Genomic DNA, 112,591 nt, shown 5'->3' with positions numbered 1-112,591 from the left:
AACCTCCACCCCCATCCAACTGACCCTTGCTCCCTGTCCCCTGACTGCCCCTAGGGACCTCCTGCCCCTTATCCACCCCGCCCTCAACCTCGTTACCATGCTGCTCAAAGCAGCAGGACTGGCAGTCGTGCTGTCCGGCCAGAGCCAGCCCCGCCACCACGCTGCCCGGCAGGAGCTCGCAGCACCGCCGCCCAGAGCACTGGTGGCATGGTGAGCTATGGCTGCGGGGGGGTGGAGGGGGAGGACAGTAGAGGAGGAGCTGGGGGGAGCTCAAGGGCCAGGCAGGACGGTCCCGCGCCATAGTTTTCCCACCTTTGTGCTAAAGGGATTGTAACCTCTTTAACATCTATCATGTTTCTTATCAATTTTTGTGGTTACTAAAATATGCAGAAGTTTTTTAGAAAGCAAGAGTGCATGTTAACTGTTGTGCATGTTTGAATTAATGTATGTATCGTTAGTACGATAACTGAATTGTAAGCTGATCCATGTTCTTGAATAATGGATTGAACAGGTAAATTTCCTGCAAGATAAGGTAAACATCTAGTTGAAGAATATATTTTGTTTTGCCATTTATTGTGCTATGTATAAGTATCTAAAAATGTTGGTGATTTTTTTTTTGTAGTCTGTTGCGTATAGATTAGCTTTGAATGGCAGATTTATTGTTCTTAGTTGGCACACATCTGTTATCTCCTGGACATAGTCAAGTAGAAGATGCCACTTACAGTCACTGAAACAATATATAAATTACAGCAATTGAAGGGAAAGAGGTGAAGAATGTAACTTTACTATGTAGTTTAGGTCTTCTATAATATAACATTTCAGGTTTCTAGTTTTTTCTGCCCTCTGTACCCAAAACCATATTTCACCCCACCAGTAATCCAAGCAACCAGTGGTCACGTGTTCACAACATATGGCTCAGCAGCAGATCTCATATGGTACAGCTGTCCATTCCTAGGACACAGCTGTTTGAGCTTCTATTTACTACCCAGCCAGCCAGTTGCCAGATATTTCGAAGGGTTAGGATGAACCACAGTTCTTTCCATGAAAGAGAAATAGTGTTCTCTATATCTATAGGTGCTAAATATAAATAATGGTCCTTCTTGTCAGACTGGTTGTTCAAACCATTACCATCTCTCATTCCTTCAACTGCAGTAGTCTCTGTCTGATTCCTCAGACTTTTCCATAACTGGTCAGCAGAGAGATTGAGCTAGAAGTTCAGCATAGGCTGAACTACCTGCTCCAACATATTTCATTCTTGAAGGTCCTATGGTTCATTTTGAGTCACTAAGGAGAGAGGAAGGTATCCAGTGCTTGCCCCATTGAAGAGTTACAACAGTCTGACCATGTCCCCGTCTCTGCCCAGTCAGTCCCAGGCTCCTTGTCCCAGTAGGTCTGGCTCTCTACTTTTGAATCAGGCAGCTTCCTGATTAATGTTTGGGTCTAGAAGGGGTGTCCTTAAGAACACAGAGGAGAGAAATTCTTTGCCCAAATTTTAGGTGCTTGGATTCACCACAGCCTACAGGAGCCCAGAGCTGCAATTGTAGTGAAAGTCCAGTTCAGCCCTGGGCTGGAACTCGCTCAATGCAAACAGAATTTAGAGGGAATTTAGACGTGAAGCTCCAGCAAGTCTCTACTACGCATATGCAAACTGTCATCCCCTCTCTCCCCTCCCCCTGCAAGACTCATAACTTGGCCAAATTTAGACTGGTTTTCACAGAGGCAGCAAAAGGCACATCCCTGATACAAAGGCCACCCCTGGCCAAATTTCATGTCCCTGCTCCAAAGAATGGAACTCTAGAGCTTTTCAAAGAGAAGCTTACTAGATTTTTTTTTTAACAAGGGCAAAACAGCATATCTTTTGCTAGCCTCATTCTTGGAAACGGCTAAACTGTTTTAGCTGAAATTTTCTGGAAAAAAAATTGAAATTGAGGGAGACACCCAGCGTGTAAAATTTCAGCCCATGTGCTTAAAGTTTAGCAAAGTCATAAGCAACTGAAAACAGGGCTTTTTAATGATAAATGTTGGGCAACTTTCATAATAGGTGGTGCTACCTTAATCAACGTGTTCATCAAATTTCAAGTAATGTGCTGTGGGGAAAGCAGTAATTACAGATATCCTCTTTAGATTAATTTGCTGAAACAATCTTTCCAAAATATTGGCTGATATCTTCTTCAGCTTTGCCTGACTAATGTGTAAACATATTGGTAGATAAACTTCATGGAATAAACCAGCTATTCTTTAAGCATGTCCCCACCATGCTCTGGAAGAATGGGCAGCTTGTCAGCAAGGTGACAGGGGATGAAGAAATTTAGTCACTCGATATTTCAAAACATGGAACAAGAAGTTGAAGCGGTTTGTCCTAGTTCTGTCCTATCACGGAGAGCAGAACAAATACAAATTAAGGTGTCAGTCCTGCAGCCTTTGTTTACACGAGTAGTCCCACTGAATGTGAGTGTCAGTAAGGATTATCCATGTGAGTAAGGGTTGCAGATTCAGATTTCAAGGCCAAAATTTTCATTAATGACTGGATTCTGTGTGCCCCAAATTTTGGGTGCTCAGCTTGACTCCTAAAATGAGTCTCATGTTCTGAAAGTATAGAGCACCCACCCTGTGAAAATCAAGCCCCTTTAAGATGTCTCAGATTGCACACCCATAATCACTAGTTACTTTTGAATATTTTTGACTACAATTTTAATTTTTTAGGTATCATCCACAGTGCAAATTTAACAGATTAATCATAAATATAGTAACCCAATTTAACATGTAGTACATAGTAAATAAAATATACTTTTATATTAGTTTAAGTCCTATTTGTGCAATTTCCCCCCATGCTTTAGTAATTTTTAGATATTAGCAGTAAGACATCTAAGAACGTAGAAACAATGTCTATATTCTGTGATAGATCATATCTAATGTATAGATTCCCTCCTGTATTATGATCCCTTTTCCACTGCTCACACATTTGCTCACTTTTGAAAAGACTATTTAAACAAAAAAACATGGGAAGGCCAACAGAAGACTACATTTAAAGTTAATACCTTTTTTAGGATTAAAATTCTTCTGAGAGCTATGGTATTAATTCCCACTGCGAGATTTGCATTCATGAATAATCTATACCTGGCCTTAACCCATGCTTTATTCATGTAAACTTTAAACAAATATACTCAGTGCTACTTCCAAAATGCTTTACAAATTTTAGTCCTTACAACATTTCTTGATGGGAGCAAAAATGACCCCTTTACTTCAGTGAGTAAGGAGACCATGGTATGATCATAATTCCCCATCTCAGTTCAGAAATGAGTTCTGCAGTTTGCTCACATATATGTGAAGAGCCTGAAAGCCCCAGGGATTGGCTTACAATTGTCATGTTAGGTATCAGACCTTGGGTTAAGCCATAGGAACTATTGTCCATCTGGACATTAAAATCACATAAAACAAAGAGTCTGATCAGCAAAAAGCTCAGGCAGCTCAGATATGAAATCTGAGGAGACCTGCATATCACTGCTATTCCAAATGTAATCCTATGTCGTGTCCCACAGATAAGAGACCAGATTCATGATTGGTGTCACCTCACTGAAGTCAGTGCATTTACACTCCGTATGAATTTGATCCAAAGTGAACAAACCACTTCCTACAGCTGACATTATATACAAATAATATATTCTCCTCGATAAAGCCAATAAAGGACCAGGTGACTCATGCAGACAGGGCTTGGTTTTACAAGCAAAGTCAAGAGCCTCCTGCATGAATGGATTATAGTTGGGGATAGTGAACTTATTAGCTACCACACTTGCACTGGACAGCATGAAGGGCAATATGAGGTGTCAGCTGATGCCCACTGCTCCTGAGATGGGAACATGAATAAGACTAGTGGGATTGATAATTACTGGACAGACAACCCCCTCCTGACTCATCTTCCCTTGCTTATCAAAAGAGAGATTGGAGAACTCGAGCCCTGAGAAATTTTATCCACCACGTCCAGCAGGATTGCTTAGTTCTCTTCACTGACTATTAAAAGGATACAGCTGAGTGTCCAAGTAACATTCTCCAAGGCCAAATGTAAGAGCAGCATCTTTGGACAACAGCATCTTGTACTACATACATGTTCCAAAGAGAAAATAAAACCTCATGCCTCCAAATGCTTGATAATGATTCAAATTCAACCCTCTGTAACTCAGTTGACTTTGGTGGCATTTACCCAAGGTGAATTTGACCCATGAACTGATCCTCACAACATCATCCCTGTCGAATATGTTAGAAGTAGTCATATCCATTTTGGATTTACAAGGCAAGTTAGCTTCTCATTTACTTCAGTGGGGTTGCATTGGTGTATCTGAGAGAATTTGGATCAGAGATATCACAGCTTGGCTAAGGTCACTGAGGGATTCAGTATAAGAGCTGGGTTTAGAACTCAGCAGTGTCTAATTTCCAGCGTCTCCCCCCCCACACCCACTTCTAACCTCTAGATCACACTGCAATAATTCCAAGTCCAGCCCTGTGGTACTTATCATCATAGTTAGTTATTATCTGGGAATTCTGTTTTAGTCAGTGTTTGTTGCCAATTTATTCTAGGTACAGCAAAGTTTATGGAATTGTTCATGTCCTCGTTACCTGATATACATGCCTGTTCTCTTTGTTCAGCAATACCCAAACCATTGCTAAACAATATAGCACATCTTTGAAACTATTCTGGTTAAATCAGGTACAGCCCATAATATAGCTCTTAGATGGATTTTTTTAGCTGCTGACATTCTTGAAATCCATGTTCTATGGGCCTATTACAGGTTTTAGCATTGCACTAGAACTATAATTTCTTCCTTACTTAATATCTATGTGAGATGGGACTAAGCCAGCATGATACAGGAACACAGCCAAAGTTCTGAGAACACATGTCTGTTCTTCTGAAAGTTTGTAATAGGCTATTCTATACCCCTACTCCTGCCCCATGCATTCTCATCACTGAATCATTTTTAAAATCCTGGATCTGTCTGACCATTTTTTCCAATCGTATGCCAGCACTATTTGTAGTTTCCCACCTGTCATCATGTGTATTACATTGTAAAGTCTGTCTAGTGCTGCTGCAGTTCTAGTACTTTAACAGACTAGGTATGCTGTGTATAAATTACTATATACATTTCCCCGCTTTTCCTTTGGTATTATAGTTCCAATATGCACAAAGACCCTTTGACTATCACTTCACTAATTCACATCATTATTCTGAGATACCTCTATAGTCACCGAGGTAGGACCCATGGAAACAAGGAGGCAGTCTCCTAGTGGAGCTAGGGATGCAGGTGTCATGGCCTCTCTTGAGTGGAATTTTAGAAGGGAGCAGAGAGAAATTTAAGAGCCGAGAGTTCCTGTGATTCATGAAAGTAGCAATATTTGTTTAATCTAGGTTCTAAATTGGCAACAGGTCCAGTCACTATTAAGGGGTCTGTCCTGCATTATATTAAATCTTTCAACATTCATAGTGCAGTTTGTTTATTATTATTATTATTATTATGTATTAGAGTAGTGCATAGGCAAGTTACAAACATACAGTGAAAGAAAGTCTCTGCCCCACATTTCTCATAATCTAAATGGACATGACAAATAGTGGGAGAATAGAAACATAATTTACCCTATTTTACAGGTTGAGGAATGGAGGCACAGAGAGATCACTTATTTCCGTGGAAGCAGTTAGGCCAGTACCGAGCTCTTTTGAAAATCTCACTGTACCTGCTCAATGTCACACAGTCTCAAGCAGAGCCAGATTTTCCTGAGTCCCAGTCCAGAGCCTTAACCACACAACCTTCCTTCCTCTCTGTCAAAACAGTTGGCAAAACTTGATGATGGCAGTCTCATCAGCATCTTCTCTGTACTCATAAAGCTGCCATGCTTGGTAGTATTTGTATATTCTATAAATGTTTCCTGCTGCATTCATCCATGGTTGTGTTTCAGTGGCAGAAGAAGTTATTCCTATATATAGATTGTGAAACACTTTGGGATCCTTTGACAAGGTCAGTTGTTATGAAACCAGACATGTCTTTCAATACTCTATATTTCTTTTTTTTTTTTTTTTACTTTGAAACATGTTTTAAGTATTATAACTCTTTTTAATAAGAATAGTATCATTCATATATATCCCTGTTGTGTTGATAAATTACCTACTCTTCCTTCAAATATCATTTTCTTGACTTAAAAAGTTTTTCTATTAGACTCTTTATAATCATGCTCTGTTTATTTTTCACTTTTTAAAGACACACCGTCCCTGGTTATAATAATACTTGGCTTTTACATAGCTAATAACACCTTAGCTCATTAAAACTGATTTCAGAAATCAAACAGGGCCAGACTCTGCAGTGAGCTCTGTAAAAGAGAGCCCCTGGGCCTGTGTACGCATACAGAAGTATCCACCTAAATGGAGGTCAGTGCAGGATCTGGGCCTTATTTTTCAGAATATATGCTCTTTTTAATTACTATTTTGCTCAACTAAGACAATGAAACCAATTTAACACGTATTTACTGTTGTGTATTCTACTTCACCTGTTGGTTCTTCTGCACTAGCAAAATGGGGTGGTGTTTGGGGTCACAAAAATGAGGGTATGTCTACACTAGAAATGCTACAGCTGCTGCTGTGCTGCTGTAGTGTAGACACTTATTACAGTGACAGAAGGGGTTCTTCTGTCACTGTAGTAAATCCTCCTCTCCAAGAGGTGGTAGCAAGATCAATGGAAGAATTCTTCCGTCGAGACAGCAGTGTCTATACTGGGGCTCAGGTCAGCTTAATTACATCAGTACATGACATTTTTCACAATATTGCACAATATAGTTAAGCTGACCTAACTTTGTAGTATAGATCAGCCCTGAAGAAGAGAGCCTAAATATTCCATAAAACTTTGTTCTCTTATTTATTTTTAAATTAAAATTACATATATAATATGCAACTTCTTTCCACTTATATTTGCCTTTGTCAGCCCCTCACCATTTTTAACCAAATCCAGAATTTTAGCCTAAGCTACATTGACAATGTCTGCTTTAAATTCATTTAAAATAATCTTAAATTTTGTAATTTAAACTTTAAAAAAAAAAAAACAAATTTAGAGCTAATATTTGTCACAAGTGAAAGGCTTCTGGAAACCACACCTATAATCAATGTTGAAAATAAAATGGCTTTTTGTTTTTGGTCACTGGTTCAGGCTTATATTGGCAGTTGACCCAAGACTTGGGGTCCCTTTAACTTTGAGGATTTCTTCTCTTAGGCCTTGGCTACACTGGCGCTTTAGAGCGCTGCAAGTTTCTCGCTCAGGGGTGTGAAAAAACACCCCCCTGAGCGCAGCAAGTTACAGCGCTGTAAAGCGCCAGTGTAAACACTGCCCCAGCGCTGGGAGCACACTGTAAGCTAATCCCCTCAGGAAGGTGGAGTACCTGCAGCACTGGGAGAGTTCTCTCCCACCGCGACCACACTCGCACTTCAAAGCGCTGCCACGGGAGCGCTCCCACAGCAGCGCTTTGGAGTTTCGAGTGTAGCCAAGCCCTTACTCTTTTGTGAGTGAAATGTGAGCCAGTGGAATTAGCACTTAAGATTTTAACACATGTCATGAATTCTCCCTCTCTCTAGGATTTTTGGTATTTCCAAAGTTTTCTGTGGAATTGAGATTTTCAATTATTTTTTTAAAAAGCAGTTTCCAGCCCTTCTGGTTGGAAAGCTGTCTCTCCTTATGTGACTCATTGCAGGCCTATCTTACCAAGTCTGCAAATTCATCTCCATTTCACTGCAAAAGGAATGAAAATAGGGGAAAACTCACAAAAATGCCACTATATTTGTCAGAGAGAGTCATCATCGCCTTTCCTTCTGCCTCCATAGAAGCCCCTACACATAAACGGGTACGTCTACACTTAGGGCAGCCTGTAGAGTAGAGACACTGGCCACCCAGCTAGCATAGGTGTAAATAGCAATGTGGACGGTAAGGCACAGCTTAGGTGAGTAGAACAGAGTGCCTTACATACCTAAACCTTAGGGTATACACCCTGCTCATCTCTCCACATGCTCAAGCAGTGCCTCCCTCCTATTTTTAGCCGTGTATGCTGCTGGACCTACCCCTGCCCCCGCCAGTGAAAGGCTCCGTCAGCGGGGAAAGGCTCTGGCTGGGGGAAGAAAGCAGGGAAAGGCTCCAGCAGCTCCCAGAGCCTTTCCCTTTGCCTCCACCTTGCTAGTCTTTCACTGCCATGTGTAGCTACACACTTGTGCCTGTGCTTGTCGTGTAATACTCTACACATCACCATAAGTGTAGACAAGGCATACGTGGCTCCCTAGGCTTAGTGGTAGCATGGCATGGAGAGACTCAATCTCCGTAGCAGCATCTTTTGGAAAACCATAGAGGAAATACATGGGAATGAATGATAACCCTGTCAGCACTTATTCCCAAGGGTTTTCTATTTGGGAGTTAGTACCCAGACATGAAGATGGGGGATTCAGGGCGTAGGGTTGAAGTGCTAGCCCTCTGTGAAATTTCCCTTTCTCCTTGAGATGATAGTTCATGGGATTGGAAAGCCCAGATTTTTGTTAGAGAGAGATAAGCCCTGCCCCTGGCTAGAAGATTCCTTCAAAATTCAAGTGCAAATTTAGAGGATCTTTTGTCTTCCTGTAGGATTTGTCTGAAACAGCTCTGACAGATGTGAAGTGCTCCATTCACAATCTGGGGTGTTGACTCTGAAACATAGTGAGGGTGATTTAAATGTCAACGCTGTTAACTGTTTCATTGCTGATTGATTTAGTAGAAATGTATAATTAATTTCTTTGTCTCTATATTTTGGTTAATTTGAAAGAATGATCAATAGGAATAAGGTTACAAGGTTTACTGTTTTTAAAATTCTAACAAAAGTATAGAATAGGAGAGGATTCTGGGGGTGAGACGATGAGAAAAAGATGAAGTGAATTGAAAGGCCTAGTGAACATTGGAAGTTTTCTGGGGGATGTTATTGATGGGGGAATGAGAAATCTCAGTGAGGTTGAAGAGGATTTTTAAAATTAGCTAAGTGAAATATGATGTCTGTTTCATTTAAAATGATACAATGAGCCAGTTTGTTTAAAGCGGGTGCAGGGAGGTGAAAATTGCATCTATCTCAGCAAGAACAGCCCTTTGACTGTGGTGAGGTGTGACATACTGGGGTTCAATCCAAACCAGGGAGGAGCTATGTCAGCCCTGGCCTGCAACCTTGGGTGCTTTACAATGTCTTGCTGCAGTAGGTCCCTGGGGTGCTCTCAATCAGCCTTCCAGCATGCAAGCCACACCCTGACTGCCTGTGTGTAACTGCAACCTGCCAGCCACACTTGGGTTATCCTCTGGCTTTTATGAGCCTGGCTTACCTCTGCAGAGTGACCCAAACACACTCTCAATTCCAGATTTCCCCCCAAAATGTACGACTTATATGGCCCAGCTCTCTCCTGGACAGTCCACATATATTAAGTCCATTATTTCTTTAAGGAAATAATATTCGCCAGTTTATTACTTTAAATAGCATTACCCAGTGTGACGTTCCCCTGGTGTTATCTGGACCAGTGATCTGCTAGGTCACTCCAATCCTCGACTCTGGGAGCCAGCCTTACCCTGCTCTGCTGTGAGAACCCCCACTCCTGGGCTGTTCACGCACAGCCTCTAGCATGTAAGCTACTTGGATCGTGCAACCAAATAACACTAGCCAATATCTCCGGTCCCAGACACAACCCTAGGAACCTCTGTCTTGCAGTGTCCAGTTATGCCCGCTGGACGCTGCAAGCTTATATGAGTTCATCAGTTTAACAAAGAAATTGATATGTACCAGGCTTGTTATCCCAAGGGGAGTCTCTGACACACTTCAAACCAAACGCACTGCTTCAGGCAGGAGCGGTGCCAGGGTTTTTGCCGCCCTAGGCAGCAGTGCTCCTCCTCTGAGCATTCGGCAGCGGGGGTCCTTCCGCTCTGCGTCTTTGGAGCACTTCGGCGGCAGGTCCCGGAGCAAATGAAGGACCCACCACCGAATTTCTGCCGAAGACCCGGAGCGGAAGGACCCCCCACCGCCGAATTTCCGCCGAGGGCGGCAAAATGCCACCCCCCAAATCCTACCACCCTAGGGTCGCCTAGTGGAAGCACCTGCCCTGGCTTCAGGTAGAATAAACAAACAAATTTATTAATTACAAAAGCTAGATTTTAAGTGATTATAAGTCAAAGCACAAGAAGTCAGTTTTGGTCAAATGAAATAAAAGCAAAATGCATCCAAAGCTGATCTTAACACTTTCAGTGCCCTTACAAACATAGATCCTTCTCATCACAAGCTGGCTGGTTGCCCTTCAGCCAGGCTCTCCCCTTTGAGTGCTTCAGTTGCTTGGGGGTAGTGTCTATAGATGGAGGTGGAAGAGAGAGGCTTTATATTTTACTTACTTATTTGGAATATGTTGTTTTCCTGTACCACACTGGAGCAAGGGAGGTGGCAGTCACATTCTACCATTTCAGCATCTTCCTGGGAGAGGATTAAGGTTGGAGGGGGAGGGCCTGTCTTCTGGCTAGGCCCTGACAATTTACTGCTACATTCTCCATCTCTAGCCTCCCTGACACACATCTCATTTAATCCAATTTGTCCAAAACACCACTCTGAAAATCATCTCATCTCCTCACATTATGGCTAAAGTATGTCACTTTCACTTTAAGTCTGGCTACTGGCTTTAAGTCCCTTTCCACGTCACATTCAAATTCCTCATCCTCCCTCTCAAGGTTTGTTGAAACTGAGCCTGCCTGTAGCTGGGTTCTTGTTTCCTGTTCCACACGTCTTTCTCTCTGGCTCCACTTGCTTCAGTGCTCACTTTTGGTCTGACTCTTCCCTCACTGACACCAGCTTTATGGCTGTGTGACTCCCGCAACTTTAGTGGAGCCACTGCTGATCTACCCAAGCACAGATTAAAAGCACAATCAAGCTTATCATCTCCCACTCATGACTCCACCTTCTTTCATGCCACTTCATTTGCCGGCCACAGCTTCCGTTGTCTCATGATACACTGAGAGGGCTCCCTCGTCTCCATCAATTCTGCCTCAAAACTCACATTTTTGGCTAACATTCTACTACTAACTTCTCAGGTGCTCCCCATTATCATCTGCACAATTTATTTATAAAAATAAATGAAAGTTTTGTAACATAATATGATGATTTTCTCTATTAAAAATCAAGAAATCTGTGTGCAATACAAAATAAACATCAAATGCTGCCCCCAAGAGCTCTTTCTCTTTCTCTTTCACTATTGATACCCCGCCCAACCTCCCATTGATGTTGGCTTTAATCTGTGCTAGCTGAATATTAGACTGTAAATTCCTTGGGATAATAACCTTGTCTTTTTGCTTGCATCTGGCACTATATGTACCATGGGTTCTCAAACTGGGTGTTGGGACCCCTAAGGGGGTCATGAGGTTATTACACGGGGGGGTCACAAGCTATCAACCTCCACCCCAAATCCCGCTTTGCATTTATAATGGTATTAAATATATAAAAAGGTGTTTTTAATTTATAAGGGGGGGTTGCACTCAGAGGCTTGCTATGTGAAAGGGGTCACCAGTAAAAAAGTTTGAGAGCCACTGATATATACATTAAATAATAATAGTTCATTTTACATTACATCATTACATTACATCCTTCCTATGCCAGTGTTAGATCTCAGGGTGGAAACTAGTTGTGACACCCTGGCACTCCAATATTCACCACTGTCATATAATTAGGAAATGTTTTGTACAAAGTATGCCTTGTGAGGTATCCTTCTAAAAGTTTTGATTGGCTAGACATTAATATCTTGTTGGATTGTATGTGCTATCATCGTATGTGAACTTATGAAGTTTGGCTATGTATGTGTCACTGAAACATGTTGTGAGGTTGTAAACACCCACAAGCAGCCTTTCAGGTAGAACAGTAAAAAGGCCAAACAATGTTAATGGCTCATTGAGGAAATGCACACAAGCACAAGGATTACCCCAGGAACTGTGTACAATAGAAACCTCTCAGAGATAGCACTACACAATGGGAATGGTTTGACCCAGGTCACAGCAAAACTGCTTTCCAGCAAGTGGGAAGAAGATATAAAAGGGGGGAAATTATATCATGATGGGACCTCACTCTCCCTACAACAACACACCTGGAAACATCTGAGGAATAAAGACTGAATTGGGGGAAGCCTGGGACTCCAAGCTAAAGGCATTTCTAGCCTGTGTATGAAAACCTGGGAAACCCAAGCTACAAAGCCAAGGCAGCTTGTACCTTAGAATCTGCCAGCCTGTTTATTACTCAGGTAGGATATGAATTAGCAAATTCTCACGCTATCAAGTATTTTAAGCTCAGTTTGCGGTTTTGTTTATTCACTGGGTAATCTGCTTTGATCTGTTTGCTATCACTTATAATTACTTAAAATCTATCCTTTTGTAGTTAATAAACTTATTTTATGTTTTAATCCAAAACAGTGTGCATTTGACTATGGTGTCTAGGGAAAATCTCAGCTTGGTTACCACAAGTGTGCATGGTCCTCTTCACATTGAGGGAGAGGCAGACTGGGTATTAAACCAGGGCAGGATGGTACTGCTTTGGGGTCCTAGACTGGGAGCCTGGTGGTTAGAGAGCCTGCATGTGACTGCAGCTGGGTGTGTTCCTACCTATGTGAATGCTGGTGAAAGTGCAAGCTTGGAGGGCTTTGCAACTTGTCACGGCAACACAATGTGAGAGGGAGCTCAGGCTGGTGGGTCAGAGGGCTCAGCGATACCCCAGTTCCAGGTGGCACCCCAGGGAGAACCCGTCACACTAGTCTCTTCCATTCTTCTCTGACATTTCCTGCTGCTTCCATCTGCTCTATATTGTTGAGATTGACTGACTGTTCTGCCCTCCCCGCTAAGGGTTCTTTGTTAGGATTCTCTTGGGCCACCCTCATTTCCTCACACCAGTTGGTTCCCACTTGACAGCTTCATGTGGGAGTCTGTATGTTGGCATCCAGAGTACATGCCCCAAATACGTTCTTTCACTGATGCCTAGAATTCCAAGAAGTCTATAATTAATTGTCCATCTCCCTCATGATCTGCAAGATGTTTAAAACATTGTTCTTGTGTTCCAGTAACTAACTTTAAAGTGTTTTCTTGCTGCCAGCATCAAACTTTGCAGGGTTCTGGCTTCCAGGCTTTCACAAGGAACCTTCATGCAGCATGAGGGATCAGTGGTGGTCTCTGTTAAACAGACATATTTACCAGAATGGTAGCCTGGTTCCGTTTCTATAACCAGGAAGGGGGTTTTTTTGTGCATGTTTTTTTTTTTTTTTTTTTTTTTTAACGGGGCTAAGTGGTTAGTTGTGTGCCCAACCCTCCCCATTTTATCTGGCCTACACTACATACTACCCATATATTTCTGACCACAAAAATTAATCCTGTACCTAAAACATCCAATTCACTACTATTCTGTTCCTAGGCCTCTCTTTAACAGATGCTCCCATTCATGCCAAATTATTACATGGTTCAATGCAGAAGACAAAGTGGGATGATTTGAACCTAAGTCTCCAAAAGTTAAAGCCTATTGTACTAAACTAATGCATCACCCAGCCCATCTTGCAGTCTTTCATTACACAGACATAATGGCTAAATGTACCTCTGTGGGGTAAAACCCACAGGAAGGGGGAACACAACAAGATGAAACTTGTGGAATCTGTCAGGCATGCTCTCTTCAAGGGGTAAAGTACTTAAAGCCTTGTGTAGGAGTCATAAGTCATTGCCTTGAAACCCCTCATATCCTGGGGGAACTCATCTCAGCTTTCTAAAGCATGGGCTTTCTGTGATTAGAACCAACACCTCCAGGTGCTGTTTCCATAGGTACCTGCACCCTGCCTCACAGCCATGGAGACAGGGTGGGTTTTTTGCCTGTCTGGCCCTCCGACCTGCGGTCCCCGCCATGTGGCGTTTGTTTGGAGGGCTTCTGCAAATTCAGATAAGGCATGGGCACTGGTGTGTTGGTTCCACTCTCTGCCTTCAACGGTACTGTGAGCACATTCCATTCTTTCCATTTCTTCCATATCAAGCAGCCAGGGGAATCATGATCCGATGTAACCCTCTTTTTATTAATGAGAAATTGTTTTTAAGATTGTTGTTCAGCACCCTGAGTGCCTTTGCAGAGGGTGCTTTATAAATGATGATGGATGATTGTTACAAAGATTAAAAAGACAAGGATATGGTAATTCTACTTTTTCAGTTACATCAAACACAAAACAGTTGCCTTCTGTTATTAGATATAAAATTTAATTCCCAGATCCAGCGTATCACATTTTTAGGTCACCTTATTCCAAGTCATGATATCTGTTCATTCTGATTCTATCAATGGCGACTAGAACTGGTCACAAAATAGACTTTTTTTAGCTGAAAATTTAATTTTTGGCAAAAAATCAAAACCAAAAATATTTTGATTCGGATATGAACTCTTATTACCTCACCACCACCCCCGTCCCAATTTTTCACACTTGCTGTCTGGTTACCCTATCTCCTATGAAGCACCGTAGTCTCCTTTCATGTAAGGGGAAGTGGTTGTACTGGGAGTCCCTGGCCATAGTACATCATGGGAGATGTAGTCTGGCTAGGTAGCCTGGCCCATAGAGGTGAATGGGGACATGAAGAAATAGATCTGCAACTCCCATGAAACACCACAGTAGGATATCGGAATACAAATATTTTTTGGGGGGGTATTTGCTTTTTCTATGAAAAATCAAAAATGTCCACAGAAAGCAGGTACTTGTTGTGGGGGGAAAATGGTTTTGTCAGAAACTCCAATTTTCTGTTGTAAAAGTTTAGAAAGAAAAATTTCCATCCGCTCCAATCGAGACTGTAGAACACAGCTGACTATACCACCAACATGCAAGGACCTTCAGAGACCCTAGTTTAGTTCTTGATGGATGACTCCCCATTTCTCTTGTAATACAGTTTGTCTGTTACTTTTGTATATACAGCATTCTAATGATTTCTGTATACAGTTAAGCAATTGCATATAGTTAATGACTGTACCTAATATTCTCAATACAAATATTTGTTGCTATTTATTCACCTACTTTTATTGTATGTCATATAAAATTATTTAAAATATTTTTAAAAAATAGTTTAATTGTAGAATTATTAAGGGGCACTACTAGACTCACCGTAATGAAGAATGAAGCTAGCTTCCTGATGAAGGTCCTAAGACAGCAAATTATTAAAACAAACACTAAGTACTTTGAGTCAGAGCCATTAGCCTGATGTTAAAAACTCACCCCCTAACTTCACCAGAAATTTCACTTGCTACATTTTATCCAAGGGAAGATGTTTTCTGGAAAGATTGATACAAAGTACTGAGAAGTTTTAAAAACACGGGGTGTCAACATTTCCCATAATTTGCTTATTAAAAAGAATTTCCTAATAGAATTTTTGCCTACTTTTCATCTGTAAACATCAACCTTCTCCTGTAGTGTTTAATGACTAGAAAAAAGTGCTTTTCGTTTGGGTTTTGAAATATTTAAAGTTACCATGTAAATACCAAAACCCAGATGACTACACAAATTGTGTGTGTGTGTGTGTGTGTATGTGTATATTTATAAATAAAATGATAAAAAAATATGTCAGCATAGTAATAATGTGCATATTTCTAAACTGTGTTCCTTTGGGATAACTGACTATAGGCTGTGGACTTCCTAATGTTACATACACCCTTGTAGTTCACTCTTAGCATCTCAGTGGCCCCAAATCTGACCTTGTTTATTTGGGGTCAGTTTTGTGGAGCATTCTCTCTTTGATAAAGGGCTTTGACAAAGCCCTGGCTGGGATGATTTAATTGGTGTTGGTCCTGCTTTGAGCAGGGGATTGGACTAGATGACCTCCTGAGGTCTCTTTCAACCCTAATATTCTATAATTCTATGATTCGTAGATGAGGATAGGTTTGTATCCAATACAAGCACTAGCACAGGGATGACCTTAGCTGGCAATACTTAGGTGAATGTTTAATAATAGACTAGATGAAGAACACAGTAAACCTGCTTGCCAGTTCCCAAGAGAAATGTTCTCTCCCAGGAAAATTAAAATGATATGACATGGAAACCATGGGATGTGCCTGTCTGTATTGTGTTTTCATTGTTCACAATGCACCATACAGAGAACAAAAAGTTTCCCCAGGGAATTTTCCAAAAGACTTTTTTTCCAAATTATTGCCTTAGCAGTCATTAATTTATAATTGTCTCATTCTAACCAGGGGGCCAGATCCTGCAAAGTGCTGAACATCCTCTGCCTCCCATCGATTTCTGTGGGAGTTGAGAGTGCTCAGCGCTTTGTTAGATCTGGCTTTTATTCTCTCTAGTTTATATTCCAGTCCTGATCTATTTAGTAATTTTGTTTTCTCTTGATAAATGCTTTTCTTTAGTGACTCATGAGAATCTTTTCAAAAAGGGAGAGGAGGTGAAGTGAGAAATGAATCAAGGGCCTTGAAGCTTTGGACCAACGGTAAGTAATGTGGTGTTTATGTGTGTGTGTAATATATCTTGATTCTGTTTTTTAATTTATAAATTGTAACCAGCTCTCCAAACTACAGATGCATGAACCGAATATAAAAAGATGAAACTTCAACAGTTTCTGAGTGCAATTAAAAGAAAAAAGACAATAATGCAAACCACAGAAAATGTTCAGAGCCACTGAACAGAGACTGTATACAGAGGTGAATTTCCTTGATTAGACTTCGCTCCTGTAGATAAATCATTGCTCTTCTCTGCACAGTAAATACTTACATGTATTTGTGTAACGGTTTAATAACACTTACTAGCAAATGCAAAATTGCATAGTCTTCTGTATACCAACAGATCATTCTGCTTCTGCTGATCAGGCTGAAGGTCTGCCTTGCAACTTACAAAGAGAGACTGAGAAAGGTGGGGGATAGTCCAGGCTGCGGAGCCACGTGACACAGTGGGGATAATAAGCAGCAGCAGTGAGCTGGAGCCGGGGCTTCTCTGGAGACTCAGCCACAGGAACCTGCAGCAGCAGAGAGGGAGGGAGGGGAGTGAAGGTCATCACAGTTCAGCTCATACCTGTATCCTGACAGCTTCAACCTGTCCTGCCAGCAAGACTCATCAATATTAACACCCTCTCACCTTGAAAAAAGAAAAAAAGAAAGAAGGAAGCAGGGAAAAACACCACTGCCTGAACTCAAAGAAAAAAAGTGAAAAATAATAATAAAAATCAAGTAATAAAAGCCACAGCAAGTGTAGAGTTGAATCTGGTCCTTGAGCAATATGAACCAGATAGAAACAAGTATGCAGTACAGCTACGAGTATGAAGATGATGAGTATATGATCCAAGAGGAAGAATGGGATAGGGACATGCTCCTGGACCCAGCATGGGAGAAACAGCAAAGGAAGGTCAGGAAAGAAAATAAACTGTGTGTCTGTCAATGTGTATCTGTGGAATAATAATCACCACCTTATTATAACACTTTATCTTGCAGTTGTAAATGCATGTGCACTAGTGAATTCAACCGCTATAATTTTTGCAAAGGAATCTATGATCAGTTTTACTCTTTATATAAACATTTTTAGCTATGTTGTTATATATAGCTTATGAAATAGTCCTTCACTTTCACTTTTAGAATTCTTTTATGTAAATGGAGGCTGTATATGAAATTAAATGAACATCATGAAAGTTTTTTGATACGCTTTGCTGACAAAATATTGGTTCAATATTTTTCATGCTCACACTGGCTGTTGGCAGAGATTTTAACCATTCTTAAAATCACTTTCTGGGCCATATTTTCAAAAAGTGGCCTCTGAATTTGTGTGTGCACCTGATTGCCTGTAAAAATAAGGTAATTGAAAGTGTAAATGAGAAGCGCTACGCCTGCAGATACCCAAAATGCGAATGCAACCATATATTTCCAGGAACAAACTGAAAGACCACTCTTGAAATTGTGGTCCTCTGAGTTGACTCGTATTTGAACTTACTGTCAAATCCAGTGGAACAGTGTGGTTAAGAAAATATAGTCTTGAGAAATGTTCAGGCTGTGGTTTAAAAAATCTCTTTATTTACTGAGTTAGGGACTGAAAGGTACCCAGCTGTCATCCTACCAACTTACAGAAACAACTCTGTAAACACGCTGAGCATCCCACTGTGGAGGAAATGCTTCTTACCTTCTGAATTTTGAAAAACAGTTGTACCAGCATAGAGGCTGCTGATGCTCTGTTGCTGAGTACAGGTGGCATTTATAATCTTATCAGCAACTTGGTTAACAGTTTTGATACTCCACTCGATAATTACTAATACGGCTTCATTAAAACATGAAAAAGTAGAAATCACCTAAGCTGTTGCATAAGCAGCACATGAGAAAGGGATGATCACGTGAAATATTTCTGTTATTTCCTAAACTAACAGATAATGTTGAAATTCATAGCTGTAAGATCTGGAGTTATGAGGTCATCTGCTAATTGCAGAAATAAAATATGTGGTATCCATCAGGCAATTGGGCCAAATTCTGTCCTTTGCTATGTGTGAAGAGCTCCCGTTGAAAATTTCAGTGGAAGTTGCATATGTGTATCTGAAGGCAGAATTCAGCCTATTGAACACCTACCTTCTATATATAACCTCCCTGTCAGGGTAAGAGCAATTAGTTGCTTTTAGCAGGAAACTAAGGATGAAATCCTAACCATAGGTTGATGGGTCTTTTTTCCCCATTAAATTCAATAGGGCAAGGATTTCACCCTAAATTTCTACTTCTAGCAAAATTGCAAACCTTTCTCCTCCCTTTATTTTGTTGTTTTTGTTTGTTTAGTTTTCAGGACCTGGCATGGTACCATCTGTTCAGACACTACTGTGTGTAGGTAATGTGCACTCTGTGGGCATATCTTGAATACTTGAATCTGTTATTTCAGTTGTATCCTCTGAACCAGTAATAAAACTACACCAGTCATCATTGAGATTTATTTTAGCTGGACATTCGTTTTACCTGGTGAGCAAGTGATTTTGATGTACTGCACCTATGTGGCAATTAAAGCATGGAAGTATTAGAAAATTGAGATTGTTCATTTTGTAAAGTATGTTGTTTATAGTTCCTCTGAGGACCTAACACAGTTTCTTATGCAGCAAAATACCACATTGCATAACAACTTCAGTTTTGCACAACAGTTTTGTATTTCCAAATAGCATCAACCGGTTTTACTTTCCTTGAAAATATTGAATTCATAAGACTGCAGCATCCAGGATAAAACCAATCTTGTGCCACATTTGAGTCTATGTTCTTGGCAGAGTGGGCAGATGCACAGAATGCTGTAGTAAGAAGACAAAGTACTGAGGGTTTTTTAATAGTGTGGCAGTTGAATAACTCTTGGACTCTCCAGAGGAGTTTTCCTAGAGTGAAAACCAGATATGCAGAGAATCTGGGTTTATTTTTGTTAGCAGTTAATCTGTTGCACATTTTTAACATTTGTTTGGAGGGTGGAGGGAGTAGGACAGGGAAAAGCTCATGTGAGTCACCAACAGTGGACTCTACATTTCTATCCCTTGTTCTAAACCAGTTTGATTTTTCACTCCAGTTAGACAATGCTTCAGTGGAAAGTTAGCAGTTCAGAGCACATCAATAGATTAGCTATATTGTGGCTTTGTTACTTTGTCTGCCACGTGCATTTAAAAGAAATGCCAAAGTGATACATATAGTTAAAAATAACTAAGAGAGGGCATTCTTATTCCTTGGCTTGGAAAGGAGTCTGATAGTATATTTTCCCCTGGATTAATAATATCTCAGTAGATGGCCTGATGGATCTGAAGTGATCTAAGGGTGTCAAAATCGTTTTTTCAGGGTGCTAAAATAAGTTACGGAAAGTCCATTTCCATATTTACCAGGAGAAGACTGTAAATGCATGGGCACGAAGCTTTGTTCAAATATAATAATGAATAGTGATCTCAGTGCAACACTGGCAGTTGGCAGCATATATGTTCTATGAGACAATCTTGGAAGAGGACAAAAATAAATGCCATTGTTTCTATTGTGGGCTGCCCTCTCCAGACTTGCCATTTCACTGATATGCATGGTATGAGATCTGTCAACAGATGCTGGTAACACACGATGACGTCCATAGGATTACAATGGATATGACGCTAATTATAACCACAGCTCATAGGGTATTATGATCCGCAGTAATCCGGGCTCTTGCTGTGGAATTCTTTGTTGCAGAAGTCTCAGTTAAATATGATGTACATTGTACAAAAGGAAGCTGGGGAGTAGCTTTGCTGTATCTGTTGTGAACTTGAACTGCAAATTGAAAGTTTCAGTTGGCGCAAAGTTGAACCAGTGTTAAAGAACACCACTAACGTGCAGCAGTTGGCAGTATACAATATTAGATGCTAATGGTGTAAAACATAATTTGGGATTGTAGGGTTTGAATTTCAAACAGAGGTTTGAAAGAAGGATTAAATGATGAGACTATTAATATGTCTTCATTATGGCCTGTGTAGAGATGCTTCCAATACATGTTGATCAGAAAAGTTCAATTTTTGTGTCTTGTTTTCATCTTCAGGAGAAAGTGAACAGGATCAATTAGTACTTCGGAAGTTTACTGCTTAATAAAAACACAGTGCATTGTCATTGTCAATATGCACTTTGCTTGTTTCATTGTTTAAAAAATATTCTACAAGTGATGTGGATGTAGACACTTGTTCATTTGAACCTAAAAGGAAGCCATCAAGCACAGTTCATATTGGGCCACTTACTAGTCATGGGAGATAATACCTTTCAGTCACTGCCAAGCTGGGCTGTATGTGAACTGAAGGCCATACTTGCTGACTATGGAACATTTAAAAGCCTGAGATTTCCCTACTGATTTCTGCTGTTTCAAAACAAAAACCTGACATCTAATACATTTCAATAAAATATTTCAGTAATAATTCAGTCGGGAAAAGACTATATCAATTTACGTTAGGCAAATTGGGGCAATGGTAAACTCAAGAACTGAAGTCCTGTATTCTTTGCAGCCTGCCCCTTTGGTTTTAATGAATGTCATCTTTATAACTGGCATCTGATCCTGTGACACCGACGACTGTGGCATCACCAAATGTCTTGAGATTCTGGAGTCAGTCTCAAAGGCTTTTGGAGAATTCTCAGGCTGAGGCTTGGGTGAAAAGACATTACATGTATGTTGAAGACATTGAGGTGAAAGGCATTACATCCCTTGAGCCCTGGTTTCCCCACAAAGGGCATTATGTTGATATTTCATGTTCATTAATTGGATTAAAATTATAGGTGGCTTTTTAAAATAAATTCTATTGCCTTTTATTATTTATGTCATATATAGAAACAAGTGCTCTAGAATTTTTAGACATAGGTAGGAAGACAAAGGTCAATCTTTTGGTTCTGTGTTTGTACAGTGCCTAGCACAGTGGAGTTCTGGTCCTTGCCTAGGGCTCATAGGCACTACCACAATGTAAATAATAATTATTAATAAGATTCCTGCCTCAAGAAACCTACAGTCCTAACACTGATGGGGTTGTGTCTGAGTGCTGAGGGCTCCAGGGGTAGTAATTTACAGGGGCAGTATTTTGTTACTCTAGTAAATTTGTTTTCATTTGTACAAAGCTATAGCACTATTGCTTCATTTATTCCTTTTTTTAGCTAATTTGCTTGTTTGTTTCCTACTAGCTGTCTCTAACGCCAACTACTTAACACTGTGCTTGCAGCCGTCTATTTTTCGTTTGTTTCATTCCAGTTAAAATATTTCACATAAAGTGAGGTTTTCAAAGCACTCATTTACTCCCCTTGAAATCAATGGTAAAAATGGATGCGTGGCTGTCATTGACGCAGCTGTGCAGTGCAATCCATTTGGGCAGATCCTTACATCTGTGCAGAGTCTCACTGGAGTCAATGTGTTTCTGCATGGATGCAGCAGTTCGCTCCCACAAATGAGAGTGAAGAATTGGTGCTCTTATGAATAACACCTTCAAATGTTATGGAAAATTCAATGCTTATCTTTTATCTTAACAAAGCAAGAGTCTGCTGCTGAGAATAGTATTTGCAATTCTAAATTAGGGTGGGTTGCCACTCAGGGAGGTATATTAAACTGGCTTTTTAAAATTCTGAGGGCACACATTTTTGTCCTGAGGTGCCCCTGTAACTCCTATTTAATATTAATGGGAATTATACATGTGAACTGAGAGCAAACTGTAACTCCAAGTATGCAAACCTCTATTGAATAATTAGGTTCATCCATATTATTTCAACCTTTAACATATATGGAATTTAAATACTTAATTTCATATAGTTAAACACTGCTTGAATTACAATTGCTTTCTGGGCCCCAGAGACATTGTTTATTTAAAGGAATATATTGATATGTATTAAATACTATGAGTTAAGATATTCAACATTAGCAAGTGAGGAGATCCAAAAGGTAATCCTGTAACCCTGGTTGCTGTATCCCTGCTTTTAAAATATGTGGTTGGAATTGTTTTACATTGGGAAAAGTTTCTTTTTCTTCCCCGCATTCTCACTATAAAGACAGTGTGTCAGAAGGATTTTGCTCAAACTTAAAAACAAATTATCTTTGACCAGAGACCAAGAATAGATAATTTCTTCTCAAAGGATGAATGTATTGGAAAAGTTATGAGAGTAGAAAAATGGAATGACCTGTAATGGACACTGCTTTGGTCACACTTATGATCTTTCATATTGTGTATTAATAGGAGAAATGCTGGTCTTTTCTGCATTTATTAACCAGATATAAAGATGTATTTGGTTAAAACCCCAAACCTGGCAGAAAGTATATATTGACTTCAGATATATTTAAGTAAGAAAACAAACTGTTTTATTGAATATTCTTATCTTGTGTTTACAGAATTATAATAGTTCATAGGGTAATAAGCTGTTATTGATACTTCATGTATTGGAATTTTTATTATATTAACCTGTTCAATATGATATTAAAATACAATGTGTTATAACCCCAAGACTGTTTTTACTTTATTTTCTGTGTCCAGGACATCAGAATGGTGCATTCTAGAGACTATCTCAGGGTGATAAGTGTGTGACTCCGGGGGGGCTCGTGTGTAGTCATCTCTCCATCAGTGCCTCCTACTGGGAGTGCAGGGCTGAGAGTGGATGTCTGTTTTGACAGTGACAGATAAACAAGAAGACCTGAAATATAGAGAAGAGGGAGAAGTTGTGTGTTGGGGGCGGGGTCGGGGAGGGGCATCTAGAAATCTTTGTGCTCCTGATCTAGTGGCTACCTAGGAAGATAGATGCATGGAAATTCATGATTCTTTTGAGTAGAAACATTGCCACCTTCTAAGTAGAGGACAGTAAGATTTATCTGATACCTAAGTTTTATTTTTAGATGGCTTTTGTCATATAATGATTTATTGCTATGGTGTTTTAAAACCTTGACATAAAACATTCCTGTTTGTTATTAAAAGAAATCTTAAGCCTTTGGGATAAAGAAAAGAGCTGAAGATTGTGGACAGGTGCAATTCACTCTTCAGGATATCTGTAATGCCAGGGAATATGCAGACTAGGGCAGTGTGTATGCCAGAATTCTGTATGTCTCATACCATCTTTTGCAGTACTTCAGGCATGATTATCTATTGTAGTCCTATAAATTAATAGAAAGTGTACTGGAACGAGATTTCTGGCCTTAGTTATACTATTATAGACAAAGCCAGCACAAAGAGCCTTAATCTTCTTTACACTGGTGGTATAAAGGGTTCTTTTAAGGTGCATGTAAATTTTATCTCTGCTTAATTTAAGACCTTTTTACACTGCTAGAGTAGTGCCAACTGTAAACAAGAATAAATCTCAAAGTATTTATTTAGGCTAAACCCCGTACTCCTCTTGCATGCAAAACTCCTTTTGATTTCACTGGGAAGTATGCATGTGTGAAGACTGCCAGAACAGAACAGTCTCATCAGGAAAAACACATGTTGTTTTGTATCCTACTGAATATCCAATCTTTGGCAATATACAGATTAATTTTTCCTTTATGATGCATTAATTTGGCATGTAAATCCTGTAATTACAGCCTCCATCATACTAGAAAATAAGAAAAGTTTGCATTTTAGATGTATAGGCACAGAAGACTCTTAGGAAAGACTAGTCACCATTATGGACCAAATTATCCATCTAGTTAAACGTGTGCAACTTAATTGAGTTCAGTGGAGTTGCACTGATGAACAGGAATTAAGAGAAATTGACTCTATAAATCTGCAGGCAACATCTGTAAATAGTTACAGTAAATTTCACTCCAGAGTCCATGCTGGCTTCCACCGGTGTAGCCTCAGTAGAAATACCGCTCCTTCTTGGAAAGTCTGACAGGGTGAGGAGAAGTTTAAAGTGATGGCAGCAACCCCATTCCTCATCTCTGGGATGAGAGAGAGAGGTGATCAAGCCTGGGTTGCACACTCTGTGGATAAAATAGGAAAAATAAATTAAATGGGTGCCAGGACTGGCTGGAGATCACTAGGAACATTAGGAAGTGTAGAAACATTACTGTTATACTTAAGGTGCCCCAGGACACCACTGTTGTTATTTAAATGGAGATAGATATCCCATCTCCTAGAACTGGAAGGGACCTTGAAAGGTCATCGAGTCCAGCCCCCTGCCTTCACTAGCAGGACCAAGTACTGATTTTGCCCCAGATCCCTAAGTGGCCCCCTCAAGGATTGAACTCACAACCCTGGGTTTAGCAGGCCAATGCTCAAACCACTGAGCTATCCCTCCCCCCCTTATATTTGGAGTATAATAGCATCCACAGATTGTGATAAGCACTTTCCAATTACAGGTCAACCTTGCATTGAGAGCCAGGTAGGCAGACCTGTGCCTGTGCAGAGCCCCATTGAAATAAATGGCTCTATGCATCTGCATGAAGAGTCAAGGACATATAGTATATGAAGATGATCTCTGCCCCGAAGAATTTCCAGCAACCTGATACATAGTGCAGGGTCTCCTTATGCCCACATGGAATCCCATTGAATTTAATGGGGCTCTATACAGGCACTGTAGGGCCAGGGCCTAAGGAAACAGAATAAGGAAGAGGGATGAAAACATACCATCTTTAAAAATAAATAAATATCAGCATTCCCGCTGCTTCACTACCTAGCCAATGTTAATTGGCAGTTTCTTGTGAGCATCTCAGTAGATGTGGGTCTCTAGGTTAGTGGATTTACAGACTAACTTGGGGAAGGGATTTCATTTGTAAGGAGTGCCATGGAGAGAAGTACAAAGACAGTTGTGGCAGACCATGTCTTATATGACCTGCTGAGTCCTAAAATGCAACTCCCAGCCACCCTCTCGCTGTATCTGCTGCGTGAGGACACAGTTGATAAACTGCAGGGTTTTCATTGCTTGTGAATGAAAGCAGCAAACAATTTATGTTTATCAGGTTTATTTATCAACAGGTTCAAGTGGATATTATGGTTGCGTACATTGAAAAAGAATGATGTGCCTATAATATGAAAATTAGATGCAGCCACTGGGCTCCGGGCAAGCATCCAACATGGATCTTCGCATCGTAAACTTTCAACACCCCGAGGCTAAGTGTTTTTCTCAAATCGGTCAGAGATTTCCTTTTTTTTTTTTTTTAAACAGACATTGAAAGTTTAACATTAAACAGTAGGTAACAAAAGTTCTGACCTCTCCTTTTAAAATACTGTTTCCTATGAAAGCCACACTTTCGATGGCAGATGTCTCCATAGAGAGCCTGAATCAAAGCCCACTGAAGTCAATGGAAAGACTCCAGTTGACTTCAGCTAGGTTTGGATCAGGCACCTGTAGAGTCTTCTCTTTGCTATCATATAATCATGTAGGTTGTTGAGAAGTTATTATATATTAACTATTTTCTAGTATTATGCCTTAAATTGTAGATTCTGACCCACAAACAGAGCGCCCTACTCTTTTGCAGCATCCTGCGGAAAGTAGTAGGGCTCCATGTAGGAGTAAGGGCTGTGTATGTGGATTATTTTGCAGGATTGGGCCCTTAGAGATTGGTTTTAAGTTAAAATAGTAACATGCTGAATTCCTTTTGCTGACGTGACTTGTATGGAATTGTGTCTGAGAGAGGACACTGAAGCAGTGGTAGAATGACCATATTTTGTCAGCGTGTTTTATATTTTATCTAAATATTATCAATAAACTCTGCTCTGAGGGAGAAATACATGAAAATTGTGGCCATATGTACCCAGAATATAAAAGAAAATTAAACAGCACTTTTATGAAACTGTCTCAACCAGAAATATTTCATGGTGGCAGAATTTTAGAGTTCTATTGGGAAATATCCCTTTAAAAAAACCCAAACAAAACAGCATTTTATTTTAAGAAATAAGTGCATTGGTGCAGTACCAATATTTATTCATTTATTTTTTTCCTTTTAATTTATAGTCCTCCTATAATCTGAATGTAGCACTTTTGCTTTCTAATGGTCAAAATCTGTATTACACTATGCAGTTCTACTGAATTCATTACACTGGGACTGAATGACTGGATTTTAAAAATACTCAATGTCCTTTATAACACAGCTGGCTACATTTAAGCATTCTAGACTGAACTTGGTTACAGAGGAATATATTAGATTATTAATTTTTCTGGCATGTATATATGATACACTACAGAGAGAAGAATTTAAATGAAGTAGAATTGCCTAAAATGGTTCCTGATAAGGAACATCACTTTGTGAACATCTCAGTCAAGTTAATATTGATCAAAAATTAATTTTCTGTTTTTTTTTTTAAAGTTAATTGAAATACATTGAAAAATATGGGATGATCAGAAAGATATGTTTTTCATCTTGGTCTGGTTTCTAGGAAATATATGCACCTCAGGGTGGTGTAATAATGCACTGATAATATTTGCATTTGCAAACAGATTTGCACCTATACCACCTTGGGCCAACCAAGGTTGTTATTAATTGCATGGAAGCTCTCTAAAAGAAAACGCATTGATGGATTTTGGTATACATCAAACTGAGACCATTGGGTAGAGCCATTCACAATGTCATCAGGTACTGTGCAATGGTCCCTTTTCAGTTTATAAAATTAGGCATGAATTTAAGAAAATTACCTATACCACATTATTTAACAGGAAAATACAACAGAATGATCACCCTCTGTGACTGTGCTTCTGTTCCTATAGAGTAACTTTTCCCAGTGGTACTGGAAGGAACTCTTTTTGAAACTAACTAAGGTGGCATGATTTTAATAATTCTCAAACTACTGGTGGGAAAGAATGACGGTGCAGGACCAGAGGTTCAGTTACTGTCAGTGATGACTTTCCTCTGCTGCTGGGGATGTTGGAACAGGAGAGAGAGACTGAATAAACCAGGTGGAGGAGAGGGAAGGAGAATGACATGAAAAGAGAGAGAATTGAAACAAAAGGGGATGAGAGGGAGGGAGATTGAGACTAAGGACAGATACCAAACAGCTTGAAGGGAGACTAGAAACCAGAGACCAGCTGTGCCTGCTGATGGGAGGTGGGGGGAGTCACAGAGTGAGGGGCAGCTGGTGTCAGCAGTGTTACTGATCATGCTCAGTCTGTGTGAGCATGCTCAATACAAACCAAGCAGCAAACCTGGAGGGGCATGTGACCCTGCATGCGCCCTCTCCCCATGCGTCACCTTGCTAGAAACACACACAACCTGAGAAGTGTAAGAAAGAAATGTAGGGATATAAGAGACAAGGTGAATAGGGTAATATCTTTTATTGGACCAACTTCTCTGTTGGTGAAAGAGACAAGCTTTTGAGCTACACAGAGCTCTTCTGCAGGTCAGGGAAAGGTACTCAGTGTGTCACAGCCAAATACAAGGTAAAACAGATTGTTTAGTATAAGTACCTAACACATATTGTAAGAGACCGTTCAAGGTGAAATGACCTGTTAACACCTCTCCAGTCATAGGAAAAAAAAGTGAGGTTAGTGAGTTGCAAATTGCTGTAATAAGACATAAAGCTGGCATCTTTATGAAGACCATGATTTTTAGTGTCTAGCAAAGCTATGACTTCAAGCTCCCAGGCTCATCTTTTGAAGGTGTTCTGCAGGTTTCCTTTGAGGATGACGACTGATCGATTAGATACGGATTGATCATTTTGTGAAGTGTTCACCTACAGGTGATATGATGTTTTTGTCTTTTATCATTTTTCTGTGCGAATTTATTCGAGAGCTTGGTGATTGACTTGTTTCACCCACATAGTTGTTATCAGGGCATTTAGTGCACCAGATGAGATACACCATATATCGTGATAAGGCACAAGTATGACCCACAGTTTTTGAAATATGTGTTGCGGGTGATAATGATCATTGTGGCAGTGGAGACATGTTTGCAGATTTTGCATCTGTTGTTATGGCAGAGTCTGGTGTCGCTTTGGGTTGATAGGTCATGGTCTATGGAGAACTTGTTTCTGATGATGAGCTTGGAGGTGTTGAGTAGTTGTTTGAAGGCCAGAAGAAAGGGTTTGGGAAAGATTTCTTTCAGGATGTGGTCCCCATCGAGTATGAGTTGTAATTGTTTAATGATACCCTCTATGGATTCCAATGTGATGGGGTAGGTGCCAACTAGGGGTGTGCAATCAGAGGGGGTCTTTTCTGTATTGAAGCAGGTTCTCTTGGGGTAGTTCAGTGAATGCAATGTACTTCTCTGGTGAAGTGGCGTTATTTGGTGAAGACAGCTTTAAGTGTGCAAAGGTGTGTACCCTGGACATTCTCCTCAGAGCATACTCTGTGGTATCTGAGTGTCTGGCTGTAGATAACAGATATTTTGGAGTGGTTACTGGATCTGTGAAAGTAACTGTGGTGATCTGTGGGTTTCTTGTATATAGTTGTCTGTAGGGTTCCATTGCTGAAGTTGGTGCTGGTGCAGGAGTGTTCTAAAGAGAATTTGATGGATTGATGGTGATTGTTGAAATTGTGATGGAAATTCGAAAAAGTTTAGGTCGTCTGTCCAGAGGATGAAAATATCATCAAGGTATCTCAGGTATATCATTGGTTTTGTGGTGCATTTGTCCAGAAATTCTTTCTCGAGGTGGCCCATGAAGAGGGTGACCTATTGGGAGAACATCCTAGTACCCAGGGCTGTTCCCATGGTATGGACAAAATATTTGTTGTTGAATATAAAATTGTTATGGGTGAGAATGAAATGGATGAGTTTGGTGATGTGTGTTTGGGAAGGATATCTGAGTGTTGTCCATTGTCTTGTAGATATTTGACACCAGTAGTGATGCCATCATTGTGAGCGATGTTGGAGTATAGGGAGGTGGAATGCATAGTGGAAAGGATGGTGTTCTGAGGGATGTTGTTAACAGTAGTGTAGCTAGGGTGGGAGCAGGGCAGCGGCTGCTCCCCCACTGAGCACAAGTGGCGCCTTGTCAATTTCTTGGCGCCTTTTTACTCACCCGGGGGAGCGATCAAAAAAAAAAAAAAAAGGTGCCACCTACTGCGGCGCTTTTATTTTACTCACCCGGCGGCACTCTGGGTCTTTGGCAGCACTTTGGCGGCGGGACCTTCACTCGCTCTGCAGGTCTTTGGTGGCATTTCGGTGGTGGGTCCTTCAGTGCCGCCGAAGACACCCGGAGCGAGTGAAGGTCCCGCCGCCAAAGTGCTGCCAAAGACCCGGAGCGCCGCCGGGTGAGTAAAATAAAAGCGCCGCAGTGGGTGGCACCTTTTTTTTTTGATCGCTCCCCCTGTTCCCTCTACCTGGCTACGCCCCTGGTTGTTAATGTTGCAGACTATCTGGAGGAAGTTGGTTGTGTCTTGGAGGAAGCTGGCTGTTTGTGTGGTGAGTGGTTTGAGAATATAATCAGGGTAGGAGAAGAGACAGACACATGGAAAAGAAGAGTTAGAGAAAAAGAGGCGGATATAGAAGTGGTAGTAGAGAGTAACTAAATAAACCTCTGAAAAAAATGTACACCGCCTTTACAATTAAATCTCCCATTTGAAATGATAGTGGAAGACAGTAATAGAACAGACACAAATGAAAGTAAAGTACTGGGCCCTGCCTTTGCACTTTAGACCTGTAACACCTATGTTATTCCTCTACCAGGCCTATCCTATGGCTGACTACCAGCGGTGGCTTGGATCTAATTCTGTTAAGGACTGCATCTTGACCCAATCCTCATGCACCCAAATGTGTGAGAGAAGAAAATTGAGAGCTAGGATCTCAGCTTGAGATTGGGTGCCTAGAACTCACGTGTTCTTACACAGCTCTGATATTAATTTCCTCTGTGACCTTAGACATAAGAGATAACCTCTTTGCCTGTTTCTCCAGCTGTAAAATGGTGATTGTACTTAACTATCTTACAGGGATCTATTGATGATTAATATTTATAAAATGCTTTGTGTGTTAAAAGTGCTGAATAAATGCTAAGCATTGTTGTTTGTTATACTTTGTCGGTTAAAATGAGTTCCAACTTACTTTAAAATGCTGCTTTTCACTTGGTCCTAACAGTGTCAAATAAATTCCCCTTGAGCTGAAATGTTCTAGGATTGGTCTTAGACAATGCAAAAGTGTTTTTATTTTTTTTATTTTTGTTTTAGAAAGTTGGAGCAAAATCAGTCTAGCCACTTCTAAATTGTTTGAAAAATACCTAGCACTTTCACACATTTTGATCAAATATTTTGCACGCACATAACTGAAAAACAACGGAAGCTAGAAAGACCAAACATTAAATCTAGGTCTTTAAAGATAAAAACCACTGTGCCAACAACTCCACGGCCTTGCCCTATAATGCAAATGCATGCTTCCTTTTCCATCAGATTTTTTTCTTCCAACCTTTTCAGCTACCATGCCACATTACAGAAAGAAAGATCAAAGATGATAAATCTTGAATTAGTGGTGAGAAACATCCTTCAGTGTTTATCATGAAAAGAGAGGGTGGAGTGTGAATAGTTCACCCTCCATTGGCTAACTCAAGCAGTTCTTCCAAAAAACCAAACTTTTTAATACTTCAAATTGTGAAGTTACATAGTAGACAGAACACTGTCACGAAAATTGAACAACAAAATCTACTTGCTTGCCCCACTTTACCATGATAATTGATAATCATGAAAAGAATAATATTTTACGTTAAAAAATTACTTCTCGAGGATGAGTGGGTAAGTAGAATTTTAGAAAATTACAATAGGAGTTAAATACTGACAGTATTTTTCATATCTCTATGATAAATTCCTGTCATTGTTTTTGGAGTCACACTTACCAATACCTCTGATTTGGGGCTGTCTACATAGGCAATTAGAGCTTGTTGGATTATGTTGTTGTTTATTATTTGAATTATTGTAGCAGCTAGAAGCCCTAGACATGGCCCAGGATCCCATTGTGCTTGGTGCTATATAAACACAGAACTAAAAGACAGTACCTGTCCCAACGATTTTACCTGTTTTGGTCCTGTCTGTGTAGATGGAACCGAACCATATTTTAGCCACATTACTGAATTGTGTTACAGTCCTGTCAGTAATGCATTCTAACAAAATAGGGGCAACTGGATGAAATTTGATGGCTTGTGTTGCATAGGAGGTCAGAAGGGATCTAATGGTCCCTTGGGCCTTAAAAATCTATTACTTTGACATGATTAGATGACAACTGTGTTATCCTTGACGCAGTAAATGTCCCTCAGTGGTGTATTGTTTTTTTAAAAGAGTAGTACAATATGCTTAAGTCAAGGTAAGCTCAGAGTACATTAGAGGACAAATGAATGGTTATCCAGAAACCCAGGCCAAATTTCAACCCCATTTTCAGAAATAGGTGCCTAAAAATTAGGCTCTCAGTTCTTATTTAGGGGCCTGGTTCAGGAAAACACTTCTGCGTGTGCTTAAGTCCATCCTTACATAGGACAAGCACATGCCTACAGTTAAGCATGTGTCTAAGTGCTGCCCTGGCTGGGGATGCTTTCCTAAACTGGTACCTAAAATAGGTGCCCTGATTTTTCAAAAGTATTGAACACCCAGACTCAGCAGTTCCCACTGAATTCAATAGGAACTGCAGGCTGTGCAGCACTTCTGAAAATCAGGGCACAGGGTTTCGGAGCCTATCTTTGGGCAAACATTTTTGAAAAGCTTTCTGGTCCTGGAAGGGCTAATCATTTGCACATTTGTATGTGAGACTACAAGGAACTTACCGTTTGTAGAAAACCAGCAATCACCTGCATGGGGTGTGAGCGAAGAAAACATAAATGCTGGTGCAGCTTTGAGGGATTTTTTTAAGATATGGGTCTTTCTTCAGGCTGTTGAAAACCTGTAGAGTCAAATTTCAATCCCAGCTGTAGCTAGATTAACTTCAGTGGAGTTACGTCAGGAATCAGTTTGGCCCTATCTATCTATTCTGTTTAATGTCTTTATCTACACATAGTATATTATGCATCCATGTCACCAGGGTTTCTGAGAGTTACTAGAATTATTAAAAACAAACAAACAAAACATCATACAAATAGTTCCAAGATTGTACTTTCTGCCTTTGCCTTGTGGCCTGTGTTTCCATGACCCAAAGCAGGCCCCATAGTCAAAGTGCATATTTTCTGGGCATAAAACATTTTAACAAAGAACTTCTATGTTTAGTTGACAAAGCATTTGCTCATTACAAATTCAGTGTTCACTCTAAAACAGATGTTCCTGCTCCCTGCATTTGAGCTGTCACTGTTTATTATTTTTTTTCTATTTATTTTGGTTAGGTTCTTAAGCAAAAACAAGTTATTTAATGCCATTTTGTGTGCATATATAATGATATCTATTTATAGTCTGAGTAAGATATTTAAAAGCACCTTAGTGACTTTGGCACATAAGTCCCATTTTCAAAAATGATTAGGCATTTTAGTCCTATTGAAAGTCAGTGGGACTTAGTTGCCTACATACATTGGTGCTTTTGAAAATTTTACCCTCTGTCTAATTTGTCACCGAGCAATTGTGTTACTGAGGTTAAAAATAATCAAGCACGAACAATACATTTTTAAAGCACCTCTTATATTTATGCAGTTGTGTTCTAATAATAATGAAAAAGACAAAACCTTTAATGTATTAAATCTAAAATGAATACTTTTTTATTTCTCAGTCAGCAACTGTGACTCAGCAGAGAAATTAACTTTCAGTAGATTAAGTATATGCTTTGTGTGCTGAGAAATACTGCATTTAATACACACAAGTGGGTTAGGTTACATAGTGAGCTAGTGCACAAGGCTTTCACTTCTGGGAAAGGGACCTCAGTTGAAATCTTGGTTTAGAGAAACTGAATTTGGTGGGCTTCAAATCTGTTATCTAACGGAGTACATATGCATTAATTTACTGTTCAAAAATACTCTGATGTCTGACTGTAAATATTTCTTCTTATGATTACTTGCTGGTAGAAGGATATTGAAACACCAAAAGGTCTTCAGACTGCATTGTCTCTTCTGAGTCTCTTCTCACTTTATCAGTGTGGAAGACATGGTCTTACACTTGTGAACATTTCTAAAGCATATTGATAAACTGAATTATGAAAACTTTTCTATCTACCCTATAACTGGCTGTATCATAATCTGGGGTGGGGGGCAGGGTAGCGGCAGTGTCGCATATAATTAACAGGTAAAGATAGCACTGTGAAGAAAAAGCCTCAGAGAAAGCAGGGGAGACAGTTGGAAATCCAGTCTACTAAATCTTGGATTAGCCTACTTCAATTAATCCTACTATCCAGAGGGCATACCCTCCGTTTCACCCACACTATCATTTGGATGTAATTGTTTCCTTCACATTATCTTAAATAGCTAAGGATCATTTAAAAATATGTCTGTAGGAAAAAAGTCAGCCAGCATCTACATTGGTGGTTCAGGAGGCAATGAGATGCCGGAAGGAGGGTGTTGGGGATCAGATGACGCTGTTGATGGTGGAAGAGCAGTGAGTGGGATCTGAGACTGGAAAAGGGAACCAGGAATAAAATTCAATGATATGAATGTTCATGTGCTGATGATGGAGCATTGGTCATGTTGATTCCTTCTGCTTAACTGACTTGGTGGAGAACTTCATCCAGTGCAATGGGCATGTGCTCCGCCTCAGAGTCCACCTGTGTAACACAGGTGTAGAAGTGCCTCTGTCGAACCACCAGAATAGCTAAGGAGAAGCTTCCTCTGGCACCTTCCTCTTTCATACTGTCTCAGTTCTCTCTTTTCTCAATTCTAGAGGCAGACAGTCATAGCAGAGCTTATGCTGTTCTTCTCTACAAGGGGCTTGCCATAGGAGACTGGCCATGCAACTGGAATAGAACCTACATGTAAGGTGCAGTACACAGAAAACAGAATGACATCTCCTTTGTTAGATCTCTATATTCACACCCTTCGTCATCACTCTGCCAAGCTACCCGTCTTCAGTTGACCCTAGCCCCTTTAATACTGTGTAGTTACTTTTCTTGGAATAGCCTCCAGCTCTTTGATATCCTTCTGTTATGAAGGTGGCCAGTCCTGAATGTAATATTCCAGACATGATTTCACTTGAACTGTATAGAGGACCGATTACTTCCCTCCTTTGTGACTTGATGCCTTGGCATAGCAACTCAAAAATCTCACCAGATTTGTTTGTTCCCATACTACATACTATGTTCTTGTCTATCTTGCTGTTTCAGTTATGCAGGAGTTGAACTCCAAAAGCTTCCCCACATCCTGCTGTTTATTCCAGTGCAGCACAAATCTGTTTGGGGGCATAGAGACATCTCAGATGTCCCCGTGCTCTACAGTGATCCAAAAAGCACCAGTACACTGTGCATGCTAAAATATATCTGATACAAAGCTAGATGACCCTGAGAGAAGGAAATGTTTTCTTCAGCAGCACAAATGCCAAATTCTGTGCTCGAGGGCTTGATCCTGCAAGGTGCTGAGTATTGACTGAGAACTGCTGAGTACCATCAATCCTATTTATATCACTGGGAGTTGAGGGTACAGCACCTTGCAGGTTTGGGCCCCCAGATGCATGCATGGTTTCCATTTACTTAAATGGGATTCACATATAAATGCAGAATTTGGCATTGTACTATATGTAAAACAAAGCACTATAATGTCTTAATTGTTAAATTATTAAATGCTAGAACAATATGGCTTACTGGAAGAGATCAATGTGTTAATGAACTTTTGCTCCAAGGGGAAATACAAAATTAACCTTGTAAAAATAAAAGGCATCAAAGGGCCATATTGTCAAAAACAAAGCATTCAAACGTAGGTATTGTTTTGTTCCATCAGTCCTTTTTTCCTATCTCCCCCCTCCCGCCTGCCCTGCCCAAAACTTTAACCTAATTTAGCAAGTTTAGGTGTGGATTTGGTCTTCTCACAAGTTATGTGTGTCAAGCGGTTGTTTTTCACTCAATAGTACTTTCAGCATGAGAACACTTGTAACTTTAATAAATTATCCAGTTTCATTCACTTTTTGTAACATATTTTATATTTACACAACCAACATGTTTGAGTAACACAAAAGGGTCCTTAATTTATCTATTTTAGATACTTAAGTGGCCTCTATCACTATGGTATCTGAGGATCTCACAATCTTTAATATATTTATCCTCCCAGCACTCCAGTGATGTAAGGAAGTAGTCTATGGATGGGCACTGAAGCATAGAGAGACTAAGGGTCTGTCTACACAGCAAAGAAAAACCCGCATCTGGCCCATGCCAGCTGACTCAGGCTGTGGGGCTGTTTCATTGCTGTGTAGATTTCCAGGCTCGGGCTGGAGTCAGAGTTCTGGGACCCTCCCATCCAGGCTCCAGCCTGACCCCAGAAGTCTACACAGCAATGAAACAGCCCCGCAGCTTGAGTCCCATGAGCCCGCACCAGCTGCAGGTTTTTCTTTGCTGTGTAGATGTATCCTCAGGAACTTGCCTGGCCCTACAGGAAGTCTGTGGTGTAGTAGGGACTCAAAACCATGTCTCCCAAGTCTAAAGTTAACACCTTAGCCACTGGATCATGCTTCTTTTCTGATCAGTATAGCAATTTAATATGGGGGCTAATGTATGTGGGAAATTTGTTAGTATTGTAGATACTGTGTATTGGCATAAGAGATAATATTTATTTAACTGTTATGGTGCTAATGTTATACCCTAAGCAGTTAACACAGATTAAAAGTACAGTCTTCAATACTAAAAAAAAATTAAGATCTTAATATTGTTATGGTGGGAGTCACTGGGGGACGTTGTTACACAAAGTATTACCAGTTTGTTTTCTTAGCATGCAAGCAGTGTTTGGTCTTTGAAGATATACATATTGTTGTAAGTTTTGTGATGCATAGTCTTTTTGGGGGAGCTGTTGCCAACAGCTGGAGAGTTTGCTTTCTGCTTTACCTTGTCTAGCTAGAATCAATTCTTTGTGCAGAGTTGCTTCCTGAGGCAGGGCATTGGTGTTGGACTGGGGTTTCTGAAAGCAGGAATTACCTGTATGCCATTTATGACCAACTCTGTTCAAAGATGGGTGTGTATAGTGTATATAAACAAGCTATACTATGAAAATACCCAGACTCCACATCACTGATGTCTTCTCCAACAGGAAACCAACCTGCAAGACCCTGAAATCTACTACTAATCAGCAGGGTAGTGACCATATTAAGGAATTGAACTCCCTATTTCAATATTAACAAGAGCCTGGAAATTAATTTGTGTACTGGGGATTGGATAGCTCAGGAAACTGTAGATGTGGAGCCTTTCAGTTTTAGGTCACAGTTTTGAATCCAGAGGCCATGTGGATAGTTACAAAGTTGTTAAGACTTGGAAGCTGTTTAGTAGCCGGTGTGAAATGAATTGGCATGCTCAGTTTCACTCTCAGTGGACAGCTGTCCACATTGCATAAATCATCACACTTGGCAGCCTCACTGGAGAGGCCAAAGATTGATCCTAGGTTGTGGGCTTTCTGAACTGTGCCTTGCATAATGGGGCTCAGCTTATAATATCAATACCAACACAGGTGTAATGGACAGAAAAGCTAAATCACTACTTCACTCATAGAAATAATCTGAAGGGGACATTTGGGGGGCAGTTAAGGACCATTTGCACAACCATTCTCCATGCTGTGGATAGAAAGATTACTTCTGTCTCCAGAGCTGTCACTCTGGCACATTTCACAAGGAAAAGCATTCACTAAAAATTTCAAGGGGGTAGTGGGAAGATAACTAGCACGCAGGGCCATCCTTACCCATACGCAAAGTATGCAGCTGTGTAGGGCACCAGAAAATTTAGGGCACCAAATTTCCTGGTGCTCTACACAGCTGCATGCTGCTCCAGCCCCTGCTCCGCCTCTTCCCCATGGCCTCCGGCCCAGCCCCCCCACTCCACTCCACCCCTTCCCCAAAGCCCCTGCCCGTGCTCCACCCCAGCCCTACCTCTTCCCGCCCCTGCTCCAACCCAGCCATGTCCCCCACTCCACCCCTTCCCCTGAGGACTGCAGCAGGGGTCTGGCATGCCCTGCACTCACCAGATGGCGGTAAGTGCAGCGACCCAGCCCGCTCCGCGCCACCAGTGAGTGCTGGGGAGCAGTTCCTCCCTACCCCCCAAGTCCCAAGGCTAGGATCCAGGGGAGCAGAGTGGAGCAGGCTGGGGCTGGATCACTCCACTTCCAGCCGCCGCGTCTGTGCAGGGTTGGGCCCGCCCTGCAATCACCGGCCCCAACCCACTCCGCCAGATTGTGCTGGAGGGCGGTTCCCCCCTACCCCCCAAACCTGCTCCTGCCCCCCTGCGGAGGCCTGGGGCCACCTTCCACCCTCCGTAGGGGGCTGTGTAGGGCACCAAAATGGCTAGGGATGGCCCTGCTAGCATGCAACTAGACTTACAATAGTAGTAAATGGGCTTAGGCTGAACAGCTAGCTTTTGATTTTTCAATTCAAGATTCCATTTAGATAATGGAGACCAGCTTTTTAAATGTTTGTAATTATTATGAGTTGTCTTCCATCCGTTTGTGATAGGTATTGAATTTGATTTAATTTAGAATATGTTTATTACAACATATGTATAGCTTTGTGAACTTTCTAACCTCCTCCACTGCCTTTTATTTATTAGGCTTTTTTACGGTGCTCATTGCTCTTGTGTCTGATCACCTCACAAATACTGATGACTTTATCCTCACAATATTCCTTTGAGATAGGGAAGTTTTATTATCCCCATTTTACAGGTGACCAACTGAGGTACAGAAAGATGAACATTTATATTTTCCAAAGCACTCAGCATTGGCCTCGCCCTGCTCTCATTGGTGTCAAATGGGTTATGGCCTGGACTAGGAGTCATGGGAGGAATTTGCAAAAATGCTCAGCAGAGTGAGGCCAATGTTGAACATTTTTGAAATCTCCACCCTCAGTAATTTGCTAAAGTTAGTGGCAAAACCGGGAACAGAACCTGGATCTCATAATTTTTAATTCAGGGCCATAACCCAGGCCTTGGAAAATTTAATGACTACTAGCCAGGGTGGAAGATATCTACTCCCTGCAGTGTTCATTTCAATTTAAAGGAAGAAATATTAGGACTGTATTTAAATTTCTATTTAATACATTTTAAAATACATAATTTCCTTTATTACTCTTGCTTTTGGTTTATATTGTTCCCTTTCCAGGTTTGCCTCCTTTTTACTCCATGCCTTTCCTATAATAGTTCATGGTGTATCATTTTCCTACATTGTATTCTCTCTTTTCCCCTGTATTTTCTTTCTGTTTAATGTTCTTTCCCCTCCCCCCATTCCACCCTAAGCATCCCCCAATATCTACTTCTCTTTTGTAACTTAAATCAGGGGATAATACAAAAATGGGGAAGAGGGAACTGTCCTGGGGCAGCCCACAGATAAGAAGCCAAGATCCAGTACCAGTTGGTGCATGGAGGGCGTTGACCCTGGATGCTGCTGAGGGGCTCCATTTTTTGTAGTCTCTGGCTAGCAGATGTTTGGTAAATTTGAAGGCCCTCCTGCCCCACAACTCCTCTGGTACCTGGAAAGAAAAAGGAGCATTCTCTCTCTGTTCTCTACTCCCACCCTAGAACCTGCATGGATGGTGATGAAGCTGGGAGTTTCTGCTAATCCACCTCTTTCCCAGCCTCAGTTTTTGTTTTTAGTTCTACCAAGTAAATAGGTCCCGTGCCTCCCTCTGCTGGTGCTCATTGCTTTCCTAGGCAGCAGCAACATGAGACTGCCCTGCTTCTTGAGAGTTTCATTGCCCCCCGTAGAGTTCTGATTTAAAATAAGACTGATACTAATCTTCGTAGTTTAATTAATTGGGCAAAGCTAATAGCAGAGGCAATGGAGCTATGTGTCTGCAATTTCACAAAGTCAGCACTGCATCTGTTTACTCTCGCTTGTGTTTAGACAGTTATCTTCACAACTTCAACCCTTGCATTACCCATATGACCGTCCTTTCTCTTCACTAGTAACTTTACTTCAGCATGCTTTGCCAGATTTGCACAGTCATAATGCACTGGAAATTAATCAGAATAAAAAATACATTAGAAACAGAGCCTACTTTTGCCGACAGTTTACTTAGTTTTTTTCAATTCCTTCAATTGAATGGGCCAAATTTATCTCTGGGATAACAAAATTGACTGTAATGACACTGAAGATGAAAATCCACTTGCACTTTTTTTAATGACTGAGATGCATGCCTTCTTTGAATGAAGGTTTCTATTGGAATCGTCTCAGGGTTTTTTTGGTGAGTATTCTGTTACTGTAAAGGGTCTATTTGCACATCTAGCTTTCATTCTTGAATGCTGTTAAAAATAGAGGTGGTCCTGAACCAAATCCTTGGATCCTGAACTTTTTTCAGCTCTAGATAAGAATCCAAACTTTGCAGCCTTTGTTTCTCTTCTATTTAATAATTAAAGCACTTTAAAATTGGAAATCAGGCAGGTTTTTTTGATATTGCATAAAAGTTGAGAACTCTCCTGGTTGTGATGGATTGCCTAGATGCCTGCTGCAATCAAACTTGTCTTGTAACAAGGCCTGTGTCATCAGTGGTAATGAAACTTTCCGCAGGAGAGAGGGCACTTGGAACATTATACCTGCTGTTAATTGAAGTTGTAGGTCCCTATGGTGTAATCAGAGAGTCAGATTAACTTGTGAAGGACGCAATGCCCTAGGAAGGTGGGCAGCCAATGTACCATCTCTGAGCACCAGGTATGGTTGGTGGAGCCAGGATTTCTAGATGACCATGTCTAAACTGCCGCTGTCCATCCTGAGGTGACAAGCTTATGCGTAAGAATACCATTACCAGTCCTGTGCTGCTGCAGCTTTATTTACTAGCTCTGAGACCATATGAATTTATTATTTTTGTTTGCTAGAACAGGGCTGTTGGTGTGAGAGAGCGAGAGCTAATGAACTATAATGGAGCTGGCACATTGTTTTGGCTCTCACAGCAAAAGCCCCTGTAGAAATTGGTCAAAGGAATGAAATTCTGTATACTGGCCATCTTTTTCAAGCTAGATTGACTGTATATTGAACTGTATTCTGTGGCCTTATCTGCAAATTCACACAGATTTAGGCTGGTGATTTTTACAATAGTAGGACCTATGAAATGCAACTAAGCAGTTCCAGCCAATAGAGGGTAATACCGAACACAAACACTAGACTGCACGTTACAGTAGGAATTTAGGCGGCTGTGTCATTTCTGGGTTTGTTCCCTTGTGTCTCTAGCTGCAGCATCCTTTGTCTCAGGCTGCAGCACCAATCGTCTTGTCTTGCTACAGGTAATCAGGCTGACAATATGGCTTCCTTGTTTTTCATTATTTTATACTTCAATTTATAGTATCTATATTAATTAAAATATTTAATAGTACTCTAGCTGGATGGTATCGTCCTTGGCATCGCCATGGAGTTTATATTAGGAGTTAATGCTGACAGTTGCAGTATTAACTCTTGCTCCATGTCTTCTTCCAAATCTGAGGCCTGATCCAAAACCCAATTAAGTCAATGGAAAAACACCTATTGCTTTCAACTGGCTTTGGATCAGGGCTTGGAGTAGGGATAGTTTGGAGGTCTAGGAGGGGAGCCAATATCAGTGCGGCTTCCAGAGTTCAGAACGAATCATGCAGGCTCTTTGCAGGATGCTCCTAAGTTACTGGATTTCCCTGTGGATCTACTGGAATAGCCACACTTGTATTGATAGTCTTATCCCTTCTACAGTCTCATAGACTTTAAGGTCAGAAGGGACCATCATGATCACCTAGTGACTAGATTGTAGTCTGACCTCCTGCACACTGCAGGCCACAGAACTTCACCCACCCACTTCTGTAATAGTCCTGAAAAACCCTTCCCTCACAAGGAGATGACAATGAGTTGGGAACAGTGTATTCAGTGATCCACATGCAATTTCCCTTGTAACTTCTCTGCCTGATGGGCTTTTACACTGGTGGGGCAATGCAGCCCTTTTCCTGTTGACTCCACTAAAAGAAAGCATTAATGTAACTGTAACAAAATGCTTGATGATCTTCTTGACATTTGCCAGTGTCCAGCCTTGGTGGTGATCTCCTAAAGTTATTCTTAAAGTGATATTTAAATGCTTTAGAATCTTCAGCTTTTTTTGGCAATAATCAGGCCTGTGAAATGGACATGTAGTCATACAGTGATGGGGGCTGCGTATTTTCCAAGAAACCCTATCCTCACATAGGATTAGACCACCTGCTTTGGAAGGGCTAAAGTCTTCCCTGGCTGTTCTGTGTGAGTAGAATTCCCATTAATGCTAGTGGAACTTACATTTTGTCTACTGCGTGGGGAATGTGCCTCTTTAATTATACACCCCAGGAATAATAGAGTTGTGGGAATCAGAGATGAGAAAAGACCTTTCAGTTTATGGAGTTGATCCCCTTGTAGGATGGACTTTTCAGTACTATGATCCAGTGTGGTATCAATTTAATCTCTGATATGACCACTACTGCACTTTCAGACAGAGGGGCTGGAGCTTAGTAGGGCTTTTCCATCTCTGAATTCTGTGACCTTGTGACTCTTTATTTTCTAGTGCCTTTTCTAGTTTTCCCATGTAAGATGGTTCTGCAGTTTAAATGACCTCACTGTCAGGAATTTTTCCATGATATTTAGCCTAGATTTTCCTTTTCTTGATTTCTTCCAATGACTCCTATGTATGGTACATAATCCCTTGGACCACCCTAGATAGTTCACCCGCTTCAAATATTTACATTCTTCACATAATCAAATTCAGTTAGCAACTTGCTGTGCTATGTTCTGTTAGCCTTAACATTTCACTTGGCCAGTAGAGGACTTCCTATCACTCAGTGATTGAATATCATTAAGTTCCTGTAAAAATGACACTTCCAGAAGAGGTAGGATTTAAGGCTCCAGAACTGTAGGTCACCCTAGTTATTTTATTAAATTGTACCAGGTGCATTTTGGCTTTTGTTTTGGGGTGAAAAAAAGTAAAGGGGTAAAATACAAACTTGAGTTCAAACAACTGGAAAAAAAAATCTAATGCTTTATTTATTATTTCTAGTTCATACCAACTCACTAATGGTGCAGCTGTTTCTACACATGTGTAGAAAACCCCCCATACGTCAATTAATATCCATAATGGTACATTTAAAACTTCAAGTTAAATAAAATGGTGATAGGCAGTTTCACTGCACTTGCCACATATTACCACATGGCTCCACAGGGCTGGCCTGTTTTCTGTCATTTATTCCTGGCTTTGCCACTGACCTCCTGTGTGTCTTTGGGCAAATATCTTCACCTCTGTTCTCCCTTTCACCTTTTGTCTGTCTTGTTCATATGGCCTGTAAGCTCTTTTTTGAGGCAAGGACTTTCTCTCACTATGTGTTTGTACTGTGCCTGGCACGCTAGGGCCTCTAGGTGCTACAGTAGTGCAAACAGTAATAGCTACTGTTGTTTTACCGAGCAGCAAACTACAGAGCAGCAGAAGCAAGATATTATGTACAATGATGGTACAAGCTGCACTTCGTATTAAATAGTAAAAATAGTGTAAATAGGTCACTTCAGCAATTGCCAAGAGAAAAATGACAAGGCACAGTAAAGGAAGTTCCAATTTAAAAGGTTTCCTTCCCACAATGGAGAAAATTGTGTACATTTATGGCAATATTATCATTCCATAGTTATTGTAGCTTCCTCTGTACAGGGCTTCCAGATGGGTCTCTTTGCTGTTTGTGGCTTGTGCAGAAGGCAGCAGAGTGCCTGTTCACAGGGAGGAGTAACATGATCATATTATTCCAACTTAGCAATGACTGCCTATAAAGAGGCTGGTCTTTTTGGCTTTTCGGGCTCTTAATGGAGAGGGGCCTGGATATATTGAGACCTGCTCCTTAAGTCTTGTCCTGGTGGGTATTTGCATTCTGAGGGCCTGCAGCTCCCACTGGCTTCAGCTGGAAGAAGTGTAGGTGTTCAGCACCTCTGGAAATCAGTCCCCCTTTTACAGTTCCACTATCACACTTTAAGTCAGTGGGTGACAAAGGCTTTGTTCTAGTGGCCCCTAAACTGTGGAACTCTCTTGCCATTTTAAATATTGTCACTTTGGCTTTTCAGCATTTTTCCTAACATTTTACACTTGCACAGTTAAAATCCCAAAGGCGAAAAATGCAGACGTCAATGTTCCAATAATATCAACTTGTCTGTGTTTCATCTCCTATATGTTTGCATGGTATTCATTTTACAGCATAAATAGTAAACTATTAAATAATATATTAATCTGCATGCTTACCTGGGAGAACAAAATAGAAACAGTAATATATATGCCATGTGGCTGAGGTGACCTTGCTATGCATAAGAGTAAGAATTGTGATAGGAGAGTATATCAATGATCATTTCAATCCAGTATCCTGTCTCTGACAATGGTGAATACCAGATGCTTCAGAGCAAGATGGAAGAAACCCCAGGGTGGAAAATTATGGAATAAACCTGATAAAAAACAGTGAAATCCTGACCTCACTAAAGTCAATGGTACTTTTTCCATTGACTTGAGTGGGAACAGAATTTCATACACCGTGTGTTTCTTTTTAACCCATTTTCCCTTTCTTCTCACCCCACATACACTTGGCCTTAGTTACTGTCTACTTGAGACAATTTTCTGCAAGACAGTTTAACAGGGTAACTGTTCTATTATGAGGGATAGATCTTAGCAGTGAAAAACACTTACTTTGATTTTTTTTTTAAAAGACAGCTTAGAAGTTGCAAAATATTTTACAGTGCTGCAAAAATTGCTGAGAGTTGTTTCTGAGCTCTTAATGATCTCCTCACTCTAAGTACTTTTGCATTAGCCATAAGAACCCCCATTGTGGTTTTCCCATCATCCTGTGCCCTTAGGTCGGGGATCAAGAGTTCATTTATAAATAAAATTATTACAAATTATTGTGGCAAGCAATCACCACTACATTAAAAAAACAGACTCCACAGTACTGTATGTCTGACTGTAAGCTGAAATGAATCAACACTTTAATTTCTTATTCCATCCTAATTGATAAGGATACTAGTAATTCCCATATATACTTGTTAAAGGAAGACCAGATCACGTAGTTTGCTGAGTGTGCATGTGTTTTTTTAATTTATACTTTAGTAATGAGGTTTTGTTTAGAGCCATCCAAGAGGTTTATAACTGGGAGTAACAGGACAAGAGAGAGAAAATGAGAATTTAAGTTAAATATTAGAGGGGAAGGGAGAATTTCCTAAAGGTGAGATTTCTTAGATTGTTGAATTGTCCTCCAGGGAGAGTGACAGGAACACCATCTTTTGTCACAGCTAAAATAGGTTTAGCAGATACTGTGTAGGAAGTCTTTCTGCACTGGCAGGCGGATGAATCAAATGACCTAGTTGTTTTTGTTATCTATCTTGATTTCTATATTCTTACTCAGATATGATAACAGTAATGGGCTAGATTCATCCCTGAGATAAGAGTGCAGCTTCATTGACCTGCCTACGATACCTCTGAATTTGGACCAATGTGCGTGTTGTATGACAGCTATGCAACAAGTATAAGTTGTGGCAATAGGGAAACTGTTCTCTCTCTCTCTCTTTCTCTTTCTCTTTTTAAACTAAAAATAACAGTAAAGTTTCTTTGTTACATGCATACAGCTAGCATGCAGATTGTGTCTCAAGTGAAGAGAAAGGCCCTGATGCTGAAGTCCCATGGGGATAGGAGTCCATGCTGGCAGGTCACATTGCAGGATCAGGGCTTACATTTTGAAATATGGATAATAGGCAGAAACTGGCTGTGCTTCAAAGAGAGACTTCAGTCTCCTCTAGTAGGAATGTTCTGGCTGGCTTTCTCTCTGCAGCACTCTCGTCATATACTCGGAGCACAGAAATACCACTTATAGCTACAGAGTGAGTCATTGAATCCCATTTAGGCTTGAAGTAATGAACAATCCAAATTGCCACCATTTGAGAAAGCGGGGATATATCAGGATCAGTGCTGTGAAGCAAAATAATTGTCAGTTTTAAGCAATTGCCCCTTTGAAGTAAGTAGCAGGAGTCACCCAAGTGTGTGTATTAGCACATAAATGCACACCCTTTTAGGAAGCACTGCCAGCTTATATTTTCCAATTCTCTGACAGGCCTGAAGATCTAGTTATAAAGATCACTTTAACTGAGCTTGCTCCTCTGTCCCGTGTTCAGTAGACTGCAAGGTCCACGAGGCAGTTGTGCTGCTTCTCAATACAGAAATATAAAGTATTAAGTTTCTTACTAGTGTTGCACTGTGTATGTATGTATATTTTGATCTATCATTACTCGATTGCCATTGAGCACTGTCTATTTTTATCTTATGGAATAATCATGCGTAGGGTTAGAAACAAAAAGAAATGATTCAGGAAGGCCAGTAGCTGTTTTGGGAGAGAAAGCAAGAACTCTTTTAAAATCAGTTTGAATATTTAAATAGGTGGTGTAATTAGTATAGGAAACTTAAGAAAGTTATTCTGACCCATCTTTCTTTGGTTCCATTGAATCAGTCAAAGGGAGCGTTAGCCTTTTTGTGAGAAACAACTGGCACTTTCTCAATTAAATATCTCAAATGTTACAACAGGATCAAAGACTCATAATTACAGTAGTGTTCGCCTTTTATAACTCTGAAGCAGCATCAAAAGAAAGTTAAATTTTTATCAGTACTCTAACATATGCAACATATGTGGGCTTTCCTATGACTGTAGGACCTTTTCTGCCTTCATACATGTTGTTTATTCAATCAGAAATACTATGTCCTTCAATTTGCATCCTTACGAAAGTACACACAGTTTTTGGGAGTTACTTGCTCTAGGACTGCAAGTTAGGGTTATCCTGATGATTGCAAATCCACATGTTCATGGCGATTCAGTAGCCTACAGAAATCAATTTTTGTCTTCAGGCCAGTTTTCAGTGAACATATTTTTACATCAGAAATGACAGACAACCCTGTTGGTGGTCTTCACAGAGAGGCCAAGCGCTGCCTGCATAAAACCTGAATTACTCTGTAATCCCTCAAAATAGGCTTTCCAAATCAGGATTGACACGATTGGTGGTGTGTTATGGGGAAGTTTCCTATAGGGGTAAGAGAGTAGTTCAAAGTCCTTGCCCTTTCTTTCACTGCTCTCTCTGCTTAAAGTGACAACACCGGTTTCCTTATACTGGTGGTTTTTGTGATGGGCATTTTTTTTTAAATTTAGAGTCTGCGTTTTGCAAATAAATTCAAATCGGAAAAGGCCAATGTTCCAGGCATTTATTTGCACCTATTTTAGCATATACTATTGCTCTGTGATGTCAGTTCCACCCTGCTCATCATGGCAGTCTGCTACTCTGATATGCTCCCAACAGGTCAGCAGTGAAAATAATTCGCTTTTCCTAGTTCATCCTAATTTCAATCCCAAAGGATTTAAGATCGGAAGGATATAGTGTTATAGGCTGGTTGTGTTTTGATCTCCAGGACTGGAGCTTTCTTTGAATTACTGCTTAACAACTTTTTTTAGAATTATTAGTCAGAGCCAGAGCAATGCCAATTTATGCTCTCAACAAATGGGATCACAATGAGAGAGCGAAAAAATGAGGATTAAACAAAATGTGGACTATGGAAGGCATTGCAAGGTTAATGTGTAGTGAATTTTGTTCAGCAACTTCTTATCTGTGGCATTAGTGAAATCAGTAATAGACTCTCCTTTGAAATTAAATGATGTCCATATAGCCGTGTTTAGTTCTAGGGAAACAAGCCAGTTTTTTGAGGCCATTGAATTATAAAGTCACATGCAGATAGTCTGCAGGAATGTACATTAGCTGTGCTTTCAATGAGGCACAAGACAACTGAAATACAGATAACAGCATTTCATGAAGAAACATAACAAAGGAATCGCACTGGAAAAAAATGTTCCTGTGAGAAGCTGTAGTTGTCTCTAGCTTCACTTGACCAATCAGAACAAACTGAGACCTGGTGTAAGTGGGTTTAATACCATAAAAAAGAATAGTGCTTCAACAGAACTTCATGTCGCCCATTGTATAGGTTTTGTGGGTAGTAATCCAATAATTTTTTTTTAAGTTTACCATTTTTGAGAGACTACAGGTGAGAGTCCATGTCTTATGTTGGTAATTTTCAGTTTGTGGATCAATTTTGATTTAATGTTCAGACACACAAAAATGTAATAAAAAGGATAGCAAAAATCAGCCCAGAAAAGGCTTTGTGGGACAATCTATAAAAGTGAAGATGAACGGATCCCTTGTCAGTCTGCTCATTTAAAACAGTTTGATTGGGCCAAAGTAGCATCTTTGATTTCTGTATAGAATAGCAACATCAGCTGCTCAGTATCTTCAAAATCTTTATAAAATGAACAATAACATGAGAAAAAAGAGAAGGTAGGTAGAGCAGAAGAAATGAGCGGAAATAAAAAGATAGTGTGATCTAGTGGTTAGATTACGGGGGCTGAGTTCTAGAACATCCAGCTTCTATGTCTAGCTTTGCCACTGAAGTATCAGGGGGTAGCCGTGTTAGTCTGTATCTACAAAAACAACAAAGAGTCTGGTGGCACCTTAAAGACTAACAGATTTATTTGGGCATAAGCTTTCGTGAGTAAAAACCTCACTTCTTCGGATGCAGCATCTGTAGCTTTCACTCTATGCATCCGAAGAAGTGAGGTTTTTACTCACGAAAGCTTATGCCCAAATAAATCTGTTAGTCTTTAAGGTGCCACCAGACTCTTTGCCACTGAGTTACTGTGAGCAAGTCACATAACAGTTTATCCATCTGTAAACTTAATATAAGAAGTATCCATCTCTAAGGGATGTTGTTTGAATTAGTTAATGTTTTCAAACCTCTTTGGGATCCTCTGATGGAACTTTATTTTAGAATATTCTGTTCAGGTTCTTATACTGTGCTGGTCATTGGGGCATTTAAACACGGTGTAAGTACAAAGTAGAGAGGCCAACAGAGGAATTAGAGGTGGGCGATATTTTAATTTGCTTGGATAATGATCACAAGTATCAGATTAATCTTTGCTCAGCAGCAAAAAAGTCCTGACCTCCACCTTCAGAAATTGGAATCAGAAGTTAATTATTTATTCTGGAGATCCAATTTGGGTTTCATGGCCTGTAGTTACTGGTATCATTGTTAATTTCATTATGGAGTTAGTGGCGATGATGAGAGATGAATTCATTGACGTGCGTAGTAAGTGATCAACATAACCCTCAAAAAAAGGAGAGGGGGCACTGTGTCTGAATCTGATAGGACAGGCTTTGAGAGCCCTTGTTTGTGTAGTGTGCAAGTACACTGCTCCCAGTGCAGAGCTGTGCCTGAAAGCCATAATATAGCTCTTAAGACTTGTCAACACTATAGCATTTGGGTGTTGCAGCACCTACCAGGCCTGTAAAACACCTTGTCGTTTCATATGCTGGGTAATAACACCCAAGAGTCCAGGCTTGTAAAATTCAACTGGCTCTTCATTAGGAGAACTATGTACAGAGATGTTACAGCTAACATTCTAGCCATATGCACACAGACTGACGTCCTGGTGCTTTCTCCAGACTCTTCTCTTCTGCAACCTGGGCTCCTTCCTCCAAGTGCATACAGGTTGCTACAATGCACACACACGCGTGCACACACACACCTGCCTTTTTTCCAACAATGCACAGGCATGCACACCACAGTCCTGACTGCTGTCTGATAGCAACTCTTCAAATGCCATGGATTTGGGGAGATTTTACACAGAAAGCAAGGGATGACATGGTTGTCTGATTTATATGACTTTCTCCTCTTGTAATCAGGCAGGAAAAGATGTTATTGTAGGGGGGTCTCAATATTGCTACCCTTATTTCTGCACTGCTGCCTTCAGAGCTGGATGGCCAGAGAGTGGCGACTGCTGACCAAGGACTCAGCTCTGAAGGGAGCAGCGCAGAAGTAAGGGTGGCAATACCATACCATGCCATCCTTACTTCTATGTTGCTGCTGGCGACGGTGCTGCCTTCAGAGCTTGGTGCCTGGCCAGAGGCCACTGCCAGCAGCAGTGTAGAAGTAAGGGTGGCAGTTCCGCAACCCCCCTACAATAACCTTGCAAACCCCTCCCACCCCACACACACAACTCCTTTTTGGGTCAGGACCCCTATAGTTACAACACCATGAAATTTCAAATTTAAATAGCTGAAATCATGAAATTTACAATTTTTAAAATCCTCTGACTGTGAAATTGAGCAAAATGGACTGTGAATTTAGTAGGACTCTACTCGTTTCCCGCAGTGAAGCCACCAGTTTGTCTCTACCCACTTGTCAGCTCTCCCCCTGTCCTGCCACAAGTACCTCAAAGTCTTTTCTTTTCAGCAACTGCCACAGCTTACCACCTTCTACCAAGTGCTCCCTCCTCTGATGTCCTCTCCGACTGGAGCAGGAAGGAGGAGCTGAGGGAAGGGAGGGTGCTTGCTGAAATCAGGGCCGGCTCTAACTTTTTTGCCGCCCCAAGCAAAAAAACAAAACAAAACAAAAAAAACCCAACCCCGCCATAACACCCCCTCCCGCCCAGCACTGCCCTGCCAAACCAAAAACAACCTCCCACCAGCGCCACCCTGCCGAACCAAAAACAACCCCCCCGACCGCCGCCCCGCCGAACCAAAAACAGAAACAACAAAAACCCCGAGCACCGCCCCGCTGAAACAAAACAAACAAACAAACAAACAAAAATCTGAGTGCCGCCCCGCCACCCCAAGTTTGGCCACCCCTTACAAGGTGCCGCCCCAAGCACATGCTTGGTCGGCTGGTGCCTGGAGCCGGCCCTGGCTGAAATGTTGGAAAAGAACAGAACATTGTTTCAGCCACTGACCCAACTCCCCCTGGTAGTGGTTGAAGGACTGAAACCCCTGCTGAGACCATGCTGTGAAGGTAGGCTCAACAGCCTGCCTCAAAACTGGGGGTTAGTAAGGTCTGGTCTAGGCTGGCGCTGCCTTAGCAGTGAGAACAGGACAAAATAATCAGGCTCAGTGGTTTTACAGAGCGAGAGAAAAAGAAAGGTATGTTGTCTTTCATGATGAATTTAACCATGAAAACTTCCATCTCTGCACTTGCGTGTTTCACAAGATTGTTGTCACAGTCTGGAAGTTAATACAAGGAGGAAGCCAAATTTTAAAAAAAATAAATCCATGAAGAATCAGGCCATATTGAAATACAGAAGTCATGCAGATTCTGTAATGGCTGCTCATGGCTCATTGTAAAGCTTCCAAGAGATTGGGCTGTATTTCTTTTTCAAAAAGTCTGTGTTTAAAAAGGCACTTTGTTTCTTATCAATATTACTAGTAAGCCCCAGGATTATCAATATTACTAGAAGCCCCAGGCAGTCTTGACAGTCTCATCTGCAGTGTTTGCTCACTCAGATGGTTCAGCGGTTGCTTTGAAAGATGCCATGGTGACAAGTATTTTGTTTTTCTTCTGCTGTTACAGACCTTTACAGCTTGGTGCAATTCCCACCTCAGGAAAGCAGGCACACAGATTGAGAACATTGAAGAGGACTTCAGGAATGGCCTTAAACTGATGCTCCTCTTGGAAGTCATTTCAGGTTTGTTAGAAACAAAATGTCTAATGCATTTAGTAGACACTGCGCCTGACTCTAGAACCTCGTAGAGATTTTGTAGTGCAAAACTATAGCAGAAGTTAATCCTTGACCTTCAGGAGGGTTAGGAGCAATCTTGTTTTCCAGTTGCATGGGACAGCAAAGCTCCAGTCTGACAAGTGATCTGTTCACTGTCCATTGGAGGAGCTGCTGACCTATTTTTAAGAATCCTGAGCAAGTTGATGGACCACTGCATCTGACCTGAGGCTGAAAATAAAAAGTGGTTTCTCACCTCAGTTTTTTTGTAAATATTCTTGAACAGTAAAGGAAATGGATGATTTATCCACCAGGCACTTACTGCTTTGTTAAATTCCTTTTCTGTCTCCATTCCTCCAGTTCTGAATCCTACTGCACACAATCAGGAATTGTGCGCACATTTTTGTCCCCCTCCTGCATATTCCTATTGGAAATTGTGCACCTGCCTAATTCCTACAGAAACAAAACCAGAAAATGAATAAATAAAAACCTTTGAAATAACCACATCTTCTTGTTGGACAACAAGATCTGAGATCCTGGTTATCCTTGAACTGGCCAATTAAAAAAAAAGTTTTTTTCTTAGCCTGCCTCAGGTTGAGGTGTCATCAGTAGGAAAAAATAAGTGAATACTCTCTTAAAAGAATGAAGATTGTTAAAGATCCAAAAAACTGAGCACAATGCATGAGTGAGCTTAAAGAGTTACAGACGAATACATTTTAAAACAAAGGAGCTGAAAACTGGCTCTGCTTTTCCTTACCTGCAAAGTCTGGTGTTCAAGGTTCTGTGCTTCTGAGCTGATGATGTCCCAAAGCCATACTATGACTGCAGCTGTCTGAACCGTTTGGCTTTGGGTGATATCACAAACTGCTGTTGGAGGGACATGGAACCTGAAGGACCAGTCCTCAGGCCCTGAAATTAAGAGTCTTTTAGTTTACCTTTCCTCTCCATGTGTAGGTCACAAATTTATTTTATTCAGTTTTTAACCCCTTAGTATGAGTACTCCAAGTTTTTTCTTTTATTTTTTTAATTATTGGTCAAGCTTTTCAAAAGTTGGTGCCTAAAATCAGGCTCCGAAATCCATATTTAGAGACCTTAAATAATTAGTGGCCTGATCTTCAAAACTTCTGAGCACCGAACAGTTCCTATCGACTTATTTATGCAAACCAGTTAAATCATCCATTTCCTCTGCCATTTAAAGGTGGGGAGCAGTCACCAACAGACTGTGTGATTAGCCGAGGATGTCCCTGAGAAGAGGGGATGGTTAGGAGGGGCATATTGGATGATAAAGGGAAAGGATCAAGGGAAGGAGCATTTCTAAGTCATGTTTTTGTGTGGAAGGCTTTGAATTTGTGCATGGGGGATTTATTCACGTATAGTTACTCTCTTGACCATTTGAGAAGACATAGTCATGCAGCCTTTGGTACCAGACAGTTGCAACATGGCTCTGAAATTAGCCAGTCTGCCAGTGATGGATGAGGTTGGGATAAGTCCAGAGGTGGCAGGGATGCCCACAAGGTCCTGACGTCTGGGATTTGGCCTCATTTAACCACACCAATCCTCAGATTCTGCATTTTCCCCAGGATACTCCTCTTTCCTCTTGTGCATCTCTGCCAATCCTGCTGTCTGATAGCAGCTGTTCAAATGCCATGGATTTGGGGAGATTTTACACAGAAAGCAAGGGATGACATGGCTGTCTGATTTATATGACTTTCTCCTCTTGTAATCAGGCAGGAAAGGATGATGAGCTATGAGGAAGGACCTGTTCACTTCCTTTTTACTTCCTTTCAACTATAAAGCAGACACTAGTAGCACAATAAAATATGAAAAGTGTATCCATGTATATAGCTCTTATGTTTGGCAAACATAACATTTTATTCAGGTTTCACTGCTGTACCGGAAGATCAAGGTAAGTCACTTCTTTGATTTTTGTGGGTTTGTTCAAAGGCACTTGACATTCTTTCAGAAAAATACCTCCAGAATAACTGTTAGGTTTTAGAAAATGTACTACATAAATTCTGAGTTTTCTAGTCACTTCTATGTCTGTTGCCAGGTGCCTGTAAGTATAATTGCATTCAATTTGTTGTACTACAGGGGAAAGACTACCAAAACCAGACAGAGGAAAAATGCGCTTCCATAAAATTGCTAATGTCAACAAAGCCCTGGATTATATCGCCAGCAAAGGAGTGAAACTTGTGTCAATTGGTGCAGAAGGTATGTGGAAACACTTGACAATAGGCCTTGGTCTCTAGGCATACATATCCCAAAGAAGCTAAACAGCAGAGATCAGGGGCCAAATTGTCCTGGCGCCTCCTTGGCCATGGAAGGCCAAGGCCCCTGATGCATCGTGATGGTTTCTCTGCAGAGGTGGGAAGACAAGAATTGGAAAGGTTTTGGGTGCGGGGAGATGTGGGTTGTGGAACGGCTTGATGACTCTAGAATTTGCTTCTCTCCATGGTTAGGTTTAATGGTCTATAATTTCTTAGTGTCTGCCCATTCCTTTTCCTAAAGATTAGGACAACATTTGGTTCTTTCAGTGCCTTCTTTTATTCCAACATGCTATTAAAAACCAGTAACTTTAGAAATCCGATAGGAGTCTAGAATGTACCTCAGAAAGCCTTGGATCTTTGTTTATCTCTTTAGCGAGTATAATGTATAGCAGACTTCTTTTGATGTAATTGCTTGGGGGTTGAGACCTATTCCCATATTGTTACCATGGTGACTGTACACAGTTACTACATTTTTAACACCAAGGTTCAACATTCTAGATGCAGTTAAAAGAGTGGACAATGGAAAAAGTGGCGGCTGGAGCTGGTTGGATACTGAACCCAAGAATGAAGTGGAACTAGATGTAGCATAGTGACGTGATTATTTTGTTGTTCTGCTCCAAATAGTCACTGTAATTACATTAAAATGCACGACTGGCTGGTTGGATTTTGGGAAACATAATCTGGCTGCTGAAATGAGCAGGATCTCACAGCAGGTGGAATTTGCCAAATGCAGCTTCCCATTGACTCCAATTCAGCATCTAGACAGTACAGTGATTTGTGCTGTCTAAATTAGATAGATACATGGTTTCCACCCTTGATCTAGTTGCTCCACCCCCATGTTTTTATCCTTACTCCAGCCTCCAACCCTTCTCCTCAGGGGGCTTAGTGTGGGGGGGAGGGTAACTGGATTAGAGAGAGGAAGGATATTTAGGTAGGAGTGAGTGGGGGAACAGCCTTCATGGCTTCAGAGGCAATAGCGCCAATTAGGTGAGGTTCGGGGGGTGGGGGGGGGAACAAATATTTTCCCTAAGGTTTTTTGCACTTGCTCAAAGATCCATAGGCCATATAGCTGGTGGGGGGTGAGCTATGGCCTGACCACTTTTAAGCCACGGTCCTATACTAAATTAGTAGGGCTGCTGCTGGAGCATCATTCAGATTTGGCCAAGCTGCCTCTCCATTCAGATGGAGGAGCAGCTGGGCCAAATAGTGTTGCAACTGGGCGTATAGGGAAACTGTTCCTGTAAGACAGAGCACAGGAGAGTCCATCAAGAACTTGACTCCTGGTGGCACTGGCTCATACACTATGTGGGTCAGAGACAAGGACACCTGGGGTCCCTGTGAGGGGAGGAGGGGAGATAAACAGGGACTGGAAAAGGGTCCCTGCTAGTGTGTGTGTGTGGGAGGGACATGGAATTCCTCCCCCACCAAAGAAATATCTGAATTGGGGCCACAGTTCAGAGGTATAGTTAAGGTTTGGATTGGTGTTTCAGAGCTGGAGGTGTTCATTTAGTCTGTTATAAACAGGTGTCATTTGCCAAATTCAAATCCAGATCTAGGTTCAGATTTCCAGCAGCATCAGAGAACGGATGTGTCAAAGCTGAGTTTTTGGTGGACTCTACTCTGACTTAGATTAGACTGAACTGCATGGGTGCTTAGATGTGTGCGTAGCGCTTTTAAAATATTGATTTTAATTGGTCATCTTTGGGTATTTGTGGTTTGGCAGTCTCTCCCCAAATCAAAGCTAATATCAAAGTGCTGCTTTAATTAATGTTTTGCTGTTCTTCAGCTACTGAATAGAACAAGGAGAGCAAGGTGGACAAACTATGCAGCAGAAATAGGGGGGGAAAAGTGACACCGCCCCCCCGGTAATACTCTAGAAGTGTGCTATCCTGAGAGCAATATTGTATTCTATGGACAGCAGAGGGCATCAAAGAGACAATTTACATGTGGAAATAGAAATCAAGCGTAAGGCAGACTGTTTGCAGACCTGGTAGAGAAATACTGAACAAACAGACCAAAGTTAGAATTAAAATGGATCAAACAAATGGTCTGGTGAGTAATGCTTTTCACTGTCACATGGGAATCTTAAATTCACTGGCTGAGGTGAAGATTACTCTACCTGATAATATTTTATACATACGGACCAAGATTTTCTAGGTGCTTAATGTTAGGTTCCTAAATCCATAATTAGGGACTTATAGAAGTCCCCAGGGATCGCTCATTGATTTGTGGGAGCTGCTGAGTGCACAACACTTCTGAAAATCAGGTCACTTATTTAGATCTCTAAGTATGGACTTAAAGCTAGGCTCCTAAGTACCCATTTTTTAATATATTGACCCCTGTATATACTATTTTCCACATGAAGATCTCAGACTTACATGAATGAATTAAGGAATTTATCCTTACAATACCCCTGTGAGGTAAAGTATCAACCCTGTTTTACTGATGGGAAAATTGAAGCACAGAAAGGTTAATTGGGCCTTAATGTAAATGAGAAGCAGGTCCGGGCCGAGGAGTCTGGAGATCTAGGGTATGTTCCCAGCTTTGCGGCAGACTTCTTGTGTAACATTGGGCAAGTCACTTAACTTTTGTGCTTCAGATTCCTCATCTGTAAAATGGGAGATAATAGTTGCAAAGCTTGATTCATTAATGTTTGGAAAGCTTTTTAGATTCTTGGGTGGAAGGTACAAAAGAAAAGCCAAGTATTATCATTATTATTTATTATAATAATATAATAATATTTATTTTGACACAAAGAGGAACATATAAATTAAAACAGGTCAAATTGTGGTGTTTCAGCTATGGCTACTGGTGGCTGTAAGTCACCTAATCTTGCATAAACATTTTTGGGATGCCTTTTAATTTCCAAACTATGAAGTCACTGTCTCTACATCTGTTGAGGATCATGTTTAATTTTCTGACACTCTGAGCAATGAAGAATCTGTAGTGATCCTAGTGCCACCAACTGTGATTTAAACCAGAGGCCCAGAATAAAGATTAAACCACTAGTTCTGTGGAGCTCTAGTGCAAAGCTCTATTTAATGTATTTATGAGTTGTCTCTATTCAGTAAATGTGTGGTGTTCATAGCCCAGGAAATGGCCAATCACAGTTTTTGTTTGTTTGTTTTTGTTTTTGGGTCGGTGTGACCAGGGTCTTTATGGGGAGCCAGCTATAGTCACTCAATTAGGGTGAACTGAAAAGAATGGGCAGCCAAACCCCAAAAAGCTGTTGGATATTCTAATACTTAGATTTACCAAGCCAGCATAAAACAGTTTCTTTGTTACCTTACTGGTTACTCAGAAGTCCAAACAATACAGTTCCCTTAAAGTGATCCAGCCTCAGGCCTCCATCCAGGTACCCACATCAAATATGACGAACATTTCTGTAAATTTTATTTCATCATATAAAATAAAAGGTTCTACCGATCCCAAAGGATTGGACACATTATCTCCCAGGTTAATGAATGTTTCAGACCTTACCCAAATATATGCTACAGCCAATTCTTATTAACTAAACTAAACTTTATTAAAAAACAAAAGAGAGAGAGTATGGTTAAAAGATCAATATACATACAGACATGAGCTCAATTCATTGAGGTGCAGATTCATAGCATAGATGGTGAGCTTTGTAGTTGCAAAGAGTTCTTTCAGAAATAGTTCATAGGTTATAGTCCAATGTCCAAATCTCATATTCAGGGCATACCAGCATAACTGGGACCTCAGTCTTGCAACTCAAACTTCCCCTGATGAAGCCTAAGCAGATCTGAGATGACAGAATCAGGACCCAAGGATCTTTTATACAATTTCATGTCTTTTGACAAGTTCAAAAGGTAATTAGCATGACTTTGAAGGAGGTCCATCACTGGTACGTAGCTCTACGAATTAACATAAGGCCATTTGCTTGTTCCTGCACCATTCACAGGACATTTCAAAGAGAGATGAATACCGAGATAACCCGTGTTTACAATTCATTTAAATGATAGGATGTTCTTTTGACCTCTGAATTATCAGAATACAGCATAGACAGGGGCTGCATTATCCACCCTACTCATACATATGTAAATACACAAAAACACAAACATTATCTCCCCACATGTCTTATGAGGGTTATTTATTTTGCAGGATGTTTTAACCCTTTCTAGCCATGAGTCACAGTGGGTTTAAAGAAAAAAAAAATCAAATAAATTGAGGGTGCTTTGTGTTGTACCCTGGGCTGAATAAACTAAGAAATTGAGGAGATTGGTAGTACAGAAGATCATTAATAGGAAGGACCTCCAAGGAGTTGTTTGTTAGATGAGAAGAAAAAAATTACAAAAAATGAAGTGGGCTGCTGAATCTGCTGAAAGACAAATAACAAAGTACAATAAGAAAACACCACCACATTTTGGGCCTTCAGTCAACCTCTCCTCCTCACCCCGCCCCCAATTTTTATCCCTTCTCCATCTTCTTCTCCCCAGAATAATTATGGATGTAGTTTAGCTTATGTTGGGTTTTGAGATGAATTGAAAGGTAGGGGCTGCAGTTCTCCCAAAGTACCCAGGCAATGAAAACACAAATATGAGAAAAGCAACAGAGGGTCCTGTGGCACCTTTGAGACTAAAAGAAGTGGGGATAACATCCCTGATGGATTATAGAGGAGGGAGAAAGGAATGAAGCAAAGTATGCTTTAATCACTTTCAGCAGTTTAGCAGCTTTGTTCTCCTTGCTTTTTGGTATTTTTTCTATGTATGTCAGATATGTTTTGGCTGTTTCATACAATGTTTTAGCTAAGGAGACTGAGGAGCTGAAGCATCTACTTTATTGCTGGCAAATAACTTGAAAGTTCTGTCAAGAGCCCTTGGAACGGGCTTGTAGAAGCCAGTCAGAATAGCAAGATTTGTATATTTGCAGTGTAGCTGTTATGAACTAATCACACAGGCCCGGATCCACAAAATTGTTTAGACTCCTGACTTCCATTGGTTTCAATTGGTTTAGGAGCCTAAATTCGTTTGCAGATCTGAATGCAGTGATTATGCAAATACACTAATTGGCTGACAATCTGCATGCCCCATGAGTATTGCAATTCAGATATTGTACAGTTTGAGAAATGACTGTATAGTGATTAGTACATCAGACATCCACAACCAATCAAAGTGCAAGGAAATGCGTATGTGAGGAAAAAACAATTGAGATATGCACCAGTTACTATTAAATCTTCTCTGATTGATAAAGAAAGTTCAGTTTTGGTATAATTCATGGTAAACTTCAGGAGGGCCATGATCCTCCAGGGCCTATACAGGGGTGGTAGCAATGCCACATGGAGTCCTGAGAAGAGAAATCTTGGAAAAATTAGGTGGAACCCCCTCAGAGTGAAGAGGAAAAATGAGAAACCAGTTATCTTCTTAACTCTGATCATTGCACTGTAAAAATAAATGTTACAATGCAGGAGCACCGGAACAGAGGGATCCAGGTGTCCATGGCCGCCCAACTTTTAAAAGTAGGAGGGCTGTGCTCTTTCACTTTTTACTGGCCGTAAGGGTGAGCGATGCAGGGGATGGGTTGCAGAGGAGTGAGCAGAGGGCAGGGCCTCCAGGAGAAGGGGCGGCATGAGACTGGGGCCTCGGTTTGGGTGCCGGTGGTCCCCCCACTATTAGGGACCTTCTGCTGCTCCAGTTACAATGTCACTATGCTGGGGTTTACCTTGGGAGTTACTTCCACAAACCGCATGGAAAGAGGGAGAAAATCCTCTGATTGGGTTGCAAATTTTGTTGTGGGTCAGCTCAAATAGTATTGGTGCCTTGAATCATGTTCAAACATCAGGGATAAAAAATGCCATTGAAATTACTTATGTAATGTGTGTATTGCCAGTATATATTTAGAAGAATGTGACTTAAACTATAGCTGAATGTTAATCTTTAGTAACAAATCAGTGTACATACACAAGATGCTTTTTAAAAAATTCCTTATAACTTGGCCAAATCAAATTGAATTTTCATCAGACAACCAAAAGGTGCACATGTAACCTATGACCAAGTTTTCAAGTACTCAGCAACAAGCAGCTTTCATTGTTCTTAATGGGCGCTGCTGCCTGTTGACCACTTTTGAAAATCTGATCCTACCTAAGGACGATGGGTAAAATTTTCAAACCTGTCTTAAGCTTAGGAGCCGAAGTCCCATTTTCTGAAGTCTTATTGAAAAATCAATGGAACTTAGGCTCCAAAGTGCCAAAGTCACTTTTGAAAATGGAACTTTGGTTCCTAAGTCATGTAGGCACTTAAAAAAATTTACCCCCATCTCTAGGTCAGATTTGAAGTTTGTACCCCACTAATGCATGACAGCTGTTAAAAAAAGCAAAAAATTGTTCACTTGCTTTGTATTTGAAAACAGCAAGACTGATTTTGCTCAAACTTTAGTGCTTGTCTACCTGGATAGCTATTCTGGAATAGTTATTCCTGATTAACTCCATGTGTGAACGCTCTTATTCTGGAGTAAGAGTGCAGAATAAGACCTTGTCTACACTACTGCGGTAAGTCGACCCAAGTTACACTACATTAGTCGATATAGCTTAGGTCAATTTACTGCAGTGTCTACACTGCGTTGCGTCGATGGAAGACATTCTCCCGTCGACTTACCTTACTCTTCTCTTTCCGGTGGAGTACTGGAGTCGACCGGAGAGTGCTCTGCCATCGATTTAGCGGGTCTTCATTAGACCCGCTAAATCGACACCCTTGCAGCAGAGCCGATCTACCGGTAAGAGTAGACACTGGCCTAAGAGTGTGAACACATGGAGTTAATCAGGAACAGTTAATCCTTTTTAAATTCACACACTAATTTATTCCAGATTAATTTTTAAGTGTAGACAAGCCTTTAGAGAAATATTTTCTGTTCAGTCTCTACCTAAGGGGGAAAAAAAGTCAGTCTGAATGGTGAAAGTTTGAGAAAATCAGAATCAATTGAAGCCCTTCAGTATAGAAGTGGTGACCTTAGCTGCAAGTAATTTTCAAGCCTAATTAGCCTAAGCAGAACCATGTTTGTTGAAAAAACAACTAGAAGAAATCCTGTGTAGGTTAAGAATTACAAAACTTGCAGTATAACATATGTGCAGGATGAAAGTAAGAAGACACATTGCAAACTGTACTTTGTAAATTCTGGTTTCCCTTTTTTACCTTAGAAATTGTTGATGGCAATGTGAAAATGACCCTGGGTATGATATGGACCATCATCCTTCGCTTTGCTATTCAGGACATTTCAGTAGAAGGTAAGAATATACCCCTGGACATCCTAAAATAGTTAGGGCAAAGCACGTCAACCTGAGTTGACATTAAAATTAAGTAAAAAATCTATTTTAGTCAGATTGCTGGATCGCTGTGTAGTGGTGCGACATCCGATTTACGAGATTGTTTGTCTGCCTGAGCTTGCTGATCTGCCAGCTTCCATATGCAACCCAGGTCTGGTCTACACTAGAGAGTTAGGTCGAATTCTGCTGCCTCCACACATCAAGCCATAGCTTAATCTTTGCCTCTTCACTGTACACTTTTGCCAGCTCTCTGAACTTCCTGCCTTTTGGAGCAAGCATCTAGTATCTGTCCACTTTTCCACCTCTTTGCAAATCTGATCTGAGTACATATGTTTTTTTCTTTCTCTGTACCTCTTAATTTCTTCTACTGCTTTAGTGTTTTTGTTTGTTTATTTGTTTGTTTTACTGTCCCTAGGTAATTGTATTCAACTCTGGAAGGTGTCTTGCAGTTTGTATGAAGGATATTTTCACATGTTGGCTGTACTGTATTATTGGTCAAATGTCTCTCTACTTAAAGGTTTCAGAGTAGCAGCCGTGTTAGTCTGTATCCGCAAAAAGAACGGGAGTACTTGTGTCACCTTAGAGACTAACAAATTTATTTGAGCATAAGCTTTCATGGGCTACAGCCCACTTCATCAGATGCACAGAATGGAACATATAGTAAGAAGATAAATATACATACAGAGAACATGAAAAAGTGGAAGTAGCCATACTCAACTGTAAGAGCTAATTAATTAATGCCAACTCTGTCCACATATTTATTCAAATGACACCATCATAGGACCTAATCACATTAGCCACGCCATCAGGGGCTCGTTCACCTGCACATCTACCAATGTGATATATGCCATCATGTGCCAGCAATGCCCCTCTGCCATGTACATTGGCCAGACTGGACAGTCTCTACGCAAAAGAATAAATGGACACAAATCTGACCCCAGGAATCATAACATTCAAAAACCAGTAGGTGAAAACTTCGACCTCTCTGGTCACTCAGTAACAGACTTAAAGGTGGCAATTTTGCAACAGAAAAGCTTCAAAAACAGACTCCAACAAGAAACTGCTGCACTTGAATTAATATTCAAACTAGATACCATTAACTTGGATTTGAATAGAAACTGGGAGTGGCTGGGTCATTACACATATTGAATCTATTTCCCCATGTTAAGTATCCTCACACCTTCTTGTCAACTGTCTAAAATGGGCCATCTTGATTATCACTACAAAAGTTTTTTTTCTCCTGCTGATAATAGCTCCTCTTAATTAATTAGCCTCTTACAGTTGGTATGGCTACTTCCACTTTGTCATGTTCTCTGTATGTATAAATATCTTCTTACTATATATTCCATTCTATGCATCTGATGAAATGGGCAGTAGCCCAAAAGCTTATGCTCAAATACATTTGTTAGTCTCTAAGGTGCCACAAGTACTCCTGTTCTTTTTTCTCTACTTAAATCAGTTTTAAATTGTGAAAAGTGTCACTGACAATTCTAGAAACTAATCTCTACTTTCCACAGAAAGGATATAATGTATAAGCAGTGGTAGTGCAAGCTTCCCACACTGCCCTGCCAGGAGTGTCATGATAGACCTGGAGGAACCACCTCTAGTGCTGAGATGAAGTTCAGTCTCCAGGGTCTATTTAGTTCTTGATTTATGTGTTGAGACTGCCAACAAGGATGCCAATTGTGGTGCTGGCAATTTTGTGACGTTGACGGCTGACCCTGGGGAAAGGAACTGAGACCATCAACATCTATTGCACAGCCACCCCCAAGCAGATGGTAACAAGTTCCAGCTTGTGAATGTTATTTAAAATAATAGGGAGTAAGTTGTCTACCTGAGCTCCTTTTCATTCTTTCTTTTTCTCTCTGGTGTCCTTTACAGAGACTTCCGCCAAAGAAGGTCTGCTGCTGTGGTGTCAAAGGAAAACTGCTCCTTACAGAAATGTGAACATTCAGAACTTCCATCTTAGGTAAGATCACGTTATTTCAAGGGATAAAATGCAAATGTTTGGTATCAGATTCTGCTCCCAGTTGTGCAGATGTAACTAAGAGCATAATTTGGCCCTTAATGTTTAAACTGGTGTATACTGGCTCATTCAATGTATGGAGAAAAAAGTTTTTATCGGCAGAACCCTGACATAAGTTCAAGTTTATATTCAAAGTATAGATTATGCTATCTTCAGTTCTTGTTTTACAGAGTAGGTTCCAGACTGTTTTATTATTGCATGTATCTTTGGTGAGGGAAAAGGTTTTCTTAAAATAATTGATGCTTATTTTGATTGAATTTTACCTTTTGGATGACAGAAGTTTTTATGTGTAACACTTGCATTGAAGCTTTATCTGGGAATTGTCTTTGCTTGTACATTTTGAAGTCAGGTTAACAGAACCTCTAAAAGCTTTTAGTATTACAAAAGTCTTGTGCAGTATAAGGCTCCAATCCTACAAATTGCTGTACACAAATTGATCCCTGTGCCCATGCAGAGTCCAATTGGTCCACCAGAAAGGAGTATCTTGCAGGATCAGGGCCTATGTCTGTAAAATTAGTTTTGACATGATCCCTAAACAGATTTAAGTGACGGCTCCATTATTGTCTCCGGGATCGTTGTCATAAGGTCTGATCCGGAGAAGTACTGAGCATCTGAAACTTCCACTGAAGACAGAGGGAAGTGCAGGTGCTCAGCAACGTTCAGAATGAGACCCATGATATAGAGAAAGTGTTTAAATAAATTAAGCTTTTTTTCTGTTGCTACTGTATGTTCCATTGAGAAAAGCCCAGTTGTGGTGTTATCATTGCATGATATAAGTGACATTGAAAAAGACTCTTGGACAAGCAGGTTCTGTTAGCCGAGTCTTCAGGGATTCATTCGTCTCTTGATATGCATGTGACCATAAATAGATTGGAGGGTTATGCACATGCATTGAAAGCAGAACCTATATCCTCTTTTGTCCTGGAGCATCACAGAAGCTAACCAGTTTCTACTCAGGTCGCATTTTACATAACATACACTGTGTAAAGACGACTGTAGGGCAATCAGGAATATATGGGTTATAGAAGAGTGGGTATACAGACTACTAACAGAACCACACAGTGAGGGTGGACCCATGAGATTTAGTTATCTGGATGCAACATTGGCCTTCATGCATGTAGCAAAACATTAAGCGAGGGTCAAACTGTCCAATGTAATGATTGTATTAACTTATTTTTCCATTTTATTTTCTATTGTTTGTTGTAAAGCTGGAAAGACGGCCTAGCACTCTGTGCACTTATCCACAGACACCGACCTGATCTTATTGACTACTCCAAGCTAAATAAGGTCATCAGTCTGGGTGACACAGCATGCTGATCTGCAGTGATCTGGTTCACTTCCTATTTGCTTAGCATGTTTCCTTAAGGATGAGCTGAGAAGTGCATACTAACTTTGTTCTGGTCTACGCTGTGGGGGGGGGAGGGAGAAGGGTCGATCTAACTTACGCAACTTCCAGTCGACGTACTTAGATCTACTCACCGCAGTGTCACTGCGGTGAGTCGACTGCTGATGCTTCCCCATCGACTCCGCCTGCGCCTCTCGCTCCAGTGGAGTACCGGAGTCGATGGGAGAGCGCTCAGCGGTCGATTTATCGTGTCTAGATTAGATGTGATAAATCGACCCCCGCTGAATTGATCGCTGCCTATCGATCCAGCAGGTAATGTAGACAAGCCCTCTGACTGGCTTTCCAGGCTCCTGACAAAACTGTTTCTGAGGAAGGAGGACACTCCCTCCTCTACCTCCTCCCTTCCACCTCTCCCTACCCCAGTTCAGCAGCTAACGTTACATATACTTGGCCTGATTCTCCACTGCTTTGCATCTTGGGAACTCATTTATACCGTGCAAAGTGGGTGTAAAATTCTGATAAAACAGAATTCCCCACTCATGCTGGTGGTAGTGTTTTACACCCACTTGCATTGGTGTAAAGGGAAGCACAAAGCAGTATAGTAGAGGTTCTCAACCTTTTTTTTTCTGAGCCACCCCTCGCCCCGAAACCTGCTCATGGCCCTGCAGTGGGCCCCAGACCCCTGGTTGAGAACTACTGCAATAGAGAATCATGCCCATAGTAATGACTAAAGATACAATTCTGCAGCGCAAATTCTGCCCTTGGATATGGGTAATAAATTACCTATAGCAGGAAAGAACAAGACTTACAAATTAAAGTTCACAAAGAAAATATTAATTTCTTGTTACTTTGTTTTTAACAGAATTCCACCAATGTCCCCTATAAGCATAAACATCATAGTGCCCTAACGTTACTAGGTTACAGAAAAAGGGGAGTACGTTATTCTCACAATGAGTCTGATCATAGCAGAACAGAGGGAGCAAATGGGGCCTGATTGTGTTGCTGTTGAAATTGGTAGCTTTACTAGTTTAGAAAGTCTTCAAAAGAAAATAAATTAAAAATCTCATCTATCGGGGTCATGAATAACTATGTTAGGGGGTGTGAGGATGAGGGGCAATCACGTGCCTCAGATTTGCCAGATTGTAACAGATGAAAAGAAAATAAAGAGGAATACAGTAGTTTCATCCCAGTTTGTGGGGATTTACCGTAATTTCCTGTGCTCTAAAATGAGAATACAACTAGAAGTCTCCTTCAGCGCCAGCCAGGGAGAAGACTTCATCGGCATGTGTGCAGTGCTCCAAAAGATCCACGACATGTTTGCGGCTGGCCCAGATCAGCTGGTTTGGACTGCAGGGCTAAAAATTGCAGTGTTAGCCCCGCAACCTGAGCCCTGACAGCCCAAGTCAATTTATCCAGGCTCTGAGACTTGGAGTAGTGGGTTTTTTATTGCAGTGTAAACATACCCCATCATTGTCTTAACTTGCTAGATGCTACCAAACACTTCTCATTTGGGAAAGAGACTGTTAAATCATAGATTGGATTCTTCGTTCCCTGCTCCCCATAGTAAATAGATTCTACAAAGGAATTGACTGTTATGGGAAAGCTTTGAAGAAAAAAAGAACTAAAATGAAATGATTTATAAAGCTAGTTCTTTTTTATAAGTATTAAAAAGTTATGCTGGGGCCTACGAGGTGCATAATAATAAATAGTCAATCGATTTATAATGCTAACTTTAACTCATACAGTATTAATCTGAACACTAAGACATTTAGAAAGTATTAATTTTGAGCTCAGTCCTACTCTTCTTACTTAGGTGAGTACGAGGAGCAGGATTTGGCATTTCATCTTATTTATGGTTAATGATTTTGACAGCTGTTTGCCCCCCTATTTGTTCTTTACAGTGCTCCTAGAACAATTCTATCCCAATTACAAATCTAAACCAAAATGTCAAAATTGCCAACCAGCAATATTTTTTTAGGCACAAACATACCACTATGTAAACAGACAGCCTGTTTATGCATTAAAAAGTACTTATGCATAACAGATGCTAACTTTCTGGAAGGCCTGCTGAAACTTTGACCCACAGTGTACAAAACTTCCATAGTAAAACCATCTTATTTATGTATGTATGGTGGGAAGATAGAACAGAACTCAAACAAATGTGCCTTGATGAGACTGCCATGGCAATCACGTGCAGAAAGATCCTAACATTGGGCTTGTTTCCTGTCCTGGCTGTGTTTGACTGGCTACTTGTTTTCGGTGTATTAACAACTGTCTTGGTGTTTGTTTTTTCTTTTCGCATATCTGTTTCTCCTGCATGCCTTCTTTTCTTTTCTCATCTATGCATCTTGTGTGGACTTCTTGTAGCTGGAAAGATGGCCTGGCTCTCAGTGCCCTTATTCATAGACACAGGCCTGATCTTCTTGACTATGACAAATTAGATGAGGTATTTCTATAGCCGCAACAGAGGTTTTTAACTACTGTGGCTTGTAGCTTTATTTTACGGTATGGGTGATGGATGTCTCCCAGCATCTCAGGATTCACTATAATTTTAAACAGATCTTCTCCCAAATCTTCAGAACTTTGCTCAATCATTGATTTAACAACGAACATACCAATGGGAGGTGTCTATCACTCATCTATAAGAAAAGTATCTCAAATTAGTCAATAGGTTTCACTTAGATTTAGTCTTGTTTTTATATATATTTCATATCTGTAACATAGTTTTTGTACATGCCATTAACCCATGTTGTATATACATGGTGTTGCATGTACACAAATATATATCCACAAATGAAGTTCCATAGATTTTAAATATTGGCCACATTTTAAGTGCCTTTTAATTGAAATGATGCAGCTGATATAACCTACTAAATGAAATACACTTGATAGTAAAGTTAGAAAATGCAGCTATTGGCTAGGCAAAAGCAAACTGTTCTTCATAACATATTGTTTTTAAAATTGACTGATTAGTATGATATATATTTGCTAGAAAGAGGTACCATTGGGAACACTACTTATGTTTTGGAAACACATGCATAATGTGCAGAAAATTAAATACTTCATATTCAGAAGAGGTGTGAAGTACAGACTTCTATGAAACTTGGAATAATCACTGTCAGTTAAATCTCACTATTTTCACTGATTTAACAAAAAAAACCAAGCCCACTTGAGACATCAAGACCCCTCTCTAGGATAGCAGTTCTATCCCACCATGAGACCTGGATACTGCCTGCAAGGAACAGATCTATCTACTGGGAAACCTGTGTCTCTTCTAAAGACAAGGTCTTCCACCAGTAATGGCATTTTCAGAAGCCAAGACCTCTCACAAAGAATGTTTTCACCCTAATGTGAAACACTGAGGGTATGTCTACACTTCAAAGTAAAACCTGCAGCACCGAGACCTGGTCTACATTGGGGGGGGAGGGGGACGGGAATCGATCTAAGCTACTCAACTTCAGCTACGTGAATAACGTCGGTGAAGTCGATGTACTTAGACCTACTCACTGTGGTGTCTTCACTGTGGTGAGTCGACTGCTGCCGCTCCCCTGTTGACTCTGCCTGTGCCTTTCATGGCAGTGGAGTACAGGAGTCGACGGGAGAGTTCTCGGGGGTAGGTTTATCGCATCTAGACTAGATGCGATAAATCGATCCCCGCTGGATCGATCGCTGCCCGCCGATCCGGCGGGTAGTGTAGACATACCCTGAGTCACAGAGGCTGGGTCAATTGACGTGGTCTTGCAGGGCTAAAAATAGGCATTCTTGCTTGGGCTGGAGCCAGGGCTCTGAAACCTGGTGAGGGAGAGGGTCTCAGAGCCCATGCTCCAGCCCACGTGGGAACATCTAGACTGCTTTTTTAGCCCTGCAGTCTGAGCCCCGTTAACCTGAGACTTGATGCCACCAGTTTTTCTTTGCAATTTGAGATATCAAAGCAGCGTAAGGAGCATGTTCCTCTAATTTGAGACAGTAAGCCCAACGGTAATCATCACTTATAAAATTTGAGACATTGAATGTATGCTTCTGATTTGGGGTTCACTTATTGTTCCCCTTCCTTTTTCTTCAAAAAACAAAAAGGAAACCATTGGCTTGATCCATAGGAGCTGTAGGTTCTCAGCACCTCTGAAAGCCATGTTATATGTACATGCACAATAAAAACAAGTCATATCCAAACCAAGATATAAAGGTGTTACTCATTAGAACAGTAGCTTAGATTTCAGGAGGGTTCCTATGCCTGAAGTGGCTTCTCTGTGAATTTCTGAGACTAGTTGGTCTTGTTTTTCTGTGCTTGTTCATCATTATATGTGAGCTTGACCAGTAGTCAGCTTATGAGCTTGCTAGAATTCACGTCTCTGTGCTATTCTGCATATATGTTGGATTTTCATCATAGTATATGTGTATATTGAATACATAATGTTTGTGTCCCCGCAGAACAAATTAACAGTGGATATCTAATTGTATCTCATAGCTTATTAATGTTTTCTCTTGAAAAGATAGAAACACATTATATATATGCACGTGCATGTGTACACATGCATAGACTCACTCACTCGCTCTATATCGGGGTTCTCAAACTTCATTGCACTGTGACCCCCTTCTGACAACAAAAATTACTATATGACCCCAGGAGGGGGGACCAAAGCCTGAACCCGCCTGAGTCCCACCACCCCAGGTTGGGGGTGGGGCGGGGTAGCAAAGCCCGAGCCCCCCCGCCCTGGGCCAGGGAGTGGCAAAGCCGTAGACCCAGGGCTTCAGCCCAAGGCAGGGAGCCTGTAACCTGAGCCCCAACGTTTTGGCCCTGGGCAGTGCAATTCGGGCTTCAGCTTCAGCCCCAGGCCACAGCAAGTCTAAGCCAGCCCTGGCATCCCCATTAAAATGGGGTCCCAATCCACAGTTTGAGAACTGCTGCTCTATATCTATGAGCTCAGCTTTTTGGAAAGCAGTAATTATGACTCATTTCCAGTGAGGAAAATCTAGTCTTTGGATCAGGCAGAATAATCTTCAATATACATACTGTACCCTTCTTCTTGCTATGAGAAAAACATCTGGTGTTTAACTGGTTCTAATTTTTGCTTTCATGCAGGATGACCCTCTAAGAAATATTAACCTTGCAATGGAAATTGCAGAAAAACATCTGGATATCCCTAAGATGCTGGATGCAGAAGGTGGGAGCTAAAATTTATTATGTACCTTGAATAAAAAGTAGGCAGTAAAACCTGTCACCTTGTACATAATTTTTTTCAAGATTGTTTATACATGAATCATCACAATGATGCCTCTTTCTTATGGTTCCTTTTCAAATTATTCCTCCTTTTTAGTTTCTTGTGTGCTGGAGAATTTCACACTTTTTTGTTTTGTTAAATATTATTATTTATTATTTGTATTGCAGTAGCACTGAGGTTCCCAATCTTAGATCAGGACCCCATTGTGCTAGGAGTTATACAAACAGAACAAAAAGACAGTCCCTGCCCCAAAGAGCTTAAAATCTAACTGTAACACAAGATGGTGCACAGATGTTAACAGTTTAAAAACACATGAACATTGTATACTGCTGAAATCAAGACTTTAAAAGGAGAACTATAGCTAGTATAGTCCTTCCCAAATATACAGCTGGTAACATGTGCCACCCATGCTGGAAGCTGAAGTTGAGGAAATTACTGTTGTTTAAAACAACAACAACAAAACTTTATTTGTATTTTTTCCGAACAATCACTTTTAATGAGTAGTCCCATATCTGAGTCCTTTAAAAAGACTTCAGAATCTTTCTATAAACAATATTAATATGATGTTAAAGTAACTCTTGGAACTAACTAATCTTCTGTAGTTTGGGCATGCATGGAGCCAAAATATGAAAATTTGCTGCTTTAAATATATTAATTCTGATCTGGTATCTTGTCAGTTGACTGGTATCAAAGGGTGGAATGTTCCCAAGCACTCAGTCTTGGCCTGCCTGCTCCCATTGAAATAAATGGCAGTAGAGTTAGTACTGGGTGCTTTTGAAAACCCCACCTAAATTACTCAGTGATTTCTAACATTGATTTCATGCTTCAAAATTCATTCTCTCTTTGTTCCTGGAAATCTGACTCCTGTTTTAAGCAACACCTTGTCCTTCTTACTGTAAACTAAGATGCAATGTAATTATTCAACACCTCTACCATCTCCTTATTCATAGATATGAATGTCCATTACCATTTTCCTTTTTGTTCAGCTTCCTTAAATATTGTATTCCATATCCTGCCATTTTACACCTTAAAAGAAAAAAGATACTTTATTAGAATAATCATTAATATGTGAAATCATCCAAATATGTGCTGTCAGCTTTTATTTCAATTTTCAGATTCTTTTAATATATCCTTTTCAAAAGTTCATTCTTAACCCCTGTAAAATAAAAGAAACTGATGCTGAATTATGAAATATATTGATTATTATGTTATAAAATCCTACAGCTAACTTTAGAAATTTTATCTGCTTTCCCTGGTCATCTCTCCAACCCTACTATGGGCATTTTTGCATTGGTGCTAATGCCATTCAAAAAGCCTCTTCACTGATAATCAGTATGAAGTGCTTGGTCACTTTCTGCCCTTATCTGTTGTAGAGTGTTAAAAGGACCATCATTGTCAATGTGCCCAAACATCAGTCATATCCTAACTGGCATTCTAGTTATTTTCTCCCATAATGATGAAAACCCCATCAGCCTTCCAAGATAAGAGGCTAAACTCTGTTATGATTTATGTTGAGGTTAACTGAAAATAGAATCTGTCTCAAAGGATGCAAAACTGTTAAAAATCAAAGCTTTTCTGAGTGCTAGATTTATTCTGGATCACAGCAGCACATGTATGCCTGTTTTGCAGGTTTCGGATACAGTTCAATACTCTGCTACTCGTGAGAACATAGAGCAGGGCAGGCAGAATATAGGGACACAATTTTAACATGCTTTACATGCACTTCTACATCCATAACCAAGTTACTAGGCCAAACTCTACTTACATTCACACATGGTTAACTCTGGAGTAAGTCTAGTGACTTAAATGAAGTTACTCTGGATTTACGTAAGTGTAAATGAAAGCAGAATTGATCCCAGGAGGTCTGCGTCTGCCAGCCTTCCCCAATAGCTCTTGAAAATTGGATCTTGTACAAAACAGTGCAGTGTGGCAATGCTATTTCTGTACATCCTAGATATTCGGATATTTTTAACATTTCAAGTAGAGCAATTCGTTCATTTATTGATTCCTAAAGTCTGATCAGCATTGATATGAGTGAATGAAAGCAAGCGGAATGACCTTGGGTTTTGTGGTTGTTGTTTTTTTAAATCCTTGCAGCATGTGAGGTGGAATCATCATCAGATGGAAGTATATTGCCATTAGACTATCTGAGCAGTTAACCTTCTTCTTTCTACACAGATGTAGTAAACACTGCCAGCCCTGATGAAAGAGCCATTATGACTTATGTTTCCTGTTACTACCATGCATTTGCGGGTGCTCAGAAGGTGAGGTTGTAAAAGATGGATCAGATCTCACCCTTCACCTTCTGTGGGGGTTTTTTTAGCGTTTTTTCTCTTCTGATCTTTCCTCCGCTAGTTACTAGGGGAGCACCCTAGACCTGAGCAAGACCTCATTTCCTTTTGTCTAATTTTCTCTGTTCACTACTGTCTCTGTATAGTCAATAGAAGTTTAGCCATTTGTTTGTTTTCCAGAAACATATTTTTCTGTATCTTTACTAGTAGTATCAAGTAGGATCTCAACAGTTGGTTACTGAACTGGATAGCAGACATACTTCCCTCTAATTGAAACCTCTGTGCATTGACTTGAATCAACGTTTAAAGAGCAAGATGAAAATAACAAACTCAGACGGAAAAAAGAGATCCTAACAGCAGTCATATGATCTCCACCACCATGCCAGAGACCCTGGATATTATTCATGCTGTAGATGTCAAAAATATAGCAGAATCTCAGAAAATACACCCCAGTTTTAGGTTTTCAGGATTTTTTTAAGTGTTAGCATTTTAACGTATGTACAAATGCACAGCAGCATAAGACATTTATTATATGTGATGCAGACACAAATATCATATACAGACATCTAGGTAGAAATCTGGAATTGTATCTCAGCAAATAGAAGCAAAAAAATAAATACAGTAGAATCTCAGAGTTAGGAAAACCAGAGTTAGAAACTGATCGGTCAATCACACACCTCATTTGGAACTGGAAGTATGCAATCAGGCAGCAGAGACAAAGAAGTCAAAAAGCAAATACTGTACGGTACTGTGTTAAACGTAAACTACTAAAAAATAAAGGGAAATTTAAAAAAAAAGATTTGACAAGGTAAGGAAACTATTTCTGTGTTTGTTTCATTTCAATTAAGATGGTTAAAAGCAGCATTTTTCTTCTGCATAGTAAAGTTTCAAAGCTGTATTAAGTCAATGTTCAGTTGTAAACTTTTGAAAGAACCACCATAACAATTTGTTCAGAGTTATGAATATTTCAGAGTTCTGAACAACCTCCATTCCCCAGGTGTTCATAACACTGAGGTTCTACTGTAAAGAGAAACTCAGAATTGGACACAGTTCAAGTGTCACATGCTCACTCTAGGAATACTGATATATAGTATTAAAAAGCTAACAGATACTTTTGCAAGCTTGAGCTACTCTTCTGTAGAGAGGTTCTTCCCAGGTCAAAACAGCTAAAATTCTGTGAGTTATGTAGCTTGTCTTTTCCATATCTTAGTTGACAGGGCAGATTTTAAATTGTTAAATGTGAGCCCAATCCTGCAGCCTTTACTGTTGTGAGTAATTCTTATGCACGCAGGTGGTCTCAACTGAAGTTAATGGGCTTACTCCTGTGAGTTACAGTGCATGAATAAGGGTGCAAGATCCAGCCTTCAGCAAAGAAAAAAAATTCCACCTCATTGTCTGCAAGACCTCAGTCTGAGTTTCAGCATATCGATTTTTTTTCCTGTCAACACCATTAATCTCACACACAGTTTATTCCAGCTTTGTCTCCAGAGTACAGAGCTGTGGGCCAGCAGCTGCTTAGCATACAGAAAACAAGGCAGGGTAACAACCATTTTGTGCTTCTCTTTGTTCAGCCTGCTTTCTACTCCTCTATTTTTGTTTTGTTTTGTTTTCTTTCCTTTCCTCCCCCGCTTCCTTTTGTAGATATTGTGAACACTCCCAAACCTGATGAAAGAGCTATCATGACTTATGTTTCCTGCTTCTACCATGCTTTTGCTGGAGCAGAGCAGGTATTAATCAATGGTCCCTTTGAGTTGCTGTGCTTTTTGGTTGGTTGTTTCACATTTCCATGGGATTTTTTCACCTGAATATAGATCTTTGTGGTTTTAATTAACATTCCCAGGTATTATTTGAATGTGAATGCTTGTTTTTAACTAACTTCTGATCCTGATTCAGTTAAAAGCCCTGTAGCAAACTGGATTTTTTTTTTTGGTTCCAAAAGGCATTACCATTGACATCTCTATTTTGAGGGTCTTCAGTGGTTATAAAAGGCTATTTTCAGGAAAAGTAAGTTTAGCGAGACCTTGTTTTGCATATGGACCTTAGGCCTAGTTGATACACAACTTTCCTTGCAGGAGCAGATCTCAGGTGCACAATCAGAATAAATATGCAATATTCAATTGACTCATTAGAATTACTCCAGATTTACACTTGCATAGAAGAGCAGATTTTGACCAATTGTGTACATTCTGGCTGTTATAAATGCAAATGACTTGGAGAAACGGTGTGAACTGGGCTCTTAATTTGCTTGGGTCCTCTTTTGCATGTTCCTAACAAACCTAATAGATTTCTAGTATGATTTTTTTAACCTAATACTATAACCTGAACAATAGTCTAAGTCACTTTCAAAGTAAAGATCTATTAAATGACCCTAACATTAGTGTGAAACTACCGCCTATATAATAAGGCTTTAACATTTAACAGAATGAATTCTGTGTTGATTTATACTCTATGCAGCACACTGAAGTTAGTAGAGTTTTAAAGGGAGACTCACTGCAGAATTTGTCCGAATAACTCTGAGAAGGGCGAACTTACATATGAGTCATGAGCACTAACCACCAGTGATGAGAAATGCAATTTTTATTTTCAGCAGTCACATTCAGCTTACTCAAAGTTTGTATCTGCTTGTGAACATGATGACAGCTATGTCCTGTTTGTTTTCTGTATTTTACAGGCTGAGACTGCAGCTAACAGGATATGTAAAGTGCTTGCTGTGAACCAAGAAAATGAAAAGTTGATGGAAGAATATGAAAGGCTAGCAAGTGAGGTAAAGGCTAGCAAGTGAGGTTCATAGAACACGGATGATGATAAATTCAGTGCATTATTTACAATGAAAATAAAGCAAAATTAAAGTCACATACAGCTCACAGTCATCTTTATCAGAGGGGAAGGATGGTCCAGTGGCTGGAGCATTCGCTTACAACGTGGAAGAGCTAGGCTCGATTCCTTTCTCCATTACAAGCTTCCTGAGCAACATTGAACAAGTCACATAGCCTCTCTCTGCCTCAGTTCCCCATCTGGAAAATGAGGATAATAGCGCAGGGGTGTTGTGAGGATAGACACATTAGTGAGGCACTCAGATACTGTGGTAATGGAGGCCATCTAAGTACCAGAGAGAGAGAGATCTTTGAGGGTTTATACATTATAACTGCTTGCACAAATAAGGAATCTTAAATTCACTTACTGTTTTCCATAATTCTAGTTTAAAAAAAGTTTTTCCCCTCAGCCAAAAATAGTAACATGATAGATAAATACAAACATATCTTTAAGTGATAAAAATAAGATGTTTAAGTATAAAGTGGTCCATAAGGATTTTATTTCAAACTGAAATATGAGGGTATAAAGTCTGAGATATTTCACAGGCAGGCCAGAGAGAGGTATTTTTCAAGGTGTATCATAATGCATTCCTGCATCTCTGGAAGGGCTGAGACTCAGGAGATCAGAGTTTTCAACTCTGCCACATGCTTTGTGTGTGATCTGAGGCAAGCCACTCGGTTCCCCATTTGGAAAAGGGGGATAATGATCCTTTGCCCGATAAATTCAATAATATTGTGAGGCTCTCAGATACTGCAGTGAAATTACCTACCTAGAAAGAGAAACAGATTATAACTGTGCCCTGAATTTGAAATGTGAATTTTATCAGATAAACTACAGCAATATTTTGTTTGTTAATTGAATTAATGTTGGTTTTTTTGTCTTTCCCAAGTCTTTTACTGATTAGATTACAATGGACTCTTATCATAAGGTTTTCTGTTTTAAAACTACATGTGATATTAGTTTCCTGAATATATTGTAGACATTCTGGGTCAGATCCTGCAGTCCGGGAAATTTGCCTGAATAAGGACAGCAGGGTTTGGCCCATGCTAATAATGCACACCTTGCAATAACATACGGCGTTCCCTAGATACCAAAATAGCTTTGTGGAGAAACATGCTGTATTGGTACTAACCGTTTTTTTTGTGTGGAGTTTTGTAAGTGACGAGTCAGATACTTGGTGTCTGCACTCCTTCCATGGCCTTGATTACTTGAGTTGCTAAGGCCAAGATTTTTAAAAGTAGCTGGTGATTTGGGGTAACTCAGGTTTTGGGTACCCAACTTGAGATACCTTGAAGGGACCCGATTTTCAAAAAGCCAAGTGCTCAACACCTTCAGAAAATCAGGGCCCTTTAGGGCATCTCAAATTAGGCATAAATTGAGGTATGCAAAATTACTAGTCATTTTTGAAAATCTTGTGCTTAGTTGTCACTAAGTCATTGACTTTGGCCATGACACTCTTGTTAAAGAAAAGACACTGGAGTCTGTACATTCAGGATTATCGGTTTCTTTTTTTGGTTCCATTTTCCATTCCTTTGGATTTTAATTGTTTGTGTCTGCATGTGATAGCTTTTAGAATGGATTCGTCGCACGATCCCTTGGCTGGAAGACAAAACGCCCGAGAAAACAATGCAGGCCATGCAGAAGAAGCTAGAGGACTTCCGAGACTACCGCCGCAAGCACAAGCCTCCCAAAGTCCAGGAAAAATGTCAACTGGAGATCAATTTCAACACCTTGCAGACAAAACTGAGGATCAGCAATAGGCCAGCTTTCATGCCATCAGAGGGGAAAATGGTTTCAGTAAGTAAAATACGGGCCCAGTCTCTTTTCTTCTTTCACCTGAAATGCTCAGTAATATGTGAATAGATGGGATCCAATTATTATTCCAAAACATCTTCACTCATTTCAACTTGCAACATCTAGTTCTCAAGTATCAGCGGTGCTAAATCAACAATACTTATTTTATTCAGTACTTCATTCTAGGACCATTTCTCCCTACCAGTGGTCCTTCCTCTTTTTTAAGGCTGCCTCCACTTCAGTAATTCTTCTCCAGACATGAGAGTGAGAGACAAATCCCTCTCTTGGAACATGATCAGTACTGCTTTGTTAAAGGAGCTAAATTGTGTGATTGTGTTTGAAGCATACTACCATTGATTTCATTTGGAGTTTTCTTCAACACAGGACCTCGGAATTTGGCCCAGGATTGGCCCTGGCACAGTTTCAGTACCTTTTCAGCGGTAGATTGTTCTTAATTGAATGGAGCCTTATAATCTGTGAAGACAAACAATAGTTCCTCGAAATTAACTCTCAGCTCTTGATTAGAGTTTTGGAGTCATGAGCTTTATGTGTTTTAAGTGTTGTCTATAGCCAACAAATGTGCTGTAATCTTGTTTTTAAGCTGTTCAGGTTTTATAAACAGGCAGTACTGTTAGCTGAAAAAAATCTATCTGGCTTACAAAATATCATAGATCCTGGCAGTACTGGCTATAAATGGTGCCTTTGTGCATCTGTAAAAGTTCAAAATATTCTGCAAAGACCACACAACAGGCATCAAGCTTTTTTTATTTGTCAGCCTTGTACATAGACCAGAAAGCTTAATGACATCGTGTTCCAGCAAAAGTGCACACTGGATTGCTTTTGATATTAGTTGTTCCATCACTGCCAGCTTCTGAGACCAAAACATTTTTATTTTGATAATGGATGCACAAAACAGTACACTTTAAGGATATTATAAATCACCTTCACTGAAATTACAAGATACAGTATAAAATATGCATGGAGGCAGTGAATAGATAACTGCTTTGCATGGACAATAACATTTTGTACACATTGTTTCCAGTTTGCACTCACCTACACATACTTTGTCTGGTGTAGTTTAGGTGCCTATTTCTGAAAAATTTGGACCTAAATTTCCATTTTTGGAGCAAGATTGTAAATTCTTGTAGAGTTCACAAATTTGGGCAAAGTCAGAGGAGATACAGAGTAATGATTAAAATCTCATTCCCTCATTCATCCCCAAACTTCTCATAGGATATTGCTGGCGCTTGGCAGAGACTTGAACAAGCTGAGAAGGGCTATGAGGAATGGTTGCTGAATGAAATACGAAGACTGGAACGACTTGAACATCTGGCTGAGAAATTTAGACAGAAGGCTTCTACTCATGAAACCTGGGCATATGGTAAGCAGACCTTGGTTAAAGTGTTTCAGATAAATCTATCTGTAAATCAGTACTGGGTATTTACAAACCAAAACCAGCTATTGAATAATTTGGACAGTTGTATAAACCTAAAACTAACAACATTTACTCTGGAAGCTTTCTAGCCTTTTCCCCTACACTCTTCATCTTAACTTTTTGGCCACGTAGTTAATGAGATTTATCTTTCAACTACGTTGGCTGACCATTCAATAGAGAAATAAGTTGAAATCCTGTTACCGGTTTTTAAGATCCACAGAACAATGTCATGCTTCTGGTTTAATGTATCATCCAGCATTTTTGCGAAGATTGCATCATGGTTTTATTTGCATATCCAGTTCTTGTGACCAACCAGTCAGAGCTACAGTAAGTCCAGGAAAGAATCTAGGTAAAAGGCAGATTTCAGCAGAGTGATTTTACTGAACAGCAGCAAAGACAAAAGCATCCTTCCACTTTAAGGATGACACATAAATACAACCAGGATTTGTTCCAGCCAAGTCCCAAAACTAGTTATATTAAATTGTGACTCTCCTTAGCCAAGTTCAACAAACAACATCCTACAGTTTAGCTTACCTCCCCAGAATTTCAGGGAGAAGATGGGAATGAAAAACCTGGCTTGCTTTGATGTGGACACAGCAGCGAAATGAGGACAGACACTTGCATGGAATTAAGCGGCAGGCCACAGCTTTTATTAAACTTTAGCACAGCGGGAGCGGTGCTACTGCTAGTCCAACCCCACCGTAATTTAGAACAGCTGAGGGGCTGCTCTCGCACACAGCACTGCTGTAAGGTCTCTTTCAGGACCTTACCACAGTAGAGAATCTACATAATACAGCTCTACCCCACCATGCTCCTAGCTTGCCTCCACCATGCCCCTCACACTCCACCACAGCCACTGTGCTGGCTGTTTCAAACCAGAGTCAAGCCCATAGTGAGCTGGTTAGAAGCACCCAAATCAGTAAATGGCTGCCAAGTAAATGCCAGAAGTGAAGCTGTGATAATTCTGAAAGCCTCTTTACTGAGCATGTGCTACTCTGACTACGTGTTGTAGCTCTGACACAGGGAAAAATTATACATGACAGATACAGGAAAATATATAGCAAGAGAAATAATGGTCCCCTCTGGCCTTAAAATCTAGGAAATAGTATGTGGTGAACTGAAGCTAAAGTGGCTGTCTATGAATTCAGTTGTCTCTCCTAATGGTAAGAGTTCCTGATGAGTCAGAGGTAATCTTTCAGTTTCCCATTTTATTTGCTTGCTTTTGTAACCTTTGGTAAGTTAGGATAGGGTCGTAAGGATTTGGCATTTTCTGTTTAAAAACCAAGAGCTTTTGAAAAGGCTGCCACATATCTCAGCCTTTTGTGGAGGTTTTGGGCATGAGGCCAAAGTGAATAATGGATTGAAGGCAAAATTTCAAAGAAGATAAAGTATTGTTAACATAACTTACATTGAACATAGTGGTCTGATTGCTGGCTACATAAGCCAGGTCTTCACTAGAAAAGGTTTGCCAGTGTAGCCATGCCAGGCACCCTGCCCAGTGCTGGCATAAAATTGTTTTTGGCGTATAACTTATACCAGTTCCCTAAGCAAAATAAGATATACCAGAAAAAGGACTTTTATGCTGGTATAACTGTATCTATAGTAGGGCCTCTTTTGGTACAGAAATGTCTCAAAAAATTATACCCCTAGCCAACATTGCTATATTGGCAAAAGTTTTGAGTGTGGGTCAGAATTGTGTGAGGTTTGTGAGGGTATAATCATAGTTTTTCTTTCCACCCTTTTTTTCCCAACCCTTTTAGGGGAATGGTTGCTTTTTGCCTCCATCCCTTTCTTCTTTTGTGTCCCTTTCTCACACTCTTTTTTTTTGTTTTTCTACTCTCCTCCTCTTTCAATAACAACTAAACAGCAACAACAAAACCAAAAGTTTCAAAATTCATACACATCCACAGACAGTGAGAATAAATTGCAGTTCAATGCTAGGTGTGAAAAAGGCCATTGAAGTGCTTGTCAGTACCTGAAAGATAAAGAACCGAAAAATAGAGTTACCAGGCCTTCCTTAAACCATCACAGATAGTGGTTCACTGAGCCAAGAATAACCAGTACATTGATCAACATACCAGCAGCCTAGATGTTTCTGCTTTATTACATGTTTGTGTTTATAAATTAAATGTTAACGAAGTAATGAGAACCCCATTACTTAGATTGGGAAGGAGTCACTCACCCAAGTAGTCCCACTGAAGTTAATAACTACTCGTTAAGTAACTCTTCACTAGTGCAAGTAGGGAGTTGACAATCTGGCCCTGTGTTGGAATGATGCTGAATTACCTTGCTACTTATTCCATGTAATACAGCAACGTGTCTGTGTGAAACAGGCTGATTCCCACATGGAAAAATCCTTTAGAAATGAACAGAAAGTAATCTTTAGACAGGCTTATGAATGATTCCATGGAACATAATAGAGAATCACATCCCAGTTATAGAATTCTATAGGATTGTTTCAGCAACCTACAAAAAAGATCTTATTACATTCTACAGGTTTAAACAATTATTACTATATAATATTTATTGTTTCACCCTATTAAATTCCACAGGACTTTTCCAGTGAGTTGTTAATAAAGGCATTACACTAGGGATGAAATCTTAGCTCTATTGAAGTAAATCAATGGGAGTTTTGTCATTGATTTCAGTGGGGCCAGATTTCACGCTGGGTGGGTGATACTGATCAAAGCACCACAAAGCTGGGCCCCAATTTAAATGACTGACTTGAGTGCATTTTTGTTGTAATTAATGAATTAGTAATGAATTACTGATATTTTTGTTTTTATTTTCAGGCAAAGAGCAGATCTTACTCCAGAAGGATTATGAATCTGCTTCTCTGACTGAACTCCGCGCTATGTTGAGGAAACATGAAGCTTTTGAGAGTGACTTGGCTGCCCACCAGGACAGAGTAGAACAGATCGCAGCCATTGCCCAGGAGCTGAAGTATGTTCCATTTAGAGGCATGCAGCTGCTGACATTTAACTGATAAACTCTTTCCAATGAATTCAATAGTGTCATAGGTACAATGTAAGAATTCCACAGATAGCTTCGTAAGGATATTATCTGAGCTAGTCATTGACACCTTTCCTTTTTTTTTTTTATTGAACTAAATATAGATGTGCAACTGAATACAATCGTTTGAGGGCAAACATTTCAAAATTGACTTAACAGTAAGATTTTGTTTCTGTAGATCTACTGGTGGGTAAATTCTGTATCTGGCGGGGTGGGGGTGTGTGGAATTAGTCTGCCAGTTCATGTGTTCTGCTACAAGATGCTAGATGTGAAATGGTTCTCATAAAAATTATTTCTTTCATTTTACCCATGTGAGTGTAATGTAGATCAAGTATCGCAAGCTGATATTAAAATAATTCCTTACATTTGCATCGCTTCTCCCATCCCACAGTACTTTATATACTTAAAAAACTAATTCCTATTCCTTTTCTGTATAGCGGTGTGTCTCGGTCTGTCTAAAGTACTTGTCAGGCCCCCATTACCATAGTGTGTGAGGACCTCACAATCTTTAATGTATTTATTCTCACGAGCCGTACTGTGAGGTGAGGATGTGTTGTTAGCCTCGTTTTACAGAGCGGGAACTGAGGCACACAGACACTTGCCAAAGGTCACACAGGAAATCTGTGGCAGGGTATGGACCTGAAACCAAGTCGACCAAGACCAATGCCTTAACCATTGGACCAGCACACACACACAGACACACATGCATGCACGCGCACACACAGAGAGAATACAAATTAGCTTAAGGGTCCAGTTCAGCAGTACACATAAACACATAATACATAAATACATACACACATGCTTAATTTGAAGAGTTTGGATAGTCCCATTGAATTTAATGTTGTTATACTGGAAATCAGTGGTACTACTCCCGTGCTTAATGTTAAGCATGTGCTTAAGTGCATTGCTGACTTGCAGTATATGTTTATGAAGCTAACAGAAGACAGTGTGGACTAGTGGTTAAAACAGATGTCTGGGAGTTAGGACATTTAAGCACGGTTCCCATCCCTGTCTCTGACTCTCTGCGTCACCTGTGGCGAATCTCTTTGTCTACACAACAACTAGACTCCTACGACTGGCCCGTGCCAACCAACTCATGCTTGCTGGGCTGTTTCATTGCTGTGTAGACTTCTGGGCTCAGGCTTCAGCCTGGGCTCTATGACTCTCCCACTTCGCAGGGTCCTAGAGCCCGGGCTCCAGCCTGAGCCCCGAGAGCCTGAGTCAGCTAGCACAGGCCAGCTCTGGGTATCTAGTTGCTGTATAGATATACCCTTTATTACCTTTCCATGTTTTAGTTTCTTCATTTCTTTGATGGATTAAATACCTACTGCAAAAGAATATTGTGCAATTTTTTTTTTAAAAAGGCTACAACTCAGAAACACCTGGGTCTTAATTCTCCACTAGCTCCAATCGTGGCTCTGTGATTCTGTAGTGCCTGGCCTCAGTCTAGAGCATCTGGGAGTCTACCCTAACTTAGTCTCTGGAGGAGGGACCTTACAGCTTTGCCATGAGCCTTCCATTCTTGTGCTGGGGCAGAGTGTGGCTAGCACAGGCACCAGTTCTGTCAACTTATCCAATGGAAGTCTCCTCTGTTTAGAAACAAATCCAAACATCCATCATCAAGTTATAAATCGCACTTTCTGAAAATGTTTTGCCTACTATTGTTAGCAGTAACACCCAAGATTACTTTAACTGGAAAAGATTATAGAAAAAGTCTATTTTTTCCAGTTTATTTAAGAGAGAATGTGTATATTTAGAGGAAAAAAGATGAAGTAATTAATGCCAGAAAGCATGAAACTTAAAAGGATGCACATATCAGTGAATTCATCAGTTGATAAAACACTTGCCTTTCTTTTCACCCTGACCTGTATGGTAATAATGACTTTCTATTGTGTAATTGTTTGTACAGAAGCTCTCAGTGGCTCTCTCTAGAGACAATTTCTGAAAATGTCTAACGCTGGTTGAGCTCCACCAGTATTAGCAGCATTGAGAGCAGAGTGCGGACAGCCTGGCAATTACCACCATTGTTTTAGAGGTGTCATTGATCTCTGTTCAGATCAGGCTAATGAACACAATCCTTAAAAGGCTGGTTGGCCATCTACACTACGGCTCCAAACACTGTTAACATCAATTAAGTTGGACTGGTGTTAGCAACAAAGTGAGATTTTTGAAATAGCATTCTTAATGCAGGCAGGGTCAGTGCTACATCCTCTAAGTCTCTGTTTTGCCAACTTGACGGGAACATAGCCAGGTGGTTAGAATGGGGCTGGATGGGAGAGAGAACTCTGCCACTGACTTGCTGTGTCATATTGGACAAATTACTTGTGGCCTGATTTTCAGAGGTGATGAATCATAGAATCGTAGGATTGGAAGGGACATCGAGAGGTTAAGGAGAACAGTTTTTCTCCCTAAGAACACCCTGTTGACTTCAGAGGTGCTCGGCATTAACCTCCATGTGCTTACCTATAAAATGGAGAAATCTCTGCCCGGTTGCGTAGGGCAGTTGTGAGGCTCAATTAGTCTTAAAACCCTTGGAGGACATTGAATGAAGGGCGCTATATATAAATGCAAAGTATTAGTAGCTGCAAGCAAATGGACAGCTTCCTTTGGATATTGATTTTAATAATTTTACCAACAGTTCCTCACAAAATTATAGAAATTAGAGGTGAAAAGTCCTAGTTCCTCTTGACAGTGATATTTTTTTAGGATTGTGTAAAAATTTTCATGCTAAGAAAGGTGTAGTTGGAGCTGATCTAGAGCTCATTGAAATAAATAAGGATCTTTCTCTTGACTTCTTTGGCCATTGATCAGGTCCTTAAAAAGACCAGCATTGACTGTGCTTCAGGTCAGCACACCCTATATTTTTTGGTAGTCTGCAGTTGCTATTTTGAAGGAGAACAATTGCTGTGTGACCTTGAGCTGCACTGGTTACAGTTCAGTGTCAGCGCTGATATTTTCTGCTACAGCAGCTGAGCCCACTAAGAGCATAAAGGTTAAAGTTGTTAAAAGCTTGTTGATTGATGGTGTCTGGATAAAGGATTTGTGTGTGTGTGAGCAGGATCATTCCAGTTTGGAAGCTGTTATGCTGTCATTGTATGCCAGATTGTGAGACATCATAAATCTTGGATGGGGCACTATATAAACCTCGGGGGAGGGGGGGGAAGGAATCAGGGATTTCCCATTTAATACATTGTAAATGCTAAAAAGAATTAGACTAAATTGTGCTCTAAGGTACTATACTCATTTATGGTCTATGCACTAATTCCAGGATCTTCACTAATCAGGATCAAAATTTCTGAATGTATTTTTTTAAAAATATTTATCGCCCCTTGTGTAAAAACTTATTTTCAGCCAGGCAAACAGCTATATTAGTCTCCAACATAGATGGACTAGAAAGTCTTTTGCTTTTAGATACCTGGGTTCAAATTGTGTTTATGGGCACAGTTACAAAGAGGCCAGCCCTGATCCAGGAATTACTTAAGTACACGCTTAACATGGCTTCTATGGAACTACTCATGTGCTTAAAGTTAAGCACATGCTTAAGTGCTTTGCTGGATCAAAGCTACTGTCAGATCAAATTTGGCTCATTTTTACTTATAATAGTGAGAGAATCACAAAAAGCAAACAGCACAAGTAGTGCAAAAGTAAACTAGGTATTTACATTTCTTTCCCTTTTAATAATTCCCTGTAAAATGTGACTTTTTTTAAAGGAAATTTGTTTCTTAGAAGTTATAGTGCCAGCTCCTCATGTGGGATAAACTGGCATAGCTCCACTGAAGTCATTGGAGTCACACTGAGTTATACTAGCTGAGGATCCGGCCTATTATTTTTAAACTGTAGGTGCCCCTTTAAAATTAGCGTTGATAATCTCGTTCTCTTCCCTATTTATCCATATTCCAAACATGCAACATAAACTGTCTATGCTTAATAAAAGCCCAGGAATAGGATAGCAGGGATATTGCAAGTCATGACAGGTACGTTGGAAGAGCTGTTTGGCGAAGTTAGTACAGTATCTTCCAGCACTGACCCATAGCCAGTACAATTAGTCCCTAACTTTCACAAAAGTGACATTTGCCCTTATCCTAAAAAAATGAGTGACAATCAATTGGACTAAAAATAAAATTCACAATAGTCTCAGAGGTTCCATTTGGAAAAACTTGAAGAACACTTTGTATGTATTTATTGTGCAAAAAGATACTGATACAGAAGTTCTTGGTGCCCTGACACCTTACTAAACTCACAATCCATGTATGAACATCATCTATCAGTAGGAGTATAACATACAAAAAATTAACTTGCCGCCAGTACATCAAAACAGCAAAATTATGTCCCATCCCACTCCACCCACAGCCCCATACCCTCAGACCTCTCCCAAAGTCTAATTAATTAGATAGCTTTTACTGCATACCCTGAAGGTCAACAAATCTGGAATGATTTAGACCAAAGTGTGAAGTAGTTCCAGAATCAAAGGGCCCTCATGGAGAATGCCTTGCTAGCAGCTCCCTCTCCTTTATATAAATAATGTGCTTAGATGTCATATGGTTTCTCTCTAACTTTTTGATGATTAGGGCACTTTTATCAAAAAAGCTCTTAGTTTCCAACAGTTCATTGGTTCTTGCTGCATAGCCACTGCAAAGTGATTCTCTCACACACATACACTCTCTGTGTCCCAATGACTATAAGTATTTATCCACAGTGGAACAGTCATTAGGCCACAGAGAGAGTGAAAATGAACCTGGTAGACCAGTAGTTAGGACACCTACCTGGTAGGTTGGAGGCCCTGGGTCCAATCCCCTTACACCAGTCACTCTTTCATTATTTATCTACAGTGCAACAGCTTCAACAGGAGAGATTGAGGGTGCCCCACATCTGAATATCCCATAGCTCAGTGGCTAGGGTACTCTCCTGAGATGTGGGAGGCCTCTGTTCAGATCCTTTTGCCCTCCTCTAGTTAAGGGGGGAACTGAACCTGGATTTCCCACATCCCAGACGAGTGCTCTAACCATTGGGCTAAAAGTTACAAGCTAAGCACTACTACCTCACGCCGGATTTTGAATGGGACCCAATCCAGTAGGCAGCCTCTGAGCGTGCCTATCAGTCAAGCCCCACAGGTGGCTTAGGTAGCTGAACACATGTCTTTCCTTGAGGTTCATGAATCACTCTGGAGCTTAGTTGGGAGATAGCCATCCAGATGCATAGAGGGAGGCTGCAGCGTGCATGCCTAGAAGCAGAAACATAGGTGCTGAGGGAACCTTTACACTGGAAACTTAAGTGCCGAGTGAATTTAGGTGCCTACAAGGTTCGGCGGGACTTTTGTAGATCACAGTGGAACCAAAATGGGAATTTAGGCACCTAAATCTGGGGTTTAAGCACCTAGGTATCTTTGTGGATCCCGCCCTTAGTGCCTAGATCCCACACATTATAATACCACTACACTGCCTAACTGATTGCAAGTTGACTTTTTTAGCAAGAGGAGGAAAAAGAAGAGGAGGAATAGTTACTGAGCGCCAGTGCAACATGTACACAGGTGCAGAACGTACAGTGTTTTCCTGTCTGTTTGTTCAGAAGCTATAGCAGTTTTTGTCTTCACTCTTTCCTAGTGAACTGGACTTTTACGATGCTGCAAATGTCAATGATCGATGCCAGAAGATATGTGACCAATGGGACAAACTGGGAACACTTACTCAGAAAAGAAGAGAGGCACTGGAGGTAAAATTGATATCAATAAGCTGCTCCATTTTAAAAAACGAATCCTTTGGGATTTATAACAGACATTATTGAGTGTTAATTCCTGGAATCCAGACTGCAATAAACCCTTTTGTCAGCTCTCTATTTCAGGTTGCTGTGAGTTCATTTGCAATATAGGTTGAATTGCTCAGTAATAGACTGGATGGTGCTTTGTTTCTTAGAAGTTTATGGTGCAATTAGAAGCTATAAAGCAGCAGCAGAATGAATTTGGTCATCAAGAGTTGACTTGTAATCCCACCCTTTGGGGATTTGATGCATAGCAGTGATATAATTAGGAAGCTGTCTTGTCATATTCACTGCAGCAAAACTCAGTTTGAGCAGTAGGCCAGTGGCCAGGCTCTCTGGTGATGGAGGTTCCAAAGCAGTGAGATCCAATTTACTAAAAGCCCTAGGATGTATCTTCATGGCTTCCCCTGAGATCAGTGGAAGCCACCTATATACATCTCTGGGCTCAAATGTGTCATGTATGTGTTACTGCTCCGTTTCATACATGAAAGAAATTATTAAAGCAGGCCATTCATTTACAATTAGTGTGATTTAATTTGTTCATTTTATAGATCAGATTATCAGAAAATATTTAAAATGCAATAAATGGCAAAAAAAAGCACTTAGGCCCTGATCCTACACAGTCTTATGCACATTCTTAAGTTTATATAAGTTTAACATGAAAATAATTTTAATGTGAGTAGTTTCACTGACTTCAGTGGCATCTTTTAAGATATCTCAGGTTGGGCAGCCAGCAAATAAGGCGTCCAAAATCATCAGTCACTTTTGAAATGTATGCCCAAGGTAACAGGGACACTATCTGTATGTGCATAGAATTAGCTTTCAACTTGGTAACAATGAATTTGTTTGTGTGTATTTACTGGACTTAACAGAGGACAGAGAAATTGCTGGAAACAATTGATCAGCTTCACCTGGAGTTTGCCAAGAGAGCTGCTCCATTCAACAACTGGATGGAAGGTGCTATGGAAGACCTACAGGACATGTTTATTGTTCATAGCATAGAGGAAATTCAGGTAAATGGTAGTATGTTTTTGGTTTGCCATCCTCAGGAAGTCAAGAAAGGGAAGCCTTCCCTCTCACTGAATGGACATTGTCAACATGTGAAGATGAAAACATATCCTGCCTATAAGCTATCTTTCTGACAGAGAATGTCCTTTCCCACTCATCTGTGAGCATAAAAGTGATAACCTATATGCAGACATGGCCTTTTAAGGCAGCTGGCTGCAATACTTCTCCCCTTGGAAGGAGCCCTTAGCCAGAGATAAGAAGGCAGGCAAACCATGTGGAAAGCAGAACTTGGGAACACAGTGTCTCTTTTCATTTCTCATTATATGGCGCTTGGTGGTTGTTTGGGGCTCTACGACACTAGCTAGGTGGGATTGGTGGCCTTGAGTAGTCACAGTGTATGGGATTTGGCCCAGAACAGTCATATCTGACTGCACTAATGTTAACCTAATAATAAAGGCAACTTTGTGGAACCTGACACTTTACTTGTGTGTCTCATTAAAGGCAAGGCATAATTTACATTTCCACCCACTTTAAGACCACTTTATATTACCAGATTAGTGTATAAGGATCTTAGTATAAATGAGAATCAGGCTGTTCATTGTGCATAGTGGCTTGTTGTGAAAGTAATTAAAGGAATTAATTTTGTCATTTGTTCAGTTGCACTCAACATTAGTGGTATATTTGTGCAGTTGTATTTAAAGGGATGCTCTCAAGTATTTAGGCCCAGATGCTGCATCATGACCGCTAGGGCAGACCCCTTTGCCTATGCGGAGTCACACTGACTTCATTGAGACTCCATAGGGACACAGGGCTCCAAGTAAGAGCATTCCAAAGAAGTGTCAGGGCTCTAATTACTTTTTACTTTTAAACAGGGCGAAGTTAGGGTGAGTAGAAAACTTGTCAATTTTTTTAAATTTAGTGGGGAAAAGGAAAGAGGATAATATTCACTTGCAGTATTGGAAACCCAAATAGCACAGTACTGAAAACCATCAAAAGAAGCATGAAAAACAAAGTGAAACTTATCTATCAGGTTTTACTATTCAGAGTGAGTGAAGTGCAACACAGTATGAAAATTAAATTAGTTTTTTTCATTTGCATTCTTAATATCATATGTTGTTAGAAACACAGGTAAAGAAACGTTTTTCAGAAATGAATCATTTTCATCTTCACATTGTCTCTTAAATACTTCAGAAACAGCAAAATATGGTCTGCTACCCCAAAAATCATCTTATTGCAAGTTCTGTCTTTTTTGAGGTCATCCTATAGGTGAAATTCCTTCTCCACTGGAATTTTGCCATTGACTTCCATAGGGTCAGGGTATCACCCCATGTGTGTAATGTATTTGGGGAGGAAATACAATTATTTATATCAGGCCCTCAAGATCATAGAACTGACACTACAACAAAAATCCTTATTCTTTCCCCCTTTATTTCTGATTCCAGAGTTTAATCACTGCCCATGATCAGTTTAAAGCCACTCTGCCAGAGGCAGACGGTGAAAGACAGGCTATCCTGTCGATCCAGAATGAAGTTGAGAAGGTTATTCAGAGTTACAACATCAGAATAAGTGCAAGCAATCCTTACAGCACCATCACTATGGATGAAATCCGTGCCAAGTGGGATAAGGTATTGTATGCTAAAGGTGGAAATGACATTGCAGGAATAATGTTTTGGTTGGAACAGAGACCCACACTGACTGTCCAGAAGTTGTCATGAATTACCAAAAAGAAAAAAAAAGTCTAATATCTGGGCTGATCCAACAGCATTCACTCAGGCAAAACTCTCCCTGCAATCAATGAGTAAAAACAGGAACAGCCCCATAATGAAAGCTCTTTCTTAAAAATCTTGGCTAGTCTGGATAGCAGAAAGGTATGTCAACATAAAATTAGGCTATTGGCTAGAAGAAGCTTGGTTATCATTATGGCTTGTGTAGAAAAAAAGCCTACCTATGTATTATGGAGAAACGTAGTACGGACGGATATTGAAAAAATACAAAATGACAGTTACAGCCACATTTAACATTTTAAACAAGTTTCAACTCAATATTTAGTAGGTCTGTGGGGTAACTGATGTACAACTGCAAGGAAAATTTGGGCCCAGTGTTAGTTTCTATGATATATTTAAAACATTTTAAATGTTTTTCATTGGGTTATATTAATTTTAATTATACAATAGCATTACAGTTCTCTGAATTGCAACTGGTCTTCCCAGTCACATGACTATATAATTAATGACTGAAAGTACACAGGTCAGGGAACCAGTTCTGCTCCCATTGAAGCTTTTAGAACCACATTGTGGAGGTGGCCTAACACATCTCATTTGAATCTACCTTCATGGCTTTGCTTGAATGTAATGTTGTCTGTCAATTACTGTTTAAAGCTAAGTGAGACTAATAGAGAATTGAATATGCTTAAAATAGCCTGTGTTTTTTTTTTTTTTCAACAGGAAAAACAGTGTAGTAACTAGATCAAGGTTAAAAAGTCTTAAATTTAAATCTAGTCAGAAATTAGATTTTCTTTTCCTTAAAAGTCAGTCTTTCTGGTCACACTTCCAGCCTGACTGGTTTCAAAATGCTCAAGCATATGCCCAGAAAGATATTGGAGCAAATAATTAAGCAATCAGTTAGCAAACACCTTTAGAAGATAATAAGGTGATAAGTAACAGCATGGATTTGTCAAGAATAAATCATGTCAAGCCAACCTAATAGGTTGCTTTTAACAGAGCAAAAAGCCTCGTGGAAGAGGGGAAGTGGTAGATGTGGTATATCTTGACTTTAGGCTTTTGATACTGTCTCACATGACCATCTCATAAACAAACTAGGGAAATACAACCTAGATGGAGCTACTATAAGGTGGGTGCATACCTGGTTGGAAAACCATTCCCAGAGAGTAGTTATCAGTGGTTCACAGTCAAGCTGGAAGGGCATGGCTTCACCTCAGTCAGTATTTATTTTGTGGGTCAATAATGCTTAATATTCACTAAAAAAGAGAAGTCAGTACCTGTTGTTTCATTGTACAGCACATCTCTTCATTTCAATAGTTCTACTACCTAAAGAACCATACAAAAATTCAAGTAAGAAATACAGAACAGGCCATATGTAAACATTAGTTGAAACAGTCAAAGACTCCACAAAGTTTTCTCATGATTGAAAGCAAATAAGCATTTCAGGTAATGAAATAAACCTGCTCACTAAATAGCGCTAGGGGGTGACAGAGGAAGCGGGGGAAACTGAGGTTAGGAAACCATCAGTCTGTGCTACATTATTTTTACAAGTATGATCTAATCTTATCAACCCTAATTTCTTTTGTGCACGGGCAGGTGAAACAACTTGTGCCCGTGAGGGATCAATGTTTGCAGGAGGAGCTAGCCCGTCAACATGCTAATGAACGTCTGCGTCGCCAATTTGCTGCTCAGGCCAATGTCGTTGGGCCATGGATCCAGACCAAGATGGAGGCGAGTATCACTGAGGCATCAAGAGGAGGCTGTTGAATAGAACACATATCATTTTTCTCAGAATACTCCCTGATGTACACACAGAACATCAGTGGCCTTCAGTGCCCTGCACCAGCACTCCAACATTAATGTAATCAAGTCTTTTAAAGAAGGGTTCTAAAATAATCAGAGCTTATAAAAGCAAATAAAAACCTGTCCAACAAGGTGAAATCATTTTGGAATAGGTTTTTGAGAAGTGAATGGGGACATTAGAGAGGTGATTTTCAAAGGCACACAGAACAGATAGGCACCTGACTCACATTAACAATCCATGGGAGCTGGACCTTTGAAATCCTCTCTTAGATTATGAATATTAGTTTGGTTGTGGTCTTTCTATATAAATACCATTGTCCCAATGTTGTCCTGAGATATGAGTGTGCAACAGACAACATTCTCTAGTTTGGAGGAAGTTTTGATTGCCACTGATTCTTAGTGTAAAAAGGTTACGTTTTCCATGTAAATGTGTGGCAAACTAACAAACCTGGAGCTTAGATTATTTTGTTTCTTTTTGTGTGACAGGAAATTGCCCGCAGCTCTATTGAGTTGACAGGGACCTTGGAGGACCAGATGAATCAACTGAAGCAGCATGAACACAATATCATCAACTACAAAACCAATATTGACAAATTGGAAGGAGACCATCAGCTTATACAAGAAGCCCTGGTGTTTGATAACAAGCACACAAGTTATACTATGGAGGTACTTATGAATTCAGTTCTGTGCTCTTAGGTTCATGTATCCACTTCCCCCAGTCTGAGGGAGTTGTAACAGAGGAAAGAATTTGGCAGACTTCCTAGTTTATTTGCAGCAGAAGATATACATTACTAAGGCTCCATTTGTCTTGGCTGTAACTCCTGTGACAAAACCATGACTTTTGGTCTTTATTATGAAGCCTTATGGCCTTTGTCACCTGGTCAGCTGCTGCTGAGAAAGACCTCGGTCCTGGATGGAGCTGATTGCAAGATCAGAGCATAAAACTCCTTTATACATTTTACGTTGTGGACTCTGTATATGTTCATGGAGGGTGGAACATGGATTGTTATATGGGTATGAATTGTTAAATATTATTGTTTTAATTGGAACAAAAAGATATTTATTTGACTTTCCTCTTAATTTCCTCTTAAATATAGTTTGCCATGACTTTTCCTTTTTTTTATGACTGTTGTCGCATTTTTGTCATGATAAAGCCATGTCTTTTCCCGCATGTTTGCCATGACAGATTATCAACCAAGCCTCCAATCCTGTTGACCCATATATATGAGTCACTTGACACACAGGAGTAGTCCCCTTGAACTAAATGAGACTGCTCACATGTATAAAGTAACTCATGATTTTAAGTGTTCAAAGAGTTGGAGCCCAAGGTGGGAAAGTGACTATAACTGGAAAGCTTGGGAACCATGTTGGGTCAGCCAAATACTGTCCAGAATTAAACTGATGCTCAAAAATACAACAGCTCTTGAATCCAAGTGTTGACATCTAAGCCATCAGACTTTATGGCTAACACGAACACTATGATCAAGAACCAATAGAGGGTATGAACAAGTGTCAGTTTAGGAACTAATTTAATATTTTTTGCATGTCTGTTATACATGGACAGCAGGTGAGCACGCCCTTGGGGGAGGCTAGCCCCCAGCCCCTCCTGCTCTGCCCGAGGCCCAGCCCCTTTTGCCTCCCTCCCCCGCCGGAGCCTGGAGCACATCTCCCCACCCCTCCATGGCCACTGCCCCCCTCCACGTCCCCAGTCCCAGTGCTGGGCGGGTGACATGGCCAGATTGCATTCTGTCCCAACACTGGGTGGGCGGCGCAGTCATATCTCATCCAACCCCAGTGCTAGTCGAGTGGGCAGGCAATGTGGTCGGAGCACCCCCAGCCCCGGCACTGGGCGGGCAGGCAGCATGGTTGGAACACCCCCAGCTCCGGCACTGGGCATGTAGGTGGCGCAACCAGAGCGCCCGCAGCCCCAGTGTGGCCCCAGCCCGGGAGTCTTGTGCACACCGTGGCCCTCAGCCTGCCTGCCCCAGCCTCTTGGCCACAGAAGGGAACAGCAGGCAGAAGGAGGCCTGGGGGCATAGTGTGGGTGGGTCCACACCGGCTGTTTGGGGAGGCACAGCCTCCCCCTGCCTACGATACCCACTGCCCATGCTGTTATATTTGCAGTACCCATAATCGTAGCATGCAGGTGGTGGCACCAAATAACAATAACAATATATAAATAATTTCAGATTGCATTGTTGGTTTCTCTCTTACTGTCTTTGTTATCATGCTAGGAGTTCAGGTTTTCATTACCAGCCTAAAGAATCCATGTTTTCTCTCCTATAGCATATCCGTGTTGGATGGGAACTCTTACTGACCACCATTGCTCGAACTATCAATGAGATTGAGACGCAGATCCTTACAAGAGATGCCAAGGGTATCACCCAAGAACAAATGAATGAATTCAGAGCATCGTTCAATCACTTTGATAGGGTACAGTACTCCAACTTTTTTCTCATCTAACAGTTCTCCAAAAACAAGTCAGTATAACATTGTTTCTTTGCATTCCAAATACCAGTGTCTCTTCAAGTCAGTATAACATTGTTTCTTTGCATTCCAAATACCAGTGTCTCTTTAAAAAAAATAATAGGATGCACTAAAAAATGGATAATTTTTTTGAAGTAAAAAAGCTAAAATAAAAAGAGGAGGCATATTCTTTTAAACTATAGCATTTATTATGCAGATGATTTAAAGATTAATTTCTGCTCTTCAATTTTGCTGTGGAATTAAAATTCAGAGAGAATGACAGCTAATTGAGTGTTTGTAACAACCTGTTAAAATAATGCAGGAGACTGACTGGATATTTTTGTGTATGCTACAAAGTGATGTGGTCCCATACTGTAAAGCAGTGGCCTGTAACACACTCTCAACAGCGGTTGCTGTCAGATAGTAAGGCTTGATTTCTCCTGCATTATAACAAAAAGAAAAAAAGGAAAAAATCAATAACTTTTCCCCCTAGAAATATTCTGTTCAGGGAAGCAACTCAGTAGGGGCAACGATCATTTTCAAAGAAAATCCTTTCTATGCACAGGGATTGTGTGTTTCAGTTCCTTAGTTAGAAATGAATAAAGTAGGAAAGAAAATATCCTTATGGATGAATGTAACACGCTTTACTGGTGATTCTCAGTGCAATCAAAGAAATGAAAGAAGTAATCAAAATGCATGTGTAAAAGGTAAATAAAGAGATAGGTATGGATGCAGTAACAAAACAAAACTATTTTATGCAAACAGAGTTATTTTCATACATAAGAATAGGGATGTGAATGACATTCCCAGTTGGAAAACTATATTCACACACAATTTTGCTGGGTGGATGCTCATACAAATCTGTCTTCAAAATCCAATGCAAATCTTAAATACTGAAAATGGCTGCTGTAATATAGAACCAGCCTGCTCCTTCCTCCTCCTCCTCCTCCTCCCCTGGCTTCTTTCTGTACGAATTCCTCACCTTCTCCGTCTTACCACCTGGATTCTCTGAAAACTATCCTGGGTTCCAGAGAGCTTCACTGACTCCCAGCCTGACTCTGTCCACCCCATGCCTGATGCTAGCTCCTCCCTTTCATCTCCATCCTGATATTCCATTTCTTAGCTCCCCAACTCCAAAGTGGCTACATGCATCTAGATTTGTGCTTGGTGTATATTGGATCCTGAGAGTCAACATTTGGTATCTGGCACTTCACACAAAAAGTAGAATTTTCATATATCTACAATAGAAGCAAGGAGAGGGTAGATCCACAGGAGTCAGTGACGGATGTACTTCATTTTACTGAGACCCTAAATGTAGTTGTATAGTGTAGTATAATTCCTCTTTGTATTCACTAAGGAAGGAGAAGACAATATCATAGAGACAGAGATGCTTTTCCCAGGGTGAGAAAGAAGTAATATTCTGAAAGGCTTTCCCAATGCACTGGAGCAGATAATTGAGCAATTAGAGCCATTAAAAGCAGACAGAGCATCAGGCCCACAAAAAAATTACAACCTACAATTCAGAAAAATCCATTATGGGGAAGCAGGAACTTTGTTTTAAAGATTTGACAGCTCCTTAAAGAGCATATGCTCCCCTCACGCAGCGTGGAGAAGGTTTGGAAGAGGTATGGCATGTAAGGGATAAAGGTGGCTATGCCATCGTACAACTCACACTGTGTAGCCATTTCCAGCAGTTCCGTAACTTTTATTCAATCCTTCAGAGCAGGAATGTCTGCTCTGTGGCTTTAACTTTCCATGGAGGAGGTATTATTGCCAGGCAGCGGCAGCCCAGCAGAATGGACTGTCATGCTTCTGGTGCTGCAGAAGGCCTAGATATGCACAAGTTAAGGTCTATTGCAGCTGGCCCTGTTCTCGTGGATCTGCAGTCTTTCCATGAACTGGCAGAGACACCCCCAGGTCCCAGAGGAAACAATATAGCAGAGCTGCAGTGTAGAAAAGCCTATATAACAGGGTGTAGGAGAGAGGTGGTGCTTCCACGCAACTTTAGTCAGGGTGGGGAGCATATGACCCTAAGAAAGAGGGTAAGGCCGAAGGCCTAGAAAGTAGTTAACATTCTCCAGTGTACAAATTTAAGAAAAGGAGGCAAAATTTGAAAACTCAGCTACTAAGTCAGGCTTCCTGTGTGCAACAAATAGTGCTAAAAGGGAAGCTGTTTCAAAGCACACTAAAGAATTGTTAATGCGCAGTAGCAGGGTCCACACAGACAGTTAGTGTGCAGTAGGCTAGTTCAGGCTAGATTCACACCTCAGCTTGGTGTGAATTAAATGTTAGTGTAGACCAGCCCTTATTAAGGTATAAAATAGTGGGCAAATGTGACTCAATCTACACAGACTAGAAGGAGGCAAATCTTTTTCATTGAACAAATACATGTGAGAGACTGAAGCTTCTTTTTCAATTTTATACCTTCCCTTCATCCTACCAAACTTAAACATTCAATGTCAGAGAGTAAAATGTATCAACTCTGCTTCAGAGTTTCTTCAAGTACACACAATTATCAATCCTCTAAACTGGCTGTTTACAGCAATAAGGCAGATTTGGACTCTGCTATGAAATCTGGAATTGGGGTGAATGAAATTAGCTCATCCAAATGTAGTTCTGTAACATCAAAGGCATCATATTCCCCCCTGTGAGACAGACAGCAGAAATGGGTGTAGAGATCTTTAAAATAAACATTATGTTCTGAGGTTTGCTGACATATTTTCTAAATGAATATATTCATTATTCATTTCTAAATGAATATATTTGCTTCTAAATCTTTAAAACACGTGCATATTTGAAACAGGTTCTGCCAGTATTTTCCCTCCCGTTAAGAAAGAGTTACAGTATAGATTTGTTGTTAGCTTTATAACTAATAGACTATTGTTGCTAACCGTGGTACTGAATGGATGAGGTATTTAGAAAAATAAATAGAATTAAAGAGTGCAGTTCAGTGACAAACAATCAGCAAGAATCCAGAAACTGAAAACCATTCCTGACAAGTAGACTTTAACTATTTTAACACAACAGGGTCAGTTATGGATGCCTGAGGTCTAAGTTTCCTGGCACTTTTCCAGTTTAAATCAGATCTTAATGTTTGGAACTGTGCACATGTGCGTGAATATTATAGAGTATCAATGTGCAGAATCACTAAAAGCTCCACTTTTAATAGTTCATTTTGATCTGCATGAAACTAAACAGTTTATAGATGACTGCCAAGAACGGCTTCAATGAGAGATAAATTTGAGAGGGGAACTCCTTTTTTCCTCTCCAGGAGGAAAAAAAAAGGGCAAATATTCAAAATCATAATTATCTTACCATTCAAACTCCATTACTATTACAGGGCCTGAGTCTCCAGTCTTGATCTGTTTGAGGAAGGGCATGAGGATCAGGCCCATATTATTTTAAGTGGCCTCTGTATGTCTTGACTATGGGAAAGAGAAACTGCATATTATTTAAAATGCAAAGGACTAGATTTTGGCTTGGACTACAGACCCACACAGGAGTTAGGAGGAGTGAGTTACCCCTTTAGACGTCTGCCTGAAATAGTGAGCTTTGGGTCTGGGTGTGCTGCAGTAAGGTGTGCCGCATGCACTTGAAGTAAAGGGGCAGAGAGAGTTTCCATCCATCCCCAGTGCATCAACCAGCACAGCTGAACCATACAGGTGTCATAAATTGCCTTAGCTAGAGGCCAATAGTAAATTATGACCTCTCCTGTAGCAAGGGGGAAGCAGGGAGGGAATTAGAAATAAATAAATTAAAATAACAGTTGTTGTTGTGGCATGGTACCTCCTGGGGCACCCGAGAAGGCACACCACTCCTTGCTCAGGGCTGTGACTAAAGGCACAATCAAGCTCCAAGTATAAATAGGAATCTGCTGCCAAACTGTTATATTCCTTGTACTGCAATAGCAAGATATAAAGGAGATATGGGGTGCAATTTATTTGAAATATAACAAGATTTTTTTGACAGGTTTCAGAGTAGTATCCGCAAAAAGAACAGGAGTACTTGTGGCACCTTAGAGACTAACAAAATTATTAGAGCATAAGCTTTCGTGGACTACAGCCCACTTCTTCGGATGCATATAGAGTGAAACATATATTGAGGAGATATATATACACACATACAGAGAGCATGAACAGGTGGGAGTTGTCTTACCAACTCTGAGAGGCCAATTAAGTAAGAGAAAAAAACTTCTGAAGTGATAATCAAGATAGCCCAGTACAGACAGTTTGATAAGAAGTGTGAGAATACTTACAAGGGGAGATAGATTCAATGTTTGTAATGGCTCAGCCATTCCCAGTCCTTATTCAATCCTGAGTTGATTGTATCTAGTTTGCATATCAATTCCAGCTCAGCAGTCTCTCGTTAGAGTCTGTTTTTGAAGTTTTTCTGTTGTAAGATAGCCACCCGCAGGTCTGTCATAGAATGACCAGACAGGTTAAAGTGTTCTCCCACTGGTTTTTGAGTATTGTGATTCCTGATGTCAGATTTGTGTCCATTAATTCTTTTGTGGAGAGACTGTCCGGTTTGGCCAATGTACATGGCAGAGGGGCATTGCTGACACATGATGGCATATATCACATTGGTAGATGTGCAGGTGAACGAGCCCCTGATGGTATGGCTGATGTGATTAGGTCCTATGATGATGTCACTTGAATAGATATGTGGACAGAGTTGGCATCGGGCTTTGTTACAAGGATAGGTTCCTGGGTCAGTGTTTTTGTTCAGTGATGTGTGGTTGCTGGTGAGTATTTGCTTTAGGTTGGGGGGTTGTCTTTAAGCGAGGACAGGTCTGTCTCCCAAGATCTGTGAGAGTAAAGGACCATCTTTCAGGATATGTTGTAGATCTCTGATGATGCGCTGGAGAGGTTTTAGTTGGGGGCTGAAGGTGACAGCTAGTGGTGTTCTGTTATTTTCTTTGTTGGGCCTGTCTTGTAGGAGGTGACTTCTGGGTACTCGTCTGGCTCTGTCAATCTGTTTTTTCACTTCAGCAGGTGGGTATTGTAGTTTTAAGAATGCTTGATACAGATCTTGTAGGTGCTTGTCTCTATCTGAGGGATTGGAGCAAATGCGGTTATATCTTAGAGCTTGGCTGTAGACAATGGATCGTGTGGTGTGTCCTGGATGGAAGCTGGAGGCATGTAGGCAAGTGTAGCAGTCAGTAGGTTTCCAGTATAGGGTGGTATTTATAATATTTTTATGGCTGACTTAGAACAACGCTTCCTTAGCTCTCGTCCCCTAACGCCCCTACTCTACTTGCGCTACATTGATGACATCATCATCTGGACCCATGGAAAAGAAGCCCTTGAGGAATTCCACCATGATTTCAATAATTTCCATCCCACCATCAACCTCAGCCTAGATCAATCCACACAAGCGGTCCATTTCCTGGACACTACTGTGCTAATAAGCAATGATCACATAAATACCACCCTATACCATATACATGTAGCAGTGAATCCACTAGCCTCACACTTCCCCTCCCTCAATCTGCCCCCACACAGCTGCTGCACAGCAACAGCTGGGTTGTACACCATACAGGAGTGCCTGCACAAATTTTGTCCCCCACCAAACCATGTGTGGTCGAATGGCCTAGTTCCTCCACTGGCCAGATCCTTTATGCTTGTAGAGAGAAGGACAGGATTTGGCCATTCGTTCCTATTTTCATATTGTTTTGATTTAAGGAACACTGTGATTTGTACCCTTATAAATAAATGAGCTCAGCTCCCTGGTGTAACTTGGCCCTGGAGCTGACGGGGGTGAGTCTGGAGAGTTATGAGCCAGCACTGATTGACGTGCTAAGAGAAATGCTCTGTGAATTGTTTGAAATATGATTCTGTCCAGCAAATACTAGCCCATAAAATCTGACTGAAATTAAGGGAAGGATTTGCTGGTAATTACTAGTTTCAACAACCCCCCTCGAAATTTTCATCCTGCTTTATCTCTGGTTATCGGCATTGTACTGCTCTTTCTCACCTTCACACAGTGGAGCTGTGGGAGGTTGACAGCAGAGAGAGCCAACACAATCGCCTACTTATCTCTTTAAAATGTTGGTGGTCAGGAACTGATTATGGCACCAATTTATTTATTTAATTTATAAAATGCACCCAGTACATCTCTTAATAGCATGTATGATTAACAAAACACATAACTATACAAGAGTCAGAAAAAAAAAAAAAGGCTTGGCTCCCGCCTTTTAAATTACTCATCAGCTGACCGAGATCCTTTCTCTTGTGTAAAAGCCACAGAAAAAAGTTGGATCTTGACTGTGATCTAAAGTTGTACAAACTCTGGCTTTGTCAGACCAGAAGGGGAAACAATTTACAGATTTTAGGGACAGACCTTAATTGCATGCCCCTTAACTAAATCTATAATATGCCTCAGCTGGGTCAGGGTTATGGGTGAGGTGTGAACAGGAAGGAAAGAAAATAGTCTGGTTTTGAGAATGCTGGGTGAGTTTGCTGGGTTGGTAATTAAAGAAACAAAATGTACTTGGAAAAAAATGAGCAAATTTGATCTGGCATCAATGGGAGACAATAAACGTGGGATCCCATGATTCTACTTTATAATAAATTTTCAGAGAAGATCCTCATCTTAATGGGTCATAAGAAGACAAATGTTTAAAACAAGTTATGTCATTGATCAGAGTTTTCTTTTTGATCTAGGCCATGAATTAATGAGTATATAATTCTTTTCTCTTTTATCTAAGATATGCTTACTCAAATTTTTAAAAATATTATCAGATCAAGGGAGAAGCAGCAACCCTAATCCAGTGGGAAAAATAGTTTTGTCCAGGTCAAGTTATCCATTGACTATCTCTCACAAATTGTATGGTGACAGAAAAAGAAGGATGAAAATGGTAGAATACAGAACAAAAAATCCCTCTTCAGAGAAAATGCAGAAAAAATAAAAATAATGGTATTTGTATAAAAGCAACATTTCAACACTGTAGTTGGAGTAAAAAAAAAAAACCAAACAAATCCCCAAACTCATGAAACCAATGAGGCCATCAAATCATTCAAAATAATACACCAATAAACAAGCACACAGTGGGTCTGATCCAAAGCTCATTAAAGTCAAATGAGCCTTTCAATTGACTTCAACAAGCTATGGATCAAGCCACATAATATCAACAGCTAAGATCTCCTGAAAAAAGTAAACAATGAAAATGAATCTTCCTTTTTTTTATTAGTTAGATTCCATCTTAACAACTCATTATTGATATGACTTTGCAGTGTTCTTTACTAACCAACTAACCCACTTTATGACTTTTCCCTCCTCCTTGCACATTCTGCATGCATGATGTGATACTAGGATGAATCTGGCGATCTACAGCCTGATGCATTTAAAGCCTGCCTCATCAGTCTAGGACAGGTTGGAAATGACCTGCAGGTAGAGAAAACTAACATATTACTATTTTCAAATAGACTGGTATAATACTAGCCTAAAGAGACCTGGGTTTAAACTCAAATGTAGCTGATTTTAAAAATGTTTGCATTTTGCTGCTTTTGTGTGATCCAAGGTAGTCTACTTGGATTCTAATGAGCTACAGTGGGTCACTGCTGCCTTTTCCATCACACATTCATGTTGCCCATTGTCTCCTGCTCATACTTCCAAGCAGGAGCCCTCCCTCTCCCTCAAGGAGGACCCATGACACCAGGGTTCCTCACTGGCTATTTGGGTGTTCTTAGTACACATAGACCTTTGCCCATGTCTTCTACCACTACCCCATTTTAATGTCCACTCTGTGCAATTAGCCATGAATGCCCCACTCATCCTGCTGCTGAGAATATGGACATCCTCCTTTAATAAGAGATCTGCCATTGACCAACTTCTGTTGGATACAAAACAGTACACTTTTCCTCCATCGACCCCACTGGTTAATATCTCTATTGTACTCAGAGTCCCATTAGCTAGAGATCAGAGGAGAGAGAATTCTTGAATTCACTTCCCATGTGGCAGCACACAGCTCAGTGTGCCTTGGCTCACGAGTACAGTATTTTGAAAATGCAAACATTTCTAGACTGCTAGTCACTAAAAAGTATTATAGTTTCTAATAAACCTTCCAACACTGAAACCTAAAAAGTATGGTGTATCACAATGAACCAGCCTGCCTTTCCTGACTTTGGCTAGTTCAGTGACAAACTTTTCTCCTTGCCTCTCTCTCCTTTCTGGTTGTGTGCTGTCTGTTCATATGTTGTACTCAACCCACCCCTTTTTTGATATCATTCTCTGTGGTGTGTCTGTTTCATGTGCGTTATGTGTTAGCTGCTTCTTCCTCCTTTAAATTGATGGTGCTCCTCATGACCTGCTTTGGCAATACCTCCAATGAACATCCTCTTGTTCCATGGATCCAATCTTCTGATGATGCACATTTGTCATCTGTATGGAAATGGTGATGGTCTCCTGCCTGTCTTTGATATCTCAAACCTTCCCTCATATATTGCTGATGCTACTTGGATCAATAGAAGAAGAATGGGCTGATGGACCATGATGATTTCAGAGCTTGCTTAATTTCAATGGGTTATGATTTGGTATGAATTTTAAGATACAATGAAATTGGTTTTGCATATCGGTAATAATGCTAACCCCGTCAGCATTAAAGGTTACTATAGTTTGCACATACTATAAACAATAATATTTACACTTTGCCTATCAATTCCAATTTTTTTCTATACTTTAAAAAGGTAAAAAACATTAACAGAAAAAATATACCCCCTGAAGACACCTATTTTATGGTTTGATGCATTTAGCTTTGATTTATGAAGTATATTCCATGAAATTTACATTGTATCAAATAAATATACAATTAAGTCCTTTCAGTTTATAGATATATAAATTAGCTTTTTGTCTGCATGAGAGAGAATTATTTTGAGGCTTTTTAATACTCCTAATTCTTGAAAGCAAACTGCAGGGTTGAGATTTATTTATTTAAGATCTCTACATTTTTCATTCCCTTGTTACTGAAAAAAAAAATCTTAGGAATAAATTTAATTGTTGCCATGTATTAGGGAGATTATTTTAATAATTGTTTCTGCCAAATGTAGATACCATAATAACAAAGTGTATGTTAATTGCTAAGAAAGGCCCCAATCCTGCAAGCTGCTCTGTGTGGGTCAAAGCCTCTTTAATGTCATTGTCGTACCACACTGATGCAAGGGTCCATCTGTGCAGAGTTAATTTTTATTCATATACTTCAGTGGGAGCAAGATCAGATTTAGAAGAGATGATAGTATCAATTTATTCTTTGAACATGTGAATTTAACATATCTTTGAATAGAATAGAGAAACCAGTATGACATTGAGCAGAATTGAACATGAATTGAACACTTTGCATTAAAGTAACAGCTTAGTTTAGGCCCCAAATTTAGATTCTGTTTGAAAAAATGTGTGAGAGGGCACTTTTCAAATTTAATAAGAATCAAAATGTTTTCATTACTTTTGAATATGTTTAACCATTCCTCTTCAATGTTGTCCCAAATGCAACAGCCTTGTTATGGTAGTGCAGAAAGTGATACTAATTATAAAGAGAAAGTGAAACCTCTGGAGACTAGTTATACTGTACAAAGGAAGAGAAATGGAAAAGATAAACAAACTTTTCACTCCATTTGTAACAAGGGAGACGCTGGTGTATGAATGTGTATTATATACCCATGCAGCTTCACTTACCCTGGTCAAGGCCAAGGACTCAGTGCAACTTAAGTTCAGCATATGCTGATTAAGTGCTTTGCTGGACTGAGGTGAGAGTGCTCAGCTCTTTTCAGGACTGAGTCGCTAGTAGAAGAGGAGCTTGATAGAGTGCTAAAAACAGAGAGAAGATTTTTTAAATAAAGGATTAAGTCAAAACTATATCATGTCACTATTTTTGAAAAAGATGGAAATTAATGATCTATTAAAAATAATTTAGATTTAGTGTAGAAAATATTTCAGGAAGCAGAAAGTTAATTGAAGGGCCCATACCATGCTTTTAGGACATTTTCAAAAGTGCCTAAATCCCATTTTCAAGAGTGATGTGGGAACTTTTGATCCTAAGTCCTATTGACTTTCAGTCACATTTAGGCTCCTAAATAAATTTTGAAAATGAGACTTAGGCTTCTGAGTCACTTAAGTATTTTTATAATTTTTACCAAGAGCCTCTAGTAGTATGTCATAGAGATACATTATGTTGAAGTTTGGTTTTACAGTTACTGTCTTTTTCTTTTTGAATTTCGTCAAAGGGTGAGGCAGAGTTTGCCCGAATTATGTCCCTGGTTGATCCCAATGGGCAGGGAACCGTCTCTTTCCAGTCCTTCATTGACTTCATGACCAGAGAGACTGCGGACACAGACACAGCTGAGCAAGTCATAGCTTCTTTCAGAATCCTAGCTTCAGATAAGGTCTGTCCTTTTGTTCCTAGCTGTAAGGAATGCCCTGTATTTCAATAGCAGTGTTGTTTAACCTTCCTTTGATGAAAGTCTTGCACAAAATGTCTAGTATATCTAGGGTCTGTTTTTCATTAAGAAGACTAAAGTGCTCATCATTCATTCTTGTGGTACTGGTTTGTACTTCGACCCAAGCTTCTAACAGGAATGTGAGTGGAATTCAAAGCTGGGTCTTTATTCCTTCACATCACAAAGAACTAACATAACATGTAGATAATGGCACAGAGAGTACACTTATAAAAGTTTGCGGATGATACCAAGCTGGGAGGGGTTGCAAGTGCTTTGGAGGATAGGATTAAAATTCAAAATGATCTGGAGAAATGGTCTTAAGGAAATATGATGAAATTCAATAAGGACAAATGCAAAGTACTCCACGTAGGAAGGAACAATCAATTGCACACATACAAAATGGGAAGATTACTGTGGAAAGGGATGGGGGTCACAGTGGATCACAAGCTAAATGTGGTCAGTAGTGTAACACTGTTGCAATAAAGTGAACATCATTCCGGGATGTATTAGCAGGAGTGTTGTAAGAAGATACAAGAAGTAATTCTTCTGCTCTACTTCACACTGATAAGGCCTCAAGTGGAGTATTGTGTCCAGTTCTGGGTGCCACATTTCAGGAAAGATGTGGACAAATTGCAGAAAGTCCAAAGAAGGGCAACAAAAATGATTAAAAGTCTAGGAAACATGACCTAAGAGGAAAGACTGAAGACTTGGGTTTGTTTAGTCTGGAAAAGAGAAGACTGAGAGGGGACATGATAACAGTTTTCAAGTACATAAAAGGTTGTTACAAGGAAGAGAGATAAAAATTGTTTTTGTTAACCTCTGAGGATAGGACAAGAAGCAATGGTCATAAATTGCAGCCAGGAAGGTTTAGGTTGGACATTAGGAAAAACTTCTTAATGGTCAGGGTGGTTAAACAATGGAATAAATTGCCTAGGGAGATTGTGGAATCTCCATCATTGGAGATTTTTAAGAACATGTTAGACATATACCTGTCAGGGATGGTCTAGTTATTATATAGTCCTGTCTTGAGTGCAGGGGACTGGACTAGATGATCCATTGAGGTCCCTTCTAGTCCTACACTTCTGTGATTCTCTGATAAGATAAGATGCACTGAATAGTTTTTGCTCAGCTGACACAGCTGCATATACAGTGGTCGTGCTCTGCTCATGCATATCCATGGAACAGTATTGATTTAAGGGGGTAAAATCCTCTTCATAAACCCTTTTCTGACTTCCATGGTATTGCCTGGGTGTGGCTGAGATGAGAATTTTGGCTGAGCAAAATACCATGGGGTGATATGGAGCTGCCTCCCCCAGGAGAGTTCTGGGAAGCACTATCCTTCCTTCAGCCACTGGGCACATACAGGGAATGAAATGGCTGCACATCTCCCAAGGAATGTGGAGCATGTTCTCCTCTCCACAGCCAGCTCTGCTGGCCAGGGCAATGCAAGAGTAGGAGTTGAGGAACGTGCGATAGGGAAGAAAAGTGTTTCATAACTCACTCCCTTTTTGAGTAGTCTGTGACTGTGTACCAGAGAGTGCTGCCAGCAAGCAGTTCTGTGCTCAGGCGAGAACAGGACTGCAATACCACAGGGCAGACTCAGTCTGGCCCCTGATACTGATTTTGTGATCTCGACTAATCAGGATTAGACTTTGAATTCCAAACACATTTCAAATAGGAGTTTGTGCTGAAGATCAAACCAAATTCCCAAGAAAGCGAGATATGGACATTTTGCTGTTGTTTTAAATTTTAAATAATGTCACAGGTGTCCAGAGTGACAAATAGGTGCTTTTTTATGTCATTCTAAATTGAAAGCAGTAATTATTATAATAAAAATGTTTGTCTAGAAACTTCTTATAATATTGAAGTCAACGGTGTATAACTAAGGCTAGACTTTGACCCTGCCTGTTTGCTGAGAGGATTATTCCTACCAGCTAATGGTTGAAGTTACGACTCAGCAGGAGAAAAATTCTTGGTTAGGCAGGAAGTCCTAGTTTATTAATATTAGTTCTATAAGATACACAAATAAAAATCTGTTAAATAATCTGTTCTGTATCTGGGTTTTTAAAAAATAACTTTTTTTTTTCAGCCTTATATTCTCGCCGAGGAGCTGCGGAGAGAACTGCCTTCTGAACAAGCTCAGTATTGCATCAGAAGAATGCCTGCCTACTCTGGTCCAGGTGCTGTTCCCGGAGCTCTGGATTATACCTCATTTTCATCAGCATTGTATGGAGAAAGTGACCTGTAATTCAGTAATTGGCTGTACTCATTGTCTGCGTTGGAAAAAACAACAACCCTGATTTCCCAGTTTGCTTCTTGAAAGCTTTGACAAAATGATTTAAAAATGATTTTTACTAATATAGTAGGTACATTCAGTGTTGAATATTAGGAATGCAAATAACTAGCATATATTTCAGTGTGCAGCACTAGTAGGTATCTGAATTGATGGTATTAGTTTATCTGGCCTATATATTATTAAAATGTATTTTAAAGAAAAGGTGAATCCCTAATTTAAAAAAATATATTAAATTTGAGACCCATTCAGATAAAAGAAATTAAAGCTTGTGAAAATAGAAACTATCAAAATATTTTGCCATTTTCAAAAATTCTTCATCCCATATATGCTGCTTTTTTTACTATGTTCATAGAGCTCCATGTTAGAAGTCATACTTTTTTCTTTCATATAAAAATATTACTTTACAGATTTTATGGTTTTATATGCTTCCACAGGTGGAGTTTAATAAAATAAACAATGCAACTTTTCAGAGAAGAAAAATACCCATCAAGTAAAATACTTAACCACTAAAATAATCCCAAACTGTATTTTTACATCTTTTAAAGGTTGTTTTCTATTAACACAGAGCTGTAACATCAGAAGCATAATCCTGCAAACTCATAATAATTATAATCGTAATACCTTGTAATAAATCAACAAGCAGTACTTTTCCTTTTAAGCCTTTTACTTTGCAGCTGAGAGAGCACAACTTTCACAATCCGGAAATAGTAAGGAAGCTAATACATGTAAGTTGTATTATTTTGAAACCCTCAGTCATGTCTATTTTGAATAGATTCTTTGTTTTCCACTGTGTGAAAGCCAGTTCTTTGTTTTAGTGAACAACCTGCATCATCCCACGAGATGCAAAATCCTATCTGAACTAGCTGAGTATGGTTGTGTTGCAGTTTTAACTGTATGTCACATACAGAATTCAGATTATAGTTTGTCTTCACTTCTGTTGAATGGCAGTTCTGCTACCATATGCTAGTTTGTTTTACCGGAGTCATGTTTCCATCTTGACAACCTGTAGAGAAGTAAAGCAATCACTTTTTTTACTTGAATCCTAACTGACACTGAAAAATGCAATGTAACCAAACAAAACATTCACAAATGATGAAGTTGTGAACTGTACAATCCAGTGCTACTAAAGCAATGATGTGCCTACTAAATAAACTCTGCTTTTCAAAACTTCATGAAGGTTCGGTCATTGAGATTCATCTAGTGTTTCCTCTAAAGAACCAGAAATTTTTCTGTGCATGAAATAGATTTCTCCATTTGCTTAAAAGAGTAAACATTCCATGCATTATCCCAGTTGGAACAATGCACACAACATTGCTGGAGTCAATGTCTTGGCTGGCTAACAAATTAATTGGTGAGGGGCAGCTATGGCCTGCGGGACCCTCCTGCCCGGCCCCTGAGCTCCTGTCCCAGGTGGCTAGCCCCAGGCCCCTCCCCTTCTGTGGCCCCTCCCCTTCTGTTCCTCCCCAGCAGCCTCAGCTCACTGCGCCGCCGGCGCAATGCTCTAGGTGGTGGGGCTTTGAGCTCTTGCCCGGCAGCGCAGCTGCAGAGCCGGCCTGACCTGGTGCTCTGGGCGGGATGGCTGTAGCGCCACCAGACAACGGTGCTCCAGGCAGTGCAGTAAGGGGGCAGGGAGCAGGAGGGATTGAATAGAGGGCAGGGGAGTTCGGGGTGGTGGTCGGGGCGGGGGTATGGCTAGGGGTCAGGGTGGTCAGAGGGCAGGTAACGGGGGGTTGAATGGGGGCAGGGGTCCTGGGCAGGAGCAGTCAGGAAAGAAATGGGGGGTTGGATGGGGAGGGCGGTGGGAAGTCAGGGGCAGGGGTTCTGGGGGACGGTCAGGGGGAAAGGGTGGATGGATGGGGCAGGGATCCCAGGGGGGCAGTCAGGAAGGAGAGGAGGGGTTGGATAGGGCAGCAGGGGGCAGTCAGGGGTGGGGGGGTCTTGGGGTCATCAGGGAATGGGGGGGTTGGATGGGTCAGGAGTCCTGGGGGCCTGTCGGGGCGAGAAGAAGGGGGGGTTGGATAGGGGGTGGTGGCCGGGCCACGCCTGGCTGTTTGGGGAGGCACAGCCTCCACTAACCGGCCCTCCATACAGAAGCCTGATGTGGCCCTCAGGCCAAAAAGTTTGCCTGTCCCTGATCTAGTGGCTTAAGGCCAGGGCTGGGAATGAATAGAACTGGGTTCTGTTCCCTACTCTCTGCCTTGGGCAAGTACCTTAACCCGTCTGTACCATTATTTTTTTCTCACTTGTAAAAGGTAGATGATGCTTATCCACCTTGATGAACTGCTTTGAAACCTATAGATGAGAAGCGCCATATAAGTGCTAAAAATGATCACGTCTTTATTTGATTTTAGTACTTGGATACTATGGAATTTCCCAGACTGCTAGCCAAATGAATGCTCAGTAGACTGTACAGCTGAATCCTGTTGAAAAGATCCGTTACAGTATATCCCATGTTCACTGTTGTATGCAAATAAACAGTGTCTGTAAACCAGTGAGCTTCCAAATTAGGCACAGGCATGGAAACAAAATCTCTGTTTTACAGAAACAGAGCTATACTGGACATTTTAATGCAAAGACAGTTCAGTGTGGTGATAACTGGCACCTCCACAAGCTACAAAATTCTTTACATGAGTGCTGCTCCAAAAGGCATGACATTCTTCCTTAGCTTTGAAAGCACTGAAACATTCGTTCTTTCATCTGAATGTTCCACTGATCAGGATAAGCAAGGAATAAAGCCATCAGCACCAGTAGGAAATAGCATTTGTAAAATAATTTTTGATCCATGGAACAAGTCTGTAGTGTCCAAAGAAAACAGCAAGCAGAACTAGCCTTAGAGCACCCGGTAACCTACAAAAGAAGAGATTTAATGCCCCATCCAAACCTACCAAAAGATTTGATACTGTATTTGTCACCTTGCTGTTCCTTAAACTTAAAAAAAAAATATAAAGTTTCTCTCCCTCTCCATGTTTATTTAGGGAAACCAAAGTTAAATAATTGAGTTCTGTATTTTGTTCTGAAGGGGGAGAAATTTGTGATCTTTTTGATATTTTCTGGGAGTGAGTTCCAGAGTGGTGGGACAGCCAGTGAGCAAGCGCTGTCCATTGTGCTCACAAGCCTTCACTTTTGTTCCTGAAAGTTGCATTGTTCTACTGAACCACTTTGTTTACACTTGGGGCTGGTGGCTGAATTGGCATTTGCTGACTGTCATGCTCTGATTAGATCCATCCCAGATTCCTTGGTGTAATGAGCTGCAATATTCAACCCTAGAGTTCATGGATCATTATGGCCAAAGTGGGGACAAACATCCTAATGAGTTTTAAGATTGAGTTTGTTAAATTTGTGAATGGGATTAGATGACGGGGTTGCCTATGACAGCAGGGGACTGGAGTCGGTGACCCAGGAGGTCCTTTCCAGCCCTATGTTCCTACATTAAAGTGGGACATGATAGAGCAGAACCATTCTTCCACTCAGTAGTGGGTGCTAGAGGATGTTTTTAACACCCTTGGATATTGTGAATTAGTGAGGAGTTGAGAAAGACTCCAAGGCTATAGACTGTCTTAACAATTGTAGGGCAGAGTCCCTCAATGGAGGTGATGTTATGGACATGGCCAGTTATTTGAAGCACATCTCTCTTCCAACAGCATTGCCTTCATTTGTCCTGGTTCATTTTCAGCCAACTATTCTTCAGCCAGGTGCTGACAGCACCCAGGCACTGGGGTATCTAGGAGACAGTAATGTCAGCTTTTGAGGTTAACAAAATGCAGAGCTGATGTTGTCTGCCTATCGCCTTTAATAGGGATTCCAGAAGCTCTTGTTTTCTTATTCACTAGCCACAAAAGGGCTGAATCAGAGATGCCAGTAGTGTATTTCCATTAGAATATCCAGGACTTCATGTTGTTCCAAACTTTTGGAGGGATTGTACTGTGTTACTGATTACATACTCAACTTGCTCCTGGTGTCTGCGCAAACCCATTCCATGTACAGGTGATGTAATGAAGAAGGAGATAATTCCTCAGAGCAGTTGATTTCTGATGCTAGGTGGAGGCATTCTGGCTTATCACAAAGTTTGTGGTTCAGAATAATTCTATGGGGCATGACTTTGCTGCTACTACTATGGAATCAACAGTATAAGCGTATGCACTTATGAGCTCACTTCCCACATTGGTGACAATGTTTCTCCATGTGCTTTTAAGATCCGCTCTGACAATAAGTGGACTTAATAAACAAGGGACATCCATAAAGGAAGAAGAGCTCTGTGTGTCTCGAAAACTTGTCTCTCTCACCGACAGAAGTTGGTCCAATAAAATATATATTACCTCAACCACCTTGTCTCTCTACTGTCCTTTAAGAATGACTCACAGAAGTACAGACCCCTGTCCAGGCTGCTAGGGGTAATTCATTTTATTCTCCTCTAACTTGTTTTTCTTTTCTTCTCAATCCCATTTTTCTCTCAGCTCTGCCTCCACTGTCTGTTACCTCCTATCCCTACCCCTAATTGCCTGTCCTAACTTCACACACATGAGGGAGCTTTTGCTTCAAAACATTTGGAAGTAACCGGAGATAGTGGCCATTAAGGAGTGAAGAAAACCCTCCACACAATCACTACAGCTATTTCTGTGCTCATGAACAATTTTCAAGAAGAGTTTAAAATGTGGAGACCTGGCACATTAAGCCTTAGAACAAGCCAAAAAACTATACAGGCTCAAAGTCTTCATAAAGGAAAGGAAGACTTCTATAAAATCTCTTTCCCAATATACTCCTCAATAAGATATAGGGGTGAAAGTAACTTAAAGGACTTGCTGGTATGCAGGGCGGCCGGGGTCCTGGGCAAGGTTGGGGGGCGGCTCTGGGCCGCCGGAAAGAGCAGGGCCTCGGGCAGAAGGGGCAGGGCTGGGGCCAGACTCCCCCAGTCAGCCCTTCAGCGCTGCCCGGCCCGTGCCACCCGGTGAGCCCCGATGCATCTGCCCTGCCCCCCCACCCCCTGTCAGCCGCCCTGCCGGTGCAGTGCTTAAAGCACTGCCGTGGCAGCGTTTTTACGTCAGCCATGTACCAGCCCGTACCGGCTTACTTTCACCTCTGGATATAATACAGGATTGCACATCTGTGGAACAAAGGAAGAAATCAAAATAAGGCCCTGGTCTTGGAAGATGTTCCACACAAGCTGATGCCTTCTTCCCGTGCAGAACAGGTTACAGGGTCTGGTCCAAAAATTGCTGGTCAGTCAAGGAAAATCATGTTAATTGAGAAGGTAGTGTGGTAATGTACAAGGCACTGGACTGAGTGGGGGGAAACTCTATTCTAACCCCATCACTGCCACTAACATGCTGTGTGACCGTGGGCAAGTCCCTTCCCCTTTCTGTGCCTCTGTTTCCCCTCTGTCTTGTCTAGTCACAATTGTAAGCTGTTCAGGACAGGTATTGTCAGTCTCTCACTTTGTGTTTGTATAGTGCCTAGCCCTAAGGGGTTCCAATCTCAGTTGGCCTCTAAATGCTACTGAAGTACAAATTTATAAATAACAAACTGAAACCCAAACAGTGTCAGTGGTGCCAACTCTTGTGATATTTGCTGTGTTCTTTAAAAAGATATGCAGCTTCTGGAATCATGGAATTATCAGAGAATTTCAGCTTTCATAAAACAAAGCAAAACAACACACTCAAAAAACAAACCCAAAATAAGTTTCTAGCCTTCATGGTTGCAGAGAAAAGCCTGAAAATATGAAGCTTAAATGCCCACAAAAAAAAACAATTAAAAAGACAAAAGCAAACAAAACACCCTCACAATTTTTAAGCTATTTGTTTGACTCATTATTTTGTAATGCTTGGGGCTGACAAGTCAGAACACTATCAGTATTTAATCCAGTTCTTCGGGTCCTGTGTCAGAAGCTGCCTAGTAACATGTATTCTAGTCAATAGAGGGTATTAGTAGGAACACACTAGCCATCAGTACATGTTTGATGATTTCTTTTCCTTAAATAGATCTTCCTCAGAAGGGGGCCAAAGCTTGAGTGTGGGGTGGCCAAAGCCAAAGGTCTTCAGCTGCAGGCAGGGGACCTGTAACCTGAGCCCTGTTGCCCAGAGCTGAAGCCCTTGGGCTTTGGCTTTGAGCCCAGTAAGTCTAAGCTAGCCCTGGCAACCCCATTAAAACAGGGTTGCGACCCACTTTGGAGTCCCAACCCACAGTGTGAGAACTGCTGTGTTAGACAAATCAGAGTGCCATTAATAAACAATTACCAAATATATAACATTACATTTCTTTTTGTATGTATTTAGGTTGCAAAGTCAAACTCTCTAAAGTAGAGGCCAGATTTATGGTTGCCTGTGCAACCTTTTATTCTGTTCCCTTGTGTGTCCCAGCTGTGTACTGGATGAGTGAGGACTCCTGTGGTAAAAATAGCATGTAATGATGCAATTAAAGACTGTGTATCTTAATGGATACACATAAGGGGGCAGAAATAGGGTTTAATTTTCCCCCACCACAGAGTTGGGAATCCCATCCCTGCCCTGCCCCCAAAGGGGTTGGGATAGGACAGGACAGTGGGTTTATGTGCAAGGTCTGGTGTGAGGTAGTCTGGCTCTTCCCTCACTGCTCTAGCAGCTCCCAATTGTTCCTAGTGCAGAGCTGATGCTGGTTTGAAAGCAACAGAAAGGCAATGATCTTTTAACACTCTAATGTAGCTAAATCTGAACTGAATTTCATGGGACTGCGAATAGATAT

General features: G+C 40.5%; 1 protein-coding gene across 3 annotated transcripts; it reads left to right on the top strand.

Annotated features, from left to right (window-relative positions):
* The first annotated feature begins 16,968 nt into the window (after positions 1 to 16,968).
* On the top strand, positions 16,969 to 107,049 carry ACTN2 (actinin alpha 2). Of its 3 annotated transcripts, XM_034765052.1 has the most exons (22): positions 16,969 to 17,392; positions 50,776 to 50,890; positions 53,012 to 53,131; positions 60,338 to 60,424; positions 62,345 to 62,432; positions 63,698 to 63,776; positions 68,915 to 68,996; positions 71,232 to 71,317; positions 74,016 to 74,108; positions 75,725 to 75,955; positions 77,186 to 77,333; positions 80,180 to 80,330; positions 86,000 to 86,108; positions 87,026 to 87,166; positions 88,604 to 88,786; positions 90,479 to 90,613; positions 91,172 to 91,351; positions 92,972 to 93,118; positions 100,466 to 100,543; positions 101,620 to 101,685; positions 103,369 to 103,527; positions 105,671 to 107,049. In XM_034765052.1, the coding sequence occupies exons 1-22, from the start codon at positions 17,267 to 17,269 to the stop codon at positions 105,827 to 105,829; spliced, it is 2,763 nt and encodes a 920-aa protein (XP_034620943.1). In that variant the 5' UTR covers positions 16,969 to 17,266; the 3' UTR covers positions 105,830 to 107,049. The 3 variants fall into 3 exon arrangements, with proteins under 3 accessions (XP_034620943.1, XP_034620941.1, XP_034620942.1); XM_034765050.1 differs by lacking the exons at positions 71,232 to 71,317; positions 100,466 to 100,543 and adding an exon at positions 72,986 to 73,071; XM_034765051.1 differs by lacking the exon at positions 100,466 to 100,543.
* Positions 107,050 to 112,591: the final 5,542 nt, after the last annotated feature.

The sequence above is a fragment of the Trachemys scripta genome, chromosome 3 (genome assembly GCF_013100865.1).
Source record: "Trachemys scripta elegans isolate TJP31775 chromosome 3, CAS_Tse_1.0, whole genome shotgun sequence".
NCBI classification, from domain to species: domain Eukaryota; kingdom Metazoa; phylum Chordata; order Testudines; family Emydidae; genus Trachemys; species Trachemys scripta.
Note: the sequence above shows the minus strand (reverse complement) of the source record. Positions and strands in the feature narration are given on the sequence as shown.

What these genes read in the sequence shown, in the direction of transcription:
- ACTN2 (XM_034765052.1), top strand. Translation starts at nt 17,267, where the DNA reads ATGAACCAGATAGAAACAAGTATGCAGTACAGCTACGAGTATGAAGAT. An exon ending in ATTCAGAACTTCCATCTTAG is followed by an intron (nt 62,433 to 63,697) that starts GTAAGATCACGT and finishes TTTGTTGTAAAG; the next exon opens with CTGGAAAGACGGCCTAGCAC. An exon ending in ATAGCATAGAGGAAATTCAG is followed by an intron (nt 87,167 to 88,603) that starts GTAAATGGTAGT and finishes TTCTGATTCCAG; the next exon opens with AGTTTAATCACTGCCCATGA.